Source organism: Balaenoptera acutorostrata, chromosome 10, assembly GCF_949987535.1.
Source record: "Balaenoptera acutorostrata chromosome 10, mBalAcu1.1, whole genome shotgun sequence".
Classification (NCBI taxonomy): Eukaryota; Metazoa; Chordata; class Mammalia; order Artiodactyla; family Balaenopteridae; genus Balaenoptera; species Balaenoptera acutorostrata.
The window spans coordinates 63,825,626-63,969,804 of record NC_080073.1 but is presented as its reverse complement, the minus strand read 5'-3'; the positions used below and the strand labels follow the sequence as shown (position 1 = coordinate 63,969,804).

The window sequence follows — 144,179 nt, the reverse complement described above, 5'->3', positions numbered from 1 at the left end:
AGTGTTTTCTCAGTGTCTGATGTAAAGGTCTGGAGTTATTTCAAAACCTTCTCTACTTCTCTCACAGGTCCAAATTCATTCTAGAATATCTCCCCAGACAGGTGTTAGGTTCTAGCCTTGAGGCAAATACAGCTGTTGTCAGTCATGTTATCCACAAATATGGCAAAGGAGGCAGGAGAGGGAATAGGTCTCTTCAGGCCCCACTATTACTAAATCAGTTATTTAATTAATTAATGTCCCTGATGATTCCCAGGACCCTCTCCCAGTCTTTGTATTGTCTCTGATCTTAGAATTTCTCATGGGCTCCATTAGGATTGATTTCTTTCACTTCTGGAATCTTGGCTTCGATTCTTCTGCTCTGTTTTCTCCATTAATTCTATCCCACCTGCTTTTTAGCTTCTAGGGTTTGTTTAAACTTTCTGGTCCACTGGTAGCTCTATTTCCTGTTTTCCAATACTATTGTGTTTGGGTTCTTCATTCAAAATGTTGGTTCCAATCATTTTCGTGAAACTATGGGTAGGAGGAGAGGTATTCGTACAAACCAGAAGCTTTCCTGAATCAATTACAGACCTCGGTTTTAATAGATATTCATCATTTTCTATTTCCAAATGCCCTGTATTTGGTCATGTTCCCCCCAAAACATATCCTTAGACAATGATTCCAATATAAGTGTTTTACTGAGGAAATCCTGCTCGGGGGGAAAACTAATAAGGGAGTTTCCATACCCCTCCCCCCAAAAAAACATATCACATTCCAATCTCTGGAACCTATGGATAAGTTATCTCAATGGCAATACGAACTTTACAGCTGTGATTAAGTTAAGGATCTTGAGACAGACAGATTACCTGGATTATCCAAATGGGCCAAATGCAATCACAAGCACCCTGGAAAGTGAAAGAGGGAGACAGAAGTCAGAGACTGAGAGGGATTTGAAAATGCTGGAAGATGACCTTGAAGATGGAAATGAATGAAGGACCCACAAACTGAGAAATAGCATCTAGAATCTAGGAAAGACAAGGACACAATCTTCCCGCAGGGCTTCCTGATCGATGACAGCACTGTTAACACTTTATTAGCCCAAAGGAGCCAATTTTGGACTCGTGATGTTCAGTTTATGTAATTTTAAGCCAATGAGTTTGTGATAATTTGTTATAGTGGTAATGGGAAACTAATACATCGGCTTGCTAAACCTCAGGGAAATCCATCAGAGCATCTCTGATCTGGTCTCACAGGTGCACCCTGCAGGGCTAGAACTGCCTCACCTGGAAGGGGCCTGCAGCTTGGAGATGCATATGTGCCCCGCTGATTCTTAGTTATAGGTAAATCCCCAGGTTCTTCTGGCTCTCTGCCTGAGGTGAAGAAAACACAAAACTGTAAAAAGAGTTCTTGGACTTCCCTGGTGGCACAGTGGTTAAGAATCTGCCTGCCAATGCAGGGGACACGGATTCGAGCCCTGCTCTGGGAAGATCCCACATGCCATGGAGCAACTAATCCCGTGTGCCACAACTACTGAGCCTGCACTCTAGAGCCCGCAAACCACAACTACTGAAGCCTGTGTGCCCAGAGCCTATGCTCCGCAACAAGAGAAGACACTTCAACGAGAAGCCCACACACCACAACAAAGAGTAGCCTCCACTTGCCACAACTAGAAAAAGCCGGCACACAGCAACGAAGACCCAAAGCAGCCGAAAATAAAAATAAATAAATATTTTTTTAAAAAGTGTTCTTGGATAAGCACTGACAACATTCACTATACCTCTCTTCACCCCATCTTCCTTTTAGACACTCTGCCATTGTGTGTTCAGGATTTCAGAGATGTAACACCTCTTTAAATGTCCATTTTCCAACTCTCAATCTTCAGCAATCAATTGATTTTTCTATGGTGCTAATTTCTAGTTTTCTATCTAGAACAGTCATTTTTTTTCTAAGATGTCAGTTTCTATTTCTTGCAACATAAGATTTGCACAACATGGCAGGAAATAACCTTCAGAATATGTAGGGAATTTGGTATTGGCCATCTGACTGAAATAGGGTAGAAGGCAGCCAAATTCTCATTAATATTTCAAGATGGGACTCAAACAGCTCTTAACATGAAGTGATGGAACCTGATTAAATGTATTTTCTAAGGTCATCTGTTATCAAGTGTCCTTTGGAGATAAAGATCTGGGGTATTGTTAGTTTGGTACTAGGGAACCGTATAAATGGTATAAGGAAATCAAAGACTAAGAGGTGAGTAATTAATTTTGGATTTGCAAAGTTTACAGGAAAAAAAAAAACCACAAATCTAAATTCTAAATTATAAGCTCAAAGAATAATTGAATAACACACATTCTTAAGTCTAAACCATTGTCCTTTACTTAAAAAGTGAAAAAACCTAAATGAGTTAGATGGTTCCATTCATTCTTTCTTTCATTAATTCATTGACACCTGAGCGATGTCTATGATATAATGACACCTGGGTAGTTGCTAGAAATAACTGGGATAATTCAACGCACACTCAAACAGTCTTTGCCTTCTGGAAGCTTACAGTCTCATACTGTAGGACAGATATAAAATCTTAAATATAAGATACATATATACTTAATAAATATAAAATATTTAATATATTTAATACATTAATTGAATACTTTGACCCTCATTAGGCTAATGTTGATAAAAATACAATTCTGGCAATTAGATCATTAAAGATAAATTGGCTCAAGAGATACTGTGTTTGGTTAAGGAATTACCTTGAAACTATGGTACTGTCAAAATATCCAACTTAGGTACAAATTCCTTCCCACCAACCCACTCTTCCTGATTCCACAAAACATTTCCAATCAGTTTTTGCAGAAAAATATTATGTATCATCTTCACCATGTGAAAAAGTAATTACCTACTTCATTACATCAATGTGGTACTTAAACATGTAAAGATTTGACCAGCTGTTTACTATTTCACCCATCTTCCATTTCCTTCCTATTAAATTAATATGGAATGTGGGTAATTGCATGATGGGAATTCAAAGCTCTCATTGATTCAGGAGATGAGGTTTGAAATTAATTTTTCATATTAACACTTTATATGATCTTAGATTTTAAATTGTTGATTCTAATCCCATTGGCAAAATAAAATTATTTTCTACCGTATAAACTATACTCACTTATATTTCAACTAAAAAGCAACCTCAAGTTGTAGCTATTTAGTGTGATTGAGTACTTAAAATTACATTTCTTTGATTATTAGGATTTTCCTTGAAGATATTCAAGGTTAAAATTTAAATCTAAAGCACTTAATTTTCCTGGAATTTAAATTATATCCAAAGATTTTAGGGTAAGATTGAGGTTTTAGTGTCCTAATAAAAGGTTTATAAATCAACTCTATAGCTCCAGTTTTTCAATTCTGTTAGATATGCTGAAATTCAGATGAGAGAAATTGTGATTAAATTAGATTGATTCTCTGTGAGCCAGAATTACACATCAAAATTTTAAAATCTTAATACATTATTTGTAAAAGACCCTCATCTAAATTAAACTAACTGAGATGCTTGGTAAACTAGATATATGGGCCAATTATCAATTTCTTCTTGCTCTTTTTGTATTGCTAGAAGCATATAACTATTTTTTTTTTCTCTGCTAATATAAAGACTGCCAGGGGCATTTATTTTTATTGAACTCCCTTTTCACTGGTTTTATATGGCATACAGAATTTTTAAGCAAGTCTCAATAGTTAATTATTTCTGCTACTATTTTGGAGGTTATTTATTTTTTATTGTTGCTGCTAATGTGGTTTTTGTCCTAGAAAATTTCTGACAAAACACCATTTCTTGAACTTCTGTGAGATACAGTGTAGCCAGGGGTCCCAGGCCAATGTTACAGAGCATAAGTCCTTGAGAGGTGAGCCCTGGACAAGAAAAGTACAGTAAGTGGCAACATAAGACTCACCTATATAAAAGAATCTTCCTCTCTGAATAATTTCTGTAATTCCTATTACCAAACTACTTACTTTCAAATTGTAACTACAGTTTGTATCTATCAATGTAATCTTTAATCTGTTGAAACTGAAATATATTACTTGAGCTTGGATGAGACATTAAACTAGTGACACCACTTTTATGATTTCCCAGACATAAATACAATAAGAGCAGAACCAGACAAAACTGGTAACCATTAGTATATGGTATTTGGTTGCTTCGGCAGCACAAGGAAGAGACAAAGGAGGTTGCTGGCAATAGGGACCCATGCAGGCATGTCTAAACTGAACTCTTGAAGGGTATGAGCCTTCCAGATACCTGGGAGAGAAGTAACCAGAATAGGTATGATATTCTAAGAAGGAAATATTCAAGAAGAGGAATGGGTACAGGTGAAGGGCAATGTAGTCTTCCTACTCTATCATATTTCTCAAGATCAACTAATATAACATGGCAACTACTTTTCTAATGTATTTTATTCATCATTGCATGCTCCTTTGGAAAAGTTTCCAGTTATAAGGATTTCTAAAATGAAACTATTTTATCATATGTCTCCTACCAGAGCATAAATAATTAACCATTTTTGTCAAAAATAACCTATGTTCATTAAAGCATATAAGGAACAATGGCCAATAGTTATAAAGATATTCATAGAACAAAATATACCAGCTGATAGAAGACAATATCTAAGTATCAGGATCCTCTACCATGTAATTAAACTACAAACTACCCCTGTTTTTAAAAAAAAGAATTTTAACTTTAAAAAAAAAAATTAAAAGAATTGTGATTGTTAGTATTCTCTTGACACAAAATAAGGGGGAAAATTTTTATTACCCTTGGGAAATAACTCAACTTTCAGCTTCCTACAGTGACAATTTGGAATTTGGGAACTTTTGACAGAAATTCACCAGTTGTTCTTTATTGCCATGAGGACTAATGGGAAATAAAGTATGTGATATAGTACTATATATATACTGGCTACAAAATTAAAAAAAAGAAATTGTGAAACTAATTCCAACTGCAAGTAAATGCTGTTTGTTTAAAGAATATAATAATAATTACCTTTTGTGATTTGATAACCACATTGAAAATTATTTGACATGTAGAGCAAAAATCAACTTTGATTTCTTTTTTATCATAATGGAATATAGGATGTGATTCTAAGAGTAGATCTTGAGTTTAATTCCCTTGGAAAAATAATAAACATATGAGAGATATTGGACATTGACATTCATTCTAGAAATAGTTGTATGAAACAGATCTCTGCACTTGTCCAAAACTAAAATTTTTGAGAAACCAGAGCATAGTGATACCCACAACTCAGGGCTAATCAACCAAATATTTGTTTCACCAGTGAAAAAGAGAAGAGAGACCTTGGAGCAAAACTCCACCCAATGTTTATAGCTCTGTGTCAGTAAGCTAAATCCACAGTAATGCTGTGTAACAATCAGCCCCAAACATCTCAGCAGTGTACGGGATAAATATTTATTTACTCACCTGTATTCAAGTCACCTGTGGGTTAGCTGATCTAAACTGGGCAAGACTTAGCAACTCTGTTTATCTTGCCTGGGCTCTTTCATGTTTGCATGGTTTCCTAGCTTCCAGAGTTTCTTATCTTTCTCCTGGAACAGCAAGCTAGCCTAAACATATCCTTATGGTATTGGTAGGGGCGCAATAGAGAAAGCCCAATTGTGCAAGTACTTTCCAATGTTTTTTTCATATCACACCCATCAGTCTTCCATTAGACAAAGTAAGTTATGGGCTCAAGTTCAAAGGCAAGAAGTGTGGAAATACACTTCACCTTTTAGCGAGAGGAACCTCACAGTCCAATGACAAGGAATGTGGTTACAGGGGAGGTTGAATAAGTGGATCTATTAACACCATCTACCATAAACCCCACTTTAGCACATAAAAATCTGCTCCTCTGGCTTCCTTCCCTTTTCTCTAACTCCCTGTGCCTGGAGGAACTTCACATTTGTTACTGGTGGTTTTCATTTGCTTTTAGGCATACATGTATCACTTAAGCCATTCACAATTAATTTACATAGAATCAAACCCCTCTTGATCCATAAAGACACCACTGGGAAAGCAACTGTTCCAAAAAGCCTACTTGGGGAAGTGATTAAGGGGAAAGTGGTATCTGAGGTTATACATATGATCTCCTAGTGATCTTATGCCCACTGGCATGGAAACAAGCCTGGGTTAGTCTGCTAACAACATGGGCCTGGCCACCCTATCACTCCTAGCTGACAGGAGCCTGCACCAACTGCCAGATGGGAATGAGGCTGTTTTAGGACATCTGGCCCCAGCAGATGCATCAGCTGACTGTAGCTTCAGGAGTGAGCCCAGGCAAGATCAGTAGAACAATCACAGCTGAGTCTAGTCCAAATGACCGATCCACAAAGTTGTGAGCTAATAAATCATTGTAGTATCCCACTAAGATGTAAGCCTATTCTTTTACACAGCAAAAGCTAACTGAAACACAATGTATATATATATTTTAAAAATATTAATGAACTCATCCATTTATGTTACCATTCATACTAAGAGATAATGTTATGGATAGCCCCATCCTTAATTAAAATCATTTTCCCATCCTTTTGTGATAATTATTTTCTTGAATTTTGACTTTTTGTTTTATCTTTGCTACACTTTTTTAAAAAGGTATTTTTATTGAAGTACAGTTGAATTACAATATTGTATTAATTACTGCTGTACTGCAAAGTGACTCAGTTATACATATATACACATTCTTCTTCATATTCTTTTCCATTATGGTTTATCACAGGATACTGAATATAGTTCCCTGTGTTATATAGAAGGACCTTGTTGATTATTCATTCTATATATGCTATCTTTGCTATTCTTTAATGTATGTACACCAGAAATATATCATTTGATTTTACTTTGAGATTTATAAAATTTACATCATACCATATATAATGTTTTACAGTATATTTTTCAACATTATGCTTGTGAGATTTATCTATAAAGTTGTGGCTGATTCATTTTCCCTACTGTACAATATGATTTGTCTATTTTCTATAGATAAACATCTCCATCTTGTCCAGGTTTTTAGTTGTAACATACAGACATTTATTTGTTTGGTTGTTTATTATTGTCTGCTAAGGTAAACAGTTTTGGAAGGGTGGAGTCAAGATGGCAGACGAGGAGGATGAAGAATTCACGTCTCTGCACAACTAGGGCATCTACCAGACACCAGTGGGGGACCATGGACACCTAAGGGGATGGGAGGAACCCTCAGCGACTGGGTAGGACGTGGGGTGTAGGGAGGAGTGAGGGGGGAGGAGAAGTGGAGGTGGGACACGACTGGCACCCTGAGGACCGGCTGGGGGAGGAGAAGGGATCCCATGCCCTAAGGGGGAAATTGGGGGACCATTAGGAAGGCATAGGATCAAAAGGGAGTGTGCCCAGGTTTCCCCTGCCCACTTGGGCCACTGGGAGCCTGCTGAGATCCCAGGCCTGATCCCCTGTCCACCAAGGCCCCCTCCTGCCATGCAGGTCTTGAGGGAGTGGGAAGGAGGGAAGGGGGAGCAAAAGTAAGGCCAGACATCTGGGATTGGCACCCCTGAAGGGTGGCTGGGGAGAGGAGGAGTTCCTATACCCAGTGGGACCCACCCTCGGTTAGCGGTCCAGTGGGGACAGGGAAGAACCTGGGGGAGACCATGGTGGGGAACAGAGGAATGGAAGGGAATATGCCAGTGCTTTCCCTGTTCACTTAGTCACTGGGGAGCCTGTTGGGCTCCTGGGCCTAATCCTCTGCCCTTGGAGCCTCCCTCCTGCTGTGAAGAGCCCAAGCCCTGTCCCTACACCCCCCACCCATGGCCCTACAGCTACATTTGGAGACCCCCTCTTAGAACCCCTCCAACTGTGCTGGGCCTAAACCCCACCCACACACCCTCATCCAGGGCCTTACTTCCCAACTCCAGAACATCACACTCTGGAGGTGCCCCTTTGGATGTGTTGCCTCTCCCCTTCCATGCAGGTCCTAAGCAGAGGCCCTGCCCCACACTTGAATGTTGCCCCACTTAGGCCTTGTCCAGCTGAGTTGGTCCTGAGCCTAAGCCCCTCCCCACACTCAAATGTTATCGCCCCCCGCCCAGGTCCTGCACCACCCTAAGCCCTGCCCCTGCCTAAGTTCCATCCCTGCCTAAACACTGCCCCTATAGCCAAGGTTTTTTTTTTTTCCCTTTGTTTTTCTTTTTTCCTCTTTTAGATTAGGGCTCTATTTTAACTTGTTGTTGATTCATTTATATATATTTTTTCTAATAAATCTTTTATTTTTCTAATTTTATTTTATTCTTTATACTTTGTTATTGTTCTGCCCCTCTTGGCTTGATCCCCCTGCTCCTTATTTTTTTTCTGTTGTGGTTTTGTTTTACCTGGTTGTAGTTGTTTCAATTATATTTTTATTTTTCCTAATATATTTTTTATTTCTAATTTTATTTTCTTTTTTATTCTTTGTTATTGTACTGCTCCTTTTTTCTTTTTTCTTTTTTGCTGCACCACGTGGCTTGCAGGATCTTGGTTCCCAGACCAGAGGTCGGTCCCAAGCTCCTGTGGTGGGAGCTCCAAGTCTACACCGCTGGACTAACAGAGAACCTCAGACCCCAGGGAACATTAATTGGAGTGAGGCCTCCCAGAGGTCCTCATCTTGGCACAAAGACCCGGCTCTATCCAACTGCCTGCAAACTCCAGTGCTGGAAGCCTCAGACCAAACAACCAGTAAAACAGGAATACAGCCACACCCATCAAAAAAAAAAAAAAAAAAAAAGAAATGATAAAAAAATATGTTACAGATGAAGGAGCAAGATAAAAACCTACAAGACCAAATAAATGAAGACAAAATAGGCAACTTACCTGAAAAAGAATTCAGAGTAATGATAGTAAAGATGATCCAAAATCCCAGAAACAGAATGCAAAAATACAAGAAACATTTAACAAGGATCTAGAAGAACTAAAGAGCAAACAAACAATGATGAACAACACAATAACTAAAATTAAAAATACTCTAGAAGGATTCAAAAGCAGAATAACTGAGGCAGAAGAATGGATAAGTGAGCTGGAAGATAAAATGGTGGAAATAACTGCCAGGGAGCAGAATAAAGAAAAAAAGAATGAAAAGAGTTGAGGACAGCTTCAAAGACATCTGGGACAACATTAAACACACCCACATTCGAATTATAGGGCTCCCAGAAGAAGAAGAGAAAAAGAAAGTGTCTGTGAAAATCTTTGAAGAGACTGTAGTGGAAAACTTCCCTAACATGGGAAAGGAAATAGTCAGTCAAGTCCAGGAAGTGCAGAGTCCCATACAGGACAAACCCAAGGAGAAACACGCTGAGACACATATTAATCAAACTATCAAAAATTAAATACAAAGAAAAAATGTTAAAAGCAGCAAGGTAAAAGCAACAAATAACATACAACGGAATCCCCATAAGATTAACAGCTGATCTTTCAGCAGAAACTCTGCAAGCTAGAAGGGAGTGGCAGGACATATTTAAAGTGATGAAAGAGAGAAACCTACAACCAAGACTACTCTACCCAGCAAGGATCTCATTCAGATTTGATGGAGGAATCAAAAGTTTTACAGACAAGCAAAAACTACAAGAATTCAGCACTATCAAACTAGTTTTACAACAAATACTAAAGGAACTTCTCTAAGTGGGAAACACAAGAGAAGAAAAAGATCCACAAAAACAAACCCAAATCAATTAAGAAAATGGTAATAGGAACATACATATCCATATCAATAATCACCTTGAATGTAAATGTATTAAATGCTCCACGCAAAAGGCAAAGACTGGCTGAATGGATACAACAACAAGACCCTTATATATGCTGTCTAGAAGAAACCGACTTCAGACCTAGCGACACATACAGACTGAAAGTGAGGGGATGGAAAAAGATATGCCATACAAATGGTAGTCACAAGAAAGTTGGAGTAGCAATACTCATATCAGATAAAATAGACTTTAAAATAAAGACTGTTACAAGAGATAAGGAAGCACACTACATAATGATAAAGGGAACAATCCAAGAAGAAAACATAACAATTATAATTACTTATGCACCCAACATAGGAGCACCTCAATACATAAGGGAAACGTTAACAGCCATAAAAGGAGAAATCGACAGTAATGCAATAATAGTGGGGGACTTTAACACCCCATTTACACCAATAGACAGATCATCCAGACAGAAAATAAATAAGGAAACACAAGTTTAAAAGACACAATAGACCAGATAGACTTAATTGATATTTTTAGGACATTCCACCCAAAAGAGGAAGAATACACTTCCTTCTCAAGTGCACACGGAAAATTCTCTAGATTAGATCACATCTTGGGTCACAAATCAAGCCTTGGAAAATTTAAGAAAATTGAAATTGTATCAGGCATCTTTTCTGACCACAACTCTATGAGATTAGAAATCAATTACAGGAAGAAAGAGTAAAAACACAAATACATGGAGGTTAAACAGTGCACTGCTAAATAACCAAGAGATCATTGAAGAAATCAAAGAGGAAATCAAAAAATACCTAGAAACAAATGATGATGAAAACACGATGATCCAAAACCTATGGGATGCAGCAAGAGCAGTTCGAAGAGGGAAGTTCATAGCAATTCAAGCTCACCTCAAGAAACAAGAAAAATCTCAAATAAACAACCTAACCTTACACCTAAAGCAACTAGAAAAAGAAGAACAAAGAAAACCCACAGTTAGTAGAAGGAAAGAAATCATAAAGATCAGAACACAAAAAAATGAAATAGAAACAAAGAAAACAATAGCAAAGATCAATAAAACTAAAAGCTGGTTCTTTAAGAAGATAAACAAAATTGATAAACCTTTAGCCAGACTCATCAAGCAAAAAAGGGAGAGGACTCAAATCAATAAAATTAGAAATGCAAAAAGAGAGATTACAACAGACACCACAGAAATACAAAGCATCCTAAGAGACTACTAAAAGCAACTATATGCCAATAAAATGGACAACCTGGAAGAAATGGACAAATTCTTGGAAAAGTACAACCTTCCAAGATTGAACCAGGAAGAATTAGAAAGCATAAACAGACCAATCACAGGTAATGAAATTGAAACTGTAAGTAAAAATCTTCCAACAAACAAAAGCCCAGGACCAGATGGCTTCACAGGTGAATTCTATCAAACATTTAGAGAAGAGTTAACAACTATCCTCAAGCTCTTCCAAAAAATTGCAGAGTGTGGAATACTCCCAAACTCGTTCTATGAGGCTACCATCACCCTGATACCAAAACCAGACAAAGATATCACAAAAAAAGAAAATTATAGACCAATATCATTGATGAACAGAGATGCAGAAATCCTCAACAAAATACTAGCAAACAGAATCCAACAACACATTAACAGGATCACACACCAAAGGATCAAGTGAGATTTATCCCAGGAATGCAAGGATTCTTCAGTATATGCAAATCAATCAATATGATACACCATATTAACAAATTAAAGAATAAAAACCATATGATCATCTCAATAGATGTAGAAAAAGCTTTTGACAAAATTCAACACCTGTTTATGGTAAAAAGTCTCCAAATAGTGGGCATAGAGGGAACCTACCTTAACACAATAAAAGCCATATATGACAAACTCACAGCAAACATCATTCTAAACGGTGAAAAACTGAAAGCATTTCCTCTAAGATCAGGAACAACATGGGGATGTCCACTCTCGTCACTATTATTCAACATAGTACAGGAAGTCCTAGCCTCAGCAATCAGAGAAGAAAAAGAAATAAAAGGAATACAAATTAGAAAAGAAGAAGTAAAACTGTCACTGTTTGCCAAGGACATGACACTATACATAGAAAATCCTAAAGATGCCACCAGAAAATTATTAGAACTAATCAATGCATTTGGTAAGGTTGTAGGATACAAAATTAATGCACAGAAATCTCTTGTATTCCTATACACTAACAACAAAAGATCAGAAAGAAAAATTAAGGAAACAATCCCATTTACCATAGCAACAAAAAGAATAAAATGCCTAGGAATAAACCTACCTAAGGAGGCAAAAGACCTGTACTCAGAAAACTATAAAACAGTGATGAAAGAAATCAAAGATAACATGAACAGATGAAGAGATATACCATGCTCTTGGTTTGGAAGAATCAATATTGTGAAAATGACTATACTACCCAAAGCAATCTACAGGTTCAATGCAATCCCTATCAAATTACCAATGGCATTTTTTACAGAAGTAGAACAAGAAATTTTAAAAATTGTATGGAAACACAAAAGACCCCAAATAACCAAAGCAATTTTAATAGGAACAGAGGTGGAGGAATCAGGTTCCCTGACTTCAGACTATACTATAAAGCCACAGTAATCAAGACAGTATGGTACTGGCATAAAAACAGGAATACAGATCAATGGAACAGGATAGAAAGCCCAGAGATAAACACCCACACATATGGTCACCTTATCTTTGACAAAGGAAGCAAGAATACACAATGGAGAAAAGACAGCCTCTTCAATAAGTGGTGCTTGGAAAAATGGACAGCTACATGTAAAAGAATGAAATTAGAACACACCCTAACTCCATACACAAAAATAAACTCAAAATGGATTAAGACCTAAATGTAAGGCCAGACACTATCAAACTCTCAGAGGAAAACATAGGCAGAACACTCTATGACATAAGTCACAGCAAGATCCTTTTTGACCCATCTCCTAGAGAAATGCAAATAAAAACAAAAATAAACAAGTGGGATCTAATGAAACTCAAAAGCTTTTGCACAGCAAAGCAAACCATAAACAAGACAAAAGGACAACCCTCAGAATGGGAGCAGATATTTGCAAATGAAACAACTGACAAAGGATTAATCTCCAAAATATACAAGCAGCTCACACAGCTCAATATCACAAAAACAAAAAACACAATCCAAAAATGGAGGAAAGACCTAAACAGTCTTTTCTCCGAAGAAGACATACAGATGGCCAACAAATACATGAAAAGATGCTCAACATCACTAATCATTAGAGAAATGCAAATCACAACCACAATGAGGTATCACCTCATACCGATCAGAGTGGCCATCATCAAAAAATCTACAAACAGTAAATGCTGGAGAAGGTGTGGAGAAAAGAGAACCATCCTGCACTGTTGGTGGGAATGTAAATTGATACAGCCACCATGGAGAACCGTAAGGAGGTTCCTTAAAAAAACTAAAAATAGAACTACCATATGACCCAGCAATCCCACTACTGGGCATACACCCTGAGAAAACCATAATTCAAAAATATACATGTACCACAGTGTTCATTGCAGCACTATATACAATAGCCAGGATATGGAAGCAACCTAAATATCCATCAACAGATGAATGGATAAAGATGTGGCACACATATACAATGGAATATTACTCAACCATAAAAAGGAAAGTAATTGAGTTATTTGTAGTGAGGTGGATGGACTTAGAATCTGTCGTACAGAGTGAAGTAAGTCAGAAAGAGAAAAACAAATACCATATGCTAATGCATATATATGGGATTTTAAAAAGCAGTACTGATGAACCTAGTGGCAGGGCAGGAATAAAGACGGAGACATAGAGAATGGACTTGAGGGCATGGGGAGGGGGAAGCAGAAGCTGGGATGAAGTGAGAGAGTAGCATTGACATATATACACTACCAAATGTAAAATGAATGGCTAGTGGGAAGCTGCTGCATAGTATAGGGAGATCAACTCGGTGCTTTGTGACGACCTACAGGGATGGGATAGGGAGAGTACGAGGGAGGCTCAAGAGGGAGGGGATATGGGGATATATGTATATGTATAGCTGATTCACTTTGTTATGCAGCAGAAACTAACACAAGATTGTAAAGCGTTTATACTCCAATAAAGATGTGAAAAAAAAAAAGGTAAACAGTTTTGTTATAAGCCTTCTTGTATCGTTTCCTAGTTCAGATCTCCAAAAGTGTTTGCATACTGAATATTTAGAAAAGGAATCATTAGGTGGTAGAGTATGTGAATATTCTTTACACGATTAAGCTAGATTGTTTTGAAAATTATTTTACCAACTTACACTCCTATTAGCAGTGTAATGATCCATATTCTCTCCCACACTCAGTATTAAAGCATTCCTTGATAAAATCTATTTGCCAATCAGGTGTGAAATGTTAACTCATTGTGGTCTCTGGTTTTTTATAAATGTTGTGAGGTTGAACATTGTTTCTTATACTACTTGGCCATAACTCTTTCTTTTGGGGGGAAATGCCAGTTAAAACTTTTACTAATTTTCTATTAGATTGTTCCTATATTTTTTCTCAACAATTGTTTCAATTTGTATTGTCTTTAGAGTGTGTCTCATGTAATTCTAATAAGTAGAAACTTAAAATCTTCCACAAGGAAAGCTACTTTTCCTAGACCATCAAGAATGACACATGTGTCAATTTACACAGCTTTTTCAGGTCAAGCATCTTTCTAATTTCATTTTCTTTTTTACAAATAATATTAGAGTTAACCGGTTTAGCACACTTATTTCCAAACAGGGGAAGCATTTGTCTTCCTGATTTGATTGTTTGGTCCTTTCCACATCTTTGTTAGGAGAGGTTTCAAAGGCAAAGTGAGAACACAGACTTCTTCAAAATGTTCATTCTAATTAAATATTCAGCAGACTCGGCTAAACTCTTCTGAATCAATTCCCACAATATCATGTAAGATACAGCACTTCCTAAGAGAACTGTTAGAAACCTAGAATAATAAAACAAAGAAAATACAGAACATATTTTAAAGACTTCTCCAGGCTCTGGAGGCAAAATTTGAGGCACTGATATTTAAAGTTAGTGAAAATTGAAATAAGAACAACCAGCACAGATTCAAGAAAGGTATCAGAAAAAAAACCCGTATATTCTACTGTTATAAATAGTATTAACACATGGTGCGTGATTATATCTAATGATAAATTACACATCTTAACCCAATAATAGTATTGTTCACCTACAGAATAGTTACACTAATATTGCAACATCTCGAAAATTTTGGACTAGTATTCATATTGTTTCCTTGTAATATAAATTATTTGGTGTTAGTGTATACAGTTCTCTAGAAAACAAACTTTCTTACCAAGTAGATCCTAATGCAGAAAACAACTTCAGTTTTACAAATAGCAAATAGCTATATTTTAGCTCAAAATAAAGCTATGTAAACAAAAGAAATTTTAATAATATACAAAGAAACTTACAGCCAAAAAGTTCAGGCAGAATTGTATCTCGTTAAAGTTGAGAAATAGGGATGATGAAAAATCAACAGCGCTTCGATAGAGTTTTTCAAAGTCTTTTCTTGGAGAGCCATTTCAATGTTCAGTAGTATTTTAAATGCCTCCCTTATGTCTCTTCTAAACTTTAATGCTATCATTAAGGCTCTTCCCCCCCCACCCCATTACACATATAGAATTGATAAAAGATAATGCACGACTTAAAAAAATTTTTATTGAAGTATAGTTGATTTATAATGTGATAATTTCTGCTGTACAGCAAAGTGACTCAGTTATACATATACATACATTCTTTTTAATATTCTTTTCATTATGGTTTATCACAGGTTATTGAATATAGTTCCCTGTGCTATACAGGAGGACTTTGTTGTTTATCCATTCTATATATAATAGTTTGCATCTACTAATCCCAAACTCCCAATCCATCCCTCTCCCTCTCCCCCTCCCCCTTGGCAACCACCAGTCTGTTCTCTATGTCCTTGAGTCTGTTTCTATTTTGTAGATAGGTTCATTTGTGGCAAAATGCATTACTTTTTAATTTGTTCTTTATTAAGGACTCATATGCATATAGCATTTATATCAATGACATTTTATACAAACAGTTCCCAGATATTTAGTTTCATCTATCTGTTTTATCTCACTGCCCTATTCACGTTCCAGAAGTTCCTTGGACTCTTTCAAATGCACAGCAAAAATTATTATGACAAAAGTTATATAAATATGTTTAGTACATTAATACTTACATTTTATTTTCTGCGTAAATTATAGGGAGTTCTAATTGACTTTTCTCAGTAAACAGAGATAAGGTGATTCATAAAGCCCCCTGGCAGATGGGAGCAGAACCATGATTGTCTTCATGTCAATACCTGTTTCTCACAGGTAGACCTCATCGTGAATGAGCTGTGGGTAAGAAAGTGAGGAAGGGTTGTCATTCACTGCAGTGTCATTCACTGTCATCTCTATCTGCAGTGGTGACCTCACTGATCATGTGGTTTTAAACACCATCACATGTTGATGACTTATGGATTTATATGTCTGGCCAGGACCTCTTCTGTAATCTCAGGACGCCTGTTTCTAACGAGTCTCTGGACCTTTCCTTCAGAAATTAACATGTCCCAAATCAAACTCTCAACGACTTGGTGCAATCCAGCCTCGGCTGAAGCTCAGTAAGTGATCTCCCCTTCCTTCCCCTTATCCAGACCACGTTCATAGGAGGAAGACCCTGGACTGCTCTTCCCAAAGATGCTACAGAAATCACTTCTCTTGTCTCTGTGCTCCCTTCTGTATTTTCTCTATAGGAACGAGGCAGTAGCACTTCCTGCCTTACAGAGGCTTTTTTCCTCCTATAATTGAGAAGTAATCATCCTGTGGGCCCCATTATGCTCCTTGTTTTATCCAGAGTAGAGTTAGAGATTCCGGTTCAATACCGTGATGGGTAAGATCCTGAACTCGCCTCCTCCCAGGGGCGCGCTGAATCTACAGCTATATAGGAACAATGTCCTCTGAAAAAGACCTAAAAACTGGTGAAGAGACCCCTTCACATGGGGCAAACGAGAGGGAAACCCCCCGGAAGGGAGTAGGAAAGGCTGGGACAGTCTCTCCGTGAATCCACCCCAGGCGCAGGGACCCGCAGTTGGCCGGGAGCTCACTCCCGGGCTTCCCCAGGAGCAAAGCATCCTTCCCCACAACCAGTACCTGAGAGAGGAGCCTGCAGAACATGGGCTTTAAAAACTAAGTGGATTATGGTTTTCTCAGGGTATATGCCCAGTAGTGGAAAAAAAAAAAAAAAAAAAAAAAGGTCATGAAGAACCTAGTGGCAAGACAGGAATAAAGACACAGACCTACTAGAGAATGGACTTGAGGATATGGGGAGGCAGAGGGGTGAGATGTGACAGGGTGAGAGAGTGTCATGGACATATATACACTACCAAACGTAAAATAGATAGCTAGTGGGAAGCAGCCGCATAGCACAGGGAGATCAGCTCGGTGCTTTGTGACCACCTAGAGGGTTGGGATAGGGAGGGTGGGAGGGAGGGAGATGCAAGAGGAAAGAGATATGGGAACATATGTATATGTATAACTGATTCACTTTGTTATAAAGCAGAAACTAACACACCATTGTAAAGCAATTATACTCCAATAAAGATGTTTAAAAAAAAAAAACAAAAAACAAAAAACTAGGTGGTTCCTGCACGAAACCCATGGCCTGTCATGAGCTGAAGACGCCTCCTCCAGGCTGCACAGGGCTTGCCGCACAGCAGAGGCAGCCCTAGAAAACCACCCGGGACTTGATGCAAGAGACCCCCGTTTGCTCATTTTAAAGCACTGGTCTGAGGGCTGGGGACCGCTGAGACCCTCCAGGATGGAGGCCAGGGGGCACATCTTCCAGCTACCCCTCCCCCCTCTGCCTGGATTAGCCAGCAGGGGCCATCTCTCTCTCTTTTTTTTTCTAATTCTTTTCTTTTACCTTTTTTTCTCCGTTTTTCTTCCTTTTTTATTCTTTTTCTTTCTTTTTATTCCTTTTTTCTTCTTCCTTTTACTTTTTTCCCCCTTTTATCATTGAGGGCCGTCTTTGCACTCTGCCTCTGCCTCCGTCCAATGGGCACCCCCTCCACATCCTCCAGAGGACCAGTGTCTCCTATGTCTGGTGCCCCAGTTTTTACATCTGGTGACCGGTGTCTGTGGCTGCCACCCAGGGGATGCCCTTTGATCACCTGGCTCTGGAGGCCATGGGGGGGCTTGCTTTCCTGGGTCCCAGGGGACTGTGACGATGGAGAGACAGTTCTTGGCTGGCTGCCATCCCAGGGTACTACACAGACAACAGCCTGAGACATTGTCATCTTATTGTCGTAGCTGCAGCCTGAGGGGCAGGCTTCTAATGAAACACACATCTAAAGGCTGACAGTAAACATTTCCTGAGGACTCGGAGGGTGGGTACCAACTTTACATAGGCTGCCCTGCTTCACAGCACCAGCATCTCTTGGAGGGGAGCTAGTATATGTCTGCTGCCCTGAATTTTGCAGCTGCCCCCAGGGGACATGTCTGCATCATCTGGCTCTGGTGCCCAGGGGGCCTTGTGTTCCTGAGTCCCACAGGGCTGTAACAATCAGGAGAGAGTTTTTGGCCAACTACCACCCCAGGGCACTGCACAGACAGCAGCCTGAAACACATCCCCAGCCTTTCTCTGAAAGAGGATGACTTGCTTGTCTTGGAGTTTAACCCGAGGGGCAAGCTTCAGGTTCAACACACATCTAGAGGCTACAGGGTGCCCTCAGTGAAGGTGGGCTGGTTAATGCCAGCTTTGCACTCTCCCTCTGCCTCAGTGCAGCTCACTCCCAGAAAGGAGCTTACACGTTCCTATGGAGCCCCGATTTTTGCAACAGTTGTCAGGGGACACCCTGACAGTTGTCACCTCTAGATCTCCTGACCCTGAGCAGGGTTTATGCTTCTGGTCCCACAGGACCTTGTATATTTGCATCATTTAAAAGCTGCTGCCTGAGGGTCAAACTGCCAATCAGCCTGAATTTAAGTGCTGACTGAGATCCTCCCCTTTAGAACACTGACTCTCTTGGCACACCTTCAACTATTAGGAGCTATTCAAGTAAAATAGGCTGCTTGGACAATCACAAAAGTTTGAGAGCTGGCCAAGAGCTAGGGCAGGGCTGAACAATGAGGTTCATCATCTTCTCAAGGCCAACCCTACAAGACTGAGAGAGGGGGGCTGTTTCACCTAATGCATAGAAACCAACACAGCAAGTCAAGCAAAATGAAGAAATAGAGGAATATGTTCCAAACAAGAGAACAAGATAAAACCTCAGGAAAAACAAACAAACAAAAACAAAAACAAAAACCTTAATGAAATGGAGATTAGAATGGAATGCCCTAAAAGTGAAAGATATTTGGGGGACATTCATTTTAAAATAAGGAATCTCGGGGCTTCCCTGGCCATCCAGTGGTTAAGACTCCACGCTCCCACTGCAGAGGGCATGGGTTTGATCCCTGGTCAGGGACCTAAGAACCCTGATGCTGCTTGGTATGGTCAAAAATTTTTTTTTAATAAAATAAAATAAAATAAGGAATCTAGTCCCTTCTATCTCAATTTTGACAGTATTGCTTTTATGTTTGCTGTTTCCCATTAAAGTAATACATTAAGCTAGTCATTTCCAAATCATTTCTAGAACATCAGCTCCAAGAATATCTTTATGATAATTTTTAAGGAATTAATAAATGAGTGGATATGGTAAATTTCTTCATCTTACAATGTAGAAGGTTTTTCCAAATAGCTATAGTAGCTGGCATAATGGGAAACATGTCTCAGAAGCAAGAGGGCTGTGGTGGCTTATTAGAGGGATCAAACACATCTGGTTTGGTGTATTTGGTCTTTTTGAGGGAAGTAGCAAATGAGAAGGGCCTCCAGGAATAGGTAGAATATCACCAGGCAGAACTGAGGGAGGGCATTCCCCGGGAATGAAAAAAATGTTATCAAGGTCAGGAAGCTGTGTTCACGTATTGGGGATACAAAAAGTACTTATTTATTTTGACTTAGTAATAACACTAGGAGGTTTGTATGAGATGAGATTCATTGGATCCATTATGTTCAATAGCCAAGATTTTTCAAATATTTTTCCTTTTTTTCACAACATCTTTGGAGAATTGCTTGTTCATTTCCTTATGCTTTATTTCATATCCTAAGTAGGACACCTTAGACAGGCTTACTGACATCAACAAGTGTTGTTGAGTATTGTAGACCTTCATCTCAAAGACAAGTAGTTTTCAAGTGACCAGTCTTAATAACATTAAGAAATAATATTATATGCCAGAGTAAAATCATTTTTTTGTTTATTAATTTTAAACAGGCAATTTTAAAAGCCATTCTAGAAACCATTTTATGAGAAGATTTGCCAAAAATTGAATAGGCAACAACAGTATGTCCTTTTTAAAAATTTTGTGTTTTAATTACCATTTTATTTCTCTTTACCTCATTTCCTAAAATAATTTGTTACAATTATCTAACCTTTTGTAGAAACTTCTAGATTAAAAAAATACACAGTAATACACCATAATTTTGAAGAATGGAGGAAACACAAAGTATAGTAATGTGTTTCCCATACTTCTAAAGGAATTTAGTGGTGGATAAAAACCCAGAAAAACAATTATTAATCTAACAGTATGTCCTTATATTCAAAAGGAAGCGCTCTATCCCCACAGATGCAATCTTTCTAAAGGATGCACTCTGTTCATTATTTATTTGCATATCTCAAGAAAGACAAGAGAGAAATAAATTCTTCCAATATGCCCACATATTCTTGTCACCAAAGTAGTTCGACTTAGCAACCTTAGTTTTTGAAGTTGGGTGAAATGATCGATTTTCATACATTTTCCATATTTGCTGGAAAATAATGTGTATTCTTCAATGTTCTCTACATGTTAATTAATTAATGTTTGTTAAATGGGCATATTTGCTCTATCTTCACTGATCATTTTTCTCTTAATCTGTCAGTTAATGAGAGAGGTTTGCTCAAACCTCTCACTAAAAAGGTACGCTTTTAATTTCTCCTTGAAATTCTATCAATTTTTACTTTGTATGGCTCTGAAACGGAATCCTATGTCTTACATCAAAGCTTAGAAATGACAATAGTGATTACAAGTTTTATTGATATGTTTTGACACTCATTTCCCTAGAAATGGCTTAATATGATTAATCCAGTTTTGCTGTTGTGGGTATTGCCTGATATATGTTTACCTTCATTTTACTTTCAACCTTCCTGTGTTTTTAAGTTTTAGGTGTGCCTCTTTTGAACAGAATGTGACTAGTTGTTGAAGTTAGTATTTTAAATCCAATCTGGTAATAGTGATCTTTTTAGTCCATTTACATTTAATACCATATGACTAAGTCAGATATAGTTCTATCATATTATTATATGCAATACTTCCTTTTTGCTATGTTTCTTTTTATCCTTTTCTCTTTTTTTATCTTGTTGAATTGATTACATTTTACCACATTGCAATTATTCCCTCTACTGGTTTAGAATAGATGTCAGCATACTACAGCCCATGGGTCAAATCCTACCCACAACCTGTTTTTGTAAATAAAGTTTTATTGGAACAGGTGCACACATATTAGTGTACATAGGGTGGATGGCTGCTTTCACACTGCAGTAGCAGAGGTGGGTAGTTGCAACAGAAACACAGAGCCTTAAATATTTATTATCACATTTTTTACCGAAAGAGTTTGCCAACCCTGGTTCAAAATATGCATTGTGTTCTGTAGTTAATAGTCTAACTTAATCATTATTAAGTAAAATACAAAACATATATTTCTGACCATCCACCTTCCATAATACATTCTATAGTTGTACTGTATTTTGCTGTAGTTAACCCTATTGAATGCCATTTAACTCTCTTGCTCTTATAAACCACAATTATTAGACATTTTTATCTTAATCTATCCCCATGTTTACTATTTTCTTGTTCATCATATTTGTATACATTTCCTTTGGGGGTTAGTTTTGGCTCTTCCTGAGGTAAAACCTTTAGCAGTGGCTTTGCCATTGGTGGTAAATTCTCTCTCATTTTTCTTTGCCTGAGAATGTTTTTCTTTTGCCCTAATGTTTGAAATAGTTTTGCTGGGTAAAGAATTCCAAATGACAGCTATTTTTTCTGAGCAATTTGAGGATAGTGATTACCTGTTCACTGCCTTCCAAGTTGAGAAGCCAGCTTTGATTGAAAAGTCACATGTTTACCCCAAAATTGTTCCCAATTCTCTGGAATATAGATTAAATGGATGTTACTACTCAGTTTACTTTAAGTTCTTTTTGACTTTCTATCACTTTATCTGTCTCAAAGCTGCCTTCCAGATAATTCCTTCAGATCTGTCTTTCAGCTCACTACTTTTCCCATAACATATCCCATAAAGTTTAAATTAAGTATTATATTTTTCTTTCCCAGAAGTTCTATGGGTTCATTTAAAAGATTTTGTATTCATGTTTTTATTCTCTCTTCCTTAAAACAATACATCTTTATAAGTATGTGAGTATATGTGTTTTATTTAAATAAATACACTTATTTATAAGTGTGTATGTATTGTGTGTTTTAATGAAGAAAGTATAAAGATACATAAGTGAAGACATCTTAATTGGCCTGTGGCTCAAGGTAGAAAATTATTTTCCTAGTTTGGGCTTTTCCTATAGGTATCTGCAGGATGACAACCACTGTAGTTTTTTAGGTCGGTTCTATTGTATTTCACCATGTAGTCACAATGAACTGGGAAGAAAACACTGACCACAACCCACTGAACCATCAGCGTAGGTCCTGTTTCCAGATGCTTAGTGAGGAGGCTATTTTTGCAGTGTTTCCTCTCTTACCCTCCTATATATAAGCCACAGGATTTGAGGCTGAATTGTGTCTCCCCATCCTCTCCCCACTGATTGGAGGCTAGCTGCCTCTGTAAAGTTGAAACTAAGATGCAAAGGTTAAAGTGCATGTTTTTAAAAGTCTGAAGTTTCTGTGTAATTTTAAAGTCTGTATCTGATCCAGGTTCTCCTGTCTTTGAAATCCCCATCTTTCAAACAGCTTCTAACAAATATGGCAAGAGACTTGGAAGTGATTTTTGCAGAACCTTGGCTTTTTTAAAATTGCTAACTTGGATAGAGTGTCACTTTGCTACATACATAAAAATAAATTCTAGCATTGATTGTTACTTTCCTACTTTTTCTCCAGTTATGATCTTAACCAAACTTGATAAAATTCAGATGTATAGATGTATACTTAGCGATGTATCCACTTGATCATCAAAGGCATCTTCACTTGTAACTTCAAAAAGTTCTGGCCACCCCCCAACACACACACACAAAAAAAACTGCAAAAGGAAAAACATAGAAAAGCAGGTAATCTGAGAGCAAGACTGTATGATCCATTGAGCAGTTGATTGAATGGTTATGAGACAGTGACCTGTGTTTGGGAATGAGGATTTCTTCTGCCTTGAATGGAGCTATAGAGTAAGCTAATCATTCACTGTAAATGTCTTGAGAAATGAAGTTTGCCAGACTGTACAGTAGCCAGTAGGCACTGGCTCAGATCTAATGATGGTGATACAAGGATTATAAAATGACAATTCTTTACTTGAGAAAAAAATAATTTTGCATTTTCTTTTTTGTGTATTCTTTCTTCAATGCAGACAATTTATATTTGCCTTAGTTTTAAAGAACATGAGTATCTGTGATTGATGCCCTTCTAACTTCAAAAAGGATTAGGACCACTTTACAAAGCAAAATACCTATAAAGGAGAAAAATTTAAAACATACAGACAAAGAAGCTAATACATAACTAGCTAAAAAGAACTGAAGAGTTTGGATCCTGTTAAAATAGGTCAAATTATTCTGATTTCTGGTAATAGCTTGAGTATTCAAAGTAATACTAAGAATTTACTATAATAGTTATTTGAGAATAATGTAACAGGCCATATGTGCACATATATGTGTATATATATACATACACACTATATATATATATATATATATATATATATATATATATATATATATATATAAATGTGAAAATACTAATGCTAAATATCTCCCTTTTTAAATGAAGGAGAATAAGTAAGGTAATTTCCCATCCTTATCATATTTTTGCTATTTTAAAAATTTCCTTGGGGAATTCCCTAACGGTCCAGTGGTTGGGACTCCATGCTTCCACTGCAGGGGGCACAAGTTCTATCCCTGGTTGAGGAAATAAGATCCTGCAAGCCACATATCATGGCCAAAAAGAAAAAAAGAAAAAGAAAGAAAGAAAGAAAAAGGAAAAGAAAACAAAAACAAAAAAAGAAAAAATAAAAATTTCTTTGTTGTTTGAACAGATCAAGAAAATATTTAATTCATGGATGGTTGCTTTGCTCATTTAATAGTGAGTTATTTATCAACAGCACAAAAACTAGTTTTGGCAATTAAAAACATGTAATCCACAAACATTTTACATCTGATATGCTTATAGTCTCAATTTATGACATTTCGTATCCCTCTTAAAAAAAAAGAGCCAAATCAAGAAGCACAGTAAAAACTAGCATCACAAGTTTAATGCATTTTAAAACATAGAAATATATTTAAACAGCATATTTAAAGAATAATATAATAGACTTTCGTTTCTTATTCTTATAATGGTATACCATTAATTCAAAAATATATTACTTAATGTACCCCAAATAGAGTTATTATCAAATTTACTTTAAGATAAACTGTATTTTAAAACTACATTGCAATATTCCTGAATCACGAACAAACCCATAACATTTTTAAGCTATTTCTGATACAAATTTTACTTAAAAAGTCCAAAAGGGTGATTAATAAATGGTGTTTTATGAATATTTTAGATGAACTGTAAATAATCCTAGCCGTGGAGCCCACATAAATAGCAAGTTATCGACTAAATGTCATTCTTCCAAAAGTCAGTGGGTTAAAGACAAGCCTTAAAAGGCAGAGAGAGAAACAGGGAGAGAAAATAAATTAATTTCAGAGGGAAGAACACACATGCACATACACACAACAGAACCTTCCCATTTGGAATTATTTGTGCTTGGAGGAAGGTTTACAAAATCCCCCTCCAAAATAAGGTTTTCAATGAGCTCATTCTCCAAGATATGCAAAATGGATTTCAGCTGTTCTTTCAAAATGGCAATTGTGTCAAACCCTTTCTGGGATTTGGGGTAATTTCCTCCAGTTGAGTTTCAGTGCTTTTACCCTAAATAAAATCCCTTGCATCCCATCAATCAGCAAACTCAGTTACAAAATAGAGCTACAGAAAATGGCTCTGTCGGCCTCTTTGCTCAGGTATGTTTTATGCATGTGGTGACTCTTGTCTGTGGGGAGGGTAGGGGAGAACATGTAAATGTTTCTTTATTTTGGACTGTTTTTAAATCTGAAAAAAAGTCTGCAGCAGTAGTGTTCTAGATAATAGGCAGACATGATTTATTTGAGGTAAGAAGGTTGTACTATGCTTTTTTTAGTGTTAACTTGGAAAGTTATGGACACAGGCTCAAGTCTGTCTCCACAGAATTCCTGAAGCTTTGAGCTCTTTGAAAAATTTACAACCCACGAGCCAAGAGGGAACGCTTTCCTACAGTTACACCAATTCTGTTCAAGCAAATAGTTATAACAATTATGTGCAACCTTTCAGCTTCTGTGTTCTGCCTCCCATTTATTTATTCAAATCCAGTTCAACATTTCACTTTATCTAACGAAGCAGAAACTCTCAAAGAAAAATTGTGTTCCTCCAAGAATTTTTGTTTGGGGTGGTTATTTTGTTAAGTTTTATTTCTAAATAAATATCCTATCAGAGTTTTCATTGGCACAGCCTAACCAAATGCATTCAGTTTCCTTCAACAATACTTAACAGTCAAAGGAGTTTTGTCTAATTTCAGAAAATTATATAAAAAGTGTAATACATTAAAAAATGTTGAAATGGAATTGGACTCAGCATATCCTATTGAAAGTTAGACTGGGCGATCTATTGCATAATGCAGTGACCTATAAAATACATTTTATTGAAAAGGCATCCACAAAGGAGAATATATACCTTTAAATAAATAAAAGTGACTATATACATGATATTGTACATAGGTTAGAGAGATGAAATGAGCCAGACTAATTTTATGAAGTCCCCCTTTTATCTGAAAGGATACTTTTTATTGTAGTCATAAACCTTAATACAGACCTTTTTCTTATTACCATTATTATCTAATATTAGTGGCAGCCACACGAACGCACTACCATATTTCTGTATTTTTTCAAAATGACATTGGAGCTGTCATCAAAGTACAACACAGAGATGGCGTTTAATTTGGTTGGCGCGCAGCAAGGCTTTGGTACATGGTCAGGAAACATCAGATGAACCTGGGGGGGAAAAACATTTTGTTCTTTAAGAATTAAGATAGACATTTTGTCTGCAGCTTGAAAGTAATATTCTCGTTTTATCACTGACTATCAGCACCCCCTTAAGCTACCTCCCTTTCTTCTGTTTATGTTCCATGGCAGGGTGGGGTAGGGCTGGTAGTGAAGGGTGTATTCTTAAGTATTAACACCTAGACTCGACCCACCAGTTCTAATTACATGTTGGCACTTTAAAAAATATTCTACCAAGGAAGGAAAACTCCCTCTATGGAATATTCAGTGGAAATTTTCCTGGGGGAAAGAACATGGCAACTAGCACTGGGTTGGTTTTGGTTAAAACGACCACTTCTATTTACTTCATGAGAAATACAGAAGTTCTAAATGCAAAATCAATGAAGCCATACCACTGCACTGTAGAAAGATGTGAATCTAAGAATTACTTTTGAAAGGATAACTAAACAATAAATCAATTAAAAGCTGTGCCAATTCTTCATTTTCCATGGTAAAGGAAGCATACAAATCACAGCAAAATAAATTCCAGGTAAAATCCAATACTTGCTTTAAAGCAATGATTTCAACTATTCTCCCCATATTTTTTTTTTTATCAAATTGGCCAGATTGTAACATCCTTTGACTTGCTTTCTCCCCTAGACAAGTGCCAAAAAGCAGGCTAAGCTAAAGCAGAAGCAAGGAGCCTAGATATTTTAAAAATTAAATATCCATCTTCCCCACCAAAGCCTGAAAAGGTAGCTATATATGGACAGTGAAATGCTTAAGTAAAGGGTTTGTTCTCACTTTGATCAGACTGGCAGGTTTGCCTCTGATGTTCAATAATCAAGGAAGGAGCCAGAACACTACCCCATTTCCCACCCACCTCTGCTGCCCCCGGCCCTTCCCCCAGAGGAGTTTATGGGAAGTCCCACTGCAGAGTCCTTAGGGATCTACAAAGAGAAAATACAGCTCTTAGAGTCTTGGCTGCACAACCTCCTGGCTGAAATGATATAGGAGCCCTGCTTATGGACAGACACAGCAGGAAAAATGAGGTGATCGGACACGGATGTGAAATTTCCTAAGACCTCACAAAACTGCAAGCTGGATGGTTTCTCCCAATTTCAGATGCAGCCTGCAACCCTCCTCGGCTTTATCGTCCTCAACTCTCACACCCGTGATGGATAACCCCCTGCTTCAAGGACCGCCTCACCAAGCCATCACTCTGAAAAAATGGGATTGTTCTTCAATCATTTCTCAGACATATTTGTCACAAACCTGCTCTCCTTTAACAACAAACACGTCTGTCTTCTTGTTTCATGTCCTTCACAGGACAAACGTAGAGAGTGTACAATGCCAGGGGGAATAAAACAAAACAAAACAAAAACAAAAACCACCAAACTTCCCACATCCCTTAAAGTTCTGGGATGACATTATGCTCCACATCCCAGAACAGTGATACAGACCAGGGTCCTGTTCCAAGTCTGTGTCAGAGTTTTTAAAAATGTTTGTTTTTAGATGCTGCCTTCTAGACTACAGTCCTAAGAGCTGACAGTATATAATTATATATTTTTTAAAAAAGAAAAAAAGAGAGAGATGGGGGGTATTTGACAAAGAGTTTTTTCAATACTTAAGCATTGTATAGCCTGAGGGAACTTGGATGCATATCTAAGGAAACACAGAAAGCTCTCTAAGGCATTGACAGTACAAAGAGCTTAACTGCTGGGAAATTAAGTGGCATTTCTCTATAGGCTAATAGTGGCTGTTCTGCTGCAACTGGACAGAAAGACAGTGACCAGGGCTCTTCCTTTCAGGTGTGAGACAGCAGCGTTCCTCTCTCTGCGATTGGTTTTCAGATGACTCACATTTCAGAATGTGAATTCTCATACAGAAGAATAGAAGGCTGGACTCCACAGACATTCTTTTCCTGGAGGAAGTTTGAATACAATATACCCTTCCTTGTATCGCATACCTGCTACTTGCTCCCCATCCCCCAGTAATGATATCCTATATCAAGAAGTGCTTATATTTATAGATAGCAAAGATGAAGGAATATGAGAATTTAAAATACCCCCAGGAATTTACTCTATTTTGCATATGGCAACTTTATTGGTCAAGAATCAATAAAAAGAAGAATATTTCTATGGCATTGGCAACATCAAAGCAAGCATGAGCGAACATGCTGGTTGGAATTTAGACTCTGGTTCTTCACTTTAGACAGTGAAATAAGAGCCATAGCAAACTAAGGTTTTCTTTAAATCAATATAAATTTTGTTATCAAGGAGGAAATAAGAGTTTCTCCCTAGATGTATGGGTTTTCTGGGTATGATATATCAAAGAAATCTAGGGTGGAAAAATCAGTGTTGGGGAAGGATAAACATGAGCAAATGTTTTCCATTCATTATTAAAAAGCAACCTGATAATTTTATGTGATTGTATTCTGAAATAAATGCATATCTTCAAACTTGGGGGAAAAATAATATTTATAAATGACTACCTTTAAAAATATATATTTGTTTTATTTCTCTATTTCCTCTCTAATTCAAAGTTATTTCTAAAGTTTTTGACAATATCTATACTATACTTGCCATAGATATGTATCTTTGGTGTCTAGCTATCCTGTAGTACCTCTGAGGTCAGAAAGATGCCAGCAAAGCATCAAGTCAAATGATTTAATCTGTCAATGTATATGTACAGTTCTTTATTCATAAGGAAACTGGGATGTTATTTCCATCAGCTTTAAATTGTAAATTAATTGTGAAAAAAGGTAACCTTCTGAAGAGTTAACTCCTCACAAATTCTAATAGTTACTCTTTCTGTTGGTCATAAACAAGCCTCATCCACAAAGACAGATGTTCTTCTAATAGCTCCTGCTCTCCTACTGCCATCCACCAAGTAACTCCACTCCCATCATTGTCTTGATTCTAAAATAATGTGTTCCCTTCCTTCTGTCCTAATTACTTTTAGTTGAAATGTTCCTATGAACCCAAACTTTAATGTGGGATCACATCACATAGGCTATGCATCTTCTAGAAGCCTCTCCCTCTGAAGTCTTCCAGAGGCTGACCTCCCCTCACCCCACATATCAAGTCACACACCGTAAGGCAGGCACGTCAGACTCTCAAGGGTTTTCATAAGCTCATTAGATACAGTACGACCATTTAGAGATGGTGAAATAAACATTTCATTATCTTTTTCACAAAAATAAGTCTAGATTATTAGAGATTAAGTCACTGTTATATTCCTAAGTGTGGAAGGGACAAAAGGAAGGCTAATTTCCACCTTAAAGATTATAAAGAAAAAAAGTATCAAAAAATAGAAACCAGTCTTCTACTTATACTCTATAATACATTGAAGAGCTTCCATAATACCAAAGTATGTTATAGAACATTCTTAAATAATGAGAGAAAAAACCCTCAGATGAAATTCAGTATGACTGTCATTCAATGCTTTTGCAATGACTGCTAATGAATTGTTAGGTTAGAAACAGTGTCTGTGTGGTTAGTCATATTGTCTAGTGAAGAAATCAGTGCACAATGACCACTTTATGTGATAACTCCAATTTTCCTCGCTGAATCCTTCCCCATTCTGGAATCAGAATTATTCTTTAGGCCAGCCTGAATTTCCTGACTATATCCACAATTGTTACTTTGGCACAATCATTACTTTAGGAGTTTGAGAAGAGAAGAAAATGCATCTCTAACTATAAATGGATGTTTTCCTTTGAATTAACTTTATAGGAAGTTTGCATCATAATCCACTTTCCATCCTGCAAAAAGAAAGCATACCAGAGTCTGAACTATGGCATGGTTGGTGGCATTCATATGGGCATTGAGTGGAAAAGAACATTCTCCATCACAATAAAATGCAGCATATCCTTCTGGCGCTATAATCCAGTCCTAAAATGCACAAGAAGAGAAGAAGAAATAATATCACCAAAATAAACACACAGAAAAACAATTCTTAAAGAATACTCAAATATAATTAATATAATATAATATAATCTGGATCGGTTTCTCTTCTTGGTCCAACAATTACTCTAATAGGACAGCCTCCCCCAAGCCCTTAATTTATGGTTAAGTTAAAGTTTACAACAAAAGTATAAATATTTTCACAAGAAATTGTCCTCTGTAATTTCTCCCAAGAGGTCACTATGTAAGATATTCATAGCCTGTATTAACCCATGTATTCATGAATAAAGCCTTAATCATGAAATAGTATTCTAAATATTGTTTAAACAGGAAATGATGAACTCTGGAAAGTTCAAGTGAACCAGAAAGGAAAAGAAGAATAAACTTAATTGAGATAATTCTCATTACTTCCTACTAACTCATTCCTGCTTTAGAAGCTTGACAAGCTCCTAAAGCTGTAAGATTTGTTCCTTGTCCTATTATTCTTTCCATTCATGTGTTAACTTTATAGTCTCTTTAAAAGAAATGAATTGGAGAAAATTCCTGAGCACTGTACGTGAAAAATTTTAGGAAGCTAAAAAGTTGGCACTTATAATGGTGGCCCTGATTTTTTTTCCAGGGATGTAAAACTTGTCACAGATGTAAAATTGTTGAACAATGCATGTAGAAGGTTTATCATAAATTTGAAAATGCTTACTTGTTCATATTATTTCTCAATATAATAGCTCATATTCTGAGGATCCAATGTAATGGAATAATGTAATCTAAGCAATCCAATTTAAACTATTTCAACAGAGAACCATTACAAATTATTTTGGTTAAATCCTCCTTCTCACCCTGTTTGTGAAGCAGATGTAAAAGAAAGTAATAAGATTTTTAAGTACAAGAAAATTTTTTTTTTTCTGCAGATCTGCCTTATGACAGAGACATAGCCAAGGATTCTATTTCTTATACCAATAGTTTCGGACCATAGGAGGCAAATGGAAATTGCTTGAGTTAATCTGAAAAATGGGTATTAAAATGAAAATTTGGGGATATTTAAAGAACAGGATTTTTTTTTTTTCACTCTCTAAGGGTATATTTCTTCTTCAGCGTAATTTTTTTTTTTTTTTTACCATAAACTCTGTTATATTTCAATGGTGAAAGGATAATGGAGAAATAAAAATGATGTGGATAATCAATATACTGAATAGTCACGTCAAAAATAATTGGTTACTGTATAGGAAAAATTACTGACAAAGATTCCGAGTAATTCAGGATTGATAATAAAGCAGAAAAGAAGCAACCAAGTTGGTTGACCATTCTTACCTGCCATCCCAGATCCCGGAAACTCACGTAGAGTTCATGTTTCTTACAGGCTTGTTTTTGTTCACTTGTGTTATAGTCTGAAGATAAAAATCAGATTTTCAACAAACGGCAGTCTGTCAGGTATACTAATATTTCTTTTGTGAGTTCACTGATAAAATCAAAAGGAGGCTGTATTTGAAGTTGTGAAACATGAATTTGAATCTCAAAGTGAAAGCCACTTACTAGCCATGTGAACTTCAAGCAAGTCACTAGCCTTGAATGTTTTCTTCTGTAAAATGAAGACACACCATGTACCTTGAGAAGTTCTAACAAGGATCAGGTTGTATCCTTTGTGTTGTGATGGTGAACAGCCTGATACCTGGCACTCAATGAATGCTCTTTCATTAATTCACTCAAACTACAGTGGTGCTTACTATATTCATGTATATTAAATATTCAAACAACACTTTTTTTATGCTTCCATGAGACAGACACTGGGAGAGGACCAACTGGGATGCTACAGAGTTGATTTTATCTTAATAAATATCTCAAACTCAGGATACCCAAAGTGGAGCTTCTGATTGCCTCCCCCCTCACCCCCAAACTAGTTCCACCTATAGAGGACTAATAGCAACTTCCCAGGCAAAACAAACAAACACAAAAACTGGAGTCAAAACATACTCATTTTATCTCTCACCTCCACATCCAATCTGTCAGGAAATCCTTACACATTTCACCTTCAAATACATTCAAAATTCACCCACCCTCACCACCTCCATGATGGGTTCTGGTCCAAACCAGCACCATCTCTCTCCTGAATTACTGCCACATCCTCACTGCTATTCCTCCTGCTCTGCCCTGCCCCAACCCACCCCCATATCAAAGCAGCCAAGAGTCAGCTCAATTATGTCACGCTCCAGCAAAAAGTCCCACCGTGGTTCCCATATCAGGCCATGTCGTCTCCTTGCTGTTTTGCACACAGGTCCACTTTCTCCCACCTTAGGGTCTTCAATCTCACTCCACCCCCCTTCCCTGCAATGCTCTTCCCCTGGATATCTACTTATCTAAGTCTCAGAGCTTCTTCAGTCCTTCGCTTAAGCATCATCTTGTCAAAAAGGCCTTCACTGACTACCCTATTTCAGATCCCAACTCCCACTCCAATATTTCTCTCCCCCCTTGCTCTGATTGTTTTTTTATCCATTTTGCTGATCATCTCTTAATATACTACGTCATTTACTTGTTTATCATGTACTTTAGTTCTTGCCTGTTTCCTCCTTCTAGAATGTCAGCTCCCCAAGGGTAAAATTCTTGTTTGGTCCCATTTGGTGCTCTGATATACCCCAAATCTCAGGAACAGGGCCTGGCACACAGTAGGTACTCAATAAATATTTGAGGAATCGAAGAATGAATTCCTCAGGATATTCCAGAAATGACTTGTAGCAAAGAAAATACATGATTTCCAGGACTTATTTTGGAATATAATCTGAAAAACCCATAACCTTTGATAACTGATTAAAGGAATTAAGAATAGAGAATCCCCAATTGCATCTGGAATAAAGTAAAACACTGCAGAAACACAGAACATCACAGAAAATCTCTCTATATTATTGTCTCTGGGGTTTATTCATACTTTATATAAATAATATTCAAAAAGCTAACCCATTTTAATTATTTCTAACACAAAATAATGAAACAGGAAAAAATTTAGGGTGATGGGAGCCACAAAATAATTTATTTTCAAAGAAGACAGCTAATGTTTTCATCTAGGAATAAATGCTACTTTCACTCTGACAGTTGTCTCTGGTAAATCAATGTAGCAGTTCACTATGAAGAGCAGCCTGTCTTAAGGCTGTCACCTTCCAGTTTAATTATCCCCAACCTCTAAGAAAATGTAGGCACATCAAAGATCCAAGGGGCCTGTCTTAACGGGCCCTGTCATCTGCCTTTCACAGTGACTTCAACTAATTATTTATTTAATGTGAGTCTAGAAAACAAGATGATGATTAAATTTGAACACAGAGACTCTTTTACTTCTAGATCGGAGTTATTCCTGTGTGCAATTACCTTCATTAAAACAAATTAAATATATAGATAATGACAGAAAATGGAGAAAAGGGAATTTATTTGAAACTTAGCATTCTTCTTCTTTGGGTAAACTTTTCTCTTAATTGAAATAGCAAAAGGATTTAAGTTTGTCCAGGCAATAAGCAAGGGTACTGTAATAATAAGTATAATACCATGAAATGGATAAGTTTGAACCCTGCATCATTTTTAGGGAAAAGGAATAACTAATCCTGGTATTAGTTTGACTTCATAAAGTTCTTGATATTTAGAATTTTTAAAAAATAAAGTCAGCTATGCATTAGACCAGGGACCAGCAAACGTTTTCTCGAAAAGGACAGATAGTATATGTTTCAGGCTACAAGGTCCCCCCTCTCAGTGACTCAACTCTGCCCCAGTAGCATAATAGCTGCCGTAGATAGTATGTGAATGGATGGATATGGCTATATTCCAATAAAATTTTGCTTATGGATCCTAAAATTTCAATTTCATATAATTTCTGAGTGAAACAAAGTATTATTCTATTTCGAGTCTTTTTCACACATCTAAAAATGTAAAAACCATTGTTAGCAATTGGGCGGTACAAAAACAGGTGATGGCTGGATTTGACTCTTAGGCCTTACTTTGCCGAACCCTGCATCAGACAATCATGGGAATATTTATTCATTTATCCTCGTCTTAATGAAAGGCATGGAATGTGAATAAAGACCTTATAGCCAATAACACATTCAAGTATATCTGAAAAGCCATAAACTATGTTTAAGGTTATTTGAATTCCATGTTTATAAAAAAAGAAAGAAAGTCAAACTCAAAAGTCAAAATAGATCTGTTCCATCTATGCAGCTTTTCATGCAGGCTCAGTGATGTATATAATGTAACATCACATAAAGGTAACGAGCAATAAATTTATAACCGAATCTCATTCCAAGAGTCTGATTTCATAGAGCATTAGGACCATATGCTTAGTATGTCAGAAATAAAAATGAATGGATACTGAGTAAATGTTGTACCCAAACCAGCCAAGTCTGCAGTTAGGTTTACTAAATGGTTGGCAGAATAACCTGTGGGATGAAAGGCAAAGAAATTAGATTTAGATCTTTAAAAAATAGTGATTGGCAGCCCTTCAAATATGAAAATGAGATGGACATGATGCTGCTGTTGACAAACCTGTGTAGAAATGAAGAGTCACACCAGAAACTACTAAACGTTCTGGAGCCACAGCCAACACTAGAAAAGCATGCTAGCATTTCTCAACCACAAGGCAGGTATCGCAGACACGTATTTCCCTGTTTTGCCTCTTAATGGTAATAATATTGGGAAACCAGTTCCAAAATATTGAAAATATTGTTAAATACTCTATGCCAATTTGTTTATGATCAATTTCTGGAAACAATGCAAATTTATTTATATTTTTACAATCTATATTTTTTTCTTCCAGTTTTATTGAGATGTAATTGACATACAGCACCATACAACTTTAAGGTGTGCAGCATAATGGTTTGACTCACATACATCATGAAATGATGATCACAGTAAGTTTAGTGAGCATCCATCATCTCACGTAGATACAAAATCAAAGAAATAGAAAATTGTTTTCCTTGTGATGAGAACTCTTAGGATTTACTCACCTAACAACTTTCTTATATAACGTACAGCAGTGTTAATCATATTCATCATGTTGTACATTACATCTCTAGGACTTATTTATCTTATAAATGGGAGCTTGTACTTTTTGATTGCCTTCATCCAGTTCCCCTTCATCCCCCAATAATGCAAATTTAATCTTTGTCTTAGTTTGATTTTTCTTAATTTTTGATTATTTTGTCATAGAAAACAAATACGTGATTTAAAAAAATCCTGAGATCTACATACGGTTAGGGCTTCAATGGTCTGTCCAGTAGTCCCTGAAGAAACAACCAAATAAAGAAACACATGCTAAACTAGCTATGAAGGGCACAAAGGAAATAACTCCAAAAAACTCCATATACCAGTATGGGTTTCTTTTTTCTTTAAAATCAAGCATTAGTGTCTTTAAGGAATAAAATGTAGGTGAATCTGTAACAGAGAAGAAAAAAATCCAAAATAGAATTTAACATTTAAATACATCAACAGCTTAAGCCAAATATAATGAGATACTGTGTTTCAAAGCAAAGGAGGAGATGCCAACATTCTCTTACTTAATTCCTAGAGGGAGATAACAGATGGACGTCAGCACCCATAGCTTCAGGATGTTCATTAATTCATAGAAAATGAAAATGACAAATGAATGAAGGTATCAGAGGTAAAATAGCAGGAATGGTGCTACTGTAGACTGTTCAATAATGTAAATTTTGATATGGCCTTGGGGATAGAGAAATTCATGATAAATCCCAAACAGATAGCAATCCCCCCCAAAGATGAGGGATTTCAAATGCCACTCCTACCCTCGCTTAATCCCCATCTCCCACATCCAGTGAATTACTCACCCAAATTTACGTATGACCCAGTAGGAATTACTGTTATTTATTTATGTAGGGATAATTGTGTTTGTCTATGTATGAATGTGTGACACAGAACAGACACCACAACATAATAACTGTCTGGTGTGTTTGCTTAACTCTGCTTAGCAAAGCCTCTCTGTGGATGATGCAACAAACATTCTCACCTTAGAGCTCGTTGACATAAAAACCCATCCACAAATGTGAGTCTCCAAATGCCTACCAGACATCTATGCGTGAAAGTTTCCCAGAGACCTCCGACTCACTATTTTTGCTTCTGACCTCATACTCCTTCCATTCCTTCTACTTGGTGAACAGGATTACCAGTCATCTAGTGGCCCAAGACAGAAAATTGAGTACGTTTCTCAATTTTCTTTCTTTTTCCCTCCTACCCTGCGTTAAATCCATCCCCAACCCCCTTTAACCAACCCACCTCTAGCCTAGTTAACCTAGCAGAAGCCCTTTGCACTCTTGGTCACCTCACACTCCCCCAACATCCTCTTTGGGAATTTGGTCCTAGGATAACTCTTCACCCCTGTCTCCTCCTTCCTCTCTGACCTTAAGTCTTTTGCCTAGTTTATGGAACTCCTTTTACTCCTTTGTCTATACTAAAGTGTTGATGTTCCCACTGGGGGCTCCATCCTTGACGTTTCTCTCTTACCCTGGTTTCCATGGCAGCATCAAGTCCTGTGCTTCATCTAACCATTGGGGCTCATAGCTGCGTCTTTTTCCTACACCTTCCACTTACTCTTGACACACCCATTTCCAGAGTGCTGCTGGCTCCATTCCACATATTTTGGTTTCTACTTCCTCTCTCTCCAATCTATAATCTTCACTGCTTGGGGTATGGGACTAGACTTTTAATCATATTTTGATGTTCAGTTTTACCCCTTGGCATCCCATCCATCATTTTGATGCCAAATTGAACTTTTTAAAATGTGTATCTGATTGTGACACTCCTTTTTTCCCAACGGCCTGCACAGAAGCATCATAGTTCCTGACCATCACACACTTAAGCTTTACGACTTGGTCCCTGCATGACTTTCTAGCTGACATCACACTGCTCTCGCACAAGAATACCTGCACACCCGGCAATTGGACACTGGTACGTGGTTCTATAACTGTGCACATAAGTCTGAAATAGCTTCACCCACCCCTCCATTTCTGGAAAATGTCTATTCTTTCTCATATGAGTCGCACTCTATCCTTACTTCTCCCACACTACCTTGTACCTACTCTAGTAGAATTATCTCCCGATTAGTACTAGCGGGCATGTCTTTCCCATTGTCTATGGGAGTGCTTTTTAAGAAGCAAAATTCTTATGCTACCCATCTTTCATGAGCATATAGTTAATACTGTACTTGTCACATTGTGGGTGCTTATTTAACACTGAATAAATATTTTACAATGAACCATGCCCAGATAAATTATCTCTCTAGAATTCTCTCTAGATAGAAATTTGACAATAAGTGACCAGGGGTATGGATACTGATTAGAGAAAGAGGATTTCTAGTCTTCTCTGATGTAAAAGTCTGAACTCTTTAGGTACCAGTTCTGAAAAACCAAACCTTAATTTGACAAATAATAATGATAATACCTAAACCTGAATGAGCACGTACCGCTGTTCTCCGTTCTTTACACATATTAAATAATTCATTTAATCCTCACAATTCATGTAATTTTACCTTGTGAGGCAGGTATTATTAGCATTCCCACTTCACAGATGAAGAAACAGACGCAGAGAGACGTGACATGTCTCCGAGATTACACAACTAGGAAGTAGTGGACAGGGTTAAATGACAGAATGATAGATAGATAAATGTACAGATGGATAGATAGATGAAAAAAATCTATCAAACTAGATCTAGGAACCAAAACAATTGTCGTCTGATAAGGGATTTTCAAAATTTTGCATATTCAGGGCACAGATACCAGCTTTTAGTGTTAATTACTGGAAAAACCATGTAGATTAAAACGATTCTCACACGTGCAGCTTTGCAGGATTTTCACTGTAGCATTGATTTTGAAAGCTCCAATTTAAAAACAACCAAAATTTCTTTTTAAGAGTGACGTGATTAAATAAACTCTGATACAAGCGTTATTGAATATATTGTAGCAGTTAAAAAAAAATGAAGTCACCATTTTGAAAGATGGCTGAAATATGTTGTTTAAAAGCACATAAGACCAACTATATGATGGCAAGAGTGAACCCTAAGGTAAACTATAGACGTTGGGTGATTGTGATGTGTCAGTGTAGGTTCATCTTTGGAAAGAAACGCACCATCCTGGTGAGTGATGTTGATAATGGGGGAGGTATGCATGTGTGGGGGCAGGGAGTACATGGGAAATCTCTGTACCTTTCTCTCAATCTTCTTGTGAACCTAAAACTGCTCTTAAAAAGTATGTAAAAATAAGAACCCTCCTGCTGTTGGTGGGAATGTAAATTGGTGCAGCCACTATGGAGAACAGTACGGAGGTTCCTTAAAAATCTAAAAATAGAACTACCATATGATCCAGCAATCCCACTCCTCAGCATATATCTGGAGAAAAGTATAATTTGAAAAGATACATGCACCCCTATGTTCACAGCAGCACAGTTTACAATAGCCAAGACATGGAAGGAACCTAAATGTCCATCGACAGATGAATGGATAAAAAAGATGTGGTAAATATATACAGTGGAACATTACTCAGCCATAAAAAAAGGAAATAATGCCATTTGCAGCAATATGGATGGACCTTCAGATTATCATACTAAATGAAGTAAGTCAGATAGAGAAAGACAAATATTATGTGATATCACTTATATGTGGAATCTAATAAAAATGATACAAATGAACTTCTGTACAAAACAAAAATAGACTCACAGATGTAGAAAACAAACTTACGGTTACCAAAGAGGATGGGGGGAAGAGAGAGAAATTAGGAGCTTGAGATTAAAATATACACACTACTATATATAAAATAAATAAACAATAAGGACATACTGTATAGCACAGGGAATATGCAAGATATTCAATATCTTGCAATAACCTATAGTGGAAAAGAATCTGAGAAAGAATATATATATGTGTGTGTATATATATATATATATATATATATATATATATATATACACACACATATAACACATAACAAAATATATTCTCCAAAAGCAATGTATATATGGAGGAAAAGATTTGGAAGTACATGTATCATGTTGATAACAGTGTCAGTATAACCTATCTCAAAAGAATTAGGTGATCAGAGGAGAACTTTAGCTTTATTGAAGATTTGATTATTTTTAAATAATGAAAATGTATATTAATTATATAAAACAGTCTAAACAAATAATCCCAATTAATTGTTCCTTCTAGTTTTAATATTTTTGTCCAAGAGGCATGATTTTACACTGTATCCATTAGGCAAGAGATAGCGCCTGTCAAAGAGTTGGGAGTTGCATAGTGTCCCCATTTTATTTATTTATTTATTTATTTATGTATTTGTGTATTTATTGGCTGCACCATGCACGCAGCATGAGGGATCCTAGTTCCCCAACCAGGGATCGAACCCATGCCCCTGCAGTGGAAGCACGGAGTCTTAACCACTGAACCGCCAGGGAAGCCCCAGAGTGTCCCCATTTTAATGCCTCTTCGAAAGACTTATCTTAAGAAATCACCATGGTGTCAGGCAGGGCGCCAATGATTAGATTCACCTTCAAATATCCCTAGTACCAAGCTTGCAATAAGCACCTTTTCAAGCAGTTCTGCAGTGAACCAGGACTTGCCATGTGTCCTGTAAACTCTTAATGTTCTATTTTTTTCAGCACTGATATAGTGCTTAAAACAGCATCTTGCTTTTGGTAGGTTCTTTAAAATCTTATCAGCTTGGTGCCTTTCCATCTTAAAGGGTGGCTCCCTTAACATTTAGCTATTGCCTACATTTTCTTTCCCCCAAACCCAAGTTCAAATGAAAATCAACTGTGCTGGCTCATCGTGAAACAAGCAACATCTTTCACAAAGTGTCTGCTGAACTTTCTTGCCAAAAACCTGAAGAGGAACAAAGAGGGAGGGTTTCTGCAGAAAATCTGGGAGCAGTGGTTCCGTGCATAGACACCTGAAAAAGGAACTTAGTTTTTCCCATACAGGCAACACGTTAAGGTCTTCAACGTGTGTTTGTGAAGTTGCTATTTTGTGTTAGACACTGTTCTAGGCTCTCCACAAAGAAGAAAGAAGAAAGAAATGAGGTAAAGGCAACAAGAATGACCTGGGTTCTCCTGCACTGTTGGAGACTTTTAACATTTGAGGATATGCTTTGCAAAAAAAAAAAAAAAAAAAATGCAACCAAGCAAACTTCTAATACCACTCTCTCCCTTCTTCCTCCTGGCCCCGTTCTTATTTATAGAGTCTTCACACAGTATTTTATTGTAAAAGCCTAGTAGTATTACAGCATTTACTATTTATATTTGGATAATTTTAAAATTTCACTGGCATTTCAAGTCTCCTAAGTATCAAATTTTATGTTTATATTAACCCCCTGTCTTTCGGATCAAATCCTATGAGACTTTTTCCCGTCTGCTTGATTACTAACTATTGAAAGGTTAAGTCTCATACACACAAACCAGCTACTTTCTTTCTTCTTATTATCAAAATACGAACACGTTCCAAAACCATCTACTGCATATTTCACAGAAATGGGTGACAATGACACACTTTTTAAAAAGAAAATATTGGTCTATATTAGAATAATTTTGTACTCTAAATGGTGTTAGGAAACTGGTGAAAAGTTACGTGATTTCTGTGCCATGTGTTTTATTCATCTCTAGTTATAGAAGCACATTTGTTACTTGTGGTCAGGAAGGGAAGATAAATAGAGTTCACCAATAAGGAGAAGGATTCGGATGATTTCAGTTGCTGGAACGCCTCTGCCAGAGTCATTATGAGCTCTAATAATACATAGGCAACTTATCCTTTTTCCTTTGTAATTTCCTCAAAAATTATTTACTAGTCTATTCAAGATTTAACAAATCTTTTTTTTAATGCAGTCTGCTACATTAAATTAAAAACGTTTCAACCCATTTCAGAACCATTCTACATGGAAAGAAAAATATACAACTTTGACAGGCTAGTATTTACAAGGAAGAAAAGGTCTTAGAAAGTTATTTTTCTCCATCTTTCATATTAAGCCATTACAATTTTTGCCAAACTAAATATCTTGTGAAGATTTTTTATAAAATAGCCTTGTAATAAGGCACTAATATCACGTTTTACTTTCAAGTGAAAAAGACAGTTAAACTTACTTGATGGAAAATTATTTTAAAACATGGCTTTCTGTGTAGCATGTAATTCAGTATAATGCAATTCCATATAGAACTCTTCCCTCTGCTTCTGTTGCTAGATGCCCAAAACAGACTTCTTTCTAACACGATTCTCCTGTACCCGCACTCTAGGAGGGTTCCAATGAGTTCCACTCAGTATTTTTGTTGAGCGTCTCAGGTTCAAAAAAAATTCTATATATTTTTGTTTCATTTATAATCATTTATAATCTTATCTATCACTCATACATTTTGGAGTAATAAAAAATTACAATATGACTTAGTTTCTAGCAATTGGGAAAAAAATGAAGATTTTTTCAGGAATAATGGCAAACACTGTCTAAACGTGTCTTTTTGGAAGAGCGAAACATTCTAATTTGCTGAAATACCCTATGCAGAGGTCATATCTGTTTTGTTCACCTGATCATTCACTGTGCCTCACAAGTACACTGCATATGGTGGCCATCAACATAGAAGAATACACATTTTACAAATGAACAAACATGCCATACTAAGTTGGAATGTTCTAGGGCAAGGTTTCCCCTTCAAATGGGTTTATTTTTCATAGATAAGACAATTCCTAGGACTAAAATAGCCATGGTTTTCATCCTAAGAACAGCTTATGAAAATTTGTTGTAGCCAGGACTAAACAAGGTACTTAATGGTATAAATTATATTATTAAATTACTTCAGATTTTCTCAGATGAGTTCAGATCAACTGTACTTTTATCTCCCTTTCTATCAATTAGTAGATTAAATTACAAGCACAGTGGGATCAATTGTGCATTTGTAACATTTTGTTCGCTTTCACATATGCAGGTATGTGTACACACACACTCAAAGCAAATTATCTAAATAACAGCCCTCCAAATAATTAATGGAAATATAAATATTATTTCAGTTACCATACGATCTTCCCTGCTTCTCTTGTCATAAAACATTTAAACTTCATGATTCACATGTACTGTTTTAAGTACCAAAGTAATCTTTTTATTTTGAATATACCTGGTTACCCATCCATATTTGAAAGGCCCTGGAAAGGTCAGCTCACAAGTTGTGGAGTTCAGATTTGGTTAACCTTTGTCAATGTAGGCATTCCATAATTTTATTACTGCCAGCTTGATTTTAATTTGAACTGCATCTTTCAACATATAAAGGCAAGTCCTACTTACAGTATTTTAAAATGAATTACTGAGTGATTTGCTGATGAAGCATTTGGGGGATGCGAGAAACATCGTTGGATGATTTAATAGACCAAATGAAGGTATATCCAGAGGGTAAATTTATTGTGGCTACTTGATTTGCAACATATGACCCCATCACTTTCTGTGCAGAACTGCTGCTCTGGTTTTTGCTTACCTCCAACACTGGACATTCTGGAGGAATCCTGATGAGAGCTGGATTTATTGCGGTTTTGATTTTTCCGTTTGTTGGCTGCTCTCACAGATCGGAGAAGTACCTCGCTAGCCTTGAAAAAGGCCACCATGAATGGTTGTTTTGACTGAGGCCCGTGTCTTCCCACAAGACCAGCCGACTTTACATTGATGCTGTGTCCTAGAACAGAGGGAAGGAGCACTGGGTTTATGAAGAAGAGATGAAGTTTACCTGATGGGAATGAACTCAGAGGGTACTTGGGAAAAGGGAGATGTTTTAAAACACTATCAGAATGTTTTCTTTGCAGGCCAAAGATTCTTATAAACATGGAAAGTTTACTATTACAGACAATTATCCATGCTTGGTTTTCCATTTTGTTTCCCTCTTTGGCCACAGAACACCCTCAGGCCTTCACTGTTGGTCCCTTCTCAGACCTGGAAGTTGGCAATGTTCTAAATGGAAAGGCTTGACCCCCATTAGCTTGGAAATGTCCACGTTAAACAGCAATTTCAAAAATATTAGCTACAGGTGCTTCTGCATTAGGTGCCCTATAATTTTCCTCCATGTGATAAACTCTGAATGGCTGGCTGGGTGTTTCTATTTTCACCAGCTTCTTTGGAGACTTTCCAGTGTTGATTAGTGTTGATAGCCTCCCCCCCTCACCTCTGGCCTGTGCCCAGTGATCTTTACAAAGCTGTGATCTACTTAAAGCTCTTCAAAGATCCTTCCAGAACCCCTGCTGGGATGGAGATTTGCCGTAAGCTCCAGGTCTTTCTCCATGTAAAGGATTTTGAAGCAAACATGAAAATTACAGAATCCCTCCCCTTCTGAATTTGGACATGCCCAAATTATGTTTACTGAAAGGATTTCAGAAGATGCAAACAAAGCCTGGAGGTGCTCAGAAAGGAGAAAATTTCCAGGTGAGCTTGGAGACTCACCTTGGTCTCTAAACCAGCCTGTGTCCCAGACCCTTTTGAGCCCTTGGAGTGGTTGTTTATCAGAAAAGGAGTGCACCCAGGGCCTGGGTAGGAATGGGTGAGAAGTGTCCTAGAGACTAGAAGTAGATGTTGATAAAGTATTTCTCCTTCTGGGATAGCAACAATAATTCTTATCATTATAAATGATAAGTATTATCATTATAAAAAAAACATGTTTGGAGCACTTGCTGTGTACTGTAGGCATTTTTCTAAGTGTTTTCCATGCATTATTTAATGTGATTCCACAAATACCTTAGGAGTTAAGTATTACTGTTTCCCCCTTTTTATAATTCACTCTTGCTATGATCTCATTTAAACTAATTACCACAGAAAATTTTATATATATATATGTGTGTGTGTGTGTGTGTGTGTGTGTGTGTGTGTATAAAGAAAACCATTAGTTGATATTGAATTCAATGAAAATCACCCAGAGAGGATGAACTACTTAACCTTAAGTTTTACCTTTAGGTGAGAATTACTCAAAAGTCATCCAAAAATAAAACAAACAAAAAATTCTACTCCAGATACAGAAGTTACCAATCTTTTCATAATAATATATCATGTGGTTTCAAATACATGCATGATTGGTCCTGCCTTGCACCCGGAAAGATGTGTCAGTTTTCTTAAAATATTTATTCAGTCATGACTGTGGGGTAGCCTCGGTCCATTCTAAGACCTGACCCACCTTGGAAGAAAAGGGAACAGGTCCCTAAAATCAATGGCATTTTAGCAAGTAAACTCTAGCTCTTAACACGGTTTATTTTGGCAGCATAAACACTTTTGTGTATACTTGTATTGTGCAGGGACCCTCTACCATCAGAAAACGAGACTGTGCTATGTGAGGCTGTGCAGCTGTTGGGAGGAACACAGAGGTCCTTTAAATGTGGAGATATTAGTTTAAAAAAATGCGTGTGTGTCAATGCATGCAGCATCCATCAGCGTCCTCAACAATTGCTCATTGGGAAAACTTGTTGCTTTCTTACAAATATGAAAATGGCCACCGGCTTCCCAAATGCCACTTCACTCTGTCCTAGCAGAGAAAGAACTTCCAAATAATCAGAGCAGTAAACCTTAAACAAATAAGCGTATGGGTTTCTCTTTTAAATGCAAACTTACAGTGGCTCCATGCCAGAGTCTATATTTCTTAGAAAAACTATATCACTGGCATAAATGAAAGAGGCAGTTTGATTTGTGGTCGGAGTAGTTTCCACTCTACTTCCACTGTAACAAATGTATTAATTCAGCTCAGACTTCCTCCTTCTGGCAGCCCTTTTGCTGTAAAAAGAGAAATTAGAAGTTCCAGCCAAATACCATACCTTGAACTGACCCACCTCAATACATAAACACTTTTACAACATGTTTATTCAGGTGTAGCACTTGAAATTGGTTTAAGATGTTTCCAGTGACAGAGAGTGCAGCAAAAGAAAAAAAAAAAAAAAAAAAAAACAGAACTGAGAAACTTGACTGTGATGGAATAGAATAACTGGTGATCTGTTCTTTAAATTTTGGATGTTTTTTTCAGTCTTGGAGCACAACATAAAAAGTATTTGTTGAGCTTTGAGTTTGATGTTTTAATGAAGTGATAATTTAACAGGAACAAAATTTTTACTTGTATACATGGATGACTGCAGAAATCATTTTTAATATATGATCTTTGTAATACTGAAATGGGTTGCCACATGGTGGCCACGAATGGAATACAGTAAAATCAGTTTTCCATTCATTACAACACACACTGACCCTTTTCCAGTTAAATAAGCATTGAACCCAGAGTTCCAAGTTTCCTTGGGTATGCAAGAGGATTCCTTTTGTTATTATTCGAAAGACTTTCAATATTTTGATTTTTATCTGTGGAGAAAGAAGACTGCTCTCAAGATTTATGTTTTGAAAACTGTAAAGATGTGTGTGTGTGACAAATATGGGTTTCTTGGGCTTTACAAAGGTGGATACTGTGTGTGAAGCAAAGTCCCCTTCAAACCAACGTGAACTCCCTTTAAAATAACTTTTGATATTATTAAGTTTCCTCTTGGTTTCCTTTCCACTTCAGCAATGATGTGACTATTAAGATTCCATAAGTTCATACTTACTCAGTGGCTCTTGATCTTGAGCTACACCGTGGAAGCATTAACTATATGACCTTGTCCTTCAGACACATTATACCTCCCTTGATTATGTTGACTGAACCTTTTGAATAGGGCTGAACAGTTATTTTTCTTAGAAGTGCTAATAGAAACCCAGACTATATTGCAGGTATTAAAAATAGTGACTATTTTATAAAATCTATTTAACAATGTTGAATTTTATTATTAAAAGTACAGGATGTTTTAGATACTGCAAATATATCAGTAAAGAAACCTACCTAAAACATTTTGATTTAGGAAAACTATATGTAAGCGTGTATTACCGTGGTTTTATTTTTCAAAGCTAATCTTCAATTTTGACTTATTAAAAAATGTAGGTAGGAAACATATATACATTAAGGATTGAATATACACTGGATAGCAGATGCAAACTATTATATATAGGATGGATAAACAACAAGGTCCTACTGCATAGCACAGAGAACTATATTCTGTATCCTGTGATAAACCATAATGGAAAAGGATGAAAAAGAATAAATATACATATGTATAAATGAAAAAATAAAAATAGAATATACAGTGGAAATAAACATAACTTGGGGTAATAAAAAGAGCATTAAAATAAAAGGGTGATAAGGGACACCAGCTTGAATCCAAGCTGAATCATTTTAGGATTCTGACAAGTTTAGGCATAGCTAGAACATGGATAAGCTTAATTTACCAGGCCTATATTTGGAAGAGAATGGAAAAACCTGAAGGGAGAGAACTCATCAAAAGAAACAGGTGAACCCCTAGAGTACAGATTCAGAACAATGTCCCAGTGAGTATAAGGAAGCAGGGATTTTGAGTCTGTAACTCAGTGTTCCTTCTGGCCTTGCTCCAATGTTTGCATGATTAACTTCTTAAGAACCAAGGGGATTCAAGAAAATCTAACAGACCTATTTTTACCCAAAGTCCCTGTAAAATCCTGGGAGGGCAAGGGAGCCCTACTTTGGAGTTTGGTTAATGGTGTGGTGCAAGTGGTGGCCAAAGATTCTTCCTACATCAGAAGAGTGGCTTCCAAGTAGCTCCACAATGGTACAAGATGGCAGCACCAGAATGTAGGTAGGTCCAAGATGAGTTCCTGTACCAGCATCAGCTTCAGAGAGTGGTAGCAGTTCAAAGGTGAGCAAAGCAGCGATTTCATGGCATTGGGAATTTTAAGGTGGATCAAAATCTGTCCCAAAGTGAGAGGCAGGGCAAGTGATGGGATGAAATGGTCCTAGAACAAGAGGACACTTCCCTTTTGTCACATCTGATGTTGTACACTAAGAAGAAGAAAGGGCAGTGATCTGCTAAATGGGTGGGGTGAGAGCAAGAGAGGGAGAAGAACTTGATTGTTGGGAGTCATTCAAGTTTAAATACACATGGGATCTCCCACACAAATGGGAGAGGAGATAGAAAAGGTTCTTTGAAGGATATACCAGCACTCCAGTGATTTCACTGATGGCAGCTGGACCCAAAGAAACATGGTGCCCAATTATCCCAGGTTTCTGTATCACAGAATTCTTGGATCATAAAATAAAAGGGTGATGAGAAAAAAATATAGAGGTCCAGAGTTCGATATGGGCAGAGGTATCATCTCTTGAATTTATTAAAAGAATGCCCATTAAATCTTTCCATGTGAATGTTTTTTAGAACTATTCTTATCCTGGCCATCTTGTTTTCATCTCGAAATTACTCAACAGGTACTGAGGGAAGAGAAGCATTTGAGAAGCAAATATATGGGCATTTCTCAGTTTTATTAACTACAGAATGACTAAAGGTGGGGTTAGGATGGTATCATCTAAAGAAATAATTATTCTTTTCACACAGGAATCAAGAAGATAGTATGTGAGGGTGGCGCTTTGACTTACACATTTTGCTATAACTGAAGATGGATTCAAGACATCCAGATCTTCTCCTCTGACCCTTATGACTGTATATAAGCCTGGGGGTCAGTGTATTGTATTCACATCTGCCTAAGGACACAACTAATTATTTTCAAATTTAGAATCATCGAGACAGTAGCCTGGCAAACCAAAGAGCCATCCCCAACTCACTAGTTTTGTATTTCAGACCATTCTTTTTGGAAAATGTGACTTTCAAAATGTTTATTTCTTTAAAAACAGGGTTATTAAAGGAGCCTCTGACAAAACAGCTCTTTAGAGACATGTTGATGTTATAAGGACAAGTGGTTCCAAATATGAGCATTTAGTTTCCCTCCAGAATACACAATTTGAAAAACATTCACTTGAGGATTTATCAGAGTCTAAACGTTGATATCACTATAAGATGTTAGCATAAATTCCATTGTTTTTTTTTCCTATAAACCCACAGTATTGAACACTTAACCCAAAACACCTGTGATGAAACTTGTGCACAAATTACCTGTTCTTCATTTTGAAAGACACTTACAGCATCCTTTGTGGACTAGTTCACAGAAAACAAATCACTGCGCTGTTTCTCATTCACATATTCTCTTGCTCTTTGCTTAGCTTCAATCTGTGATTAAATCTGATTCTGGTACTCTTAAATTATAGTTTCTGTGGCTCTAAATTATACTGGAATCGTACCCTTTTTAGAAACAGATGATTTAAAATGTGCAGAATTCTCTACCCGGCATATAGACTAAATCATTTTTATATCAGATTTTAAGGAATGTGGGGGAGATAGAACTTTGTCTACTTAAATTCCATATACATTTTAACTCAGTGAAATCTTAAATTAAGCAAATTGTAATCTAGTTATGAATTTCAACTATGTCATACTTTGATGAAAATTTTGCATAGTTTCTAGTTTTATAGTAAAAGCACAGACCTACTGCCAGATATTTGAAGTATCATAAATAGAATTTTACATTCGTGCTCAGAATTTTCCTGATTTTAAGATAGTTTACATTGCCTTACAATCTCAAACAAAAACAATGAAAAGCTGGGATTTTAAACTATTTCAGTGATACTGAAAACTCCCAGTAATGTGGTACTGGTTAAAAAATATATTGGTATTGAACTTCAGAGTACAAGGTAGTTAGATTTTTTTTAGTGATTCTTCATGGTGATTCTGGGCTTCTGTTTAATAAGCCAGGCTCATCATGCAATTTCTTTGCTAGATCTTTTCATTTTCTTCTTTATCCCAACATTTAAAAGAGTAAATTAAAAAATAACCACTTTGTTCTATATAATTATATGTTGACAATTATACAGTCATTATTCAAAAGTAACAGGACTTCCCTGGTGGTCCAGTGGTAAAGAATTTGCTTTACAGTGCAGGGGACATGGGTTCAATCCCTGGTCAGGGAACTAAGATCTCACATGCCAAGGGACAACTATGTCCACACACCACAACTACTGTGCTCATGCGCCTCAACTAGAGAGCCTGCATGCCACGAACTACAAAGCCCACACACTGTGGAACCTGCACGCCACAACTAGAGAGAGAAAAACCCGCACTCCACAACAGGAGAGAAGCCCATGTGCCACAACAAAAGATCCCGCGTGCCTCAATGAAGATCCCGTGTGCTGCAACTAAGACCCGACGCGGCCAAAAATAAAATAAAATAAATAATAAATAAATACAAAAATAAAAAGTATCAAAAACAAAAGAAGGGTCCAGTGTAATAACATGTGTGAATAAGGATAAGATTCTGTAGCTGATGATAAGAAAAGAAACATTGGGGGTATGACATCCACAGAGGGCAACAAGGGACCATGTCCTGGCGTGCTTACATGAATGGTGGGTTGAGTATTATCTGCAGACAAGAAATGTTGTTCCAGTTCCTGGTAAATTCCTGGTAACACTGCAATAGAAGAAATTCATTTTCCTCTAGGATTGGGGTATGGGAAGGATAACGTTTAAAGGAGGAAGAGATTTTTTAAAGAGTTTCTGTTCTTTCTAAAATGTTTATAGAAGGGATTCTCATGCCCTGCCGTCTGAGAAAGTCATAGGGATTAGTAAAGAAATTGGGATATTTGGTCAGAAACACGGGTATGATGGTTCAAGACGTGATGGGGGGAAAATGCAAATAGTTGAGAACTGTAGCTCAAGAAATTTCTGAAAGGTGGGGTGGGGGGTTGCCTGGAGGAAGAAAGACCAAGAAACATAAAGGAGCAGGGCCAGAGGTTTATGCCTTGTTGGGGAAGCTTTCCAGAATATTCAAATCTTTTATTGCACTGAGGGTGGGACTGAGGTGATGGAAAAGGATTAGTCTCCTTCCATGGGACATGGTCTGAAATGTCGAGGCTTACTGTCTCAGGCGTGACAAGCCCCACAAATGCCTTTTACTGGGGCCCTCTTTTCAGCTAGTGGAAATACGAATCTCAAACTAGGAATTGTAGTTCACCTTCACATAAGCACTTACTTTTTAATAGCTCCTCTCTTTATATATAGAGCCTTTCCCCTGAGGCCCTATGAGTTTTACAGACATAATCTGTCACATGCCCCCAAAAGATTGGTTAGCTGTTGGTCTTACAGGTCTCATTTATTTTAAGAAAGCAGAAACATTCTTTTCACAAAACCATGGGAAGAGTGAATTATTTTTAGTCTCTTTTCCAGTTATTATGTGACTTCTTAAAATAAAAAATGTGGACACACACATATACTTTTTCCTTTAAAATCACAGGGGAGTTAAATAAAACTATAATGAAAGCAGGGTTTCAGCAGAAATCAACCAAAACATCTTCAAAAACTATTTTTACGTGTTAAGATATCAATGAAGAAAAGTTTTTAGGCATCAAGCTCATTTGAGTTTGTTTCATAGCAGTGAAATTAATTTCAGACTCTGCATTTTATCTATAGTGGATGAAAGTAGTCTTTGCAACAAACTTAATGCAGTTACTTGGGAAATTTATGAATGTCTAAAGGAAACATTCTTTTTTACCAGCTTATATGATATATTATTCAAAAAGAACTTTTATCATACAGAAAAACATAGTTCATTAAATGTTTGACCTTCCCTTTCAATTTGATACATGAATCTGTGAAATGATCATAAGCTACTTCTAGAATCTTTAGAATAGTCAAGGACTACCAAAATGGAGGAGAAGTAAATAATTTTGACACTTAATGAAGAGAAAGAGTGAAAGGAGTTAAAAGGTGTTTTCCAAAATACATAGTGAAGGCCTGATACTGAATACCTAATGTATATACCATCATAAGTGTCTACTTTTTGCCAAAAAAAGAAAAAAAGTGGAGTTAAGACATTTGGGACTTAGTTCTTTCCTTTGCGTATGAAGATTGGATCACAAAATATTCTTCTGAGTGAAGAGAAGCAGAATCTTTCTTCACTTTTTCTCATGTCTCTGGCCACAGCAGAATGTGAGCTGGCCTGCCCCACATAAGGGACCAGGTGAGACCTCACACCACCATGATTTCATGGTGGACCCCAGAGCAAAAGCATCCTTCTGACCTGTCCACATGCAAAATAACCGTTGGGTTCCCAGGGTGTTTACCTTTTGGTCAGCGTGGGTCAGAAGCAAATCTGATCTCACAGCCTAAGTAGAACTATCATGTTTCTATCAGTTTATCACCTCACAGAGAAATCATCTGAATACCTCCACTCATAAATAGAGCTGGTACCCAAAAGTCATAACAAGCAAGCCTTTCAAAAGCATCAGGGAAATTGGGATTTGAGAAGATAAGCCAGTTCAGTCCTTTTGAAGTTAAGAAAGAAGCAACAGCTGCCATTTTGAAGCTTGGTAATTTATCAGTTGTTTTACATACATCATCTTATGTACTCCTCCCCAAAAAACAATGGTTACATTTTTAAAATGAATAAAATAAAGCTCAGAGAAGAGTCATGTTTTTAACTCAGCCCTGTCCACCCTAAGTACTACCCTATTCCTTTAAGTACACAGAGTTCCCCTTTGTTAGAGATTGTTTAGGGCTGATGCTTTTCTGTTGGGTCTCTGCTCCCCACCTTGAAAAGATTGGAGGAATCCATCCATCTCCTGGGTCTGGCAGTGATACACACATTGTGTTTGTCAAGGACACTGTGGTAGCTGCTGGTTTTGTGATGTTTAAGATCAGACTTTCCTTAGTAAGTGGGAAGACCATTCAACACTCCTTCCAGCCATGACAACACAGGTGGTCTCCCCTACTTTCCATTTCCCTCAAATTGAAACTTGACAGGTTTGACTGCAGAGAAGTTGGAATCCATGTTCAAGGAGCTGAGATATATAATTTCCCTATCAAAGCATTTTCCGTCTAATTTCAAGTTTTGATCCCCACTTGTAATACATACTGTTGGCTTTGGCGGGTAGATGCTTTGGTTTGTTTTGGTTTTCCTTTGTCCCTGTGAGTCTACACCAGCTGAGTCAAAGTTTAACCTCAGCAACAGTGACTGCTGATGCCTTAAACGACTAAAGGCTCTCTCTTCTTCCCATTGTGCTCTGTACTCGTGATGCAAAACCAGCACTGCCCTTGTTCTGCAATATGTCTTTAAGAAATATGTTCAGCGATGTTAAACTTATAGGGGAAGGAACAATGGAAGAGACGGAGTTAACTCCGTACGATGAGAATATGGAGAATCTCATATTCTGCATGGCCCCAAATCAATACTACCATGAACATATTTACCCCTCAGATCATTAGTCAAAGCAGAGTTAGAGCCTAGAATAGAGAATATAACAAACAACAAAAACTGGAATATGTTTCTGACCTTGGGATTTGTTTGGCAAGATGGGTGCTCCACAGTTACTGTTTTGAATTAGGGAAAATCCAAAACAGAAATACAGATGTCGCCAAACACTTCCATATCCCTTTTCATTAAGGGAAATCTAAAAAATGGTAAAATACCTCTTTCACCAGATAATGAAGCAGGACTAACTCCTGTTTTATCCGCTTACTTTAAATCATTGATTTCAAAATTCTTTTTCACGTATGTTTTTAGGTTGTGATGCTAAATTTGGATAAGCAAATGATGTTTACCAAGTGGCTCTCATTCAAATATAAACATACTATAAATTAAAACAAGGAAGTTGCCTTTAAAACCTGGTTTTAAAACATTGTATATATAATGGACATAGTAAAACAGCACATCCAAGTTTTCCAATTTATTACTGAATATATTCTATAGTCAAACCTACTTTTAAAGAAAAACCATTTTCTCTCTACCAATCATTATACAAAATTAAACTAGGCTCTGGAGGCCCATTTCAGAGTACCGACCAGAGGAAAATATAATAGAGATAACAAAATGGATATAGATATTTAAAAAGAAACCAGCATCGTGATTCTTCATTTTCCAAAGAGCTAAGGCATCTGTAAATTACATTCAAACAATTTTGTTCAAAATATGAGGTTTTAGCAAAGCAGTTATGGCTCACCCTCTGCTCATAGGGAAAAAAAGTTAAAAAGCAAAGCTAAACACAGTGAAAAATTAAAAACTTGTTTTATTTGCCAGAGATTTTTCTTTTCAATTTTTTGAGGAAAAAATTACCCCAATATGCTCTCCCCAAAATACAATTCAGGGAGTCCTCTTTAGGGCTGGAATAATACCAGGTCACCTTCAGCCTTGATGCTGGGAAGGGGGATGGAGAGATGAGAGAAAGGATGAATTTCATCCTGACTTTTTGCAAAATAATCAATTAATATGTTTTGGAAACTGCATGCTTGACTAGCCTCAGGTGAGTTTGCTGCACCGTTATTGAAACTACAAACTTGAGTACCAGTTGACACTTAAAAAGGATGGTGGGGGAGGTAGACATGAGGAGTCTATGATGAGGAGTGTGGATTAAGGACAGTAAAACAGAGGGGAGAAAACAGGGAAGGAGAACCTAGCAAAATACATTAGTGAGTGACACAGGGCACAAAAGGAGGGGGACGTTCGTTATGGAATTAAAAATAAATTAAATTTGGCTAAATTTAATTACATGTTGAAGCTGATCACTGGAAGGAAAAAAAGTTACTGTTTTCTTCTTTTCAGTCTATAAATTTATCAAATTAATGATAATTGTGTAAGGAGCTAAAAGAAATACTGAAGTAGTTAGATTTAAAGAAACAAAAAATATGGTAAAAATGCTGTTACCTGTTGTGGGTCAGATCACAATTAAATTCCAGACAGAAAATATAAAAACCCAAAGGTAATTACCAACAGATCCAACATAAAGTTCAATTTTGTTCTATAACAATCATTATTAATAACAATGTCCTGTTTGGAAATTATAAAAATGCATTAATTTTTTTCAGTTTGGAATTTATATAAAATTCATATCATTTGTGAGAGTCATAGTGTATAAGATCTGGCTAGGAAAACAAATCATTTTTAGGTTCAAGGGCAAGATTCTTGTGCTTTCTAAGGCTAAGTTTCCTTGTGTACAAAATGGGAAAATAGTAAAGATAAAGTAGACATTCCACTTAAAAATCTCACCAAATGGCTGGCATCTAATACGCTCAGGAAATATTAGTTTCTGTTAGTTGTTAATATTATTTTGATTGACCACCACAGCAAATACATGGTTTGAATACTTATTTTATATGAACTACAGATGAATCTAGGAAATAAAACCTGAATTAATCATGAAAACTAAAAACTACGAAATATTAGCATGGAAGAAAAAAAAGTACTGCCAAAATCAGGGTTTAAAAAAAGCAGCTATTTGTATAGACAGAAAATAAGTTTTGCTAAGTTGAGTTTGAAATGCATATAGTTTATAAAAATCGTATATGACTAAGAGAATTAATAAGAACTTAGGTTGAACAAAGTAGAAATTTAACAGTGCTCCTATATTTATGTTTAGTTCTCTAGCCATGAAAGGCATATTGATGATTTTGCTCATTTTTATGCAGTGGGAAAGGAGGAAAAATCTAAAGCTGGAAGGATTTATGTTCTCTGATGTGCTTTAAGATATTACACAAGTTAGAAAATCCATAAGTCACAGCTTACGTGGGTTTGGAAAATTAACAAATACTGATCTTAAACCCCAGAGGAAATCTATGTCATATTTATTTTCAGTAGAAATCTAGTCATTTTTACCATAAAGATACAGGAATTCTTCTCAATGGAAACTCTTCTGAATCATTCACATAAAATGACCAAGGCAGTTGTTTTGCTTAGCTATCTTTTAAATCTCTATTATGGTTTGATTCATACCAAAAAAAAAAAAAAAAAAAAAAGATTTTCTTAGAAACTGACATATTGCCATAGATTTATTTATGTTTTAAAGTTTTTAAAATTCTATAGAAATATGATAGACACAGAAGCCATTTTAAAATGTTCTGGAGAAATTTAGATTAAGTTTTACATTTTGTTATGATACTGAAAAATATATTGTGGCACTTAAAGAAAAAGAAAATATAATCTTACTTAAATGCTGTAATAAGAGCTCTCTAGACACCTTAATAATTATAGATTTTCAGCTATGAACTTATCTGATCCTTCACGTGATCAGTTGGGAATTTGTTTATGCCTGGGTATTACCCCTCTTTGTATACACACACACACACACAAACACACACACACATTTACCCCAAAAGATGTCTAATATTTCTTACTTCCCTTTATCCATTTCTCCATCTCTGATTTTATATAATATCTTGAGTTTTGGTTTGAATGAAACTATTTAATACCAAGCGCCTTAGGATGGTACATACCTATTCACTGTACCCTCTCTGAAAATAATATTTATATGTGTATAATGCTTAAAGTGTAAATATATAAATTACAATTACCAGAGAAATTATCACAGACAATATAATAATCCCTAGACAAAAGGTCAAATAAATAGAGAATTCTTCTAGTCACACAAGCTCATTCCCTCACAATACAAATAATTCCATAGCCATTAACTCCCAGGTCTTAGGCACTTTATTCTTATGCCTTCAATCTGCCCTTTTTACACATTGATTTAATTTCTGGACTACAGGGAAAATTTAATTTTACTTATTCACTGTATTTATTTAAGTATTTGAAGATAGCTATTCTTCAACTGTCCTCCTAATTTATTCTTAAATATTCAACCAAAAGTCAAGCAAGTATGCTCTAATTATCCTCAGCATTAAACATTAAACATAAAGCAGTACTTCATTTATACTAATATTCACCTAAAACAAACATAGGAGTATATGTTCCTTCTTCCTATCAGAACATTTAGCAAGATATGCGATTTTTGCAGTTTCTTGGAAGTAGAGACTCTCATTTATTTGTTTGAAACCAATTGTCAGCACCATAAATTCAGCAACAGGGAGCCATATGGTTTTATGAACAAAAAAGACTTAATTGCTTTTAAAGATAAAGTTCAGATAAGGGAAGAGAATATTATCAAATCTCAAAATATTTAAGAGGTCCTCTGATAAGTGGACATAATTCAACTTTTTGAACTGAGATACATAATAATGAGAAACTGTAGTCAAAACAGCAGGACAAAAAGAAAAATATCACCCTTGATCTCTGAATTTCTTCTGCTACTTATTAGCACTATGTCAGCTGATATTCAGATTAACCAACCACATAGATCATTTGACCCTTGAGACAGATAAATAGTCATCTGACAACACAAGGGCTTAATTTGGAAAATTTTCCCCTGAGTTAAAAAAGACTGTATTGGGGAATCTAAGGATAACACAACAAACTTATTTAATCAGATACTTGCATTGAAAAGTAGCAGATTCCAGGACTTACTAAATTTAAGCAGATATCACATTAAGAGCTCCTCATCTCTCTCAGACAAAGATGTTCACATTTAATAAAAGTAAAAGAATATCAATTTAGTAACTCACATATTAATTTAATATATAATGACATGAGGACTTTAGATTATAGAATAGATTTTTCTAATTAGGAGTATATATTCTGTAATTCAAAAGGTGTCATGGAACTTTTGAAAAATCTGATTTAAGACAGTATATTTAAAAGATATCACAGGATATTGAAGTTTTGGAGAAAAATTTATCAGTGCTTTAAATTACTCTTCACATAATAAGGAACAATAGAAATAAGCAACAATTCAAGGTTGTAGAAAAAGAAAACCTAATCCCATTTCTTATTAATGTAGGTGTGACAATTGTCAATTTGCAGGAATGAGCCCAAAAATTCCAAGTGGAAGGGTAGAGAACATGGCGAAACCTTGGGTAATAAAAGTTTTAAAATACTTTCAGTTTAATTGTACTCATAACTAAAGTTAAGACCTTTTTTTTATAATTTGAATAATAATGTTGGTGAAAATAAAAGAGGATGAAATTGTTGGTGCTTTTAGAAAAGTTCTGAAATATCAATATATTTATGTACATATATAATTTCTAAAAATGGAATAGAGAAAACTTTTGTGTACTAACAATCAAAAAAAATTAAAAAGCTATAACTTTATCCCTTTACAATGTCTGGGAAATATAGCTGCTAACCAACATGGGCTATAACCTGAGGAGGCAAAAATTACAAGGGTTTGTTTCCTTGACTTTCAAAGAGGTCTTCTATGATGTTTTTCCAATCAATTCATAGAGTATCTTCATTTTCTGATTTTTTTAATGGGAAATATAACTTATGTAGTGGGGATTTTATGCAATTTGCTAAAAAAGTTAGCACAACATATATTAGGAGTTCTTGGGTCCCACTCTTTAACAAAGATGATCAATGTTTTTTTAACCATGTTTTCTATGAGCATTAAACTACTGCTTGTAAGAAGCCATGTTGATGTGTAACGTTTGCTAATAGGTTTACGAAGCCAAATGATAGTTTTTTACACTGAGGCATCTCTGGGCTGAACATTTTTTCTGATGGTTATGTACGCCAGCCTTTAATCAATTATCCTCGTATATTACCCTATAAGAAGGGTCGTTTCCCTTATATTCATTGATGCAGTTAGTTATCCCCCAAATAACCATGTCATTTTTTTCTAAGAATAAAGTTGTTGGGCCTCAAGAAAACTACCATATTAAGTACTAATAATTTGATATTCTCCAGTGCCTATGAAGACCTAGCCAATATAAGCAATCAATTGATCATGACACATCTCTGAATGTTCATTTCTGTTGGCTTCATACCCTAGATCAGATGTATTTAAAAGCTTCCTACCAATAATCATTTCATCAACCAAAGTTATTAGACTTGCGCCTAATAACGTAACTATCTATACACTATGCTTCCAACTCAAGATTTAAGAACATATATCAATAATCTTACCTCTCTCCAGAGGATTATCATTTGTGAATTTATCTAAAGTCTTATTAAATCATCTGTAAAATCTCCACAATTAAAGAATGGATCCTAATTTAAGGAGTACCATGTAGAGTAAGTCTCTGTGCATTTTCTCGTCCAGTTCAACCCAAACACCTTTATTCCTGTCTCATCATGTTCCGGGTACTATTGCTTAATATAGTCTCACATGGTCCTTGGAAGGTAGTTACCATTACACTCATTTAATTAACTCTATGGCTAAAATGTAAAATATTTTGTCAGAGCCAAGATGTGAATCTAGTTTTCCTAACGATTTTTTCTTAAAATTTCTATTTCCAGAATGGAGCGATCGATTCTATTTCTTTATTCTCTTTATTTAAATTAAGTATCAAAACCTTAAACTCTAAGTTCTAACAATAACTATAAATTTCTTTATATTATATTTAAGTATTAATGATAATGAATTTAACTTGATAGCTTCATACCTCTGAAATCATTTTTTTTTCTTGATTTGGCTACAAAATTTAGTGAAACTTTGAAATCTCTGACTTTAAATCTGAATTTTTACCTTGATACGCTTGGAAATTATGCCACAACTTTGTCCAAAGAAAAATGGATTTTAGAGTCTTATTAAAAAAGAACTTTATACTGTTTCTTGGACATTGAACAATACTCTGACAAAACAACATTTTGATGACTTGAATACAAATGAATCAGAAACATACGGATTGAATTTTCCTTGACATATAAGCGGGTTTGAATAGAAAGGAAAAAGTCATTGGCAAAATTTACTCTGAGTATTGCCAAACCTAAAATGTCTGAAAACATAGGGTTTTTAAAAAGACATTCTAATGATCCCAAAAATACTATCTTTGTTTTTCCATCTCTAAATTATTCTATAAACCCAAATTTGAAAAAAATGAATTAATTTACTTGGAAGGTTTAAACTATATAAAGCATCAAACAATGGAAAATTACACTGTTTGGGGAGAAAACCCAAGTCTTAAAAGCTAGATTAAATTGCTATCTGGGTAATAAATTCTGTGTATGTATGTATATATATATATATATATATATATATATATATATATATATATAGGACATATATATATAGGACATATATATATAGGATATACATATATATAGGATATGATACCAATTACCGTAGTTTTATTAACAATTTTAATAAGTATCTAACAAGCCAGGTAATTAATGTATGTTTATAATTTAGGGAACTGAACATCTTAGATTATAAAAGACCTAAATCTACTCATTTGCTGCTAAAAAAAGAGTACCTATTTTATCATAGAGGGTTATTAACCACCATGAGGGAGTGTTAGAAAATTCTGAAACTGATTTAGCACAATTGGATACAACCACTTGTATGGAATTTCTAGATTTTGCCATTAAGAAGCAGCAATGTTTCCTTTCCATTTGCTTGCTCATACGTTTGCTTTATTTAGCTGAAGCAGACATTTGGAACTCAGAGAATTATCTATTCTGCATGAAGAAAAATTGATAGAATATCCTTAAACTCTCCTGCCAAATCCATGGCAGTTCACTTATCAAATTTCTAAAAAGAATATTTTAAAACTGATGTACTTTCCACAGGTCCTCTGAGGAATCATGATGCTACTTTTGATTTCAACAGCCTTTTGATTTCCAAAATATATTTAGATCTCTTAGCTATTTTTCCTTTGTGGAAGCAGGATAAACAAAATTTAGTAATCTATATCATTGACTTTCTCCTCACCTTATGATTGAAACAATTTTAATTACTGTACTGTGGTTTGTGGTATAAAATTCTCCTGTGTTACACCAAATTGGTTTGGTTAATAATCACCCCAAATTTACAGTTTGGAAGGTCTTCTTAAGAGTAACATGTTCATATATGTAAAAAAGATAAACAACAAGGTCCTGCTGTATAGCACAGGGAACTATATTCTATATCCTGTAATAAACCATAATGGAAAAGAATATGAAAAAGTATATATATATATATATATATATATATAACTGAATCACTTTACTGAACACCAGAAACTAACACAACACTGTAAATCCACTATCAATTAAAAAAAAAAAAAAAAAAGAGTAACATGTTCAATGACAGGTGGTCCGTAAGAGTCTTTTAAGTCACAAACTCATTCAACAATCATTCAAAACATGTTTTTAATACCTACAACCTGCATGGTACCAAGTACCAAGGGTTCCACTGTGAACCAGAAATACACATCCATGACCTTATGAAACGGATATTCATTCAAATACGTAATCATGAAAGTGTTACTCTGATTGATTAAAGCAGCAAGTCTAGTTCTTTAATGACCTGTGGTCAAGTTACAAGAATATACACATAAATTAGATGTCATGTGCCTTCCATGATTTGTCTCCAAATCACTTTCCTAATAGCATCTGCAATCATATTTATACATGAAAGCTGTTCGAGCCAAATCTGGACTGCTGAATGTTATAGACAACACCATGCCTTTTTGCCATTCTATGTATTTACTCACATTGTTTCCTCATCCAGGAGCTACCTCTCTCCTCCATTCTCACCACCACACCCTCTCCTTCCTCATCTTCATTTCTTGAAATCTTACCCAGCTGACCTAGCCCAGAAGTCACCTGGACCACAGTTCTTTGGCTCCGTTTGGACTTAATCATCTCCTTACATTTCCTATAGCGTCTTGATTGTATCACTATTTTTAGGATTTAGGGCACTTTAGTCTTTCTTAAGTAGCTATATGTGTCTGTCTCCCAGGTCATTGTCTCCTTAACACTTTGTCTTGCATGAATAGGCACTCGAAGATTTTATGTCGAACAAATGAATAAACGAATAATAGTCAACAAATGAATTTGAAAGGAGACTTTGCTGAGTTTCATTTTTTCACGACTTCCAATTACTTTTGCTGAGAAGTAAACATATTCAGATTCCATTGTTGCAAATAAAAGGTGGTCTGTCTGCTCTGGCTTAAATACAAAAGGCCAGCTTGTCTAGCATATTTAATCATTTTAATATTTTCGTATGAAACAATATTAAAGAACCAAAGAAGAGCAACAAAAGGCTGTGTATCTCAAACCTAACTTTTAAAAAAAGAATTTGGAAACCTTTGAAAGAAGTGAAATGTTAGTTTATTTTAGGCTCCAAAAAATCACATAAATAATATGTCATTTAAAGTAAAATTACCCCTAAAATATAAGAAAAATCAATCAAAGGAAAAGGATAAACAACATATAAAGTAGTTCTCAGAGAGAAAAGGATGAATGGAAAGCAAGATAGAACTAAATAGTATAGGGTCCTCCAATTTCTTCCCCTAGATACATCTTCCTGATCTTTAAAAGACTGTAGCTCGAATTTGCTCACTGTTCTACACTCAGAGTCCATTGGACTCTTAGTGTGTAGTGAAGTGCATTCAATAATATTATGTGCTGACTACCTCATGCCTCACTCAACTGCAAGCCTCGTGAAGCCATCTCTGTACTTGCTCACTATTTTATCTCCAGCATCAAGCCAAGCACACAGCACATCGCTACTCAGTGAGCATTTGTGAGCATTTGTGAGCATAAGAATAACATCTGGAGCTTCTCAAAAAAGATTTCCTATAGACCTGTGGACTAAGAATGACAACTGCCATATCAGTAAACAAAGGATGTTTCAACCAACAAGCCATCACACTACAGCCACCCCAACGGTGAGCCCTGAGAGAAGTTGGGGTGGAAACAGGATGCCCGACATCAAACCATCAGCCACTGCAGCTGCCCCCTGATGGTACACCCTGAGGAGACTCAGGATGAGAAAGCACATGATACTGACCCAGACAGCTGAGATGCATATCAAAGGAATGATTTCAATAAGCCCAGACTCTCTCATCTTCCCATACATAAATTTCTTAACTTGAGATGCCTGTTTTTCTTTAATTAACAATAATCTTTTTATGTTCTGACTACCTGATCTTTGTTGCAAAAACTCCTGTATATCCTGGCTCCTCCTCCACCTCTTTGGAGCTGTCCCTTAGAGTTATCTGAGAGGCTGTGTCCTGGGCTTAAGTCCCCAGTTTTGTCCACCAAGTAAAACATAACTCTCAACTTTTGGTTGTGCTTTTTTTTTTTTTTTTTTTCAGTCAACAGATCTCTCCCAGAAGTGATTCTGGAGCTGTTGTCTTTGACCAAATATTACAATATGTTAAGACCTAACTCAGTATCGTTTTTTGCAGTTTTTTATGACTCTTTTGCTCCATTCCCATCCTCCTCTGTATTATGGTAGGTCCTTTGTCTGTTTCCCTATCATCTGTTTTGATATATATTTCTTTTTATAAGTCAGGTTTTTGAGATATACTTTGAATATGGTAATATCCATTCTTCTTTAGTGTACAGTTCTATACATTTTTACAGATTATATAGTTGTGTAACCACCACAAAATCAAGACATAGATCCATAGCATTTTATACATCGATTTCTTTTGGTATTGTTATATCACAGTAGTTCTACTTGTTTGCATACAGGTCTTCAACACAAGGCTAAAAACTGCAAGAGCAGGAACAGAACTTAATTCTTTACCCCCCACACCCACTGCAGAGCCTGACAATAAACGTGTGTTTGGTAATGTGTTTATAAGTAAATTAACTAATCAATATATTGTCCTATCTTATAGAATGCACCACTTTGCACATTGTGTGTATAAAATATACATTGGTTAAATCCCACAAAAAGCTGTAACTCTCAATGTGTCCAAACCAGAACTCCCCCAAATTTATGAAATTCAGTGCTTACCATCTCCTGTTTCTGCACAGAGTTGTAAGCCCAAATTGTTCTGTGGATTAATCACCCAATGATTGCTGGTCACAGTGATATCAAAGACAAGCCAACCCACATCTAGAGCTTGGGCCTTTCTTGTGTCTAACAAGAACAGATCCGCATCCCTAAAAGAAGAAAGAGAACAACAGCAAAAAAGAGTTACAGGTTTGAATGAAGATCATCATTTCCTACACTTAAGTGAAAACACTACAAAAGCACTCTTACAATAACAGGAGTTCATTAAAGAATAAGAGGAACAAAGGACTCAAGTGATGAGTAATAACATACAGAACCTTTTATTGCTGGAATCCCAGCCCAAACCTGGTGCAGATTAGGAATATCTGACAGCAATTTCCATTTGCCTGCTCTTCACTGTCAAGTTTCCTTTACAAAGGGATTTAGTGGTCTTGGTTTGGTCCCTGATAATCAGTATTTTCCCAAACCATTACCTATAAGTAGCAGTACATTGGCAAGTACACAAGCAAGGGTTAAAGTGAAAAGAGACAGAAGTGAAAGTAGCTGCTCCAGTCTGCATGGATGTGGATTCTCCAAGGAGATGGAGGGCAGGCAGGCTGTGATGCAAGCCTCTGTTTTAGAGGGAGTTTTCCTTTTGTTTCCCTCTTTCATTATACTTTTTTCCATTTTTATTACATATATTTTTCATTTTTATTTCATTTTCTATTTTTATTATATAATTAATTATTTTATGGATCCCAGAGACCAAGAGAGGGTCACCAAGTATACCATTGGATTAAGGGAGAAATCCCATAGATTGAGCTATGGCTCTTCCCTGACTCACTTTAACACTTTCTTTGCACACAAGTCCCCTGGGCACAGTAGTACCTATGCATATAAACTTGTGTGTTTTAGGATAATCTCCACAGTGTTACTGTTATTGACATTTATCAATCTTAACTTTAGTATTAAATTTACAAATGTATGAGTATTTGTCAAACTATAATGAATTATTTTATTTATTATATCCTTACTACAGGCAGCTTCTGAGCTAAGTGCTACATCTTTTTGATGTTTAGTCTTTATTTTAACTTGTTTTATTGAAGTATAGTTGATTTACAGTGTTGTGTTAATTTCTGCTGTACAGCAACATGATTCAGTTATACATATATGTATACACATCCTTTTTCATATTCTTTTCCTTTATGGTTTATCATAGGATATTGAATATAGTTCCCTGTGCTATACAGTAGGACTTTGTTGTTTATCCATTCTATATATAATAGTTTGCATCTGCTAATCCCAAACTCCCAATCCATTCCCCCCACACACTCCTCTCCCTTGGCAACCACAGGTCTGTTCTCTATGTGACATTTAATCTTTACAATAGATTTTTATATTGATGAAATTAAGGCTCAGATAGGTTGATGGTAAAAACAATGGAACTCCATCAAAGTAGAATAGAAATACACTATTATGCAGTTTATGACTGTGCTGAATCTGACAGCATATTATTCATATGAGGAAGATCAGAGCTATGTCATAATAAGCTATGTTAAATACTATTCTACTTTATTTTCCATCTATCTGTATCTTAGAAGTCACCTTAAAGGTGGCTTACAAAATGTAAAAAACTAATTTTGAATAAAATCAAATCATGCATATTTATTATTTTCTTAGAAAAAAATCTATAATTGAAAACTGAACTATAACAGAAGTAAAGAATCTCAGTCAATATTTTAGACGGTACCTCTCCATTTCTTTACTTAAACTTGATTTATACCATTCTTCCATTAACCTAGAGAACTTAAAATTAATGTTTTATGATCAATTATATTGTCCAGCTACCATACACCAAAATATGCAGCTTTAATTCTCCTTCACAATTTTAATCATAGTGATTACCAAAGAAGGGTTACAGACACTTTTTCACATCCAATACAGGAATCAGTTTGAGTCACTGCAGACATACGACAGGCATATACTACAATTCAATGAAAAGATTAATTCATTCCCACTTGAATTTTAAGGACCCATTATTTTCACAGTGTGATGGAATGTAAATCAAATTCTCCCTCTTCCTCCAAAATTGGAAAACCTACCAAATAAACAGAATCTAAGAAAATATGGATTATTCTTAAATTTTTGAAATATTTTAAAAATGTCTTTGAGACTGTAATCTTGGAAGTAACTTAATCACGTTATTAGCTTCTTAAACAGAAGAAGGATTCACCTTGTAGCTTGGAAAATACGCAAGTGTTACCCTGCTTTCAAAGCCTGCTTTCATTTGAAATATGGTAAAGATGTTCTAATAAACTGTGCAAAGTATAAAATGCCATCCCTTGGTGTGATATAGATAAACATTTGAAAAACAAAAAAGAACAAAGAGGTAAATTCTGAGAGCAATTTCAACCAGTTAACAAATATCTTTATGTAGTTATTTAGGTGTATTTTCTATTATTTTTAAATTGTGCTACTTTTCCAGAAAAAAAAATTCTCTAACTCTTCATATTCAAGTCTCAACACTGTTAAGCATGTCTATGAGGAAAATAGTTTCAGTTTTAATGAATATATTTAGAAAAAGCATCAGCCAACAGACCCAAGCAAACCCTAAATACCTGAATTTCAGTGATGCAAATCTAATTCATTGGAAGGTAAACCTAGGCCAATAGTATGATTTGAAAAAATCCATATATTTCTAGTTCACCTCTGAAAAGTTATGAATGATCAGTTGTCTTCATAAGCTTCATGTATTCCTATTCTTGAGCCAAACTATTTTATTTTTGATCATTAACTTCTATTCTTTAATTTCTCCTCTTTCCTTTTGTGTAAAGAGCTCTTCTGCATTACCTACAGACAAGAGAATATGCTTTAGGAGAGTCAAGTCTGTTTATTTATTTATTTATTTTTAAAATTTATTTTTTGGCTGTGTTGGGTTTTTTTGCTGTGTGCGGGCTTTCTCTAGTTGGGACGAACAGGGTCTACTCTTCGTTGAGGTGCGTGGGCTTCTCATTTCAGTGGCTTCTCTTGTTGTGGAGCACAGGCTCTAGGCACGCGGGCTTCAGTAGTCGCAGCACACAGGCTCAGTAGTTGCGGCACGTGGGCCCTCGGGCACAGAGGCTTCAGTAGTTTTGGCACGTGGGTTTATGGCTCACGAGCTCTAGAGCGCAGGCTCAGTAGTTGTGGCTCACGGGCTTAGTTACTCCATAGTATGTGGAATTTTCCCGGACCAGGGATTGAACCCATGTCCCCTGCATTGGCAGGTGGATTCTTAACCACTGTGCCACTAGGGAAGTCCTCAAGTCCATTTTTAATAAGCACAATTGTAATAATTTTGTAATTTTCACTCATGTAGCAACTTTCATAACAGCATCTTAAAAATAAATTCCTATCCATTCTGTAGAAATTGAGACGTGATTTCTTTGGAAGTATAAAATTATTCCACTAAAGAAGAACACTTATCTCCCTGGAAATAGAATATACTAAATATATCCTATAAGCAGTATAAAATAAACTTGTTAAAGTTGCCTTGCCTTATCACTTTTACCTTTTTTTTAAGAAATTCTTACAACTTCTAATAAAAGAAAATTTAAAATATTAATGCATTTAAAAGGAATGCAGTACAAAGAAAATATATATGTAGAAAAATATATTCATTTGTAGCAGAAATAAATCCATAATATAATTATTTTATATTATGTACAATTACAGTAATGAAACTAAAATTAAAATCTGCATTCTAGTAAAGGAAATAAAGTCCACCTACATGGATGTATGCAAGCATTTCAGAATGTTACTGTGTTAGTATCCTAAGGCTGCCATAACAAAGTACCGGAGCCTGAGTGGCTGAAACAGTAGAAATTTATTGTCTCACAGTTCTGGAGGCTGGATGTCCAAACTCAAGGTGTTGGCAGGGTTGGTTCTTTTGAGGGCTGTGATGGAAGAATCTCGTTGGCTTGTAGATGGCTGTTTCCTCCCTGCAACTTCATATCACCTTCCCTATATGTACATCACTGCATCCAAATTTTACATTTTTATAAGGACACCAGTCATATTGGATTAAGACTCACCCTCATTTTAATTGAGTTACCTCATTAAAGACTCTGTTTCCAAATAAGATCACATTCTGAGATACTGGAGGCCAGGACTTCAATATATGGATAGGGGACAGAGGGGAACATGGTTCAACCCATAATACTATTTAAAAAAAATTTTTTAAGGCAAGAATAATCCTGGATGTGAACATTCTGTGTTTATAGATATTATAGCAATTATCCACATTGAAATGTTTTGAAAAACTAATACATGAAAGTCAATTTATATTGATCAAAATAACTCATAATGATGAAAATTTGTATTTTTCTTTTTCAGGTAGAATTTGAACCTTTGTCTTGAGTATGATATAGATCAGCATAATAATTTCTCATACAGTTTAATGAAGCTATCATGCAGTTGTTAAATACAGAGTCATATTGAACAGATAAAGGATTTGCATCACACAGATTTATTGGATATGAAATATATAGATATACTGAATATAATTAATCACAGGTGAAAAATAATATGTAGATATGTAGCTACAGTTAGAGTTCAATACAAATACATGTGAGCATATCTTACTTCAATCATGACCAGAGGTTTAAACATGTGTTTTCATGGGAAATTGGTGGGGTTGAAGATACTGCTTTGCAAGGGTGCTTTTTATTTTACTGAGAGAGGAAAGGGTTTTGTATACATGCCTTGGGAGCCTCAAAATACCAAAAGGGTAGGAACTTCACTAAAGACTGAGCAGCAGTAGCCAAATTCAGCAAAATTTGTGTTATCATCATTCTTACCACTCATCTGAAAATAAAGAGTCTTACATATCTAAGACTATGACACTGGAAGAAATAAAGTGTATTGTAATAAAATAAACTAGAATTTGGGGAGCAGACAGAGCTTGAACAATAAAGGAATTCCTCAGCCTCTGTTTTCCCATGCCTAAAAGATAGTATGATAATCACTGCCTTAAGAGATTTTGTGATGACCAAATGTAATATAATCTGAAGATCTATCTGGAAGAGAGGAAATTATAGTTGAATCTTTACCTAGTTTGTCAGACATTTTTCCCAGAAATAGAACATACAATCCTAAAGTTTGTACAGAACCACAAAGACCCCGAATAACCAAAGCAATCTGGAGAAAGAAGAACAAAACTAGAGGCATCACACTTACAAAGTTATACTAATCAAAACAATTTGATATTGGCACAGAAACAGACACATAGATCAATGGAGCAGTATAAAGAGCCAAGAAATAAACCCACGTATATGGGTTAATTAATTTACAATGAAAGAACCAAGAATATACAATGTGGAAAGACAGTCTCTTCAATAAAGTGTTGGGAAAACTGGACAGCCATATGCAAAAGAATGAAACAGGACTGCTATCTTACACCATACACAACCTTAACTTAAAATGAATTAAAGACTTGAATGTAAAACCTGAAACCATAAAACTCCTAGAAGAAAACATAGTCAGTAAGCTCCTTGATATTGGTCTTTGCAATGATTTTTTTTTTTGGCTCTGACACCAAAAGCAAAAGTGACAAAAGCAAAAATAAACAAGTGGGGCAACATCAAATTAAAAAGCTTTTGCACAGCAAAGTAAACCATCAACAAAATGAAAAAGCAACCTATGGAATGGAAGAAAATATTTGCAAATCATATATCTGATAAAGAGTTAATATCCAAAATATATAAAGAACTTATACAACTCAATAGCAAAAAAAAAAAAAAAAAAATCTATTTAAAAATGGGCAGAAGACATACAGATGGACAAGTACATGAAAAGATGCTGAACATCACTAATCATCAGGGAAATACAAATCAAAACCACAATGAGATATAACTTCATACCTGTTAGAATATCTATTATGTATTAAAAAGACAAGAAATAACAGGTGTTGGTGAGGATGTAGAGGAAAAGGAACACTTGTGCACTGTTGGTGGGAAGGTAAGTTGGTGCAGTCACTACAGAAAACAGTATGGAGGCTCCTCAAAAAATTGAAAAAAAAAAACAACAACAACAACAACTATCATTTGGACCAGTAATTCTGGTTATTTATTGAAGAAAATGAAAACACTAACTCAAAAAGATGCACACATCCCTATGTTCATTGCAATATTATTTACAAAGCCAAGATATGGAGACAACCTAAGTGTCCATCAACAGATGAATGGGTACAGAAAATGTGGCATACACACACACACACACACACACACACACACACACACAATGGAATATTATTCTGCCATAAAAAAGAATGAAATCTTGTCATTTGTGACATGAATGGACCTTGAGGGCATTATAATAATTGAAATAAGTCAGATGGAGAAAGACAAACACTAGCACTTATATGTGGAATCTAAAACAAAACAAAACAACAAACAAACAAACAAAAGCCCAAGCTCATAGATACAGAGAACAGATTAGTGGTTACCAGAGGCAGGGGGTGGGAGTGAAAGAAATGGGTGAAATAGGTCCAGAGGTGTAAACTTCCAGTTATAAAACAAGTAAGTCATGGGGCTGTAATGTACAGCATGGTAAATGTCTGTAATTAATAATACTGTATTACATATTTTGAAAGTTGCTGAGAGAGTAGGTCTGTAAAGTTCTAATTACAAGAAAGAAAATTTCTAACTAGGTATGGTGACAGAAGTTAACTGCAGTGATCATTTTACAACATATGCAGATATTGGATCATTATATTGTATACCTGAAACTAATATAAATGTATATGTCAATTATGCTTCAATAAAAAATACTTAAAAACGAACTAACAACAACAAAAAAATGTGTGAATTAGTGCTTTTGGTAACATAATATTTCTGATGACAGCATTATACACAGACTCAAAAATTGCTACTTTAAAACAACATAGATGAATGTGAAGATGATGAACTTTGTAATATCGTGATATATGATTCAAAATATGGCTATAGTGATGATGTCAAACATGCATGTGAAAAGTTTGAAAAAAGTCTCTACATATATATTTTCAAAGTGAAACAAGGAATAAGACTACATTAATGAAATTTTATATAACATGATTAAAATATGTAAAAATAATTATATTAATAAATGATTGTATCTTTTTACTATTTAACTGCTACTATTATATTCATTATATATCTATGTCTATAAACACATCCAATTATATAAATATTCATTTTCCTCCTCTAATTTCTTTGATCTTTAACTTGAGTAAACCAAATATTTTTATACAATCGTATCATATTCTTCTTCATGATCCTTCTTATAATCTGGTACACAAGCATGCCTAGTAGCATACTATGCATGTGGTTTTGGATGCTTGAAATGTTAACTCCTTCTACTTTCTACATAGCTGAATAATGGATTTAATGAAGTGTTCTCATTATAAGCCCCAAATACAAATTATAACCATTTATGTCTGATGTGAATATCAGCTAGCCTGGGAGTCCACCTCTGAAAGTGAACAAAATAAATCACTGAATACTAGAATTAAATGGGATATAAATTATGTAACCAAACTGTTATTTGATTGATGAGAAAACTTAAAGAGAAATCAACTTATTTCCCATGGTCACTCACCCAGTTGGGAGACCAGAACCCAGGTTTCTATATTCCATTTTCAGAACACTTTCCCTTATATCACTATAGCTCCCTTTTTAGTCCCAAACCATCCTTTAACTGCCCTCTTTACACTGAAAGATAATTGGTTTTTGGATTGGAATACTGAAAGGTTGAGCTGAGCCACCAGCCTAAAACAGGATGGCAGACATGGAGCCAAGGAGTGACCATGTAATCAAGTTAAGATGAGGTCATTAGCATGGGCCTTAATCCAGTATGACTGCTGCCCTTATAAGAAGAGGAGAAGAGACACAGAAGGAAGACAGCAGTATGAGGACAAAGGCAGAGATGGAACTTATGTTGACCCAAGCCAAGGAATATTTGGAGCTACCAGAAGCTGGAAGAGGCCAAAAATAATCTTCCCCTAGAGGTTTTGGAAGGAGTATTGTCTTAACAAAGCTTTGATTTTGGACTTCTAATCTCCAGAAGTGTGAGAGAATAAATTTCTGTTGTATTAAGCCATCCAAGTTTGTGGTAATTTGTTACAGCAGCTCTAGGAAACTAATACACTCCCCTAGTTTTCACAGATTAAATATTTCACGTATTAAATAGGAGGTGGTCAGCAATATCAAAAACTGAGAAGAATGGGAAGAACAAAAAAGTGTCTAGAAGATTTGGTAGCAAGGAGAACGTTGGTGGATAATCAGTAGAGTGGAGTTATGGGAATCAAACTGCAGTAGGTTGAGGGGTGAATAAAAGATAAGAAAGTGATGTATTTAAAGCAAAGTTTTATAACATGAACTTCACTAAGATATGGAGAAGAGAAGTAATGTGGAATAGTAGGAACAAAGCGAGTCAAATAGAGGGATTTTTAGTAAACACAAGAAGCATCAAATATTTATAGGACACATTTGAATCCATATTTAAAAGATAGAACATCTTATACTATTTCAACACAATAAGAAATGTGAATGGACAACACAGAAAATCTTCCAAAATAAGCTTGTGCTTGGTTACTTCTCTATGACACTGTCCTTGGAGTTCACGTGTATTGTGAAAATTTCTTTATAGATGAAATCACTTCTCAGCAGGGGGAATTGGGTAAACTAATATACATCAGATGAGTCCTTGGATGGAACCCCCATTCATCTTTTGCCAAAATCTATTTTATCAAAGGTATTGTTTCATAGGCTTGTGGCAAATAAATCCTTTTGCTTGTTTCTAAGTATGGTTAACAAACAGTTCTCATTGGTATCTTATTACTTGAGCAGAAAGTGTAGGACTCATGGCTCCTCTGAGGAGTCTCATTGTAAGTCTACTTTTATAAAGTAAAGAATTGTAATTATAGGTGGAATTGTTATCTGCTAAATTTCAACAATGACTTGCTATACTTAGGCTTTGCTTAGTAGTAGAAAAAATAAGTATGCCCTTTAAGTCATCTTTCTGAGCTTTTGTTTATTCTTTAAATGAAGATTAAAATAAAATCTACCTCATAAATCCCTTGCAGGGATAAAAAAAACTACACAAATAAAAATATTATGCAAATTGCTATAATTGCTGTTTTCTTACCAAAACACATTTATGGCATGTAAGTATGTATATAATAAGCTGTATATCTTATGCTTCATGACAAAATTAGGGTCAGAAGTGATTTATGCAATCACTACTGTCAAATTTCTTTAATAACCTGCACTTATAAATTTTAGATATAGAGATTCATTCATTTTATTTAAATTTAGTAACATTTATTGATACATATAACCCATAATGAACTTTTGTCCCTAAATTCCATTAGAGGCAAAAAATGAAGTTGAAAACATATCAAAAAGGAAGTAAAATTATTTATGTACTCAACAAGAGATAATGAAAGAGAAATATTCTTTAGATTGTTACAGTTTCAATTATATATATGCATGCATATGTGTGTATATATGTACATTAGAGAGAGAGAGAGAGAGAAAGAGGAAGAGAGAGAGAGAAGAAACAGTTAACCAGGAGCATAAACATTCTACTGTCTAACCAAGAAGCTCTAAATCTTGCCAAGAAAAGCTTTGGGAAATTGTCTGGAAGATACACAGATACATTTCAGAGCAAAAGTTAAAATACTTTTCTATTTCCATGAGGCATGATCCTTACAGAGCACAGAGATATCTACACTTTTCCCAAACTTTCTACTATTAGGATGTTTTCACCTCCTTCCATCTCCTTTTGTCTCTGAATAGCTTATCATGCCTGGTAGAAATGTAATGACGGCCACCCAAGAAGAAAGCATACATCTTTCTCTGGGTATCTGACATAAATACACCACACCATCTGAGAAACCTGACATACAGCTCTAAAACAGAGCACGTTAACAACTGATGCAAATTAATCAATGATATTCTCTGGGGTTTATAATGTCAAAATCTTCTCTCATGTGCAGTTTCAGGTTTAAAAGTGTTAGAATTTGACTTTGTTAGCTGATTGATATTTTCAAATGGCAATTATTTTTTCTCCCAAAACAAATGTGAAATAACAAGTTTCTGTAAATCTCACAGAACACCAATTTTCAGAATATCTAATTCAATGCTGTATTTACATTTAAAAGGCACATATGCAAGCTGGTAAAATAGTAATATTAGATGGAATTGAATGGCAAAAAATGGGAAAACAAGTTGAATTCCCACTATGAAAATTCAATAACTTTTCCCTCTGTGGAATTTTTTAAATTGCCAAGATACTGATAATGTTAGCAGGTTTCCTGGCACTACATCATTCCATATTTTTCCCTTGCAGAGAGATCTAAACATGGGCTACTGAATACACACACACACACACACACACACACACACACACACACACACACACACGGGAGAGTTCCTCACTCAACAAGAAGCAAAGAAGTGAAACTATTACAAACATAGTCCAACCACTTTTAATGCCCTCTAATGAATGAGTGATACACCTAGTCCAGGTTCCTAAGATCTCTTCCATATTATGACTCTTACGACCCCAAATATGAAATAGTCAGGGAAAAATTGACTCCATGGTATGAATTATTCCCATAATTTAGGTTTGTAACTTAAATCTACAACTAGAGCAATATTTCTCAACCTCAGCATTAGGCAAAATTTGGACCAGATCATTCTTTATTGGGTAGGGGTGTGTCCTGTTCATGGCAGAAGTTTTAGCAGCATCTTCCACTACCCCAGCATTCCTACTCACTGGGTGCCAGGAGCCCTTCATCCCTCCACCCCTGCCACCTGGGACAACCAAAAATGCCTCCAGACATTGCTACATGTCTCCTGGGTGTTGAATCCCCTCGGCTGAGAACTTGAACTAGAGCTTGATCCCTGCACACTGCAGAAACACAAGCCATGCTTGTCTGCTGTCCTATATATTTAGAGCAGTCGGCACTGACCTTCCGAGTGTTAGTTATGCTGCTCTCAAAAGCTCACAAAATCTCCCTGGGTGGAAATTGAAATTGTCAATGTGTATCCTGAAGTACGTACACAGAAGAATCAAAAATCTTAGAGAAGCAGGAGGGGGGAGAAGATGTCAGTGTGAAACTGACTGTGGACTTGAATGATGACAGCTCAACTAAATATATCCAAGCAGGGAAGATGGCAAATGGCAGCAAACAGGCTGGCTTAAAATATTTTCGCAGTGGAGCACAGAAATTGATATTCATAGCAGAACATTAGGAAAAGGTTGAATTCTACACAGCATGTTTTCTTTTGGGAATATATAAATGTATATACTGTGAAAAAAATTAATTCAAGAAAAGCACTTAGTACAGTGCCAGACACATGGTGAGTGCCCATTAAATGGGCAAGTGCTGACTGCTCTTCTTAGTAGTAGGACTACTGGCATTGTTCTTACTATTTAATTCTTTATGCATTTAAACATTTTAATGCTTAGGAATATTTCTTCTAAGTGCCCTCTCTCTCTCTACCTCTCTTTCTCTCTCTGTCGTTATAGAAAGTTCTCCTACACTGTTGGTGGGAATGTACATTGGTGAAGCCACTGTGGAAAGCAGTATGGAAGTTCCTCCTAAAAGTAAAAATAGAGTTACCATATTCTCCACTCTTGAGCATATATCCAGATAAAACTATAATTCAAAAAGATACATATGTACCTATGTTCATAGCAGCACTATTCACAATAACCAAGACATGGAAACAACCTAAATGTCCACCGACAGATGAATGGATAAAGAAGATGTGGTACATATATACAATGGAATATTACTCAGCCATAAAAAAGAACAAAATAATGCTACTTGCAGCAACATGGATGAAACTAGGGAATATCATACTAAGTGAAGTAAGTCAGAAAGATTAAGACAAATACCATATGATATCACTTTTGTGTAGAATCTAAAATATGACACAGATGAACCAATCTATGAAACAGAAACAGACTCAAGTCATAGAGAATAGACTTGTGGTGGCCAAGGTTGAGGAGGGATGGGGAAGGGATGGAGTGGGAGTTTGGGGTTAGCAGATGTAAACTATTATATATAGGATGGATAAAGAACAAGGTCCTACTGTATAGCACAGTGAACTATATTCAATACCCCATGATAAACCATAATGGAAAAGGATATGGAGAAGAATGTGTGTGTGTATACATACATATATATATATATATATATATATATATATAACTGAGTCACTTTGCTGTACAGCAGAAATTAACACCACATTTTAAATCAACTATACTTCAATTAAAAAAAGTCAAAAAAATAGACTTTAAAAAAAAAAAAAGTTCTTTCTCATCTTCAAAGGCCCAACTCAAGGGTGAACTCCTCCTAGTGGCTTTCCCCAAGGGCCCTCACTGTCCCATGTGAAGAATTAATTTCCCCTTCATTTGTATTTTGTATTCATTTGTACAACACATAGTACATACTTACATCATACTGCTTAGCACATTGTATTATAGTTTTTAAAGCCTGTGTGTGGCAAGCTCACCCCAACCCCTGCCTCAGGCTATGAACTGTAAGGATCTTATTTACTCTCCTTGTGTACCCTGTGTTGGCCACATGTAAGTTGCTCAGGAAAAGCATGGCCAACTCAGCTGAATTATCTGGAAAATTCAATCATGTGGAAACCTCATTTCCCAATAATGCCAGATATGTGAGGGGTGACTGAAGAGAAATGCCTTCTATACGGAATTTGGGGCTGTCAGCTTCATGTGAAAAGATTAAATGAGTGAAATGATGTGTATTAAGTTTTTACCAAGAAAAATAAAGATGTGGATAAATATCAGAACACTTTTAAATGGCACGCATTGACATATGAGTAGGGATAAACGGGGAGGTGGGAGATAGTAGGAATAAAACATATAATTTTAAGAGTTTTAGGTCTTGCTAAGATAAATAATTGTGAAAAGAGATGACATCATGGGCCTGTCTCTTTCGTATTTGATCACATAACATTGTCAAAGGATTTATAGATGAGACGGTTAATAGACCAGAGAGCGTCTTGTATATAAAACATATCTATAAAACATCAGTCTAAATTACTTCAAGGATCCCCACCTTGACACTCCTAGATGACATCTTATGGGAAGTGACCTTTAAATATGTGAAATTATACACACACACACACACATGTTTGCATTGTCAAATGCACTGCCTTAAAGAGTACAGTCTGCACTGACTTTTCAATTGTTTCTTAGTTTAATTCAAAACACTATTACACACTACTATATATAAAATAGATAACCAACAAGGACCTATTGTATAGTACAGGGAACTGTAGTCAATATCTTGTAATAACTATAATGGAAGAGAATGTAGAAGAAAAATATATATATTTATATACATGTATGTATAACTGAACCACTTTGCATTATACCTGAAACTAACACAACATTGTAAATCAACTATAGTTCAATAAAACTTAAAAAAAAAAAGAAACAGTACATGGATAAAATCCACAAGTTTGAAGACAAGTTTTAAGAGGTGACCTTAGGCTTGAAAATGTCTAGAGGTGCAAGTTTCTTTTCATATATCCATTTTAGTTCTTGATTTGATAAATATATGAAAACACAAATAATCAATACTCAACAAATAATAATTGGATATTAAAATGGGTTTCTCAAATTGAAATTGTTTCCATTTTACTGTGATCACATGATATATAAATGAAGTATCTTTAATCCATTCCTCCTCAGTTCAGAGAATTAAAGTCAAGGTTCCCAATTGGCAGGAACATTTTCCATAAAAGAGGGGAAAGAAAAAAATTTATTTATCTTCATTTTCTGTGGAAAAAAAAATGCCTCTTGTATCTTAAGAAAAAATTAAGAGCAACTTATTTTTTTAATCCTTTATTTTGTTCAGTTTAGTTTTGATTTTTGCCCCTCTCTACCTGGAAATGTTGGGATTGTTATTTGGTAAAGAAACATGTAACATACTGTTGTTTCATTATCTTCACTTGCTCAACTATGCTTATGCTTGTTTTGATTACAAAAGTAATTTTCACTATAAAAATTTAGAAAGTACAGAAAAGGGGGAAATTAAAATTTAAAATTACCTGCAAGCTTTCAGTGAACACTTGCTGCTTCTTTCTAATCTGTTTTCCACATGAATTCATCCTAACATAATTATGTGTATTATGTGTAAATAAAGTTTGTTTCCTGTTTTATTCAATTAACATTACAGCCTGAGCACTTTCCAGTGTTACTAATATATTTTTAAAATACAATTTCTACTTGCTCTATGAAGTATAGCATTTCCATTTTCCATGAAACAAAGTGCAACTTTTTCTGTTCTGTTTAAAATTAAAATGTTCTCAGTCTATGCTATGGTAACCAATAATACTGTGAAAAACATTTATACGTGAATCCTTTTCTAATTTTCTATATCTCTGATACTTCTGTAAAATAAATTCATAGATAAGCAGTTTCCCATCCTCTTGAACTGTATTTTTTCTAACATCTTTATTAGAGTATGATTGCTTTATAGTGTTCTGTTAGTTTCTCCTGTATAATAAAGTGAATCAGCTATGTGCATACGTATATCCCCATATCCCCTCCCTCTTGTGTCTCCCTCACACCCTCCTTATCCCACCCCTCTAGGTGGTCACAAAGCACCGAGCTGATCTCCCTGTGCTATGCAGCTGCTTCCTGCTAGCTATCTATTTTACATTTGGTAGTGTATATATGTGAATGCTACTCTCAAACTTCATCCCAGCTTACACTTCCCCTTCCCTGTGTCCTCAAGTACATTCTCTACATCTGCGTCTTCATTCCTGTCCTGCCCGTAGGTTCATCAGAACCATTTTTTTTTTTTTAGATTCCATATATATGTGTTAGCGTACTGTATTTGTTTTTCTCTTTCTGACTTACTTCACTCTGTATGACAGACTCTAGATCCATCCACCTCACTACAAATAACTCAATATCGTCTCTTTGTATGGCTGAGTAATAATCCATTATATATACGTGCCCCATCTTCTTTATCCATTCATTGGTCGTTGGGCACTTAGGTTGATTCCATGTCCTGGCTATTGTAAATAATGTTGCATTGAACATTCTTGTACATGTCTCTTTTTCAATTACAGTTTTCTCAGGGTATATGCCCAGCAGTGGGATTGCTGGATCGTATGGTAGTTCTATTTTTAGTTTTCTAAGGAACCTCCACACTGTTCTCCACGGTGGCTGTATCAATTTACATTCCCACCAACAGTGCAAGAGGGTTCCCTTTTCTCCACTCCCTCTCCAGCATTTATTGTTTGTAGATTTTTTGATGATGGCCATTCTGACTGGTGTGAGGTGATACCTCATTGTGCTTTTGATTTGCATTGCTCAAATGATTAGTGATGTTGAGCATCCTTTCATGTGTTTGTTGGCAATCTGTATGTCTTCTTTGGAGAAATGTCTATTTAGGTCTTCCACCCATTTTTGGATTGCATTGTTTTTGTTTTTGTTTTTTTTTCTGATATTGAGCTGCATGAGCTGCTTGTATACTTTGGAGATTAATCCTTTGTCAGTTGCTTTGTTTGCAAATATATTTTCCCATTCTGAGGGTTGCCTTTTCGTCTTGTTTATGGTTTCCTTTGCTGTGCAAAAGCTTTTAAGTTTCATTAGGTCCCATTTGTTTATTTTTGTTTTTACTTACATTTCTCTAGGAGGTGGGTCAAAAAGGATCTTGCTGTGATTTGTTTCATAATGTGTTCTGCCTATGTTTTCCTCTAGGGGTTTTACAGTGTCTGGCCTTACATTTAGGTCTTTAATCCATTTTGAGTTTATTTTTGTGTATGGTGTTAGGAAGTATTCTAATTTCATTCTTTTGCATGTAGCTGTCCAGTTTTGCCAGCACCACTTATTGAAGAGACTATCTTTTCTCCACTGTATATTCTTGCCTCCTTTATCAAAGATAAGGTGACCATATGTGCGTGGGCTTATCTCTGGGCTTTCTATCCTGTTCCATTGATCTATATTTCTGTTTTTGTGTCAGTACCATACTGTCTTGATTACTGTAGCTTTGTAGTATAGTCTGAAGTCCAGGAGCCTGATTCCTCCAGCTCCATTTTTCTTTCTGAAGATTGTTTTGGCTATTCGGGGTCTTTTGTGTTTCCATACAAATTGTGAAATTTTTTGTTCTAGTTCTGTGAAGAATGCCATTGGTAGTTTGATAGGGATTATATTGAATCTGTAGATTGCTTTTGGGTAGTATAGTCCTTTTCACAATGTTGATTCTTCCAATCCAAGAACATGGTATATCTCTCCATCTGTTTGTATCATCTTTAATTTCTTTCATCAGTGTCTTATAGTTTTCTGCATACAGGTCTTTTGTCTCCGTAGGTAGGTTTATTCATAGGTATTTTATTCTTTTTGTTGCAGTGGTAAATGGGAGTGTTTCCTTGATTTCACTTTCAGATTTTTCATCATTGGTGTATAGGAATGCAAGAGATTTCTGTGCATTAATTTTGTGTCCTGCTACTTTACCAAATTCATTGATTAGCTCTAGTAGTTTTCTGGTAGCATTTTTAGGATTCTCTATGTATAGTATCATGTCATTGGCAAACAGTGACAGTTTTACTTCTTCTTTTCCAATTTGGATCTTTTTATTTCTTTTTCTTCTCTGATTGCTGTGGCTAAAACTTCCAAAACTATGTTGAATAATAGTGGTGAGAGTGGGCACCCGTGTTGTTTTCCTGATCTTAGCGGAAATGGTTTCAGTTTTTCACCAGTGAGAACAATGTTGGCTGTGAGTTTGCCGTATATGGCCTTTATTATGTTGAGGTAGGTTCCCTCTATGCACACATTCTGCAGAGTTTTTATCATAAACAGGTGTTGAATTTTGTAGAAATCTTTTTTTGCATCTGTTGAGATGATCATATGGTTTTTCTCCTTCAATTAGTTAATATGGTGTATCACATTGATTGATTTGCATATATTGAAGAATCCTTGCATTGCTGGGGTAGATACCACTTGATCATGGTGTATGATCCTTTTAATGTGCTGTTGGATTCTTTTTGCTAGTAATTTGTTGAGTATTTTTGCCTCTATGTTCATCAGAGATATTGGTCTGTAGTTTTCTTTTTTGTGTGATATCTTTGTCTGGTTTTGATATCAGGGTGATGGTGGTCTCATAGAATGACTTGGGGAGTGTTCCTCCCTCTGCTATATTTTGGAAGAGTTTGAGAAGGATAGGTGTTAGCTCTTCTCTTAATGTTTGGCAGAATTCGCCTGTGAAGCCACCTGGTCCTGGGTTTTTGTTTGTTAGAAGATTTTTAGTCACAGTTTCAATTTCAGTGCTTGTGATTGGTCTGTTCATATTTTCTATTTCTTCCTGGTTCAGTCTCAGCAGGTTGTACTGTTCTAAGAATGTGTCTATTTCTTCCAGGTTGTCCATTTTATTACTACAAGCATATAGTTGCTTGTAGTAATCTCTTGTGATCCTTTGTATTTCTGCAGTGTCAGTTATTACTTCTCCTTTTTCATTTCTAATTCTGTTGACTTGAGTCTTCTCCCTTTTTTTCCTGATGAGTCTGGTTAATAGTTTATCAATTTTGTTTATCTTCTCAAAGAACCAGCTTTTACTTTTATTGATCTTTGCTACTGATCCCTTCATTCGTTTTTCATTTATTTCTGATGTGATCTTTATGATTTCTTTCCCTCTGCTAACTTTGGGAGTTTTTTTGTTCTTCTTTCTCTAATTGTTTTAGGTGTAAGGTTAGGTTGTTTATTTGGGATTTTTCTGGTTTCTTGAGGTAGGATTGTATTGCTCTGAACTTCCCTCTTAGAACTGCTTTTGATGCATGCCATAGGTTTTGGGTCGTAGTGTTTTCATTGTCATTTGTTTCTAGGTATTTTTTGATTTCCTCTTTGATTTCTTCAGTGATCTCTTGGTTATTTAGTAGCGTATTTTTTAGCCTCCATGTGTTTGTATTTTTTACAGTTTTTTTCCTGTAATTGATACCTAGTCTCATAGTGTTGTTGTCAGTAAAGATACTTGATACGATTTCAATTTTCTTAAATTTACCAAGGCTTGATTTGTGACCCAAGATATGATCTATCCTGGTGAATGTTCCATGAGCACTTGAGAAGAAAGTGTATTCTGTTGTTTTTGGATGGAATGTCCTATAAATATCAATTAAGTCCATCTTGTCTAATGTGTCATATAAAGCTCGTGTTCCTTATTTATTTTAATTTTGGATGACCTGTCCATTGATGAAAGTGGGGTGTTACAGTCCCCTACTATTATTGTGTTACTGTCGATTTCCCTTTTATGGCTGTTAGCATTTGCCTTATGTACTGAGGTGCTCCTATTTTGGGTGCATAAATATTTCCAAATGTTATATCTTCTTCTTGGACTGATCCCTTGATCATTATGTAGTGTCCTTCTTTGTCTCTTTTAATAGTCTTTATTTTAAAGTCTATTTTGTCTGATATGAGAATTGCTACTCCAGCTTTCTTTTGATTTCCATTGCATGGAATATCTTTTTCTATCCCCTCACTTTCAATCTGTATGTGTCCCTAAGTCTGAAGTGGGTCTCTTGTAGGCAGCATATGTACGGGTCTTGTTTTTGTATCCATTCAGCCAGTCTATGTCTTTTGGTTGGAGCATTTAGTCCATTTACATTTAAGGTAATTATCGATATGTATGTTCCTATTACCATTTTCTTAAATGTTTTGGGTTTGTTTTTGTAGGTCTTTTCCTTCTCTTGTGTTTCCTGCATAGAGAAGTTCCTTTAACATTTGTTGTAAAGCTGATTTGGTGGTGCTGAATTCTTTTAACTTTTGCTTATCTGTAAAGGTTTTAATTTCTCCATCTAATCTGAATGAGATCCTTGCTAGGTAGAGTAATCTTGGTTGTAGGTTTTTCCTTTTCATCACTTTAAATATGTCCTGCCACTCCCTTCTGGCTTGCAGAGTTTCTGTTGAAAGATCAACTGTTAACCTTATGGGGATTCTCTTGTATGTTATTTGTTGTTTTTCCCTTGTTGCTTTTAATATTTTTTCTTTGGGTTTAATTTTTGATAGTTTGATTAGTATGTGTTTGGCGTGTTTCTCCTTGGATTTATCCTGTATGGTACTCTCTGTGCTTCCTAGAGTTGATTGACCATTTCCTTTCCCATGTTAGGGAAATTTTCAACTATAGTATCTTTAAATATTTTCTCAGACTCTTCTTTTTTCTCTTCTTCTAGGACCCCTATAATTCAAATGTTGGTGTGTTTAATATTATTCCAGAGGTCTCTGAGTCTGTCTTCAATTCTTTTCATTCTTTTTTCTTTACTCTGCTCCCTGGCAGTGACTTCCACCATTTTATCTTCCAGCTCACTTATCCATTCTTCTGCCTCAGTTATTCTATATTGATTCCTTCTAGAGTATTTTTAATTTCAGTAATTATGTTGTTCATCATTGTTTGTTTGATCTTTAGTTCTTCTAGATCCTTGTTAAATGTTTCTTGTGTTTTTTCCATTCTGTTTCCAAGACTTTGGATCATCTTTACTATCATTACTCTGAATTATTTTTCAGGTAGGTTACCTATTTCATCTTCATTTATTTGGTCTTTTAGGTTTTTGCCTTGCTCCTTCATCTGTAACATATTTTTTTGTTGATCTTTTTTTTTTTTTTTTTTTTTTAATGGGTGGTGCTGTATTCTTGTCTTACTGGTTGTTTGGCCTGAGACATCCAGCACTGGAGTTTGCAGGCAGTTGGATAGAGCTCGGTCTTGGTGCTGAGATGAGGACCTCTGGGTGGCCTCACTCTGATTGATATTCCCTGGGGTCTGAGATTTTCTGTTAGTCCAGCGGTTTGGACTCAGAGCCCCCACCACAGGAGCTCAGGCCAGACCTCTGGCCTCGGAACCAAGATCCCACAATCATGTGGCAGGTGAAGTAATGGTCCCTGAAAGACACGGACTTCCAAATCCCTGGAACCACCTGGCTGGTGCACGGCGATGGGGTCCAGAGTTGCCGGAAGGGCCAGACAGTGGCCTGAGGAGCACAGGGTGGCCTGGTCTCCTCAGAGTCAGAGCCAGGCCATCTGCATTGCCTGCACCGCCCAGAGTGCCAAGGACTCCAGTTGGGCTTGACAGGCGTCTGCACCCCGGATTCATGTCTGAGGCCCCTTGAACTGTATTTTAAAGGAGAATTTGACTATTTATCTAAAACTTGGGTTTTCAGGGACAAGTTCACAGATAGCTCCAACTGCTCATAAGTTGGGTGTGTTCATTTCATTACAGATCAGCTAATTTTTTATTAAGGAAAGTCACCTAGCATCACTTTGCTCACTTTGTCTTAACATAAACAGTAGCAAATGGTAGCTACTGTTATTATAGTAACCACCTATTTTTGATTACCTTTTGTATACAACCCTCTAAATCCTAGTAAAATAGTTGCTCCTATTAAGCTGTTAACTGATATATTTATTAAGTATCAACTCTGGTCTTTGCATTGTGATAAGTACCAGTCTTTCCCACATCACTTGAAATATTTTTATTGTTCTGAAATACTTATTTTTGCTTTTATTTTTGCCTATAGATTTTTAAACTGAGACTCCAAGATGTACATCAATTTCCCCATGTGGGAATTCCAAAGACCCTGCTCTTATTACTATACACTACCATTTTCTACAAAGGCTTTGAAATCCTACACAGAAACCTGAAATACACTAAGAGGCATATGTGCTGTTTCTATATCTTCTGTCCCTTAAATGTCTTTCTTTGGCAGAGAAAGTGGAGTGTAAAAAGAGGATCCTAGATTTACAGACAATAGCACAGCACAGGGTTGCATTTTGTTACACTGTGGATTAATGAACCACTGGCAGTGGATGACTGCCTTTTTCAAAGATAAGGAAGGCATTTTGCGAGAGATTCTCCCACCTGGTCAATGATACATAAAATTGAAATGTACAGTATGCATGTGTACATTTGTATGCTTCAGACATTGAAGCAAATAATTGGGGGAAAAAATTCCATACCCATTACCAAAAACAAATACACAGAAGACAATAGGTATAGCATAACCCTACAGGAGAAAAATCATAATTCAGCAACAATACTTAATAGTAAATGTTCAAAAATGTGAACTTGGTAGAATTGAATTAATATTGAATTGAATTTACTGAATTAAAAATTTCAAAATAATGTTCATTAAATTGAGTAGAATCCTATCCAATCTCTGCCACCCTAGAGTCTGGAATAGTAGAGTGAGAAAACACCAATCAAAGAGATACATGTACTTTAGATTTTAGAAATCATTTTCAAAGATTTAGGAAAAATATCAGTGAAATTCTGGATCTTAGAGTAGATTAACTACACATGTTAAAATAAGTAAAGTGTTAGCCAAATTATACCCAAGAATACTCAAAGAGCAGGCAGATGGAGTTGTAGAGACATTGAGATTAGTATGTTTAACATCAGTTATAATTAGAGAAATACCAAAGTTTCAAGATAGACAAATGTTCCATTTTTAGAAAGAAATGAAATTTCCCAAAATTATGAGATCTGATTAAGCATCAATACTCATAAATATTTCAAATGTATTATTAATAAAAATCAGCATGGGTTCATTCATAAATAAATCTATATATTATTATCAGTGGACTCTTCTAAAAATTAGTCCTTTATTCTCATCATTGTTATTATGTTTTAAATTATGTAAGTGTAGTTAACATACTTAGAAAATAGAGTGAAAGAAAGCTCAAAGGGTAGCTAGTTCAATGGATGACATTCAAAAATATCCTGAGCAGATAGAACAATGGACCTAAATAAAAGTTAGGACCTTTAACTGTGATCAGTGTAAATGTCTATATTTAGTTTCAAACAATTAATAAATAAATAGGGGCCTGGTGTACAAAGAATTCCTGTAAAAAATACTTGGTATGTTGAATAACCAAGTACAAATTCAACTTTCATAAAAATATATTGTGAATGGTCAAAAGGTAAGATAATTCAAGTATTTTAGGATATGTTCATGGAAGATGTATCCCATTCATGGGTAATGATAATTTCAAAACTGTATCAAACAAATTCATAGTGCTGAGGCTAAAAAAAAAAAAAAAAAAAAAAAATCACTTAAGACACTATCCCTTCTTTAAGGAGCTCACCAGCCCAAGTGTGGAAACAGATGCAGAAAAGGAGAATTATAAATAAAATATTTGTTAGCTATGGCAATATAATTAGATGGTATTTGGAGCATTATTTTCAAATCTAGTCATTTAATTTTAAAAGTCACCCCCATTATTTAGTATTTAAAAAAATAATGTAGTATGCCAGGCCCTGTCCCTGTGAGAAAAAAATTAGTATCCTCATTTTATAAATGGAACCACAGGATTGAGATTTAAAACAAAAAATTCACCCACAGACAAATAGCTAGTACATGTTAGAGCTGAGAAAAGAACAAAGATCTTTCTGCCTTGAAATTAGTGCTCTTAAAATAACAGTGTACAGAGATCAGTATTTATTAAGGTGTGTCCTGCTAAACCAGTGTTTCATAGGATATTAAGTATTACAGACCCAAAGAAAAAGATTCCATAGTCGAATAATTTTGAGGAAGACTAGGAAAAACTGAATTGACAGGTTTCTTTACCATAAAGACTTTGCAAGACTTTACTATTCTAATATGCATGGTGAATCTCCTAAAACATGGTCTAACAAGTAGACTTTTCAAATGCATTTGACCCCAGAAGCTTTTTATTCTTTTTCTTCATTGAGTATTGTGAGGGGCTAGTGTTCCATGGAATACCCATTGAGAAATCCTACTCACTAGAAGACCAAGAAATATCCAAAGGTCAGGAATTAGAAATATTCATTAAGGAGAGAAAGAGGCCTTAGTGGGCTCATGACAGCTGTCTTTAAATATTTATCTCATCAAATAAGGACATAGTATTTCATCAAAGGGAAAATCTAGATTTAATGAATGGAAGACAAATTTCACCTCAATATAATATTCCAATAAGAATTTTCTTTAAAAATGTAAGAGCTGTCCAACAAAAGTGTTAATCATTTGTAAAAGGTGTTACCCAAGCAATTTCTGCACTGGTCTGAAAACACCACTAATGTCCCTTTCTAATTCTTATATGTGATGGCTCATTTGCAGTAATTATCAGCTGAGGTTTTCATACATTTAGTATTTCAGATTCTCTGTCCATTTTTGTACCATTTTGAATTAAGCATTTTATAGACAGAAGACATACAGGTTAACTGTCAGAATCTATTGCAAATACAATGTCTTCCATCAAAATCCACATAACACTACACACACTTTACACTATGCCAGGGAAAAATAAAGCCACTCTTCTCCAATTTATAAAACAACAAGTAATTCAAATCATCTTAATTATAAATTTCATATGTGCAGAATAAAATGAAAGTTTTCTCATTTACAAAATGAGGTGAAGGGCCTGAAAATCACATACAGGGTAGCATGAGACCGTCTAGCACACAGATTGGTGTAAGGAGTAGGAAAAAGCTGTGAAATGTACAAGACACGTTTCAGATCAGTTACATGTATCTTTCATGTGTCTATACCTGCCTTGATGCCATTACACTCAAAGAAGCATGATTTGATAGACCAGTGGGTTATCAATGGATTTTACTACAATGTAACATTTATTTGCTAGGATAATAAGTCAGATATAAATTTGATACCTATTTGTGTATTCCTTGATGATCTGATATATGCTAATCTTAATTGTTTCATTTTCAAATCGGCTGTTGCTCCGGTCCTTATATATCCTGAATTCTGCTGCTGTCACTGCTTCTCCATGAGGAATCTGAGTAAGATCAAACCGGAATTCTTTGTAATGCCTTCGCTGGTGAGAAAAATCCTTGTCTCTTTCAACTGGAAAAAAAAAAAAAAAAAAAAAGGAAGTAAAAAGTTAGGCCTTTATAAAGTATGGAAATTAATGGTAAATTCTTTCACTTTGAAAACAAACAAGTAGGATGTTATAAAACTGGGAAAACATAAAACCACAGACTCATATGTGTTTCCAGTTGAAGGAAGTTCCACAAACCAACAGCCTTTAGTTCAAAAGCAATATAACCTCTGTGGTTTTATACAAATTCCTGGCTCCTAAATGGAAAGGTTATCCAAAAATGTTTTTAAAAGTGAAGGTTGTAAAGTTATTACTAGTGTGTATCAAGTACCAGAACAGAGAAGGGTTCATACAGGAATTAGCACTCTGTGATAGAAAGCTCCAGAGTTCCAGGTGCAGTCAATGGTGAGATTTAGCACAGTCAAGGGAGGAAAGTCGGACGGAGGCCCGAGGAGCTGCTGGCACAGTGGGGCTGTGTTTATGAAATTTTAGAGGTCAAGGAAACAAAACAAATGCATTTTCACAAGAAAGATTGTTCCTAAAGTGTCTTCCCGGGAGACTTTTTTCCTCCTTTTAGCAAATGCAAAGCTCTACCTTTTTTAATGCATTTTCATTTGTTCTTATAGATTATTGAGTGCAACCTCCCCAACCCGTGGTGCAGCATCCAGTCTCCCAAAGATCTCTGCTCTTATGCAAAATTGAGAGAGGAACATATTTCCGCCTTCAGCAACCTTCCTACCAATAATTTCCTCTTGCGAATATTGAGGAGTGTCGAGGGATTCAGGACAGTGTCAGGCATATCATTACATAATCCAGCTTTGTAAAACGATGTATTATTGGATACAGTCTATGCTTGTTACTGACCAGTGTTCTTGGCCTTTCCTAATCAATAGAAATTGATAAGAGGCCAGACAAGAAATTCAGGCAAGTCTTTATTGGGGGCCCTGCTATAGCAGGGAGGAGCAAAAACAAGTAACAGGTTCCCTTGCTTGCTCCCAAGTTGGGGTGAGCTGGTTCCTTATATGGGGTGAGGGTAAGGGTGTGTCCAGGAGTTGGGCCAGAGGCGGGGCTTAAGTGGTTTGCCCACCCTTACGTGGTGTTGAGTGCAGGGGGCATGTGCAGTACCCTGCTTTTGCTCCCGACACCCTGTTTTTGCTCCAGGCTCTTCAGAAGTGGCAATTGGGTTTTTGGCCTTTTTGTATCTTGTTGTCCATAATTTGCCCCAACTGTTCATGAACGCAGCTCTATTTAGTCCCTTATAGTTTCTTTGTATTTTATTGCTTGAGGAGAGATATTTGCCCAGGTGCAAGCACTGCAGCAAAGGGTCCCAGGTCCCAGGTCATAGCCTGTCTCATGCTGGGTACCAAAATCTTTCTTAAGGAACCACCTATTAAAAGGGCTCATTTTTAGTAATGCAATATCATTTAATGGAATTAAGTTTCTCAGTGCTGGCAGGTTTCTCAAAATCTCAGTTACCTCAGATAATATAGGACAGATTACAAAAAAAAATTCACTGCAAAGCATTGTGTTCCAAGTGTCTCACAAACCTACAAAAATTTTTTTAGAATATATCCAGTGACATTTCATTGCTGAAATGTTGTTACAAGAAGATAAAAGATGTATGTTATATAAACAATTCACAATGTTCAAAAACTGGATTAAGACACAAAAAATATCTTTAGGAGGTTAATTGAAATGATACCAACACTGCTAAAAATATATGAAACTTGGGATCCTTAACTAGAGGAAAGGTCAAGATTAAGGAAGAGAGAAGGCAATCATGATCATCGAGGAGTGATTTTTGGGAACCCAGGCTGCTGGACTCCTAAATTCTAGTGCCAGACAAGGCTCCATGTCTGAGAGGAAGTTCATGACAAAGGAACCCACAATTCCTTGCCTTCATCCTCCAAAATAATCTCTGGTTTATTTTCTCCAGAGGAGTAGGAGATGGTTTAAGAGAGCTAGGAGATCAGCCCCACCTCCATCTCAGATACTTACACCAGCAAAGAGGAAAATGTAAGCTACACCTGGAGGCATTTTCCTCCCATGGACTTGGTGAGAACGGCGCTCTCGGGCTGCCTGGGTACACCAACACCACTCCCGTGACTCATGAGGTTTTGTTTTATTTAAGTACCATTATCTTGGTCCTAAGAGAAGTCCATTCCCCTGGAGAGATCATTAATTAACTTTCCCTAAATAAGGAGGATGACTGCATTTTTAAGATCCTATTTTGGTACATAATTTAAACCTCTTTTCTGTCTGAGCTCCAACTGGCAGTAGTGTAGACTGCTATGAACGGGTCTCCATCTCCAAAGTGTAAGGGCAGAAAATACCTACAAACTGGATCTCTAATAACTAGAGTGTACGTATGAATATTAAAACTAGCCACAACTCTTGTTTACAGAAAAACTACATTCTTTTTTTTAAGAATCAATTTTATTTATTTATTTATTTTTGGTTGCGTTGGGTCTTTGTTGCTGTATGCAGGCTTTCTCTAGTTGTGGCGAGCGGAGGCTACTCTTCGTTGTGGAGCACAGGCTCTAGGCGCACAGGCTTCAGTAGTTGTGGCATGCGGGCTCAGTAGTTTTGTCTTGCAGGCTCAGTAGTTGTGGCGAACCAGGCTTAGTTGCTTAGCAGCACATGAGATCTTCCCGGAGCAGGGCTCAAACCCATGTCCCCTGCATTGGCAGGCAGATTCTTAACCACTGCGCCAAAAGGGAAGTCCCAACAAAGAACTACATTTAATTTGCTGTAAACTTTTCTCTGATCCTAATTTAAACAAAGTAGATGACATCATGAAACAGTATTTAAATAGACCTGTTCTAAGCATTTTATTGATATTAACATATTACACTTCATAACAACCTATGAGGTAGGTTCTATTATCATCCTCATTTTGAAGATGAAGAAACTGAGGAGGTAGAGAAAAAAAATACCTTGCCAAAGAATTTGAATCCAAGCATTTCATGCCACCAAGCTATGGTTCTTAAATGCCAGGATAGGCTGCTTCTGCTTAGAGACTACTACTTTGTCCTAATTTACTAAGTATTTATGCTTTAATAAAGATCTGATAAATTAGGAGTTTGGGATTAACAGAAACATGCTACTGTATATAAAATAAGTAAACAACAAGGACCTATTGTATAGCACAGGGAACTATACTCACTATTTTGTAATAACCTATAATGAAAAAGAATATATATATAAAATATATTAATATATGTATGAATCATTTTGCTGCACACTTGAAACTAACACAACATTGTAAATGAACTATACTTCAATTAAAAAAAGAAAAAGAAAAGGAAAAGTGATCTGAAATCTTGCACTCACAACTCCAAAATCCAAAAAGCTCTGAAAACTGAAAATTTGGCTTCAACTTCATTTGGCAGAAGAACTGGAAATTAACTGATTTGAGGTGACTTTAAAGTCCCTATTTATCTCACTTTAACTTACTGGTTTGCTGCAGAAATGTTCCCTGTGTTTGACTACGTGGCACTGTCCCAGACTCTGCTTGAGGAGTAACATACTTTATGATCTAAGCATTCATCAGTCATTCAAAAATATATATTCTCTATTCTGAAAGTCAATATTCAAAATTCTAAGTGATAACAATCATTTTTCAATTTTTCATTAACAATCAATTTTATATTTGAAATTTAGACAAAAATAACTACAGTCTTGGACATAAGTGCTTTGACATGAGTTTGTTATGGTCCAATCTAAAGCATGCACCTGCGTAATGCAGATGAGTATTGAATTCATATTATGTAAAGTCATCTACTGTTCTGGAATCCCCTGTGAGATGTTAGTGTAATAAAGTGGAAAGCTAGAATTTCAGCTGTTATGATAAAATTTCAGCTTTCTAATCCAGGCTCTTTAACCTAACCCCTTAAGGGGGCAGATTTTCAAAGAGTTTAATAAAATTTTATATTAAATATACCACACAGAATAAAGTTGTAGTGCAGTTTTGTCCAGTGATTCAAATTCCTATATCCTACTGCTTTGAATTATAATTGCCCTGTTAAATTCCATGGGACATGTTGCAGTGAGTAATGGAATAAAAGTAGTACTTATATAGCCTTGCACTCCTAATGATGGTCACAAATATTCACAAGGTAATCTCAGTTACCTAGATAGGTGTCAAATATTAATATCACTGACTTAAGAATAAGAAATTGGGTGATAAAAAAAATAAAAAAATAAAATACACTTATGCCAAAAAAAAAAAAAAAAAGAAATTGGGTGATGACAGCTAGGTGGTAACAGATGTCTGTCTTCTAAAACTCATTGTAAATCTTTGTTCAATGTCCATACCACCTACATAATGACATCCTACTTAGAGACTAGTTCGTTGTTAGTACAGGTGACCCTTGAACAATATGGGGTCCAGGAGAACTGACTCCCTGTGCAGTCAGAAAATCTGCATATAACTTTGACCCCACAAAAACTTAACTACTAATAACCTTACTGGTAACATAAACAGTTGATTAACACATATTTTGTATGTTATGTGTATATCTACATATATTTTATGCACTCATGACATACCTAACTTTTTCTTAATTTTCCTGATATTTCTAGGTTATGCTGTTCATGTCTGAGTTTTTTCAAATTGCTGCAAATCTCCAAAAAATTTTCCAATATATTTATTGAAAAAAATCTGCATATAAGTGCACCCGTGCAGTCCCCCCCCATGTTGTTCGAGAGTCAACTGTATATTCAAACAATGTTAATCAGCAATACACAAAAATGTGGAGAACAGGTGGAGAAGCAAGGGTTTGATCACCAGTGTGTAATTGGCATCTAACACAATACAATGCCTGATCCGAAGAAGTCTTCTAATAAACATTGGTTGAATGAAAGACTATGAACAGATCAAAAGCTGGTTCTGTCTTTTCACTCAGCACCATCCTGCTGCATTTCCCATTGACTGAGGGCATGATAATTTATTTAACTCTCATTTGGGAGGGCGTGTATTTTATTTAATACTCACTTATGTCCATAAGTTTCTATTACTTGCTCAAGAGCCCACAGCCTATAATTGGGAGAGAAGAGATTTCAACCCAGTGTCAAGATTTCAACTCCCAAAGCCCTCAACAACACGACCCTGTGTGTTTGTTTTTTCTGGATGTAGCTTTGTTTGTTTTATCTAATTATCCCTAAGGAGAGTTGATATTTCAATGCTTACATTCTCCTCTACGAGATGCTCCTACCCTACAGAGGATGCCATACATTCTGGACTCCGCTCCTTCTAGAACTCATTTCCTCCAATCTTTATCTTAGCAAAAGTTGTATCATATTCACTTATTTAATACTGATTCCATTTCTTATCTAAGAAAATGTTTATGAATAAGCAGGTGATTGTATTCACGACCTGAATTAGTGTTATATAATATCTCTATTAGCATGCAACTTTTCCTACAACTATATTTTAAAAACAACACTCCCAAAACAGATGAAAGAGAACATACACACACATTTCATATTCCTTAGATGTAAGCTTTTTATAGGAGCTATCTTTGCCTTGTTCATATTGTGATGATTTTATATATTAAATATATTGTGTTTCTTCATAAGTTACAGTGTGCTGTATAACACATTGCAATTGTAAATGGCTTGAGAAACTTAAAAGATAAACAAATAAACAAGTAGAAAAAAATCATTAAAATGTATACTATTTTGGGGTTTTGATTCATAGTGTATTAAATATTTGGACCTTTCAATTCATTTTTTCATTTCTATGTTACATCAATAAAACCGTGTGTGAGTTTACAAAACATCTTTATTATCATTTCTAATAAAATCTGTGTTACCAGATTAAAATCTGCCAGACTCCATAAAGGTCATAATTACATTCCTATTTAGTGGTAGAAGAGATCTCCTCATTCCCAGACAAGACAAAGAAAAACAAAGTGAAACAAAACAAAACAAAAAAGCAGAAGGGTGAGCTCACTCAAGCCAGACCCAGACTTGTCCAAGGGGATAAAACGACACAAGGGTTAAAACAGGCTGAGACCAAGAGGTTAACACTTGTCTCTGGTGGAGACCATTTCCTCATCTCATACCATAGACACCATTTCTCTCATGTGAAGTGGAAAAGAGAGTTTAGGAACAAATATAACTAGATTTAAAACACACATCCTGTATCAGTTGATTCACCTTTGAAAACTGCACTTAAAAAGAGAACACATGTATACGTATAGTTGATTCACTTTGCTATAAAGCAGAAACTAACACACCATTGTAAAAAAAAACAAAAACAAAAAAGAGAGAACACAACCACCTGCCCAGACTGCTATTTTCATATCTGCTTACATATCTAACTAGATCAACAGGCTGTATTTTGCCAAACAGCCATGAAAACATGACACTGATGCCTTGCACTCGTCTCCCACTGTCATTTATGGTACATGCTTGTTTTGAAGGTCGTTACATGTAAACCAGTGACTATCACCATAAATTAAACAAGTCTATCAACACAGGGTTGTTTATTTACCTGAGCTGATAGTGGTCCACTGTGCTCTCTACAAAAATTAAAGAGTTGATTTCTGCAGATACATACACACCAACTTACAGAAAAGAAACCGTCAAAAATCAGCAAAATTGATACAACTTACCGCTAAAAACATGATCATAATGATGGTAGGGAATGTACCTCCTTCTGCTTCCAGGAAGCAGGTTTTGTGTCTTCCAAACATTTCCTTCTATGAACCAACTAGAACAACTGAAAGGTCACCTACACTGACAGAACCAGAGAATGAATTTATTTTTATAGTTTGTTTTTTTAAAAAAGTGGCAACATCAAAGCATACAAGAGGTAAAATATGAATCAGAAGACTCGCATTCCATGAGTCATGGGCTGAGAGTGAAAAGAAACAGGATCGCCTTTATAGAAGCACCAAACTACATTCTAAATGCTCTGAATTGCCAAAGTTCTGCAAAGATTAAGCTTCTTGTGTTTAAAGACAAGATGTACTCTGAAGCCTTTTATTGTTGAGATATAACTTAACAGAAGTTAATGACTGATGGCAGTCTCTTTTTTCCAAACAGACACCTCTCTGAATGACGTTATCGTAAGTAGAAATTGGATAGAAATGTCCTGACTAAATATTTTGCTGTCTACAGTATCTGAAGAGTAGAACTAATTAACAGAGGATTGCAGTTTTATCTATTTAGTGATTTATCTGCTGTCTTAAGGGGATGCATCCATGGGCAATCAGTCTTAATCTCCCACACAAGGGCTGTAACTTGGAAGATTCAAATAGAATCAGTAGCTGCAAGACAAAGATAGCGTTTTCCCAGGAGTGCAGCCAGCTGTTGAAAGAATACAGATCATTGTTTGCTGCTGAGTGCAAAAAATCATTAAGAGATTACTCATAGAATTATTACTTATCTGTGTTACATTTTAAAGTGAAAGAAAAAAAGCAAAGTTATCCTGTGACTACCAAGATGTCTCACCCCACAAGGCATCTTTCACTGACTAGTCCACTGAGAAACATAAACTTGGTCCTATAAAGGTCTATTCATTGGTCAGTGAATGCACATGTTACATGTTTCTTTGAAAGGATAACCATCCCAGAGAGTGTGGTAAACTCCAGATTCCAGAAACCCTAAGAGCCTCTTAATACCACAGCCATGTGTGACTTGAAAAAGGGAAAATTGTCCCCGTGAGTGATTTGTTTAAGAGAACAATTTCAATTGACTTTCAAATGTCCTGTAGTTGAAATACTCTTGCTGGTATTCATAAATGCTTCATGAATACAGTTTTATAAGGAAGAAAAATCGCAAAAGAAAGGTGAGATGGTTAAATAATTTCAATGTTGTCCTATGATAGCTAAACAAATTGATTTCCTGAATTGATTAAATACACAGCACATAATTTTGAAATTTACAAAATTGAATTAATGATCCAATAGTTATATATTATTTTTATTTAAAAAACATGAGTGATTTAGGGACACAAAGAATTAAGTCTTAAAGAGAACAGACTTGTGGTTGCCAAGGGGGAGGGGGCTGGAGGAGAGAAGGGTTGGGAGTTTGGAATTAGTAGATGCAAAGTATTATATATAGAATGGAAGAATAACAAGGTCCTACAAGATCCTACTGTATAGCACAGGAAATTATATTCAATATCCTGTGATAAACCATAATGGAAAATAATATGAAAAAGAATATATATATGTATAACTGAGTCACTTTTGCTGTACAGCAGAAATTAAACACAACATTGTAAATCAACTATACTTCAATAAAATTTTAAAGAAAAAGAATTAAGTCTTGTGTAAGACAGCTTTGGAATGGGGAGGAAGATGGTCTCAAGGTCTCCCTTCCCTCCTCAGACTGGATGCGCCCAGCACTCAGCCCTCAGGGGTTATTAGAATACAATAATAATAATAATGATACATGTCAAGCATTGGTATGAAAACTGATATGTTCAATAATAAATAAACAATAATAGCAATAAAGTAATTATTGATTTCTTAAAATTAATATATTTCAATTTTTTATTTTTTCTCCCTTATTTGACCCAGTCCCAATCCTGGCTGTCAGGGGGCTGCTTTTCTCTTTCTCACCTTTCATATATACTCATCTTGATTACCTTAAAAAGAGCCACTGTGATCCCTCTAACTTTATTCAAGCCCCAAATATTAATCGGATAACTGCTCTCGGCCAAAGCCTAATAGTTAAGATTTGAGAAGCAAAGAGACAGGAGCTCAGGATGAGAAGGACAGATGTAGAAAAGTACCATTGTGGCACAATCATGTTGGGGTTTGGGAGCGACATGTGTAGGGGCAGAATAAGAAAAGAAGGAGCAACAAGTTGTGCAGCAGGCTTCAAGGGGAAGTCATTTTGAATTTGGTCTTAAAAGATTATCACCAGGGAGAGAAAGGAATTCATATAGATGGAAAGAGATGTGAAAGCTTAGGGCCAAAGGAGTGAATAATAAATAGTTCATTGTCATTGCACATGTTGGGTCTAAAGTGGACCTGGACCCTAGACCTAAGATCCTCTAACTTAAGATGCTTCCCACACGTCAGAGGTTGAAATCCCAATTCTACTTAAAACCTCCAGTTTGAATTCTACAAAGACTACTTTGAAAATTCTCACCCACATTAATGTCTCCTGCTGGGAGCCCCAGAGCACTTGTTCTCTTCCTCCCTTTCTAATACAGAGCTGTCATAATGGGACCACAGTGAAGACTTGGATTTGAGGTGAGAAGAATTTAAATTCAATCTTAGTTCCCTAACCTGTTAAAAGAGTGTGATATTAGAAAAGATACTCAACATCCCTGAACCTTTATTTATCCATGTTTAAAATGGTCAATCATGAAAGACCTTCTCCACAGTGTGCTGTAGAGGTTAAATAATATTTGAAAGAGAGGATCATAGCATAGTGGCTGGAACAGAGCAAGTTCTCAAAAAGCAGTAGCTATTGTGTGAATTACTTTCTATTTGCACTGTAATTATTATGTCACCTTAGATTAATCCCATAGAGTAAGATACTTCAGAGGAATATCCTTTTTTTTTTTTTTTTTTTTTGTCTCTTACCTTTGTATTTCTATATATACAACAAACAGGATTTTTAATACAGTAAATGGTCAATAAAAGTTTAATTGTAAAAAATCGTTACCTGGCTTAAAACGCAGCCATGCTGATGATCAAAATGTCAATTTCTTTATCTGGAATGTAGATATATTAATAAAGGTGATGACTATTACCATTTTTAAATTTTGTTATAGTGTTTTAATTTCATTATAACAAATTAAAAAGAAAATTTTTTGGTTTTTTAATTTTGCTATATAATTTTGTTATAGTGTTATAGTTTTTAATTGTGTTATTTGTTTAGTTATAGCTATATAATTTTTACATAGTGTTATAGTAGTGTTAAAAAAATCAGTCTAGATTTTTACAAGAGTGGGTAGTTAGAAAATAATTGTATTTACTTGATACCTTGTTTAGATATTTCACATCTATAAGGTAGAGAACACATTTTTGACATTCATATATTACTCACCAATCCAATCAGATTAGCTGGTTCTGACATACTTCCTCTTTAAAGGAGTCAGAAAGTCACTTATTTTTATCCCTGAAGACAACAATACATCCTGACATATAGAAAATATTTTGTTATTTTTTTGATTATAAGCATTTTATACAGGAAATAATTAATTGGAATTTAAAACAAATATTCATCTTTGGGGGTTGGATATTAATGTTAAACTTCAAAAGTCAGTTTAGAATTAATAATCACAGAGGATGGTACCTGATTAATTCATTTTGTATAATAAAAAATGATTACTTAATGATGACTGGATATGCTTAGTATGTAAATAATGGATTTCAGTTACACTATGTATAAATATTTGAGAAAGTTTGTGTTTACCTACAAGAAGTCAATGTAAAAACACAACTATCTGATAATCACCTTTTGGTAAATATTTATCTCATGTTTTATTTAGTGGAAAAATCTGTGGGGTTTGTAGATTGCCTGGCAGCTAGAGGTCAACCATTCCAATCTCACCAGATTTCACTGAATGACCTTGTGAATCCTTCTGCTTCATCAGTAAAATAAAACAGTCCATTTTTAACCACCTGAAGGTGATAGAGGTTACAGTAAGTGATATACAGCAAAGAACCTTCCTTTATACTTGGGTACAATGAAATGATAGTTTATCTACAATGAATACTTGCAGTTATCTGACAAAAACAGGTCAAAGGTTTTGTGAGTTTTCTTCTGAAATTGCTCAAGGCCTTCTCTAATGACTGATAATTGAAAACAGAGACTGGGACTCCCAAATGTGATAGGTGACAGATGAGCAGTAGATTAATGCCAATACTTGGTTAGGAGACACTAAAAGTTCAGGGGTCACAGGAATTAGCCATTGTGCTACTGTGAAAAGGCAGACATCAAAAGTCTATTATCCCCTTAATAGCTCTTCCCTGAGCCTGAAATCTGTTCTCACTTGCTTTTGTTATAATTTAGAGATATCTCGATGCCATGATACACGTGATGTAAAAGTGAAACCACTCACCCTAAGTGTATCAATAGTTAAGGTTTGCATGTTTTTATTTACATAGTAAAAAAAAAAGATTGTTTTCGTATCACATTCTTAGTGTACTCACATGTATTCTTAGTGTACTCACATGCTCATTTTGGAGAATTTCAGAAACATCTTGTCCAGAAAAAAGAATAATTATACTTAATGGAAAAGAGGAAAGCTAGAAAACTTGGCATTAAATGTGTACAGAATTTCTCTATGGGGGAAAATGAAGGAAGTTTAAGACAGTTTGCATAGTAGAAAGGATATGAGAATTTCTGTAGCTGAACAAACAAATAAATGTCTTTCTCACATGAACTCCTTTAAGTTTTAAATCAGTATGATAGCTTTTATAGAGTTCACTCAAGTTCAATCTGTGGTTCAATCCATCATGTTGAAACAAAAGCAAACTCTACATTTTTTCTGCCTGATGGGTTGCATCAGTGAAGTTTGGTACAGGAAGTTTGGTACTTAAAACCGGATCAAGTTATTAGAGACACAGTTACATGGTTTTACAGGTTTTTAGGAAAAGGAATAAAATGGTGTATTTGGATGTATTACCTATATACTCTATACCTAATATAAAGGTACCTGATTTATCTGTTCTGCTTAGGCAAGGACCACAAGCAGCCACTGGTGGCCCATGTTTGCTTCCTACGATGTGCGTATAGCTGTCTGCCTCCAGCACCAGATTTCAAGCTTGACAACAACAGCTTTCCTTGGCTCATTACTGTACACTCGGCTCCTGCCTCAGTCTCTGGCACACAGTAGGTGGTCAATATACATGGGAAATGAATGAATATAAAAATATAGGCATATATGTCTGATTCTGGTTCTTTTTGTTTGTTCATTTGTTTGTTTCAGGAGGGAGAGTAAACGCAGACCCCATTAATCCAGCTTAAGCAAAAACCCTTCCACCATTTATTCTTTTTTTTTCAATTGAAGTCTAGTTGATTTACAATTCAACCATTTATTCTTGGATGAGTCTTGCCCATGTTTTGAAATAGTATTCTTCCTAATGATATATTTATTTTTCCCTTTCTTCTTTGAAAGGAATTCAAATAAATAATGAAAACTTAGAATGTTAATGTCTTATATTTATTTTGTTTCCACTAGCTATACTGGTACTTAAAGACATATGCTGGACTAGGAGAATCTCTGATTCTTCAATGGACATATTATTCTTGGGGAAGGAGAAAAAGGTAATAGAAAAATTAACATTTGTCTATTTTATGGTTATCAATAGAATTGTATTTAGAATGATTTGCAGAATAAATTGTAGATGATAATATTTATGCATTTTTGATTATAATATAATAATTTATATAGTCTCATTAATTTTTCTCTATTTACATGAAAACATGAATTTCATTCCTCTACAATATGTATATGTAATATAAATCTTTGATAACATGTTCATAATATTATTAATGTTCTTCCCAAAATATTGAAAATAGTTGCTCCTTTCAGAAATATGCTTTGTTTTTGTTAATTTCTTTTTTGTTAGAAAAAATTTATAAGAACTGCTTTTATTTGGTATGTTTTCCTAACATCATCCTTGAAAGTGAAAGTTCATTTCATCCGCCTGAGTGTTTACAGATAGAAACTGGAATGCATAATATATGACTTGTTTAACATTTCTTTACAGCACATTATTAAAACTGTGAGTTAGATGAGTCAATACGTTGTATTAAAAAAGGTTTTCTATAATTGGAGACCTACTTAAGAACATGTGCTAGATTTAATAAAGATGTAACAAGTGCCAGAATCAATAAAGAAATCACATGACCTTCCCACATTTATGGAATGAGACCGCATTGTAGAGTCAAGGGACCCTTAGTGGTCTCAGGTCACAGAGTTTTCATGTGAACAGTCTCATATTTTTGTTGATCTGGTTTCACACTCCTGGGTTTTTCCTTTGTATTGGGATTTCAGGCCAACCACAAAACTCAGAGCAAAATTCTGAGAAGAATCATTGAGCAGTATCTGGTTTTGAGTTCAAACTATACAAATCCTCCAAGATTCTTAAGATGCACACCTGGAAAGAACAATAAGTCTTCTGAGATCCAGCTCAGACGATCTCATTTTAGATTCAAATTTAATAACTTCCTGAGTCTCCAATCCAATTTTATATTAATTATCAGATGGCCTGTTTTCTGATGGTTTTATTGCTAGTAGTTGGACTTGTTCTCAATGTTATTTCATAATCCATCCAATGAACCCATATGTACTGTTACATAAAGAGCCAAATTCAGCAATGGGAAAAGCTAAATACAAACTTCATTTAAACCACATATTCCTCCAAATGGGCAGGAACTGGTGAGACCTAGTACCAGAAGTAAGTACGAAGAGCAGGTATGAGTGTGGGGTTAAAATAAGAATGTTTGAGTATTAGATGTTTAAGTAGCTGGTGGATTCATAGATCACCCTCCACATCTGTGCTAATGAGTGCTCTGGCCACATGAGCAGAAATTTGGAAGTTTTCTGGAAAACTGGCATCACCAGCACAGTTGAGAATGTAGTATTCTGGAAACAGAGGAACTAGACCAACCCATGCATACTAAATGCTGAGTTCTGGGCTTCTTTCCCCACTCAATTTCTGGAATGTTGACACCCAGGCCTGTGCCTTCCCAATAAGAGAATGAAAGGGTCCTCTCATTGAAATCTGACCATTCCCAGCAGAAAGAATAAGTCTCCACAACATGGCAAAGCAAGAATATCTTAGATACAAAATAATATCAAGTTCCACCCATATGCTAAGAGCTTCTAATCAGCTTTTTAATCTCTTGCAATTAAATAAGAGCTGACAAACAAAGATCACTAATAGCTGAGAAAATTCTCTCCCTTTAAATACAGAGATAAGAGTAGATTTTTTAAAAAAAGGAACTTGTAGGTATTTCATAAAAAGAAAAAAAAATTGCTAAAAACTACCATAATATCTTTTGAGAGCCAAGAGATGCTTTTGCACCCATGAAACAAGATGCTGTAAAAGACAAGTATTCAATGCTAAAACATGTCTTGGATATGAAGTTGAAAATCAATCTCAGTTTGAAAGATTAAGCTGAAGAAATTTTCAAAAAGGACAGCAATTAGTCAAAAGAATGGAAAATAGGAGAGGAAGACTGAAAAAAAAAGAAAGAAAGAAAGAAAAAAAAGCATTAGTTCAGAATTAGCCCTAATAATAGTGGTTCCATAAAGAGAGATCAGGAAACAATGAAGAAATCATCAAAGAAATAATTCAGTTCACTGATCCAAGTGCAAAAGTCTCAGGATTGAAAATGTCTGCTTTGTAGACAAAGGGAAGTTTCTACAAGTTTCTGGACACAAAATACAAGCTACATACATAGGGATCAGGAATCAAAATAGATTTAGACTTCTCAAAAACAACACTGCCATCTATAAGACAAGGGGACCATGCCTTCAAAATCATGATGAAAAATTATTTCCACCCTAGAATTCCATATTCGACTCAATTATCCCTCAAATATGAAGGTATAATAAGGATACTTTCAGACATTGCAAGGTGTCCAAAATTTGATTCCCAAAAAATATTTCTTAGGAATTTCCTGAAGAATTTGCTCCTTCAAAACACCATACTAAGTAAGTCAGACAAAGAAAGACAGATATCATATATCGCTTATATGAGGAATCTAAAAAAAAAACAAATGATACAAATGAACTTATTTACAAATCAGAAGCAGACTTACAGACTTAGAGAATGAACTTATGGTTACCAGGGGGGAAGGGTGGTGGGAAGGGATAGATTGGGAGTTTGGGATTGACATGTACACACTGCTATATTTAAAATAGATCATCAAGGACCTACTGTAAAAAGTAAGAAATACAAATAAGTAAATAAATGCTTCACAAGTAAAAAGTCAAAAAGCAAACAAACAATCAAAAGCAAAAAACATACCAGCCAGAAAGAAGATGAAGGCATAAGCTACAGGAAAGAGGAGGTTTGACACAGGAGAAACAAAGATAATTCACAGAATGATGATGAAGGGAGATCCCAGGATGACAGCTGTGCTCTGGACACAGAGGCAAACAGTCCGTATTGGAGCCATGCGACTCCACAGAAAGATACCTTAAGGCTAACATCACAAGATGCCATTTCCCATTCGCACCATCCTTTGACTCTGACAAAGTCTAGGTGAACCTGAGCCAGACTTGGACCCAGAAGTAGCTTTCCTTACATGTATTTATGAAGTTCCTGCTCTCTCCTCAAAGTCCTGCTGTCTGGGTCATCTGAGAATACTCACTTTTCCCATAGAAGTATTTTGTTTTTCCTTTTTTGATGTATTCCTCCAAGTTGGCCGTTGATGACGCTGAGACCAGAAGCTGAGACTACACCACAGCCCACATGCCCTCATGCATTTCAGCTGAGTGGGTCATACCTGGCCTCACCACACTACAGCCCCATAAATTCCCAGGACACCACCTCCCCAGGAAGGACAATTAAAAGCTGCCAAGCAAACTGAACCAGAATTTTATTCACAAGCTGTGTTTAACTCATCTTCTGGCAACATTCGCCTAAACACTTTGACTTAAATAAGGAGTTTTGTGCTTCCTATTAGTTTTAATAATAATTGGTTTTATATTTACTTATATGTGAAATACATCCAATTAAAATAAAATACATCATTGAGATAGAGAAAAATAACTTATTCAAGTTCATGTTTACTGTGATCCTTGAAGCATGGATTCAAATCCAGTTCTGACCACATCAGCGCCTCTTAGGAAATGTTCCCAAGAGGTTACAGAATTTCTTTTTGAACGTTTATCTTTATCCTCTGCCTCAGTGTTTATTCTAATTCCAAAATTCTAGTTTCTCATTTTACCTTTGGACGTCTTTCCTTTATGAAGAAACCACAGAGTGATTTGGAATATCTAACACCAGGAAGCATTTTCAGTAATCCTAATGTGTCGATCACAGTACAGAATATTGAGACACTGCAAAACGCAAACTTTATTGCTACAATCACACTTAAGTACACCAAGAATGGCTCTTGTGTGGAAGCAGAAAATAAACTTGAAATTCTGATTTGCTTTTCTCACCCTTAGATGCAGGTTCACAAGGGCAAACAAGCATAATTCTGAAAGCATATGAACATCACCAGTTTATTCTACATGGCTCTTAACTCACAGTGAAAACAAAAGTAATCCCAAAGCTAAGATACATTTCACACATTTCCAGTTAAACTAGTTTCCTTCTGTTTTGCTTTTGAAGGACACCAGCTAAAGCTGAAAATAGTCATGGAAAGATTCATTCAGTGAAAGAGAGCGGACGGACGATGGTCATGGAAATGTTTGAGGAACCCATTTGAAAGAGAAACTGAATGCATATGAGAGAGTAAGGTGTTAATAAAGTTTATTAATATTCATGACCTAATACCTTCAAGCAAGAGATGCCAAAAGAATATGTCAACCAAGAGCAACATCAGAAGAATAAAGCAGAGTTTGTGTCGTTAACTGTCTTAATGATGGAGCAGAAGTTAGACGCTACAGGGTCTCCTTTCTTCTTACTCAAATCACACAGGACACTCTATATTCAATCTTGGAATCCTGATGAATTTATGAAGCTTAGCCTCAAAGCCTTAGAATGTTCAGAATCAGTAGTAATAATAATTATTATAAAATTATAATAACTAACATTTGTGAGACATTATGCTAAATGCATATAATCTTATTTAATATGATGTGTACTTAGTGAGAGAAGAGAGAAATTCAGCTAACGTTTATTGGATGTTTATTATTCAGCCACCATTTTCAGCAGAGAAGTTTAGGGAACAGAAGGGAGGTAGAGAAGGGAGGAACAAAAAGTTATCAACAGAAAAAGACTCACAGACATAGAGAACAGTCTTGTGGTTGCAGTGGGGCTGGGAGGTGGGGGAAGGATGGACTGGGAGTTTGGGATTAGCAGATGTAAAATATTATATATAGAATGGATAAACAACAAGGTCCTACTGTATAGCACGGGGAACTATATTCAATATCCTTTGATAAACCATAAGGGAAAAGAATATGAAAAAGAATATATACATGTATAACTGAATCACTTTGCTGTACAGCAGAAATTAACACAACATTGTAAATCAAATGTACGTCAATAAAATAAAGTTCTATTTTATTCAATTCAATCTGCTCTCATTTTATTGAACTTTTGTATGTGGCAGATACAGTACCCCGTGTCATGGAGAATACACCCTTCCCCAAAAAGTCAAACTTACAGTTCACATACACATATTTAAGTTGACAACACAGATGAGATTTCAGAAACAGATTCTATAACATTCAGAAGATACCAAACAAATGGTACAAAGTTCTGGGTGCAGTTCATTTGAGAAGACTTTCTTGTGAATAGCAGTCTCTATTTAGTCTCTTCATGTAACCCAATTGACAGGGAAATGTTCACTTTTACTTAATTTACCATCTAAAAAAAAATGTATGAGAACCAAAACCCTGTCCCAAATTCCCTCCACCAAATTCCCAACAATGAAAAGATAAGAAAATGCAAGATTTCATCAAAAGCAAGTATAACATGGATTGGGGCAAAATTTCCTAATTGAGCAGGGGTGGTTTCTTTGACTTAAAATGCATATGTACAGGAAAACTTGGACTTGGTTAAACAATGCTGTTTTACCTTTTGCACTACATACTACCTTGCAAATAAATTCAAATGCCAAAGTGCATTTCATTCATATTTGCTGAGCACGTATTTCATACAAGGTTCTCAGCTTGAAGTTGTGCAGGAGGCACCAGAATACGCATTATAAGCACAACTTTTGTGCTCAAGACTAAACTACATTGTTCAGGGCTCAAGTGTATATAGTTCTATTTTTCCATCTCCCTCTACCTGAGGCTTGAATTCTGTCCAGTTTTCAGGCACCTATTTTTCCTTTCCAGAATGCCAGCGTTAGCCTTCATTGTGTTCAAGAGGAAAGGCAACAGAGAGAGCAGATTTGCAACACTTGAAAAACACTTCAGTGGCAAGGGACTGAGAAAGGAATTTTCTGTCAGAAACTATTTGGGGGAAAGTGTTACAGTTTTCAATTTAAATTTAAAGCCAAAGCGAGAGCTGAATTTAAAGTTAAACGGCACTAATTTAGAACTAAAAAATAGGCACATCTGCACCACTGTTGGTATGTTTGCAGTACATTTTGATTTAACACAAATAAAGTACTGAATTTGTTCTTTCTTCCTTCAATAGTAAATGGAATAATAATACCATCTTATTATTTATTTAAGTGTAGGTTACATGGCACAATTTTCCCAACAAAAACAAAACAAAACAAAACAAAAACAAATTAACACAATTTGTGAACTTGGTTTAGATATCTAGAAAGGCTCACAAAAATAGCAGAGAACAAATAATTATTATAATTACAAGTGGTGCTTATTGAGCATTTAAAGTATACTATGCAATGAATTAAGGGCTATAGATGGCTTTTTATTAAATACAGTATAAAAATCTATAACTAAAATTCAGAATAACCTAAAAAGTGATTGTAATTAAATTTTTTCAGCAAAACTGTTAACATTAAGGAGTAAACATTAACCAAATCCGAGACCATATGCATACATAGAACTTTTTACAAAGACTAGAGAGCCTCTTTCAAAAGCAAAAACAAACAAACAAACACCTTCCTCCATCACCCTAATGGGGTTTAGGTCTAGCAGTCAGAGTACCAGTGTCCAGCCTGAAAATCTAACTTGATAAGTCTTGGTGAACCAAGTTATGTGATGAATCAGTGGTAAGAATGAGATTTTTAGTCCACTGACTAGATTCCCAGTTGACAGGCTCTAAGCTGTAGAGACCTGAACCTCCCCCCAACAAACAAACATAAGTAGGTATCAGTGGAACACCTTCCAGATCATCTAGTTTACCCTCCCACCCTTCAGCCTGATGCCAGCTAACATATTCCAAAAAGCACTGTCAATTCTGGACTTCCATGGCTGTACTTTGGTAATTTCTTATTTCAGTGCGAAACATCAGTGTTAGGAATTTGATAGATCTATCTTGAATAATATCTCACAGTATAATTTAAAAACACTTCTTCCATTGAACTTGAGGGATATAAAAATTCAAATCAGAAGAAATTGTGGAAGACTAGAATAAATAAATAATAAACAAAGATCTTTAAATTAATAAAGCATAATGTTATCAAATGTGCTTTTTTGTTATTGAAAGTATGGGAAGAAATACTGAAAATTCTATAACTACAAAAAATTTTAAAATAATCCTTTATATTTTATAAAATATAACTAATTTAGATAGATAAATGGATAGATAGATAGATAGATAGATAGATAGATAGATAGATAAAGATAGATGGACAGTTATTTTGAACAACATCAGTCCAGTCTTTTTAAGCTATCACATTAAATAGTGTTTTAAAAGCTTCTGGAGGTATTCTCCAGATCTGGACTTCCAAGTTATTTATAGCATTTAAAAAAATATTTCTCTGTCTTATCGTTACCCCAGAGAAACATCTATAGGATCACACATTTCATGGTGCTTTTGCTGCCATACCTCTGTGGAACTTTATAAATTATAAATACCAATGTGTTCCACATCCCTTTTCCTTTTAATTGCATTTTGTAATTTCACACAACTCAACACAAAACTTTAACAAATAGGTGTATAGAAATGACAGTAAGGACAAATCTTAGAGTACTATTAGATCAAACCATTTTGAAAAAAAAATGTATCGATAGCTGAAGTGTTAGGAATCTTTCTCTAGTAGATATTAATACCATGGTATTTATGGGAATGATATTTGACTAATTTTCCCAGTGTAACCTGTTCACCACAGGTCCTTTAATAATTATTATTCCATTTGATGTTTTAACTTATCTCCTAAGTTAGACTGCTTTAAATATTTTCTAAAATGAAAAATATGGGAAATATGAAATAATGGAGAGAATGATATTTTGCCTTCTTCCTTGCTCACTGATACATGTTCCATTTTCTTTCTATTCCATCTCTTAGGTGACTTTCAGGACATACTGAGTATCACATATTGTTTTAATGAGGTGCCTTCACTTTTTTATTTCTTGTGGCACTATCTTCTTAAAGCTTCATAATCAATTGAAATGTTGGCAGAGGCCAAGAAAAAGACAGGGGACCAAGAGTGATACTGCATAAAAGTTGCTGATAGTCCAACAAACTCAGAATGTAGTAAAATGACACCTACTAGAAGCTACTATAGGCCATCCACACCCCATAAAACTTCCCTCCTTCCTTCACTCTCTCCACTCCCCCTCCCCCACCTCCCTCTTCCATATATATATAAAATAATCAGCAAAATATAAAAGGAAAGGAAATCTCTTTTGTAGAATAATATATTTCAAAGTCCTACATGTTGATATTTCATTTAAAAAATTTTATTCTAAACACATGAGTAGCCTCACTCTTATGAACATGTATGTTTTAATCCATGGTAGAAGGAGGATTTAGACAACTCATTCACACTGAGATAAAATGTGAATATATATATATATATATATATATATATATATATATATATATATATATATACAGAAAGAGAGAGAGAGGGGAGTTACTTAGTTCTTTCAGGGATAAAGATATTGTCCTATTTTTGTCTAGGGGCATTATAATTTTAACTTTTCCTTTTAATTCTAGGATCCATCTATAATTATCAATTAGTATGTGTATAGTGTGAGGTAGGAACTGAAGTTCATTTTTTCTAGGTATTTACCCAGTTGTTTCAGCCCCGTTTGTTGAGAAGATTATCCTTTCCCATTGAAGTTCTTTCCTCCTTGGCACCTTTGTCAAAAATTATTTGAATGTAATCCTGCGGGTTTATTTCAGCATCTCTACTGTTCCATTGCTTTATTTGTCAGTTCTTACTCAAATACCACATTGTCTTGATCACTGTAACTTCATACTAAATCCTGAATTAGATAAGATAACAAGTCTTCCATCTTTGTTCTTCTTTTTCCAAGAACATTTTGGCTATGCTAGGTCTTTTGCATTTCCATATACATTTCAAAAGCAGTTTGTCAATTTAGAATTTTTTAAGACTATTAGTATTTCAACTGTCATAACATTGAATATATAACTCAAGTTGGGGAAGATCGTCATCTTAACAACATCGAGATTTCAGTGAGGTCAGTCTATCCCTTCATTTGTTTAAATCTCCTTAATTTATTCCAGCCATGTTTTATACTTTTTAGTATAGAGGTCATGTATCTTTTGTTAAATTTATATTTGATGCTGTAGTAAATACCTTTAAAATTTTATTTTCCAATTTTTGTTACATGCCAGGATATAAAAATACAATTATTATTTTGTACTGACCTTGTATTCTGTGACTTTACTAAATCCACTAATTTTTTTGTTAGTGATCATGTCGAGTTTTTAAAAGGATTTTGTACATGCTCATGGTGTCTGCAAAAAAAAGGATGTTTTACTCCTTCTTTTGTAATCTTTGTGCCTTTTATTTCTCCTGACATGATTTACTGGCTAACAACTCCAATAACAATGTTAAATAGACAGAGTTAGCATTCTTACCTTATTTCTTAACTTAGAGGGAAATCACCCAATGTTTTACCTTCCCTTAGAATATTAACTGTAGATTTTGTGTAGATGTCCTTCCCAATAGTGATATTATTTGCCTGACCCTGGAGATTTTCTTCTAATATTTCTTAGAATGCAGTGGCCTTGCTTTGAACTCCTCCTCTTTCATTCATCTAAAATATTGATATATCATTATTTTAGCCATTGTTGTAAATGATATATTGTAGAGAGTCTGTACGTTTCTTTCTTTAAAAGCTGTTGAATTTTGTTTTGATAGAAAATTACATTTCTGATAAATCCTCTTAATTCTATCAGGCTTCATGATTAAGAAATTGTGATTTCTTAGAGTGGATCTTAGTTTGTCTTTAGTTCTAGGGTATGAGCCCTACTTTAAGCATCCTTACTCCTAAGGTATGGCCTTTCTGGGGTCCTAACTGAATGTCAGCAAGGTCTCTCCAACACTGGCTGGGCTGGATCTCCTGTGCCACCCAGGACTTGATCACTGGTTCAACAGTGACAGCTGCTCTCGACTCTCTCCCCACAGCCTCAACCTGCACAAGTAGAGGCCAACCCTTGACCAAGTTCTGGAGGGGAGCTCAGTGCCTCCACACAGCTCACTCATCTACCCTACCTTTCCCTGAAAACTGCAGCTGCCCCAGGATCCCCAGACCCCAAACACCCCCTTCTCCCAGGCTGCTGCTCTCAGCCTAAACTCCACCTTCCTGCATTAAGGCCCCCAAACTGCTCCACACAGAAAACCAGGGCAGGAGTGGGTCTCACCTGTGTGTTTCCCATTCCATTGGAGATTATAAGCCTCCACCGCCTGACATCCAATGCCTTGAAAAGTTGCCTCATATATTTTTTTCCCAGTTTCTTAGGTTATTTAGTTTGTTTTATTTTGTTCTTTAACATTGAAGATATAAGCTTAAGAACAGTTAGTCTGTCAAGGTTAGAGAAAAAATATGTTATTTATGTATTTTTTAAATGTTTGAGCTAAAATAATATATATCAACATTAAAGAGTTATTTTTCCTCACTCATCTAATTACTTCTTTGCTATGAGGCTAAAATCTGCTTCCCTGTACCAGATGTAGTCTCCTAAGAATAAATATCATTAAATCTATTCCCTGGCCATTGATACTGCTTTTCATGAAAACTTTAAAGGCAAAAAATAAAATTAAATTAAAAATAAAAATAAAGTAATACTTTTCCAAACAGTCTTTTTCCATAGGCTTATTAAATTAAAAAAAGAAAGTGATTTACATGATGACATTCTACCATGTAAAAACACCTTTTTACTTTTACTCTGAGTATCCTCAGTTGGGATACATGATTTTTAGACTTACTGATAAATGATTAGTTTTTAAAGCAGACTGGCTTGTTCATTGGAATGCTTGGTACAAGTATAATTTTTTTTTAAGTTTCCTTTAAATAGTTAAGCATTTAAGTATTTTACAAACTGTATAAATTAATACATTTCTGAAGTCAAGAAATACAGCCAACTAAAGCATAAGTGTACGTCTCTATAATGGCATTTGGAGCTAAACCTTCAATAACTTGCATACTGGCATAACCATTTGATCGTGCTTGATGTAATGTTTTCTCCCAAAGGCAGAATTTATATTTTTCTGCATGACTCTAATATAGAGAGCCATGGATTTCACTTTGGTTAGACTGCCTTTAAAGAATGAGATGGTTCTTCTGTAAGCACAATCATTTAGGAATAATGAAAGCTGTAAATAAAATTTAAATAAGTATAAATCTAAGGGACTTCCCTGGTGGCGAGGTGGTTAAGAATCCACCTGCAAATGCTGGGGACATGTGTTCGATGCCTGGTCCGGGAAGATCCCACATGCCTCTGAGCAACTAAGCCCGTGCGCCACAAGCCCGTGAGCCTGCACTCTAGAGCCCGCGAGCCACAACTACTGAGCACTGCAACGAAGAGTAGCCCCCACTCGCCGCAACTAGAGAAAGCCCACACGCAGCAACAAAGACCCAACGCAGCCAAAAAAACAAATAAAATGTAAAAATATATACATATAAATCGAAAAATATAAATATAAGTTATGTTTAGATAAAAGGGTTTGTAATAAATCAAGTTGCTACTGAAGATAATTTGAGCACCTGATGAATTTGTTATATAAGATTTGTCGGGCTTCCCTGGTGGCGCAGTGGTTGAGAATCCGCCTGCCAATGCAGGGGACATGGGTTCAAGCCCTGGTCTGGGAAGATCCGACATGCTGCTGAGCAACTAGGCCCGTGAGCCACAATTACTGAGCCTGCGCATCTGGAGCCTGTGCTGCGCATCTGGAGCCTGTGCTCCGCAACAGGAGAGACTGCGATAGTGAAAGGCCCGCGCACCACGATGAAGAGTGGTCCCCACTTGCCACAACTAGAGAAAGCCCTCGCACAGAAACGAAGACCCAACAGAGCCAAAAATAAATAAATAAATAAATAAATAATTTTTTTTTAAAAAGATTTGTCTTTCAGGTTTTGTTATTTCAACCTTAATAGCTGAAAAGCAGAAATGAATAATAGACTAGTTTCTACTTTGGTGAAATTTTTTTTATTCTAATAACAAAAATTAGGTATTAGTTTTGAGCTGAGACTTTACAAAATTATTTTATTTAATAAAATGGAAGAATTATTATTTACACTATGCAGTGGAGTAATCTGATATTCAGAGAAAAATATAATTTGAAATAGAAATTATTTTTTGGTGTTCTATCATACCAAATGCAGTCTTTGATACATAGTATTCACTTAATAAATGAATGCTGAATAAATTAACAAGGCTTTTCAGTACTGTCTGAGCCAAGATTCAAATGCAGATTTTCATGGCTCTTAATATCCTACCCTAAATAATATTCTGCAAGAAACTTGAATTCTCTGAATATTTTAAAAATTCACATTATCATACTTTTGTTTAAGTAAAAAAAAAAAATTGTCCTTGAATTTTAATTAGGTATCAGTTACCAGGTTTTTTATGAAAAGTCAAACTTGACCCTCAGTAGCTCCATTTACATCTCTACCAACACACACTGAAGGAGGACAGAGGGAGGAGCCTACAAAGGAATCAGTATTTATGCTACAGGATGAGTTGTTTTTAGTTTAATGATGTTCCCACCCACCCTTTGGATAAAACATTGTCTTATTTATCTGCACACAGCAGGAGCCAAGGAGTTGATTGCTCTGTCTTCTCCATTAAGCTACTCCCCCCACCCCTAAGATTTTGCATTCAGAAGTTTTGCAAGCAGAGTTTGGAGATGGTCCACTGATAATTTATCAGTTCTTTTAAATGCACTACTGTCATCAATCTAATTTTGATTTGTATAAATGAATAAAAACATTGTCAGGTTTTCTTTCCTCTGATCAATCTAAAGAGAGAGACTTTTTTTAAATTAAAAATAAAAACTACCAGCTGAGGGAAGATATAGTATCATAAAGTTATACAATTTTATAGCTACAACAGATTATGCATATTTGTGAACTCATTTTTAATATTGTATATTTAAACTAGAAGCAATTTCCTTTTTATGATGGCCTTTTTCCTTGAGAGTGATGTGAGTTCTACAAATTAGAGGTTACATTGTTTTCCAAACTTCAAACTCCAAAAACTCACAGCAGATCATTATAATTCAACAGCTATTCAATAAATGAAATACCAATACTTTTATTAACAATTTTATAAATTACATAATTTACTGAAATTTTGTTTCCTTGCCCTTTAAAATCTAGTAAATGTACAGTTTAACTCTTGCTATAAGTAATTTTGAAATTCTACAAATACTTATGAAACTTATCTAAGAAAAAGTTATAAAGCTGTTTAACGCCTACCAAAATATTTTCTAAAAGACTTAAATGTTTAACTAAAAAGATACGTTTTGAAATATTGATTTTGACATGTTAACTTCATTTTAAGTTTATCAAAAGCCAAAACATGACGCCTTGTATATATCATGTAGCTTCAGTTTAATTCACCATGTACATGATGGTCAGTTGTATTTATTATTTCCTATACACATGAAAAACCATAAACAAATGCTATTCTGCAAGTTACTTGAAACATACTAAACTTTGAAATCCCCTAGAGGACATTCACCAAATTTTATGGCTAATATCTTTATTCTGCACATGCACAATAATGAGAAACAGAGCTGTCATATTTACTTCAGTGGACACTTATAATGAGATTTATATTTTTGCCAAGAAATCTGAGTTTCACAACAAATCAGATACACTGAGACAATGAAAAATAAACATGGAACTTTATGAATTATTCCAAGATATGATTCTACCATACAAATTACTTGATGTCTGTAAGTAACTAAATCATCCTATAGCAAATTCATCTGAAATGTAAAATGAGTCTATAAAACAACTCTTGAAACAAAATTATGGTCTGGATGCTTTGATGTAGAGAAACAACCAGAAGGTGGAGGGATTTCCATGAATGTGTGAATATGTGACAATTCATTTACTGTGAAGATGAGTGTCTCCTACCTGCTGTAAGATTTTTTTTACTTACTGAGCAGAGCTATAGATGATAGCAATAGAGTACTGCTACTTGAAAAATAATTAAATAGCCAATATACTTACTTGGATTAAAATATGAGGTTGGTCATATCACAAAACCACAAAAAGAAGCCTTTCAGAGAAACTCAGGGAATTGAGAATTGGTTTTCTCTCATACAGAGACAGAGAGTATCATGCTTCTGTCCTTCTGTAATTTGGAGGGTATACTGTGTACCTTCTTGGCTCAGTTTACTGAAGTTCCCATTATCAGTCTTCTTGGAAAACATATATTGTACCATTAGGTAGCTGTTTTAACTCCTCATTCTCATACTTTTCTAGAACCAAGTATTTGGGAAGAAGAACACCAAATCCAATTCCTTCTCCTCCCCGACCCCACCCCCACCCCCAATGTTCCAATGAGACAGGCTGGGACCTGGGACCTGGGACCCTCTGCTCCAGGGCTTGCACCTGGACAAACATCTCGTCAAGCAACAAAACACAAAGAAACCATAAGGGACTAAAAGTAACTGCACGCATGTGCAGTTGGGACAAATTATGGACAACAAAATACAAAAAGACCAAAAACCCAACTGCCGCTTTTGAAGAGCTGGGAGCAAAAGCAGGGTACAGAAAATACCCCCTGCACTTGACACCACCAAAGGGGTGGACAAACCACCTAAATCAACCCTCTGGCCCGACCCCTGGTCCTGCCCCTACCCTCACCCCAGATAAGGAACCAGCTTTCCCCCATTAGGGAGTGAGCAAGGGAACCCATTACTTGTTTTTGCTCCCTCCTGCTGTAGCAGGGGCCCCAATAAAGCCTTGCCTGAACTTCTTATCTGGCCTCTTATCAATTTCTATTGATTAAGGAGGCCAAGAAGCCTGGTCGGTGTAACACTAAGGCACAGAAAACCTCAGAGAACACAATGCTGTCCCTAGAGTTTGGAAATTTACAGAGCTGTGACATTTAGTAGGAAGACCCACACAGGAGTTCCTCCCAAGGAAGAATTGTCTTGGGCCACACATCATCTTTAAATGACCACCAGACTCAACCTTGTTAAATACAAACTGGGCATTCTTTAGCACATAACAATACTGAAGAGTTTTTATAAGAACTTACACGAAAATACCAGTAATTTAGTGAAAGTTCAACATGGAGAGGGAAGTCTGACTTGAGTAAAGACATTGTCTTGAAATTATTGAAGTACTGACTTGCTACTCTATACTGTAGCCAATGTATAATCTAAATGTGATACATTGATAGTAGAATAAAATGGAAAGGAAAATGCAAGTACTGATTGGATAATTTTAATTTTGGTCATATTTTACTTATTATTACTGAGGACACATGGTAGTTGTTTGGAATGGTCCTCACTACATTATTAGAGAGAAAGGCTGCCCAAAGTAGGCTAGAACAGATGGCAACCCAAAGGGCTCCTGAGGGCATTATTTACATGCTCACTGGGAAGATTATAATAGTTCCTCATTTTCTCCACCTTAATAGTTGGTCATTTTTCTTGTGTATCCTGTCTTCAGTTAAACTTGAACTCTTATCCACACACTTATTACCATCCTCTTTCTCTTATCATGTGCTAATGTCCCAGTTTCTTATCACTTTACACTACTTTTCATGCTCCTATTTCCCTGAATGTCTGCTCTTTTATTTCAATGTGTTTTTTTCAATAGAATGGCTTCTGACATCAGGTCTCTTAAATTCCAATATTTTCATTTCTAGTAAGTTCAAGCAACTATTTTATTGTTTCATCTACTAAAGCAAGACTCAAATCTTTATATATTTAAATATATAATACTTTAAAATAGTTTTCATTTTATTCTTCCTGTATATTACATTTAAGCATAAGTTGACATTTTATAATTAAGTGTAGGTGTATTATGTTTGGGATGCTTTTCATTACAGAAAAGTAAATATTTAGAGTTAAAAGGTAGTTTCAAGATGAAATCTTAGCTCTAAGGCAGAGAGAAGAAGTGACCCTCGAAGGCTAACTATGGACCAGGCCTGTCCCCAGCCTTGTGTAACCACAATTCCATTATCTCCTATAGTGGGAATTATGTTTCTATTTTATAGATGTGGAATCTGAGGTTCTGAGAGATTTATTTGCCCAAGTTTGCAGCTAGAAAGTACTGGGGCTGGAATGCAAAGTCAATGCATTCTAAAATACACTTGTAGGAATTCCCTGGCAATCCAGGGGTGGGGACTTGGGGCTTTCACTGCTGAGGGCGCAGGTTCGATTCCCGGTCAGGGAACTAAGATCTCACAAGCCACGTGGCGTGACCAAAAATAAAAATAAAAAATAAAATATACCCGAGCCCATCTAGTTATCTTCACCAAACCCAGGATTCACAAGCATAACTTCCCGTCTCGGCCTGTCATTCTCAGCCCTGGCAGACTCCACACTTTCTTTCCTGCTAAATATCTTGTAATGTGTCTTTTTCTATCTTGAAATAAAACTCTTAGATAATGTATCCTACCCACCTTCATAGTTTCCAAAACATCAATATAAAATCACTATTATAAAGTAAGTTATAGGTACACCAGAAATGCAACAGCCTAAAATGTGCACTTACACTGCCATCAGCCATATTATTTATCAAAATGGAAAAGGGTGCCTCTTAAAATCTTGGACAAAAACAATATTAGTACCATCATCCTTTGACTTACAAAATAAATGCATTAGTGGAGAAATCAATGTGTGTAAAAATGTCAAAATATTTGGTATTTTTACGCTAAATGAGTTTAGAATCTAGATTTTGGTTTTTCACGTACACGAATGTCCAGTAGGAAATTAGAAATTTGTGTAAGAAGAAGAAAATTCTGCACTGTGTGGAATGTCCATTTTTATATGGTGTTTAGCACCCCCACTAACAAAATAACAGTGATACAGACCAACATTGTGAAAAAAAAACACTCCAAAATTTCAAAAAGTGTGCCGAGGGCAAATCACATCACGCCTATAGATTTTTCATAGAGATCACTAATATTCTTAATGAAAAGTACTTTTAATTTTATTCCAATTAATTTTCCCTAGAAGGATAAATGATTCTAACATTTGCGGTTTGACTCTTAAGCCATTATTTTTAAAACAATTTTTAAAGACTCCTATTTACTTTCTTAGTCAAAACTTCTGGTGTAGCCTAAGTTCCATTTAGACTTCCTTGTGTGAGGCCAAAAGTTTCTACTTCCACCCAGAATGCTTCTTTGTGTATCTTTCTATAACACTGCTTGTAAAATGTTCTGTTTGTTGTTCTGTTTCCTGGAAGACCACCCTAATGTATGAATAAATATCCTGCAAAAATTCAGCTGACTCCTGGTTTCTGGTTGACCAATTGCTGTCACTGGTGTAATCATTCAAAGGCCAAAAGAATGCAAATTTGTAAACAGAGAAAACATTGCATCCCAGTCACTACATTTTATTCTCTATCTTTTGTCTCTATCTTTTGTCACCACTCATAATTTGATATATTCATCCTGTTCATAAACTCAATATAAATATACACATACATTTATACACATGTACATAAGTCATCTAAAAATGATAGATGGGATTCCAATGAAAAGAAAGTCCTTGTTTATCTCATTTCCTACTGTAACCTCAGGATTGAAAACAGTGCCTGGTACATAGTTGGAGCTCAATAAATATTTGTTGTTGAGTGAGGAGCTGGGATTTATCTGTGGTCGGTGGATGGCCACAGAGGACTTTGTCGCAAGGCATACTATCACTCCCTAGCTTTCAACTTCATTTTCTATAAGATCTCTCATGTCTGTCAGCCCTAAGATGTTATGGTTTGACTGTGCTGTGGGAGCCATTTTCCTCTTCTATCCAGTCAAAAAAAGACTGGAGATTAAACCAGCTCTTAAAGTTCCTCTAGTCTGAGCACGATCCCCTGTAAATCTTAACTGAGAAATTAGGCAGATGCTGCTTGAATATCTTTGGTGACAGGGAACAAACACTCCCTGTAACAGTGCACTTCATCTTTGACAGCTGGGACTGTTACAAAATCCTTCCTCATCTTGAGCTCAAGTAGGTTCACCAATAATTTAGTGCTATTGCCGGTTATGTCAAATTACACTTCTGTGCAAAAGCAATTCAAATATTTGAGGATAATGATTATCCTCACTGCATTTTTCCCTTCTCCAGGCTGATCACTTAATCAGTTGCTTATTCCTTCAGGAAATATTTATTGTGAGCCTACTGTGTGCCACACACAGTTCTGGGGATTGGGGGTGGAGCAATGAACAAAACTGACAATCCCAGTCCTTACGGAGTTCATATTCTACTGGTGAAAACTGTAATGACATTGACTAAGAATTGATGAATACAGAAATAACATCAGATGGTGATAAAGGCAATTTATGTGTGTACATATGTATACATACATACATACATACATGCATGCATACATTCACATAGAATAAGAGGATAGAGAGTAATATGGGTGCTGTTTTATTTTTATTTTTTTCTGGTCAAGGAAGGGCTCTCCGAGGAAGTGGCAATTAAGTAAAGTGAGAGTAAGCCACATACATACTCTGGGGAGGAACATTTAGGCAGTGCAAAGACCCTGAGGCATAATGGTGTTTGACTCGCTTAAGGACAAGCAGCCTAGAACCCTAGTGAAATGCAGGAAGAATTAGGGCAAAATGTAGGGAAGCAAGCCAGAAACTGAATTACTTAGGGACAAGGAGTTTGAATTTTATTCTGTGTAATAGAAAGCTTTTAGATTTCCTTCAAGCACTCCTGAACTAATGAAATGAACACGCTCACAACCTGCCGTGATCTCCCAAGAATTTATTAAACTTTCTCTACATGTCTTTTAAATCATGGAGATGGGAAGGAAGTGAAAACAGTCCTAGATTTTTCTGATCAACAATTATAATAGGACAATTTCCACCCAATTCTTGATAATCTACTCTATTAATAAAGTCTAAATTGTATTCCATTAAATTACATATACTTTCTATCAAGTGTTTTCTCTTGAACTTAGGGTCAAAGAACATTCTGGAGTCTTTTGCAACACACATGGTAATTGTCAAGATCTGTCAGTGCTCTATTTTTCTTCTTGTTTTTACAGTTAAGCTTCCGGTTTCTCTCAAATACATCTCCTTTTCTTAGAGGAACTGGATTCAAATTGCAGCTGCCATTACTAGTTGGGCAACTTTGACCAATGACTTAACTTTTCTATATTTTAATTCTCTGTAAAATGGGGATTAATAATAGTATTTATATAATAATGATGTTGAGGATTAAATGAGACAATAGATATAAATTGTTTAGAACATGCCTGGTGAATGATAAGCAGTAGATACGAGTTAACTCTTTTCACCTGACATGAAGCCTATACACATATAGAGGTGGATTTATATACATTTATAGACGATATATGCATTATAGATTTCTTATATACATATCTATTCCTCTCCCTCCTTCCCCTCCCTCATCCCTAACCAGGGGTGCTGCCCCGCATCACACATGCGTGCTCTTGTATTTCCACACCACTCTACCCCACAGAGCTCTATTCCAAATTCTATCCAGTGCAAGCCTGACCCCACATAAACCTTATTTGGTGTGCGTTTTCCACCATCCCCTCTGTCTACTCACAGCGATATGCTCTTTTCCAACAAAAGCACTCACAATAATGCTTATCTGACAGCAGCAGTGCCATATGCTATAAGCTATGTTTGTTATAATAAATTCTTTCATCAAATATTTATTTAGCATCTACTAAATGTATATATCTGGAGGCTGTTTGGCATGTGGTTGGATAGAATAATTTCCAATCCCATCTTCTTAACTTATTAGTAGTGTGACTTTGGGGAGGTTGCTTAGCCTCTTCAAACCTCAGCTTCCTCATCTGCAAATGGGGCATAAACAACAGGATGTACATGATATAGTGTAGAATGGTTCAAAAGATAAAATGTATTTTCAGCATCAAGCATTTTGTGGATTGCAAAGCACGGCCATGGTAAAAGGTGGCTATTACCATTATTGTTTTGATCTTTCTGCTGTGTTTTGTTTGCATCTTTTGCTATTTTAATAGAACAAAGAAAAAGGAGAGCCATTTATGATTTTCTTCTCTTAATTTTCCTCTCCCCATTCCAAACATGTAGGCAGGTCTTCGTGTGAACTTCTCTTTCAGGGGATGATTGTGTTTAATGACAGACAAAGAAAACCTTTCTGGCTTTTTTAGGCCTGTAACTTAACGTTACTGATGGGATTATGCTAGGTGTGTCAGAGATGCAGAGAAACTAAATGCTTTTGAAGGGAGATGGGCAGGAATCACAAGATGGAACAGAAAGATTCCCCGAGACCATGGAAGGAGTCCAGAGCCAGGTCCTTCTTGGAGACAGCAGGTGATAGCACCTCTGAAAGGAGTATGGAAAGTGGGCTTCCAGCCCCAGGGAATATTATTGGAATCTTTCTGGAGAGAGAGATTGGCCACAGAGCCACTGGACCGCATAGGAATCTGTGGGCTTGGAAAATAGAGAGGACTTCTGTTTTTCTTAACAAGATTTTGTATCATACCTTTAAAACATGTGCCTATATAATTTTGATAAAAATAAGAATCAACCTAGAAGGATTAAGAATTACAAAAAGTACTTGTTCATTTTAAACACTAGTCATGCCTACATTGTTATTACTCTGATCAGATGTCATAGAAAGCATCTGATAAGAGGCAATCTACCTGTTTCCTCTAGTAAATCATAGGAAAAATGACTTTAAAATTATGAAAATCTTTAAGATTGGGTTTTGTCAGATTTTTAAGAAGTATATTTTATTGCAAAGATATCTTGAGTGTATCAGTCTACAAAAAAGTTGAAGATTACATTAATTTTCCAGTAAATTCAGAAAAAAAAGACACTAACCCAAATTTTCGTATCTCCCATTATCAAAATTTTTTTTTTAAATAAACTTCAAGTACCAAGCATCTTTAGTAAAAAAAAATTAGAAAAATTTTCTGTTTATATATCTGTTCTCACTGGAATGAAATTGACCTAATTTAGGAACTATGCTATTTAAAATCTTGCTTTGCAAATAATAGGTGCTCAAGAAAGAGAAAAGAAGGAAGAAAGATTTGCAGAAAACTCTGAAATTTATATGAAATGGAGATAGTAAAAATATTTTGGTGTAGGTATTTTAATAAAATCTATTTCTGATGATAAAAATACATACTCATTATATACCATTTGGAAAAAACAGTAACAAAATATATAAAGAAGAAAATTAGAAAATCACTATGAATTTAATTTCCAGAGTTTAAGCTAATTAGGAGTTTGGTTCATTTTTTCTCAGGTATTCTGTGATATATTTTTAAAACATATGCATAAGAGATTATATATTCCTTAACAGTGGTTTGATCCATATCTGTATTATATTCCCTCTTTTTTCAATTAGAGTCTTGGTGCTTATTTTAATTTATATAAGCTCATTATATAGCTAGTATGTTAACATTTATATTTTATATTTATTCCAATTTTTTTTTTTTAATCCAACTGGTTGCTGTTCTTCTATTTCTATTCCCCTTTTCTTATGTGGAGAAATTGCTCATTTGTGATATAGTTAAATCTAGCTCTCTTTTTCCCAAGTTTTTTCCACTTCTGTTAACAGCAGAACTTCTTCCCTCAATGAGTGCTTCACAGTAAACATTACTATGTACAGCATGGTGACTACAGTTAATAATACTGCATTGTATATTTGAAAGTTGCTAAGAGAGTGGACCTTGTAAGTTCTTATCACAAGAAAAAAATTTGGTAGTTATGTGTGATGATAGATGTTAACTAAATGTATTATGGTAATCATTTCACAATATATACATATATCAAATCACTATGTTGTACACCAAAAACGAATACAGTGTTACATGTCAAAATAAATAAAAATTAATAAAGTAAGGTAATTAACTAATAAACATTAATTCCAATTTGATTTTTAAATGTGCATTTATTGTATATTAAATTATAATATATGGTAGTGTTTGTTTCTTAGCTATCCTGTTTCATGGATATATACCCTGTTATATACAAATACTATACTGCTTCTACTATCATAGCATTATAATATGTTATAATACTTGATAGGGCTTTACAATGTATATTAACATATGGTAAGACATTCCTAAACTTCCTGTTCAACTAGGTCTTAACTAATTTTCATTTCAAGATGAACTTTATACATTTTGTCAAGGTACAGGGAAGAAGATCCAGTTAAGAGTTTTAATTGGAATTATAATAAGTCTATATGGATGTAAAAAGACAATACTTTATATCTCTCTTCTCATTCAGGAAATAGTTTGTCTCTGAATTGATTTATACCTTTTTTTTATTTATGTAAAGCTTTACTCATAAAGGTTGTACACATTCTCGTGGAGGGTTCCAGTTAAACTTTTTACATGTGTTTGTTGTTACTTCTGTCATTGGGATGTAATTTTTTCATTATAGTTTCTAACTGGCTGTTGTTTATTTTCATGAAATCTGTGTATTTTTAATTTTAGTTTTATTTCTGCACATTTAGCCAAACCAATTTTATTTTAGTACCTTTTCAGTTGATTCCTAAAGTGAACAATAATGTTAATGGTGTATAGTTAGACGTGGCATTTTCCAGAACTCCCAGACTTATGTTAATTATTGATGGTGATAACAAGCACACTTAAGTGTTTCTGCTGTTGTAGTTTTCTTGTTTAGTTTGTCATTTTTTTTAAATAGGCCTAATGTGTTAAAATGGGTTTTTTTTGATATATGATAGATTTTACCATGTGAGTAAAATATCTTTCTATTCCCAGTTCTCTCTCTTTCTCCCTCTTGCTCTCTCTCTCTCTAACAGGATTGGGAATTGAATTTTATTGTACACCATTAATTTTTTATGAAGATCATTGGTGTACCAAGAGTAGGCTGTTAGAGCAATCCATGCCGGGTCTAGGAAAGAAAGGGATTCATTAAAGACAATAATAAAACCAACTATAAGTCATTCTGCTTTTCATTATCACCATGCCTCAGCAATTCTCAGTGATAAAATACTCCTCTCAGAAAAAATGTTGTGTTGATCAGAGTTCAAAAAATTGCTGTTATTACTGTTGTATTTTCATAATACATATGTGAGTTTCAAATTAGCACGTTTTTATTATGTATCCTTTAATAAACATTTCATTATGTGGATGTTGATGTGGAGAACTGCTGGTTATACAGTAAATCCCAATGCACATGGGTGAGCAAGAAGTTAAGTTCAGTTATATTTTTTTCTTTACAATCACTGTGCTTTCATTATTTATACCAAATATACTGTTTAAATACAGGAATGTGTAGTATCACATGACTTGGAGACACAAATAGCAACCAGAGTGAGCCTGAACAATTCTGAACTATTATGAACTTGAGAAGTTTTTACCAAATATAACAGAATTTTATTACAAATTTTCTGAATATGAAGATATTTTAGCACAAAATTTTCAAATATGAAAACTTTTGAAAACCACTAGAAATAATCCACAGAAACACAGACAGTATTGCAATTTTCAGAAAAGTGAAATGGGATTTTTATGAATCTCAAATTTATCCTTTTGTTTTAAGACCTTCCTTAACTATTTGTATATCTATTGCTGTGCTGAAAGAAACTTCTCAAAATTATAATTTACAAAAATTATTCTTTGATCAAGTAGGAGTAAGATAGATTGATGAAAATGGCTATACTGATACTGAAAATAATTATAATGTAATTGTAAATTACAAATTACAAAAATAATATACAAAGATTGCTTTTAACAAAATCATTGACAAAGTTGCAGAAGAACTCTAATCTTGTTTCTTATGTATTTGACCAATATTGATACTGGTCAGTATTTTTCTTTATTTTTCTTTATTTCCAAAAAGTATTAATGTAATTTAAAAGTGTTAATCAAGTACCCCTTTTCTTATTATACTGTAATTTTTAATTTTTTTATTATTTTATTAAAATACATACATATATATGTTTATATATGTCATTCAATAAGGAAATTGTTCACTGTATTTTCTTTGTGATCTTATTTTACTGGATTGATTTCATTATTATTATTGAAAATAATTTGTCAGACAGAGGAGCCAGGTGTATGACTCTGATTGTCAATATTCTAGGTATGCCATCAATCAAGATTATGTAAGTCTTTGAATTGATAGATTCCCTGATACTAAATCATCCATTCATTTTTAGGATCAAACTCATTTGGTAAAGATACATGACTATTTTAAATTAATTTCAATTTGCAAGTATTTTAATTAAGACTTTGCCACAGGATTATTGATTTTGATTTGCAAGTAATCTTAACTGAGATTTCTGCCATGCAGAAAAGAACTCTTTTTCATATTTTCCTATCCAAGTTTGCTACTTTATTAAAAATTACTTTGTAGCTATATTTTTTAGCATTCTGGACCAGTTTATTTAGCATTTGCATTTCTGTTTCTTAATTTGTTCACTCTCCTGCCCCAAATGACAAAGCTCCAAATCTTTGAAAAAATAATATTTTAATCAAATTTTCAATAAATACCAATGTTTTTTACCTATCATATTTCTCATTCTTGAGCTATCTCATTAAGATTTTCAACTTATTAGCATAGAATTAATGTAGCACTCCATAAAGTGTCATCTTTATAATTATATATCATTTATCTGTTTTCTTTCCATTTTATTTATTTATTTAATTTTTTTTGTATAATAATATTTGCCAGAACCTCACTGATTACTTGGCCTTTCAAATTAACAGCATTTAAATGAATTAATTCATAGTTTGTCTTCTAATTCCATAATTTTTTTTTTTTTATTTCTGTATGTTATCCTTTCAGGACTTAATGGGACATGTTGAATAAAATACTTAATTCATTAATCTACATTCATTTCTATTTTTTTTTCCTTTTAGTATGAAAGCTCTAAAGGCATGAATTTATCCTAGAGTATAGCTTTGGCAACCATTCTTATGTTTGATAAATTTTCATGTATGGTATTTTCTAAAATTTATTCCTTAAACATTTAATTTCTCTCTTAATTTAGTCAAGAAATTTATTTATTTATTTATAAATTTATTTATTTTACTTATTTAGTTTTGGTTGCATCAGGTCTTCATTGCTCCACACAGGCTTTCTCTAGTTGCAGCGAGCCGGGGCTACTCTTCGTTACAGTGTGCAGGCTTCTCATTATGGTGGTTTCTCTCGTTGCAGAGCACAGGCTCTAGGCACATGGGCTTTAGTAGTTGTGGCACGTGGGCTCAGTAGTTTTGGCTCGCAGGCTCTAGAGCACAGGTTCAGTAGTTGTGGTGCACAGGTTTCATTGCTCTGCGGCATGTGGGCATGTGGAATCTTCCCGGTCCAGGGCTTGAACCCCCGTCCCCTGCATAGGCAGGTGGATTCTTAACCACTGCACCACCAGGGAAGCCCAAGAAATTTATTTTTAAATAGAGTTATTATGTATTTTATGAATACTCAATTGTAAATATGGCATATAAAATATCTGTCTCTTTGTAACGTAATTTCACAAGTAAAACCTGCTATTAGTTCTGTGTATTTTGACAAATGCAGAGGTCTGTGACCACCACCACAACCAAGATTCACAACAGTTCTATCAACATCCTTCAGCTTCTCTCTAATCAAACTCTTGCCTATCTTTACTCCCTGGCAAACACTCATCTGTTCCCTATCTCTATAGTTTTGCTTTTCCTAGAGTTTCATATAAATAAAATCATACAATATGGGTCTGGTGGTTTTTCACTTAGAAAAATGTAATTTAAGTTCATCTATGTATTAACATGTATCAATACTTCTTTCCTTTTTATTGTTGAGAATTCCATTGAATGGATGTGCCACCGTCTGTTTAACCATTCAGCCACTGAAGGACATTTAAGTTCTTTGCACTGTGGGGCAATTATGAAGAGAGCCTCTGTAAACATTTATGCACAGGTTTTTATGCGAACCTAGGATTTCATTTCTCTATAGTAAATACCTAGAAGTGAAATATCGGGGTCACGATGGATCGTGTATGTGTAATATTATAAGAAACTGCCAAGATTTTTTTCAAAGTGGCTGTGTCATTTTGTGTTCCTACCAGCAATTTATGAGAGCTCCATATCTTTACCAGCATTTGTACTGGGAGGTTTTGTTGTTTTGTTTTTTCCTTTTTCCTTTTTAGCTATTTTTATGATGTGTAGTGCTATCTTATTGTGCTTTTAAATAGCATTTCCCTAATGACTGATGATGTTGAACATGGTTTTATGTGCCTATTGGCTTTCCATAACTTTTATAATATTTTGAATTTATGTATCATCCAATTAGTGATTTATGTAAACAGTCCATGGAATCTCAGAAAAAGTATATACTCTACACAATTTGATACATGCCAATATATTTCAAAGTACAATCCTTGAGATATGTCAATTAATTTAACTTCATTAATTGTATTAGTCAAGTACATTTTTGTTTTATATTTGTGTGTGTGTGTGTGTGTGTGTGTGTGTGTGTGTGTATTCTATCATGCAGTCCTAATTGTATGGTAGGATTTCATACTACAAATTTGTTTTTATCAATTTTTACTTACACTTTTAACAATTTTTGTTTTGTGCATTTTGATTTATTACTTCCCATATAAAGATTTGGCAATGCTGGAGTTTTGTTGTTTTATATAGTCCATGATCATAGTGACTTGCTCTGTTCAATGTCATTCATTTTCCCTTGGACCTTAGACTTCCTGATATAAAATTCTGACCCTTGATTTCTTCTGCTTGTATATCTGTGATATACTTTATTCCTTGATTCAGAATTTATCTAATTATTTGATTGTCACTTTAGCTGAGTTATTTTTGCAGTTAGGACACCATCGTACTAATATTTGGATTTCTAACTGTTGCTTAAATGTCTTTTTTTAAAACTATACACTATGATACAGTATTGAACTTTTCAGGGCTAAGAGATACTGATAAGATTATGAACACATGTAATGAAAAATCATGATTTAAAGACCAGATTTAGCCAAAACAAAAGTGCAGGCATATCCTGGCACTCTTCCAAAATCTCAGATGTAGCTATCAGCCAAGAAGGTACTAAAGACGTCAAGGTAATGAAGTGGGTCATGAATATTCCACATCACTGTGATCATTTAAACAAGGGCTGATGGCAAAAGTAATTCCAAACCATCTCGGGATTCTGTGAAAAAGATTTAGACTCAATAAACAAACTTGATACTAAACTAGAAAGTATGTTTTTTGTGGGTAAATGCAGGCAATGGCTAATCAATTTAAAAATAATGTGCATATTTACTTAGTGCTCTTTCTCTGCAATCCTCAAATGCCACCTTTAAGTACTATAATCAATGAGATACTTATACCACTCTGCCAGCCCTGTTCTTAGGTCATCTGTAAATGCATGTTTTATAATTAAATTACAGGAGATTATTTGGGTGTAAGGTTATTTAGCCCAAATGTATTTGTTCAGCTGATTTTAATTCTCAAACTGTGGTTCCTTGAAGACTATGAATTCCCCATTCTTCTTGATTTCTATTCCAGGAATCAGCTACATTGTACATTTGAGCAGTTATTTCGAGTGGGATGTGGATGGAATATTTTCCAAACTCTTAAATAACGGAGTGTTTTCCCATGACTGTTATACACAAATGACAAGTGAGGTGGAAAGCGAGAAATCAAAACATAAAAATTTTAAAAATTAAAAGTGAATAATTATTAAATACCTAAACACAGGAGGAATTTCTAAGCATAAGCAACAATGAGATAAGGTAACTAGAAAAATGAACAAAACTATCAAAATAGGACTCCCCAAAGAGACGATATAAATGGCCAATAGATATATAAAAGAATCGATCTTGGAAGAAATACAAATTCAAAAAAAGATGTTTAAGATTATCAAGAATGTAAATATGTTAGATTTAATTTAGGTTTCAGTATGATAAAATAGTTCTAGTATTTACTGTTGGTGCAAATAGTAATTGAAAGAAGTTTACTGAAAAAAAATTTAGTAATATTTTTCAGGAGATTTAAAAGACAATCATATCTTTTTTTCTAATAATTCACTTTTTAAGAACAGACTCTAAGAAAAATGATCAGAAATTGTTAAAAGTGTTTATGAACACTTATATATAGAGAGATATCCATTGAAATAGAATATATAATAGTAAAAACTGGAAAAATTACATGCCCAACTATAAAAGAATGTTTACACAAATGAATTTTTCAGCTGAAATATTACTGTCATTAAAAATATGCCCATAAAGAGCATGCAAAGAAATGAGAAAAGTCATATACTAAAAAATCAAGAATAAACTAAGGGTACAACATTGCATAAACATTGCTCAACTCTATGAAAAATGTATGTTTGAAAAGTATGGAAAGAAATACATAAAAATATAAACAATGGTCATTCTAGATAATAGAATTTAAACTTTTTCCTTCTTTTTTTTTTAATATCTCATTAACTTTTTTATATTGAGTACATATTGAAACAGTAACATTTGGATATATTGGATTAAGGAAAATATATTATCAAAAATAAATTCAATTGTTCCTCTTTAGTTTTTCTTAATGTCATGGATTTTTTCTTTTTTTTTAATTTCTTTTTTTAAAAATATCTTTATTGGAGTATAATTGCTTTACAATGTTGTGTTAGTTTCTGTTGTATAACAAAGTGAATCAGCTATATGTATACATATATCCCCATATCCCCTCCCTCTTGAGCCTCCCTCCCACCCTCCCTATCCCACCCCTCTAGATTGTCACAAAGCATTGTGCTGATCTCTCTGTGCTATGCAGCAGCTTCCCACTAGCCATCCATTTTACATTTGGTAGTGTATATATGTCCATGCTACTCTCTCACTTTGTCCGAGCTTCCCCTTCCCCTCCGTGTCCTCAAGTCCGTTCTCTACGTCTGAGTCTTTATTCCCTGCTTCTTTTTTTTTTTTTTTTTAAGATTTATTGATTGATTGATTGATTGATTGCTATGTTGGTTCTTCGTTTCTGTGCGAGGGCTTTCTCTAGTTGCGGCGAGCAGGGGCCACTCTTCATCGCAGTGCGCGGGCCTCTCACTATCGTGGCCTCTCTTGTTGTGGAGCACAGGCTCCAGACGCGCAGGCTCAGTAGTTGTGGTTCACGGGCCTAGTTGCTCCGCGGCATGTGAGATCTTCCCAGACCAGGGCTCGAACCCGTGTCCCCTGCATTAGCAGGCAGATTCTCAACCACTGCGCCACCAGGGAAGCCCCTGCTTCTTTTTAATTTTGGAAATAAAGTGGCCATGGTGTCAGCAAATTAGCTTATCATAATGCTCTGCTTGCCGTATTTCCAAAATGGCTTTTATATAATAGGATTTCCACGTGGAAGAGCTTTTGTCAGAGTGAGTTCCCTGTAACCCCAGGTACCCATGGTGCTCTGTCAGAAGAGTTCCAGAGTCCAATGTGCACAGGAAACCCTATAACCCACATCCTCCTTGCAGAGATTCACCATGCCCGTTAGCGTAATAAAGATACTGAGAAGTCTCCTCTTGGAAATATCAAACCTTATTTAATTACTGTTTCTCAGCATCCTTCAAATTTATTTGACTATAAAATTTCAGATTCACTCCCTAGAAGGACTTGAAATGCTTTCAATGAAATCCCCTTACAAATACTAAGAATTCTGATTAAAAAGAGTCAGTGATTGAAAGTGGCCAAGAAATTTAAACAATCATGATTCAGCATGGGCTTGAGTTATTATATGTCAATGAAGTTAGTGGAATTAAAATTAAATAGGATTTTTTATCCATTCATAAACAATAATTTTATCTTCAGACCTTCTAAGTACATCTCAGTCTAAGTTTTTAGAAGTCAGATATTGAGATCGTTCACACTTCCCCTTACATTACAATCAGGCCATGGGTTGATTGGGTCGGAGCAGTTAGGTAAAGGGAGGAAGAGAGAGAAAGAAAACAGAATTTTTAAAAAGGAACAGGTGCCATCTTAGATGCTCATCTTTACTCCGCAGCTAATGCTTGACTTGCTTTTCAAAGCAGAAATTAGTCCTCAGGCATTTTGCTAAGAGTTGATACATGAACAATCATCCCTGCTTTTTACAAGTCCTTTTTTGATTTCTTGGCTTGGTATTGAGGCTGAGGGCAGCTGAAACTGAGGGCAGCTGCCCTCAGACACTTCATCCCAGAAATACTTTCTCTTGGAAAAAAAAAATTAATTATCCCAAGGTCTTAGCTTTTAATTTATAAAATACATGAGGAGCAGAAATAACAGATTTAACTTCAGTGTGATATAGGGGCAATGAGTGAGTTATGTGAAAGGCACTCACTTTACATGTGCAAGAGATTAGGGCTGTAGCTGCTACAGATCAAGAGATATGCATTCAGTGTGGAGTGTTCAGTGTTATATAGCATACAGAGGAGACTTCAGCCACAACTAGCAGGATGGAGCAGAGGCTAGCTGCCAGAGTTCCCATCTGCAACAGCAGGAACTTCCTCACTTGTAGGTTTAGATGGTCCTGTAGCCCAAACTTCTAGTCTAGTAGGTATCTTATGACATTCACTGGTCAGTCCAGGATTGGGTCAGAAAAGCTGTGACAAGGCACTCATCCTTAGGTGCAGGGCAGCCCTGTTATGTGTCCTTCTACACTGGCCAGAATTTTCGTAGTTTTCCAGCATCCAAATGAACTCACGGTTATTTATTCCAACATCCAACCATTGTTTTTGAGGCCCATTACTGTTTGCAACTTTGAAATTCTACCCCTTTTCTAGTTTGCCAAACATTACTCCTGTTCATCCCAAGTCTGTCTTTTGAAGGTGGGAATCAGCACAAATCCCCTTTCCATTCCTCATTACTGGCCAGCTGGTTGCATGGCACAAAGGTCAGTATCACCGGTGTCTTCAAAATGCTTGCCTCCCTCTGCCTTGTGAATATTATGAGGATTTGCCTCCTTCAGAAGGCCAAAGCATCCCAGTTCAGAAGAAGGCCTGGAGGAGCCCAACTCCAGGGATAACACTCTTGGTAAATTCATCACTAGAAATTTTTTTCCCTAAAACGTAAAGCATTACTAATGAAGTAAAAATATTCCAAATCCAATATGGGAAATGTTGGAAAAATATATAGAACTTGATAGAATTCAAACCATGTCCCAACCAACAGTCTTCCCAACAGCATCTACAAAGGCAACACAGTACAGCAGGGAGCAGCTTAGATTCTGAATCCAGTTCCTCCTCTTACAAGATGTAGTACTTCGGACCAATGCCTTAACATCTCTGGGTCTCAGTTTCCTCATCTGTAAAATAGGGTAATTTTGTGGGAATTAAATGTTAGCACTTGAAATGCTATTAGCACTCTGTCTGGTAATTTATAAGCACCAAATAAGTGTTAGCTGTGGAAGACAGTGAATTTCAGTAGAGCAGAAATCATTATAAATCTTAAGGGCTTCTTTTATTATTTCATTTTGATGATCTGCTGTTTGTTGATATGAACTCACAGGTAAACACCAGTCGGGGGCATGGCGCCCCAGGAGACTTAGATCTACATTTTGCTGTATAAGTTCATTTCATGATCACAGCAGATTGTTGGTAAAGAGTAAAACAGTGGTAAAATATTTGTCAATGTTTCTCAACAATCAAGTTGAAGTAATAATGGTCTAATGCTCAGGATCCTGAGTAGATTCAAAGACATGTATCCAAGAGGTCTGTATACAAATTCTTGGAATTCTCTGTTATTCCCTACATGGTAAAATGTGTCTTCAATGACTCATTATGTCCTGAATCCACATCACGTGCAGTGTGTACAGTGACAAAGGAGACACTGAACACAAGCTTGTTAGCACACAAATGAAGAAGTAAGTTAGGGTCTGGGGTCAAGATTTAGACAGATCAAATAACTTAAAGTTGAAAAACTGTATGACCTTTACCCCTATTTCCTAAGTACAGCACAAATAAATAATGAATGGTTAAGCCACACTTAGGTCTGGAACGTGCAGTAAGCATGCAGTGTAAAATGTGAACCTTCTTTTGAGATATTTCCCCCTAAAATCACCTAGTGGTTTTAAGGGATATATCTCCTATTGGTAAAGTTCTACCCATTACACAGAAGGTTTCAGAGTCCCTAAGCTTTGCTGAAGATTGGTTCTACCTCTGCCTTATGCTTTTTGGACTAACAGGTTTCCTTAGGTTCTGTTTGCTGGTAAGAAGCTTTTTTTTTTTTTAATTGTCTTTAAAGTAATTTAGGTTTGAAAACTATTTTCTCTGCACACAATAGATTAATTCTGTCTGGTTGTTTCAACAACAAAGCAATACATTCTTTTAGATAATGTTTGTTAGTGCTTTCTTTTTACTTGGTGCTGGAATTTTTGTGTGATTTCTTGAAAGTTGGTGACATTGAGCAAAAGAATCCTGGCACAAGAATCAGGGACTCTGGGCCTGGACCTGGGTCCTCTTGCCCTGTGATCTTGGCAGTGGGATAGGCAGAGTCTTTCCACAGTGCCTGACCCAATAGTAGGTAGTCAGTTCCATTTGCCCAATGACTGAATGAATGACCACTCAGATCTCCAGTGCCCATAGATGTGTATTGTGGGGTCATATCCACTTTCCTAAGTGCTGGATGCTAAAGTGATGTACAAAAGTGAAAACGATGATTATTGTTGTTAGAAGTTGCACTGCTGTCTATATATTTCAAAAGTAGGTTACCTAGCTAAAGAGTAGTGACAAAGAACAAAAAAATGTATAGCCAGACAGATCGTGGTCCCAGTACTGATTCTGCCATTTACCAGGTTGGTGATCTTTGTTAGTTATTTAACCTCTGATGAGTCTCAATTTTCACACCAACAAATGGGAACAGAAAAATATTTACCCATAAAACTGAGACACAGATTAACTAAAATAATGCATGTCAGTATTTGATACGTCAGTATGGAACAAAAAAATCTTAATTGTTGACTTGAACATGCCAGTAAATTTTGGAATCCATATTTTAGTGTAAAACTTCACTCACCACAATGAAAACTTTAGCAAAGAGCATCGTAATGACTTATCTTTAGCATGTTATCAAATAATGAAAAAACAATAAATCCATATTTTCCCACTCAACGTATTAGGAAATATCATAAGTCTATGTGATGACTTTACAATATGGATACTGTAATCAGAAGAGGTCCACAGTTCATGCATGGCCTTCTGTGTGACTTTTTGGATAAAACTCATAAATTCCCATCCTGCTTTAAAATATTATAACAAGAAACAATTCAGGAAAATTAATAAAAGGATCTGACTGTCATCTGAAAAAAAAAAAAGAAAAACCCAAAGAAATAGTCTAGGAAAGTCAAAATGCTTAAGGCTGAATTGTTTGAAATAGAAACAAAATGATAATAATACAAATAGTAATGAGAACAGCTACAAATTAGAAAATCATAAATTCAAACATGATCTGATTAACAGACAACACTAACAGTGCCAGGATTGAATGATTATTTGAACAGAGTGGCTTTCCTCTTTTAGAGTTCAGGAGTTTATTCACCGATATTTTCATCATGAATCAACGTTTTGCAAAATTAAAACTAAAAAAAAAAACACAAGTTGGCTTCTGAAAATAAGCTTTCGAACTCAAGATTTTTTCTTCCTGTCTTTCAAAAGGGTCTTTTAGAGATTGCCCAGCCTTCACCACCACATGTTTTCTAATTCTATACTATTACTTTGGCCTGCCATTAGTTTCCCCTTCTCCATAACAAGCAAGGAAATGGTACAGGTAATATCTGGAACTAAAGTAGAATGTCGGGTTCATTCTAGGAAAGGGACCAAAAGTAATTGAAAAGCACCTTTCAACAGCAACTCACAGAAAGTGTTGCCTTCAGGTGATCACAGGGAAGCCCCACAGTTACCCAAAATCTCGGTCGTGGACTGACCTTTCCTTGGACACCCCAAGGAGGGAGCAGAGCCCATCAACTGACCAATTTGAAGACAGAGTCCCTGAAATTCAAGTTCATTTTCTTTTGGATGGAGCAAAAGTCATGTGCATAATGTTCCACAGTTTCAGATAGAAAATTATCTGACAATGTCTGGTGGACTGGGCGTAGAATACCAACTCAAACATTAGAACAGCATGGATCTTCTTCTAGTAGAAGGAGTTATAATAGCAATAGGGATCGTTAATTGCATCCTTTGCTCATGTCGGCTCAAAGACTTATACCCTTGCCTTATTAAGCCCTAACTACAATTCTGTATTATGATCTCCACTTTACAGATGAGGGAACAGTCCCACGAAGTGAACTAGTTTGTTCAAAGATATGCAGGTGTTAATGCAAAGCTGATATTCGAACCAGTGTGACTCCAAAACCCTTACACTTAAACCCTCCTGAGAGGGTTAGAGAACCAAATAACCCCTCCTCACTCTGAGCAAAGAAAACATCTACAAAATATTAACCATAAGACTTATAGAATTGATGACCTTCACCTCTTCCTCACTAAATGAGTCTTCAATGTCTGCATCAAAGTTATTTGCAGAGGAGCCTACATCATTTCCAAGTCCAACTCACCCTTCCTCTGCTTTTGATAATTATAGAAGCAAAAGCAGGCTAAAATTTCCATCCTTCAAAGCTTTGAAGGGGAACAGAGTTTATACTGGAAAGAAGCTGTTCTACTCAAAGCTCCTCTGGGATTAAAGGGTAGGGGAATGGCTCTGGCCTCGAGGCTTAGAGGTTGGTTATTTATGAGAACTAAACAGCAGACACACCTGCTCCCCCATGAAATTCCACATCTGTGAGTCACAGGAACTCTGCTAGGGGAGAGGAAAGGTAGCAAAGAAGAAAGACAATCATCTGAATTTGCCTCCTCCTGAAATGATTTTTACCTGCAACATGCACTGTGGAGAATTTTATATGGTTCCACTCAGAATTCACAAAACTTTAACACACAGTCACGGGTCCTTTCAGGAAGAATGACATAGAATTGAGAATCAACAGGCCTAGAGACTGAAAACACATATTGCCCTTTATATTTGCCCTATGAATCTGCATATATTCTAGTGCTTTCTCTACTGAGTTTTGTGATTGGCAATGGTAGTCTGCTGTTTGTATTGTGGGTTTTGTCTCTAATTTAAGTTTGCTCTAAAACAGTTTTAATATATCATGTGAAATTACTGATCCAGATACAATTAAGAATTTTTTTTCAGCATGCCATGCCTGTTTTTGCTACTTCACCAACTTGTGACATAATTAGTTCTCACACTATATTATGATTATCTCTTAAATTTTGCAATAAATTGACCAGGACAAGGATTAACATACCTATCAGTAACTTGCACAGAAATTGAAGTGATTCTAGAACTCTTGTTGACTAAACACTCAATATGCATCTATCCATTTGTCCCCAATATCTTCAGTTGATGCCTCAATATACACTCTCCCTGTTTCTCTGCTCAGCTCTCTACACGGAGAGGCTGACTTTTCGGGAGCTGATCCAATGGGCTCCACGGCCCTTGGCTTTCAGTGAAGATCAGCCAATGGGAAAGACAGCAGAAAAGTAAGGTCTGGGTATTTACTGCTTGACCTCTCTCCCTGCTGAGTCCATTGGGGTTGGTTGCCTGGCATCACTCTCACAAAGGCCACTGTTCCCGTCAGGGTGCCTTCCCTCTACAGTCCTCCTCTAAGACTTCTGGTAACTGTTTCTGCTCTCGTCCCATCCTAGGAGTCATGAAAGAAGGCTCCCCTGCTTTTCCACGTTCTGCATTATCTCCAGTTTTTCCAGAAAGCCCCACCTACAACATTAGAAATATTATAACATTAATTAAACTCTCCTCAAATGATGCACTTTGTGCATATTGTCTCTTTCCACTGGGGATAAGAAAAGGATGAATAGGGCTTGATTCCTGCTAGTGTAACATGTCATCAAATATGTACTCAGGAGGGTCCCGCATCGGGTCTAATACCCTGCTGCCACCATCTTGGAATTCCTGATAACTCTTAAACAAGTGGCCCCACATTTCCATTTTACATTGGGCTCCATGAATTACTTAGCTGCTCCTGCAAATGTGGTAAAGATGTTGGCTACAAATGAAATTCCAGTAACAATAACAGCCATTTCGAGAGGTCTCACTAGGTTCCAAATACTCTTCTTAAAATTGTATGTGATTAACTCATTTAATCCTCTCAGTACCCAAGGAGGAAGATGGTATTATTATCATCAGCCCTTCTTAAGCAAGGAATGAGAGACACAGTGAGATGTAATTTGCCCAAGGTCACCCTGCAAGAAAGTGTAGGCTATGGAATCCTAATCCAGGCAGGCTGGCTTCTTCTATGCTACACTGCAATTAGGTTTCATTTATAATTAAATCTTAAAGCCGTTTGAGCAGTAATATGCCATGGACTCAGAATTCTGAAAATAGACTGCCTCTCCCTCTATAGGAAGGCTAATAGCAAAGTTTCACTGAGGACAGGAAATCTGTGTACAACAAATAATATTGAATTTCTCATATCAGGACAGCATAGCTGAAGGGGTCTGTAAATGTTAATAAATCTTTTGATGTTGACATGTTTCATAGGCCTGCATAAAATCTAAGTGAGATTTGCATCTAACCTCTTTAAACTATTTTCTTTATTGCAAACAACTTCAGGAAAGCTGTTAAACCACAAGAAAAATAAAATTGTTATTTACTTCCAAAAAGAAGTTAAATAAACACAATATGTAAGAGATAATGTAATTAGATGTATTTATTTCTAAAATGCAGGGTTGTTTTTGTAAGGCAAGCCCCAAGACTCCATTGTTTATGAAAAGTAAAATGAAAAGACACATCATCGTAAAGGCAGGGATCTTCATCATCTTAGAAATTATAAGATAATTATAAAATAATTAAACCTTTGTTTCATTTCTATACGGATCAAACAATTTAACATTACACAAGGTCTGGGTTTCTACGTTTTGTATAATGTGTATGTAATTCACTGCCTTCCAAGTGTAGATATGTACTTTCTTTGGTTCTGAAGGTTTGTTGTTATTTCCCTTTCTCCCAACACCACTAAAGAACCTTCTTACAAATCTACAAATGACTTTTTTTTGCTCATTTTAAACATTGTACACTTTAATAGATTTTGTTTCTACCTTATTAGATTATCATTTTATCACAGCCGTTTAGATAAGACTCGTACAAACCTGGGGTTACTACTTGGTTACGTAGATTCTTGTAAACATCTCCAAAAAAGGCAGGTGAATACTCCCACTATGATTTTTATCACACTGTCATAATTGTAAGCTCCATGACTGGATCTTAAACATTCCCGTTAGACATCAACATCACAACAGCTTCCTTCTCCCCCCAAATAAATGAGCCAGTTGTCAGGGCTGACTGGTGTATTTTAAAGGATATCTTAGCCAAGGGTATTATTTTAAGAGATGAGTAAATGGGGAAACCCCACAGCCCAGGCAATAAAATATGAACTGAAGGTGCAAAGAAGCACTCATAAATATTCCCTAGAACAAGGGATGCATTGTTTCCCTCCCACCCTTTCAGTGGCTCCTCTGATCTCAGCCCCTCTCTGCATCAGGGAAGCCTCTTCCTTTAACCTATGGTTTTTTCAAGCTGAGTTACCACATTATTTATGACTGTAAATGTGAGTAGCCCGTCTGTGTGCTCCTTGTACACACACACTGAGAGCGCCCCCTCTCTTTGCCCCGCTTCGGTGTTTCAGTCTGGAAGGATGAAAGGATTTCCCCCTGGAGCCGATGTGGCTGGGGATGTGGTACTAGCAGCAGTGTCACCATGAGGTAGACAGAGGGTTTCCCCGCAGCCTCCACCTGCGAGGCCCAGAGACGGCCCCTAACACTCATTCCATTCGTTTTCCTCCTTTCCAGGGCTTTAAAAAATACTTATTCTCTCTCCTTCTCATCCTCATTGTTCTCTGTCTCCAACCGTTACTCTTGATCTCTTTATGCTCTCTCAACATCTCTCTTCAACTTAAAAAAGGAAATCCTCATTTCTTTACAGACGTGCCATGAGTATTCCATAAAAATTCTATTAGCCAATGGGTTTTATAAACCAAAAACGGATCGCATTTTTGATGAGCGTTATTTTTGTTCAGTGGTGCGTTTTTCCCTTTTTTTTTTTTAAACTTGCCCTTGAATTTCCCCTTTTAAATTTTAATACTGTTATAAAATAGGAATGGCAAAAACAATTAAATTCAGTCCATGGGATCCTCGGGGAGAGGTGAGGAGGCGAAGATGAAAGGGATGGTAGAGAAACAGTTAAAGGGGATGCAACAGCCAGAGAGGTTCTGATGCCCTGGGGAGCTTTTTTCCTGATGGGTGGAGGCTGCAATGGGCCCATCATAACCTTTTCCTTCTCAACAGAGAGAAAACAGGAGACTGTACCTCAATGATGGAGCTGTGACGAATTGATTTTCAGCTCATCTAAGCCTTCAGCCACGAAGAAACAAGGACCAAAGGCAGACCCCAGGAAGGGTGGGGGCAGTCAGGAGAGGGATGCCAAGAAAGCCTGAAGCTGGAGAGGCCCTAGAACTACAGAAGAAAGGCCAACAAATGGGAGGGGCAGGAGGTGGGGAGGAGAGAGGTGATATTGCAAAAATGGAAGAGTGAAAGGGAAGAAGCTGGAGATGGTGGGTGAGCAGCCCCAAGCCCTTCTACAGTGTGTTTTCATACCTTCTTCTCTCCAGCCATGACTTCTGATTAAACTTCTAAAACTAGCGATTTGTGAGTGACCATTCAAACGTGCAAAAAACTTCTAATTAAACTATGATTATAACTATCTCTGCAGCCATGCTCATCAATCAGCAAGGACATAGCTTTAGAGATGAACAAGAATCCCCCTGGGGTGCGTTCATGAATGCCAAGGGTTGATGAAGAAGAGAGAAAAAGGTCTCCACCCTCAGTAACTTCTTTCCTCTTCAAAAGTGAAAAGTTGTAAAGAATGATTGTTTTACCCAGTATTACCTTTTCTTATTCCAGGCATGATCCATGAATATGTACTGTAATGGTTTTAGATCATCTTTCCTTCCATCCCATCCCTCTTTCCTCAAAAAAAAAAATTTTGTGTGTGTGTTTATAGGTGCGTTTATGTTACACAAGTGTTAATAACCCTGTTGGAAAGACTACATAGATAGGCATCTTTAGGTAGATCTGTGTATAAATTCCTCTCCACTGGGCACTTGAGTCAGCCAAAACCAACAATAAATATCAAAGATGTCTTTCAAAGCTGTCAACTGAGGGCATAAGCATTTTTTTTTTTTCTTCCAATACCAAGGGAGTTTAATGATTTGGGGAAGTAGGGGAGAAGGGTTTAAGCCTTTTTTTTCTATTTCATACCTTAACATGTTAAATATGTTGTCATAAAACATGAAAAAATGTAAGCATCACATTTTTATATTTTTATGCTTGAGAATGAATATACATTCTTGAACTGTATCTGAGTATTTGACTCCAAGCCAACTGATCAAAGCCCATTAATAAACCCGAAGTTCTTTATCAGGGAAATACATGTAGACAAAGAATAATACAAAAGTGAATTTCCTATGTTGACTGATTTTTGTAATTTCCTCTAAAACATCTACAATGTTATGTCATTTTAATTTTATGATCACCAAGTAATCAAATTGGCTTCTAACTAAAAGATCTTAGAAATACACTACTTGTTTATGTAAGCTAGAGATATGCTTAAATATTGCAAACAACTTACCTAATCATTCTTTTCATTTGCAAAGGTATTTGATATATAAACTAACACTTAACATCTTTGAAAAAGAAAAAAATTTACCAGAAAGATATTTTTGTTACTAACTAAATAGTGTGGAATTGACTAAGCAAAATTCCACTGATATTCATTAGTTTTAGGGAGACAGCAGAGAAGTCAATCTGTAAAAGCTATAGACTATGAGACTGACAAAAGTTGGCCTAAGAATAATGAATAAAATAAGGCGGAAAGTTTCTCTTCACACAATTAATAATTAATATTTGTTTCTTCAAAGTGAACAAATCACTAAAATAATTTAAAGGTCAGAATAATGTGTTTGGTTTTAGTTGTTTACATTGGCCTTGAGGCAATTTATTCACATTTTATTTTTTCTTCTAGTAAATTCTACTCTACTTTTTGCTTATGAACATAAAACTAATCTCATTTGAAATTTTAAAAAATAGATATTTTGTTAAATTTGATTCAGAGTTTGAATTAAATTTAATTGTTCTTGGTGAGCAAAACTTATGTTGGAAAAAATGTCTTTCTGAATGACAAGATAATTGTAGAAAATCCATTATTTGACTTGAAAATGACACAGGCAGGCATTAATAACAAGGATGCTACTAGATCCATTTTATATAATTCAACTTGTTATGGGAAATGTCAACAGATTCTTTTCACATTTTTAAATATCAGGTGACTTCCTCAATACAAATCCCTTGCCTCTTGCTAATTTGATCATTTGCCCTCAATCTCCGCTATATACATATCTTTTAAGATACTAAAAAAATAGAATAAAATCCTCTTGAGTCTTATAGAAAGTGAAAAAAGTTTCAGATAATATTGGTTAATGAATTTTACAGTAAGAAGCACTGAAATTCTTAGCACTATTAATAATGATATTACTCTCTTACCCTTTCTAAGTATACTTTGACCTAGTTTATTATGGAAGAAATACAGAAGTTAAAGCTTTTTACTAAGTAGTGATTGACTATAAGCTTTGGACATATTAGGAGGCATGGTCTAAAGAATAAAATAAAACTGTGGTTCAATTTTCCTCAGAGACTACTAGGAAAAACTCACTTAGTATCACAATCAATTTGTCAGTAATTTCATGTGAGACATTTCATTTGGAATTATTAAATAAGGAGAAAACAATACGGTCTATTATTGAAGATGAATCACTACTCAGCAAGTTAAGCATGATAAGAATAAATAAATAAAAATTTTCTGAAGCTTCTATCCAGTATTGTTTCTCTAGTGTAAAATGAATAATTATATTTCATGGTATAGTTAATAAACTGCTTTGTTATTATAATCCAAACAAATAAGCAAAAGTCTACTGATTTAAAAATATAAGTATTCTTTAATGATAAAAATGTTCCTAAAAGTCCTTGAATAAAACTGTTTATTATTGGTTTTGGCTTTCTTATTCTATGTAGATTTATAGAGAACAATGGTGCACGGGTTCAAAAATCATACTTCATTCCTTTCTGAAAAAACAAATACACTCTCTTGTGAATGATCAAAGTGTTAAATTTTAATATATTATTAGAAAAGATTCATGACTGAGCTATTGTTTTATAAAGTACAAAACATAACACATTCTTTCCTGTCAGATTTTAGATGACCTGAACTGATTTTTTCAGTGATTTATTTTATGAATATGTAAATCATGCTAAATTGCATTTTTTCTATGAAAATATTAAAACTAACTTAAATTATTGAATAAGCTTGAGAAATTGCTACAAATTCAAACATACCATGAGTCACATTTGCATGCCACTCATGAAGAAAAAGCAATCAAACTAATTTAGAATTAAGATATATTTTAATGGCTTAAAAGTTCCAAAGGAACCTTTTAATTACATGTAGAAGAAAAGGCCCCCAGGACACCCGATTAAGGCAACCAATGATGACTTACTAAAACTTATAATGAGAGCTTTGTCTCCTGTAACGTGAAACATATGATTTATTAGGCACCTTATCCTTCCTGCTAGGCTTGCTCAGAGCAAATGAGCAGGGCATATTAAGCAACACATATTATAAAAGCATCATGTGTTATTAAGATTTGTTGCTATCTGACTTTTCAAAGAATATTTTTTGAGATATTATTTGAGGAAGTTTTAAATTAATTGTGTAATAAAACATGTCACTTTTAAGTCCAAGCAGATTGCACTTTTAAAATAAAGTTTTAAAAGTTCTAACATTAAAATTGATTAAATTTATTAAGTTTTGTCTTCAAAAATAAATACACTCTATGTGGTTTTTTTTGAATGTTTAAAGACAGTAAATTTTCACCTTCAGTCACTACCAAAAAATTTAAAGAAAATTACAGCCCCTGTAAAATCATTTTAAAGTGGTGACTCTTTAATATTATTGCAAGATGAAATACTGGGCACTAACTTATCATTTGATATTGCCAATATCAATTTTTTAGGTATTGTCAGTATCAGCACTAAAACATAATTTTTTAAATTATTCGCTAACCATACTGCTAATTAAAGAATTTTTCAATTGAAATTTTTTTATCTTAAATGACAAGGAAAGTTTTGTATAGGTAAAGCATCATAGAATGTTTTACATTTCTCTTGCCTCTGAAAAAAATCAAATAAGTATAATATATTTTAATCATTACAGTTAAAAAAATTTTAGATTGAAACTTCTTTTCCAAAATATTTTTCACAGAATTTCAGAATCTATCCCTGAAAGTCTTTGATAATAATCTTTTACAATATTATTTGAACTTAATTAATTTCACATCAATATTTTCACAGTAGTTTCCTCACTAAAATGAGAGTTCTTAAGTGGCATATAAATTACACTTACATGTCTTTTAAATTACTAACCAAAAAATGGTCCAGAATCTCGCTTTTACTTTTCCATCTGTAAATACTTACATCATCATCATCATTATTATTATTATGATTATTATTTTGCCCATAGCTTAGCTATCCTCATAAATTCTCCTTTTTTTAAACTATTGCCTGTTTATTCATACATTTAAGCAAGTTGAAATTTTAACAAGATGTGAAAAGACCCAAATTTACCCAAACCATGTGTTTAATTTTAGCTTTTTATATTAAAAAAAAAAAAAAATATATATATATATATATATATATATATATATATATATATATATATACACACACATATGACTTTGTTGCCTAAGGCAAAATCTTATTTTATGTCAATGAAAGAAAGGAAACAGAAGCTGGAGAGGAGAGTTATAGAAAATGACTTTATATAAACATGACCACCTACCAGGCAGCTACTTTACCATTAGGAAAACGTCCACTTTGCAATAACATAGATTAACAAATAAACGAACAACATACCTAAATTGACAAAGCTCATGACCATGTCAGCATCATTCAGAAAGTTGGCATCATGTAGGCTGGCTAGAGGAGGACTCTGGGTGGTCAAGGGAGTCGTTCGAGACAACTGGATGCGGCGAGGGTACCCATTGGGAGAGGCAGGGGAGCCCTTCCTGGCTCCCCTGGTCTCTGCTGCCAGGGATGCCCTCACAGAGTACTCCGGCTCCTCGGGGTTCTCCTCACTGGCCATGGCGTTGTACAGGTCCAGCATAAAGAGAGGTGCAGAGGAAGCTTGTTTTCCAGGTGAAAATGGTCTGGGTCTGTGAGGCAAACCCAAGATAGAAAGAATTTCCCTCTGTATTTCCCGTCTTTCGTGGTTCCGTAGTCTTCTATAAATAAAACTGGAGTGAACATGATTGTCTCCCAAACTTCCTTTTGCAGAACCCACTAGAACCCAGCAGCTCCAGAGGAAGCCCACAATACCCCTAAGTAAAAATACAGTCAGATGCATTTTTGTCCAAAAGCAAAAGTTGATATTTTTTAGTCGTTCTTGTCCTCTTACCAAAAAAAAAAAAAAAAAAAAAAAAATTTCTGAGTTCTTAGGAGGTATATTTCCCCAGTAGCTGAAAAACAAATTTACCTATTCTTCATGACAGTGACATTTCTGAACACACATCCTCATTGATTTTCCTGCCCTATTTTCAATATATTGGAATATGTCAAGAGTAGGTATTTCTAAGAAAGCTGAAACTCAGATTTCCAGTTATCCACAGTTGTTAAGAGTTTTTGCTGCATGGATGGAGCAGAAGACGGCTAATATTATTTGATCAGATGACCTATGCATTCCTATATCAATATATGATAATCAGGCCTTTGGTATTTGAATGAACGGAAGTTGATCTTCTAATAAACTGTAGTTCCCAAAGTGATCTTCACTTGCTCTTGAGTTCTTCTCAACCCTTGAGCTCTTTCCAAGACAAATCCTGATTTCTGAATCACAGATCTATGCTGATCTGCACCTTGGTGTTGGAATATATATTTGTCCGGCAGCTTGGTGATAACTTTAACATCTTTTGTGTCGTCTTAGTGTAAAACAAGACTCAAGGTTGTACTATTCAAGTCAATGTGTTTTCCTGAATTTACTTGCAAACCTTGCTGAAAGTCCCTTCACTCTCTTTCTCCTTCTTACTGTTAATTCCACCTCCAGCAGACACAAATATACCAGCCCTCTTCAAGGGAGATCTAAAGAGTAATGTAAGCACAACCCTGCTGGGAAAGAAGAGGCTTCTCATTGTAATTTGAAACTGGTAAAGCAAAAAGAACTTAACCCCTTTGCTACCAGAAAAGACTTCATTTTCGCAATTTTATAGGCACGCATCTGACACAGCACAGTGATGCATGGAGCATATAAGTTCTGGGGGAGAAAAAGCCAGTTTTCAAGCGGCAGACTGGAAATTTGGTCACCAATTTTATAGAGGACCCTTTCAGATCTTTCTTTTAATAGTACACATTTAATACACTTCTATATTAAGTCTCAGGTTGTGGCTGAATTAACATGAGATGCCTCCGTTCTGTATTTGAGGTTATTTCTAGTTTTTGTAAGTTATTAAAAGCTTACTTCTTGAAAAATAAAAGGAAGTGTCATAAATTGAGGTTAATTTATTGTTTGTTTATGGCAGCCAGATCTCTTTAGAATAAAACATAGTAAAGAATTCACCACCAGTAAATATATTCTAGCTCCCAAAGCAGTAGTTATAATAATTTCATAATGGTGATGAGATAGCCCAGGTATAATGATCTTTAAACATCAAAATTTTAAGCAGAAAAGTGTATTCATATTTCTCTTGTTAACTCGGTGCATTTGAAATAAAAATAGCCTAAGATATGGTGTCATGATTCTCAACTTTCAAGTCATTTCAGTTGAAATGTAAACTGACTTTCAAATTAGATATTTCCCATAAGTTGTACTCAGTACTTTGATTTGCCTTGACCCATGCAAATAAACACAAGTCAAATATTCTTCATGACTACATGCAGATTGAAATTTGTGTTTTTAAAATCTGATGGGTATAATGGGGAAAGTGCACACCTTTCTAAAATACCATACTTAATCCAGGGAAATGAGCAAAGTAGGTGTTTATCCTTAATGTTTAATGCCTTTAAAATTTGGAAGTCTACAACATTTCTGTGCAGCTGTAATTTTCCTTACAAGCTCTCCCTTAACCTTAGGGCTCACAGTACTTTCACTGTCTGGGATAGTATTCTGATACCAGTTGCAGATTTATCGAGCAAATTCTCAAACTATTATGAAATTTTAATGTTTTTCCTTTACTCTACCTAGAGGCACCCGGTTTCTTATTTAATTTCTTTTTAAATATTTCCTCTGAGTGTCTAAAGCAAAGCCATATTTCTCATAAATCTACAATTTATTGGTGAAGGCAAGATACCAAAAGGGCTTGTGGAATCTTATTGTCTGCATAATTTTTCTTATACAAACTCACTGCAAATTTGATGACGCTGTTGAATATTTGCCCTACTGAAAATACTTTATTAATAGCCAGGTAGGATACCGCAGTAGCAGACCCAAATACTGACATACATGGAATACGTCTATAGCATCGCTCTCCCATGAATAGCAGTAGGGCAGGTTGAAAGGAGGTGAAAGAATACCGTTTCAGTAAGAAATGGTTGAAACCACTAAAATTTTTGAAACTGTTGATTTCATATACAAACCAAACTAAGAATTTTTTGGCCATTGGTGCAGATCCAAATCAATTACTTGGAGATAAAAAAATTTCTCCTCTGCATTTATTAAACATATC

General features: G+C 35.5%; 1 protein-coding gene across 1 annotated transcript; it reads right to left on the bottom strand.

The window, feature by feature from the left end:
• Positions 1–24,149: 24,149 nt before the first annotated feature.
• Positions 24,150–141,868, bottom strand: BMP5 (bone morphogenetic protein 5). The gene is made up of 7 exons (XM_007186952.3): positions 141,379–141,868; positions 86,118–86,310; positions 62,459–62,607; positions 42,485–42,679; positions 31,316–31,392; positions 29,885–29,995; positions 24,150–26,111 (listed from the first exon to the last, which is right to left on the bottom strand). Exons 1-7 carry the CDS (start codon positions 141,866–141,868, stop codon positions 25,962–25,964), a joined length of 1,365 nt encoding a protein of 454 aa, XP_007187014.2. The 3' UTR covers positions 24,150–25,961.
• Between the last annotated feature and the right edge of the window lie 2,311 nt (positions 141,869–144,179).

What these genes read in the sequence shown, in the direction of transcription:
- BMP5 (XM_007186952.3), bottom strand. Translation starts at nt 141,868, where the DNA reads ATGCATCTGACTGTATTTTTACTTAGGGGTATTGTGGGCTTCCTCTGG. An exon ending in ATCAAGGAATACACAAATAG is followed by an intron (nt 62,608 to 86,117) that starts GTATCAAATTTA and finishes TTCTTCTTTTAG; the next exon opens with GGATGCGGATCTGTTCTTGT. An exon ending in CTGTGCAGAAACAGGAGATG is followed by an intron (nt 42,680 to 62,458) that starts GTAAGCACTGAA and finishes CCTCTGTTCTAG; the next exon opens with GACACAGCATCAATGTAAAG.